General features: G+C 39.1%; 2 protein-coding genes and 1 pseudogene across 8 annotated transcripts in view; 2 read left to right on the top strand and 1 right to left on the bottom strand.

The window, feature by feature from the left end:
• The window catches only part of Ptprz1 (protein tyrosine phosphatase receptor type Z1), a 179,145-nt gene extending 104,113 nt beyond the window's left edge, over positions 1-75,032 (top strand). Inside the window, exons 9-30 of one of the 3 annotated variants that reach the window (XM_050145942.1) lie at positions 10,127-10,311; positions 11,292-11,418; positions 19,160-19,206; positions 23,018-23,978; positions 30,965-31,109; positions 39,987-40,078; positions 46,077-46,162; positions 48,612-48,632; positions 48,828-48,924; positions 52,096-52,178; positions 53,858-53,992; positions 55,161-55,295; positions 55,740-55,903; positions 57,488-57,623; positions 59,275-59,421; positions 65,003-65,096; positions 65,479-65,552; positions 66,761-66,889; positions 67,834-67,980; positions 70,808-70,950; positions 71,633-71,768; positions 74,087-75,032. In XM_050145942.1, coding sequence (XP_050001899.1) covers positions 10,127-10,311; positions 11,292-11,418; positions 19,160-19,206; positions 23,018-23,978; positions 30,965-31,109; positions 39,987-40,078; positions 46,077-46,162; positions 48,612-48,632; positions 48,828-48,924; positions 52,096-52,178; positions 53,858-53,992; positions 55,161-55,295; positions 55,740-55,903; positions 57,488-57,623; positions 59,275-59,421; positions 65,003-65,096; positions 65,479-65,552; positions 66,761-66,889; positions 67,834-67,980; positions 70,808-70,950; positions 71,633-71,768; positions 74,087-74,227 — 3,425 coding nt within the window. In that variant the 3' untranslated portion in view covers positions 74,228-75,032. Of the gene's footprint in view, positions 1-10,126; positions 10,312-11,291; positions 11,419-19,159; positions 19,207-23,017; positions 28,681-30,964; positions 31,110-39,986; positions 40,079-46,076; positions 46,163-48,611; positions 48,633-48,827; positions 48,925-52,095; positions 52,179-53,857; positions 53,993-55,160; positions 55,296-55,739; positions 55,904-57,487; positions 57,624-59,274; positions 59,422-65,002; positions 65,097-65,478; positions 65,553-66,760; positions 66,890-67,833; positions 67,981-70,807; positions 70,951-71,632; positions 71,769-74,086 lie in introns of those variants that run through there. The other 2 variants (XM_050145943.1, XM_050145941.1) reach the window with 2 other exon arrangements.
• A 7,590-nt stretch (positions 75,033-82,622) lies between these two features.
• Positions 82,623-142,303, bottom strand: Aass (aminoadipate-semialdehyde synthase). 5 transcript variants are annotated; one of them, XM_050145949.1, is made up of 25 exons: positions 142,182-142,303; positions 134,941-135,083; positions 133,489-133,788; positions 129,777-129,953; positions 124,870-124,954; positions 122,938-123,005; positions 122,690-122,836; positions 120,983-121,061; positions 120,746-120,873; positions 117,526-117,674; positions 115,035-115,157; positions 114,549-114,660; positions 106,145-106,204; positions 104,255-104,322; positions 102,170-102,291; positions 101,866-101,992; positions 100,700-100,810; positions 100,499-100,607; positions 99,358-99,498; positions 90,826-90,993; positions 88,379-88,474; positions 86,688-86,803; positions 85,985-86,073; positions 85,333-85,509; positions 82,623-83,279 (listed from the first exon to the last, which is right to left on the bottom strand). In XM_050145949.1, exons 3-25 carry the CDS (start codon positions 133,696-133,698, stop codon positions 83,161-83,163), a joined length of 2,781 nt encoding a protein of 926 aa, XP_050001906.1. In that variant the 5' UTR covers positions 133,699-133,788; positions 134,941-135,083; positions 142,182-142,303; the 3' UTR covers positions 82,623-83,160. The 5 variants fall into 5 exon arrangements, with proteins under 5 accessions (XP_050001906.1, XP_050001909.1, XP_050001910.1 ...); XM_050145952.1 differs by lacking the exon at positions 122,690-122,836; XM_050145953.1 differs by lacking the exon at positions 134,941-135,083 and having other exon boundaries at positions 133,489-133,713; positions 142,182-142,298.
• On the top strand, positions 117,681-120,738 carry LOC126503979 (40S ribosomal protein S8-like; annotated as a pseudogene).
• Positions 142,304-144,179: the final 1,876 nt, after the last annotated feature.

The following is a 144,179-nucleotide window of genomic DNA, read 5'->3' as shown; positions in this document are numbered from 1 at the left end:
TGTGTAACACTACCTTGCCTTGAAACAGAGAGCATTATACTCAAGCCTCATATCACCCAATTCATGATGCTGGCCAACATGTTTGTGGTTTGCATTTTGGGAATCTGATACTGAGTGATTTGTCCAGATTTACACAGCTAGTAAAGGGTGATGTCAGTATTTGAACTCAGATGTCTCTGACTTTAAAGTTATCCAGAGTCCTTTCTACGCTACAGAATACCTTAAAAGAAATATAACTTTAATTTTTTTTTAAATTAATGTCCTTAAAAACATGAAACTTTAAAAAGTGTTGACTTTTGAGGGTTTTGCTTATCCTAAGGTTGAACAGAGACACTACACTCTCTACACTATTCGGTGTTCTGAGTTACAGTAAGCGTGTTAACAGACTATCAAGGAAGGCAGGCAGTTCTCAGATGACACATATGGGCATCGATCTTACTCCTCTCAGCTGTGCGTGTATATCGTCACACTATCCCCCAGCTCTCCGGCAGCATTGTTATGACTGGCAGAGTAATAATTCTCACATTTTTGCAACTTTGTTCCAAAATAATTAAAATAGCAGAACTCGTTCTGCAAGGGGGCTGTTGGAAATAGATATATTTATTTAATTGGAGTTACAAATGCAAACTTTAAAATAAATCCTACCATAAAAATGTTCACCCACAGGCGCTTTGGGAAGTGTGCTCGTTCGTAGGTGTCCTTCTCCCAGGAACCCTCCAGAACAGCCAATTAGTGTTTCACACAGACATCTCTGTGCCATCGAGACAATTGCTTAGGCAGAGTTATTGCTTTATATTGAGCCAATACTAACTTTTACTATAGTTTTGTGTCTTTGAGATCCAGGCTCTGGCCCTCTGGTCATTTGACCTTCCCCTTGTCCTGTCTCCCTGGCAGAGTCTCAGCTGCTTTCCTCATCCTCCTGTAGTTCTTGGGTTCTTCTCAATGAACAAATTACCTCGGCCCAGGTCCTGGAGATCATCGTACCCTCTCCTATACCCACCCCTTGGAGTGCTACCTGCTCTAAGGGCCTCTATTTACCAAGATGCCTTAGGAGTGAAAGAGCATCATTTTTTTTCTTTTTTTGGTTACATAGCATTTAATTTTAAAGCTTCAATTTATAAAAAAAAAAAGATGTGGTTTTGAGGTTGCAATGAAATCTGCCTATTACCAAATTCCAGTTCTGTTTGTTGTACCAGTTTCATCTATACAGTTGATATCAGTGAAACATTATTTATTTAATATGAGACGTTATCAATTATTAGCAATTCATCTGTCTTACTCAACATGCCTTTTCTCCATCCCTGAAAGTAGCCATTTCTGCTGAACTCCTGGTCCTTTGTCAGCAGTGATGCTATTTTTCATTGCCTTGCTTCAGAGCTATTCATGCACCTGCTTCACTTTCTTGGTAGGTTTTCACCTTAAGGATCTCACTGTCACCTGTAGCTCGGGAGAAAGGGCAGTCCCTGTCTTCTAGGGGCAAGGCTTCTCCTCTCTTGATAAGTGAGGAAGACAAGAATGAATTAAAGAATACGCTCAGTTCACTTGTTCCCAAGCCTTTGGGGCTACAAGGAGCATGTGTTATTGGCACCAGGCACCAAAGGAATGAGTGGCTTTAGATTTCCAGACAGGTCAAAGCCAAGTTCCTCTTTATGTAATGTTATTTAAATTTTTTTAAATGCTCAAGGTCTTCAAAAGAATGTGTAGCATACTCTTCTGATTCTTAGTTAAAGACTGCCTCAAGGAAAGACTCTAATTTTAGAAACAATATCTGTGTCATAATAAAATTAAGAAATCATTTCCTCATGACTGAGTAACAGATACAGTGAACCAAAAAGATACAGCTCCTTATTTGAACTCTGTCACTATTCAGGTAAAACTATTATTATATTTGACAATGATGTATGTTTAGCATGTAAAGATAATTACATAGTAATCTTTCAGATTCCTACTGTATAATATTTTGCATCTGCTGAACTTATAATAAAAACTGAGGTGCTTGCTCTCTGTTTGCAATTGAGAAGGGGGATTTCTGTTTAGAACAAGAACATTTGCTTATCAGTTGAAACAACTCTTTTTCTAATACGACTGACTGTTTGCTTTTCAGTAAGTATTATTATTATTATTTAATTAGTTGTGCATATCCCTGTGGTGTTTTTTTTTATAATAAAGCTTTATCGCCCTTCTTTTTGAAACTGAATTTGACAACAATTTAGGGTGGAATTCAGGTTTTAATTTTTGTCAAATTTAGTCTGAAATAAGGTCCTACATTGGTTCTATTGTTAAAGTAGAAAATATGAGCTGGTGTGGTGGCGCATGCCTTTAATTCCAGCTTTCAGGGAGGAAGAGGCAGGTGGATCTCTATGATTTCTAGGCCAGTCTGGCCTACAGAGTGAGTTCCAGGACAGGCATAAATGCACAGAGAAACAACTCTGTCTCAAAAAAGAAAAAGAAAATATGTGTAAGCTCACAGAAGAACCAAAAATTCCTTATGATGTCACCACTCAGAGATGACTCTTGAGAACTCTGTTGGATATCCTTTCAGACTTTCTACTCCAATTAAGAACATTGTTGTATCTCATAATGGCAGAAATTTTACATAGTGATATTAAATGAATCTTTAATAAAGCATTTAACCGTTATATAGTATTCCACCACTTAGTGAAATTTTCTTAAACGTTTTCTTCAGTCTTGGATCTTCAAGATATATTTATACTTTCTCCATTTATAAATATCTAACATCTTCATTTTGACTAAAATAGAAATAAAATGTAAGATAAAAAATTGTCAGAATCTTGCTATTAATAAATGTATTGCAGGAAATACATATTTTCAATGTATGTAGCAAATCATGACAAGCATGTGACTCCCTGTTTCCAAGTGAACTTTGAGATTAAATCTCAGACAACATTCATTATTACAGTCACAACAGTGTCTAAATATTCATATCTCTGGATCAACGATGCTCTACTTTTCTGCTTCCAAGTAAGGCTACTGTTTCTTAGCAAGGCCCTTCATTTGAGCATCATAAAGGGGACATCGTAGATTTCATGAATTGTTGAATTTGATAGAACCATCTGATCTGGAGGGATTTAATAGAGGTTGCCTTTTGAGAAAGCACTATGAACAACAGTTTAAATATGTAAAAGTATAAAGTAGGCAAAGTTTATATTTATTTCCTACATCTCAAGCATAGACACTACCATGCTGTGCAGTTAGCACCCTAGCACGTCTCTCCCATTGGAGAGCAGGAGCTAATGAAGCATGCAGGTAAATAACTTGGGTTTCAAAGACCAGAGAACATTTACTTCCAAACCCAGCACCAGTCAGAATGGCTAAGATCAAAAACACCAATGATAGCTTATGCTGGAGAGGATGTGGAGTAAGGAGAATACTCCTCCATTCCTGGTGGGAATGCAAGCTTGTAAAACCACTCTTGAAATCAGTATGGTGGTTTCTTAGAAAATTGGGAACCAACCTATCTCAGGACCCAGCAATACCATTCTTGGGCATATACTGAAAAGATGCTCAATCATACTACAAGGACATTTGTTCAACTATGCTCATAGCAGCATTATTTGTAATACCCATAACGGAAAAAACCTAGATGCCCCTCAACTGAAAAATGGATTTAAAAAAATGTGGTACATTTAGACAGTGGAGTACTACTCAGCAGTAAAAAATGACATCTTGAAATTTGCATGCAAATGGATGGAACTAGGAAAAACCATCTTGAGTGAGGTAACCCAGACCCAGAAAGATGAACATAGTTCATGTGTACTCACTCATAAGTGGATACTAGCTGTAAAACAAAGGATAACGAGCCTATGGTCAATGACCGTAGAGAAGCTAAGTAACAAGGTGAACTCTAAGAAAAACATATATAGACCCACCTGAAAAAAGGAAATAGACAAGATTGCCTGACAAAATTGGGAGCATGGGTATGGGGGGGGAGAAGGGAGAGTGGAAGGGGAAGAAGAGGGAAGAAGCGGGGAGAAGAACTTGAGGGAACAGTATAGATGAGATGGAAGATGGACAGAGATTAGAGCAAAGAAAGAGATATTTTGACTGAGGGAGCCATTATGAGGCTACCAAGAAACCTGGCACTGGAAAAATTCCCAGAAATCCACAAGGATGGCCCCAGCTAAGATCCTAAGCAATAAAAGAGAGGGTGCCTGAACTGGCCTTGCCCTGTAGTCAGATTGATGAATATCTTAAATGTCACCATAGAGCCTTCATCCAGCAACTGATGGAAACAGAGGCAAAGACTTACAGCAGAGCAGGGGGCTGAGTTCCCCAAGTCCAGTTAAAGAGTGGGAGGAGTGAGAAATGAGCAAAGAGGTCAAGACCATGATGGGTTCACCCACTGAAACATTCTACCTGAGCTAATGGGAGCTCACTAACTCTAGCTGGACAGTGAAGGAACCAGAGTAAGACCAAACTACTCCCTCTGAATGTGGGTGACAGTTGCACGGCTGCGGCAGACTGAGGGGCCACTGGCAATGTCACCAAGATTTATTCTTACTGCTTGTATTGGCTTTTTGGAACCCATTCTTTTTGGATGGATACCTTGCTCATCCTAAATATAGTAGGGAGGGCCTTGGACCCTCCCCACAGCAGTGTGTCTCAATGACTCTGAGGAGTGGATGGGGTGGGGTGAGGGAGAAGGTGGAAGGAATGGGAGGAGGGGGAGGAGTGGGAACTGGGAATGTTATGTAAAATGAAAATAGATAGTTTGTTTTCTTTTTTAAAAAAATAAAAGAAAAAGAAAGAAAAGAAAAGAAAGAAAGAAAGAAAGAAAGAAAGAAAGAAAGAAAGAAAGAAAGAGCGAACAGTGGTCCCCAGAGGGCTGCTGTGAGAATCATAAAGAGGTAAATGTTGCAATGTGCTGCAGTGCCTTAGATGAGTAAGCTGCAGAGTTAGTGACTGCTATTGTTGCCATTTGTCATGTGCATAGAGAAACAAGCAATCGCAGTGAAGAAGTATAGCTTGCAAAAGTAGCATGGTGTGCATTTAGAAATGTTTTTTATAGACTGTACTTCATTGAAGTACTCATGAATGGACTTCCGATGTTAGCTAGCACTGTAAAACATTTAATGTACAAATTTAAAGCCATGCAAAACAGTGTGCTTTTCAAGAAATAGAGCATGTTGGGGGTGTCTTTGTAACATAATGTATCTCAACTCTGTAGCCTAAGGCAATGAACTGCAAGATATTTTCTACCATTTCCTGAAAAATGTCATGAATTATACATTAGCAAATCTACTTTCATAATTAACAGTGATTTCTCATAACCAAAGAATTTTCTTGTGTTTCGCCTCCATTTCTTTTCTGCTGTCTTTTCCTTTTCCTTTTGTTTTCAAAATACTCAGCACTTTGCTTAGTAATCTTTTGATTTTTTCATATAATAACTACTGTCCTTTATGCCAGCCAAACATGGGTGACACACTTTGCAACCTTGAATGTTTGCATGGGACTTTTGATGAGCGCAACCCTATTTGGTCTAAGTAACAGACTATTTTGTTCTATTTTGTTTGAGTTCTGGTTTGTTGTGCATTTCTCGGTGAAGGAAGTCAAGAGGTTAGAAACTAAAGACACCTGGAACTTTCTAACTGTCAGTATTAGAAGGCTATGTCAGGGATGAGCTTTCAAGGGGCAAGAAGAACAGATACCCCATATGCCAAGAGTCACCAGAATCAACCTGAGTGGAAGACTGCAGCTGCTCTTAATCCAGAACACATATGGCTGTTTGATCAAGGAGATCTTTTAGGGAGCTCCTTTGCCTGTATGTAACACTTAGGCACTTTCAAGCGCTCTGTGTTCTTCATGAGCCAGGTTCCTTCTCTCAGTCGTCATTGCTTAAAGAATGAGTGGCTGGGATCCAGATTGAATGTAACTCGTAGAAATGACTTGAAAGGTAGCATGCTGTCCCAGTAAAATTGATGAAGCTTATATAAGAAAATTATAACTTTTATTGTTTACATTTTTGTTAACATGTGTTTGATATCAAAATATATATTGATCTAGAAAAGACTTCTTGATTTTTAGTTCAGATAGTTGGCTTGGTGTAGTTTACATCTTTCTAATAAGAGAATTGAACTAATTTCAGGGGATGAAGATGGCTCAACAGTTAAGAGGACCTACAGCTAAGAGTGCCTAATAGGCTGGCAGAGGCCTTGGGTTCAGTTCCCAGCTCCATCTGCTCACAGCCACCTATGTGTAATTCCTGCTCCAGACAAGCAATGCTCTTTTCTGGACCTCACCCATTCCTGCAATCAGTGTGTATGACTTCACACAGAGACATACACTATATATTTGTGTAATCTAAAATAAACATAATAACTAATGTCAATAGAACAATAGTAAGGAAAATAATATGAGCTCATGTTAAATACCTACTCCATGGTCGTTGCCTAATTTTATGTCAAAATACCAAACTATATTTATGGAACCAATTGGTTTGTTCCTTAAAAGATCTAGTCAATGCTTTCTAACTGTCAGCATTAGAAGGCTAATATTACTCATATTACTAAACCACTGATTATCAGTTAACAAAAAGGATGTTTTTTTAAAATAGTGTTCTGATTAAAATAAAGCTGAAGATATATGTGTTTCACTTAGAATATCTACAGTGGTGAGTTAGTCAGTAAGGCATGGGGATGGGGATATCTTCCAGGGAAGAGAAAGTTTTATTTTTAAATAGTCATATGGAAATCTTCTACTATAGAAGTTTACTAAAATATATAATATATATAACATATACACATATTTAAAAGGAGTTTAAATTGAGTTACCATATTATGGGGGTGGCAATACCCCAATTGGACATTGTATGCTACCAATGAAAAGTCTGAAGAATTAAGAATGAGTTACATATTTTTGAGTTGATTATTAATGTGGTCTGATAGAAATCCCAACCATTATGGGCAAATGCCATTGCTATTGATTACACTCCTGCATTTTGACAGTGAGATCCTATTGTTGAGGACACCGTGTGCTTATGTCATAGAACATAGAGAAATCTAGTAGGTATTCAACTGGAAGCTTCGTCCATGTACTTTCAGGTACTCTACATGCTACACAAAGAGAAAAGTGATCATCAATCTCCCCCAGCTATGAACCTTAAGAGTTACAATAATGACGTACCTGCAAGATGTGCCTGATGATAGACTAGTAACACAAATGTTATGGGAATTACAATCATTTTTTAAAAATTTGGAATTAAGGTCCACTGCGCATGATGGAACCCATATATANATATATCATCAATGAGATCAAAAACTTGACATTAGATCGGTCATTGACCTACTATTATTACTCTGCTAAATGAAATAGCAATTAAATGACTCCTAATGACCTATCATCATATCCATAGATGAGTGAATGACTCACCCTGCGTTGGAGAAACATTTCCTTGAAGTATTTGGTAATTAACACAGAAACTTGCATGAGGTCAGCATGCAGAGCACAAGAGATGTTGGGATGCTTGGCCTTCATTGGGATGTCTCAGTCACACTCCCCCCTCAAGGCTCAAAGATCTATGCAGAGGAGGGAAAGGAACGTTTATAAGAGCCCGAGATGGTACATGACCTTAAGGAAACAGTGTCTTCCAGACACAGCAGAGCAGATGCACTTAGGGACCCACAGAGACGATGACAGTGAACACAAGACCTGCGCAAGCTCAAGCCAGGCAAATCCCAGCACAAAGGAGTGGGAGCAGGCATGAAGTCCCCACCTCTGGCCAAGGAGCTATTGCCAACAGAGAGCTGCTAGGATAAAGGAAGTCAATGTTCTTCAATGGACTGACACTGGGCATATCAGCTGCACTCAAGGCAGGTCCTATGCTCAGGAGTAAGTCAACACAAACGACTGCACAATTTTTAGAAGGAGAAAACATGAAGTTGGGTGGTTAGGAAGGTAGAGAGGATCTGCAAAGAGTTGAAAAAGGGAAATGAAGAAATAAAGGGGAAATCTATAAGCCCCAACTATGAAACTAACTAATAGAGTCATATAGACTTATAACTAAGACAGTTAAAAATGAGAACCTGCTAGCAAAGAAACACAACTTTCTTTGAGAAGTCTCACTTCAGATTAACATCGAAGGTTACCATTTGAAATGTCTCAGACAGATACAAACAATCCAGGGAAGCTGGGTAAGAATGCTTTGGGCAGATCTCAATGAACACTTTTCTGCTTTTCGCAGGCCATTTCTGCTTTGTGTGGATGCATTCAATTTATAAATTTTACAAAGTACATGTTAAAAAGCATAAAACTTATATCACTTTAAAGCATTACCCTTCTCCAAAAAGAGGGATTTATTTTAGGAGGAGAGAATCGACAAATTATTCTGTCAGAAACCCACCTTCTACAGGTCCACTCCTCTGGAAGGAAGAAGGGGGTCATCTGGGTATTTCAGTGATACTTATGTGATGCTCTGGGGTTGAGATGACTTGATGGTCTTCTGCCATCTGGTGGAAAAGTCACAGAAGTGTCCCAGTTATATGATGTAGTCTAAACATAACTTGGAAACATATTTTTCGTCTGAATTCACATTTTTCACAATAAAAGAAATTTCCTCTTATTCTTAGAGGAACACCTCACTCTAAGCCCTTCTTAAACAAAATAAAACATTACCAGTTTGGGGGGCGGGGGAAGGAAGGAAGGAAGGAAGGAAGGAAGGAAGGAAGGAAGGAAGGAAGGAAGGAAGGAAGGAAGGAAGGAAGGAGAAAAGTCCTATGTCTAACTCATGTAGATTTACCCAGGCATTTATTCAAAGCATATGTTTATATTTTGTGAATAGCTAATGTACTGTTGCAGCTACAGGGTTGCTTGCTAATGGTCAATACCATATGGAAGACAGGCTGCTTGTGAGGGAATTGTTAGTCGTGGGCGCCCTCGTGTGTTTATGAGACAAACTACAAACTAGAAGGGAAAGGGAAAGGAAAGGAAAAAGAGAAAGGGCGAAACCCTTTGGGTCGCACTCTGACTCACCTGTTGGCAGTGTCAGAATCCCTACAGGTGTCTTACCCACGATGAGTGGCTCATTGAAGGCACCCACATGCTTCCATGACACAGCTTTGTAGCTGAGATGTCCCTTGAAGAGTGTCCCAGCAGTGAATTTCTTATCTTTGTCCTGAGAGATTTTTCTCTTCCTGTGCTTTGCAAATGTCTGTGGCATCTAACCTTTTCCCTGTAAGCTACTGCAAACTTACCCCATGTATGTACACTCTCCAGAGCATCAGGACCGTTCCTGATGGGACTGAAATTTTGGCCCAGTTCCTACTCGATGTGATCTTTAAGTTACATTAAGAAATTTTGAAAGTTTTTCCCCACAATTTTATTTTCATATGAGACAAATATTCTAATTCCCTGTGCTTATTTATTTATTTATTCTATTAATGATGCCAGGGTGGAATTTCATGGCCAGTTCCCAAAAAGACTGAATTAATGGTTTTAGTTGTGATATTGCTTTCATGAGTTGGGAATTTTTAATTATATCAGGGTTTCTCTAGTAGCAAAAATGTTCAACTATAGATCATATTTTATAATTGATTATTTTCTAGTCCCAAGCTAAATAAATTTGCCAGGTATCAGACAAGACATACAGACACCATGAGTTCGAAGATATCCTATGTCATTTTTTCTAACAATGAATGTCCATGCCAAACACTCTCAAAACTATGTTCTAGGCAACAGCAAACAAAAAGGGAGAAAGGAGCTATAGTTCTGATATTCCAGAAACTAATCAGAACATAGTGGTTTCAAGGAACTTTGGTTACAGGTTGGGTGCGTGGAGGGAACCCCTGTGACTGAATGCTGGCAGCTTTTAAGGACAGAGGAAGGGACCTTTACAGACAGTGAGACACATGCTCCCATCAAGATGGATCATAGTCAAAGAGCCTACAGCAGGACTTCCACCCTCCGGAGCTGCCAGCCAGAGTAGCCCTCTTTTCTTCTGAAAAGAACCTACCAAATCCAATTTGAGGTGCAAAAATTGGAACAAGAGATAATATTTTACTTCCTATTGAACTAAGATAAAATTTTTAAAAAAACCTTCCAAGTATGTTTTATTTAGTACAAATTCCAGAAGTCAACGGTTGTGCCACTGACTTTCTTTTTTCTCCTGAAGTGTGCAGCTCAGAACCAGAAAATGTGCAGGCTGACCCTGAAAACTACACCAGCCTTCTGGTCACATGGGAAAGACCTCGAGTTGTGTATGACACCATGATTGAGAAGTTTGCCGTTCTGTACCAGCCGCTGGAGGGCAACGACCAAACCAAGCATGAGTTTTTAACAGATGGCTATCAGGACTTGGTAACTATAAGATGAATTACTTTCTGTCTGATAACATTATAGTTTGGCTCCCAAGGTAAGAATTTGCAAATGACTATGTATTTTTGCCTCTGGTCACTGTAGATGTTGAGTGAAGGTATTCCCAAGGAATAAAAGGCATAGTAAATTATGTCAGTAGTTAGGATTAAATACAAGATCGTGACCCTGTCAGCAACATTATAAGAGGTGGATACATGTGGAAAACGTAAGCACAGAACATTATTAGTATATTCCTCCCTTATAAATAAGATAATGTAAGGAATATATAAATATTTCAATTAAAATCTCACAACTGACCTGAGAATCTCACCTTGTACATGTTATGTATTCTCTACTTTATTGCAGGAAAAACAAGGTAGGGGACTTAAAAGTTCTTTGCTTCGCTTTAGATTTCTAGTAACAAATATCAAGTGGTAACTATGTCAGAATTTTGAGGATAGAATAACATAAAAGACTGTCTGAGTCATCTCACATGAATGAGAGAAAGTACAGCTCGGATTCCTTGTGTGATTTGATAGGAAGGGTTGGCCCAATGGTGGTGAGTTGATAATCCCTCATCTGGATGCAAGTATGGGAAGTCGCCACTGCACCAGAAAAGTCTCTGGGCTGTACATCCAGGCAGCAAGACAGCATGTCCTGGGATCCTACTTAAATAAACCTGCCATTATTAGTACGTTTGATAGCATGTCGAACAACAGATAAGTTTTAACTACTTTTACACTCATTTGGGATGTAGAGAGAAAGATATAGGAGAAGATGAGGATTTGGTGAGCAAATATTTCCTCTCACAATGCATAAAGAAGAAGACACCACTTTGTGAGACGGAAATACGCATACATGTGCGCATACACACATGCATTTCCATGCAGACACACATTGTCAGGGTAAAGAGTTGTCCCTTTGTCTCTGTTAATAATGTCTTAAGAGAATGTTTTGTATAATTTCTAATGTCTTTCTCCTAGGGCGCTATTCTCAATAACTTACTACCTAATATGAGTTACGTTCTCCAAATAGTGGCCATATGCACTAATGGCTTATATGGGAAGTACAGTGACCAGCTGATAATTGACATGCCTACTGAGGACACTGGTGAGTGCTTTCCTAAGTTGCCCCTCTGTTTCCTGAGCAAATGAGGCTGTTTTGATTATAGGGGACACATGTGCTGTCTTCTGGCTTTGTTGTTTGTTGGGTGTTTTTATAGTTTCGTTTTTATTAGCGTTCAAAGTAATGAGTTTCATTATAGCCTTTTCATACATACATACTTGTTTTGGCCTTCCCACGCCTCCCCTCTGCTCCCCTCCCGCTAATCCCATCCCTACCCCCAGACACCACCCTTCTGCTTTCATGCTATGTTTATTCTATTTCCCCCACATAGTTAAGACCTCTATTTTCGCTCTCATGGACTTCTTTCTAGCTTGATGACGTGTGCCCACCTACCTCTTCACATATATGAAAGTCAAAATCTAGAATTCTATGTAAATGATAAAATATAGTATTTGTCTTCCAGGGTCTGATTGTTACTTAGCTCAGCGCAGTACTTTACAGCGGCACCAATTTCTACAACAATGCCATGATTTTTTTTTTTTTCTGTAATGACTGACTTCAGTTCTATTGTGTGATAAGGGCATTCATTCATCTGCTGATGGACATCTAGGCTGGTCCCATTTGCTGGCTCTCCAAGGAAAGGACAGAAGGGAGAGAGGGAGAAAGGAAAGGAGAAAAGAAAGAAATGCAAATGACCATAACTATTTTAGTAAATGTTCAACATTTTTAGCCATTATAGATATGCAAATTAAACCCACATTGAGATTTTTATCTCACCCTAGACAAAATGGTTCTTTTTAGACGAGAGAGAGAGAGAGAGAGAGAGAGAGAGAGAGAGAGAGAGAGAATCAATGCTGATGAGAATGTAGGGAAAGACGTTTCCAGAACTTGTCTTAGAGTTTCTATTTCTGTGAAAAGACACCATGACCACAACATCTCTTATAAAAGAAAGAATTTAATTGGGGCTGGCTTATAGTTTCTAAGGTAATCCATTATCTTCATGGCAGCAGAGAGGCAGATAAGGTGCTGGAGAAGGAGCTGAGAGTTCTATATCTTAATCCATAAGCAATCGAAGCAACTGTGTGTCACATTCAGCATAGCTTGAGCAAAAGGAGACCTCAAATCCAACCCCCACAGTGACACTCTTCCTCCAACAAGGCCACACCTCCTAATAGGACCACTCCCTAAGGGGGCCAATTTTTTTTCAACCACCACAGAGCTCTTATCCACTAATGTTGAAAATGAAAACTAATACAGCCATTATGGAAATCAGTATGGAGTGTACTCAAAAAACATAAGTATAAGCCAGGCGGTGATGGCGCGCGACTTTAATCCCAGCACTCGGGAGGCAGAGGCAGGCGATCTTTGTGAGTTCAAGGCCAGCCTGGTCTACAAGAGCTAGTTCCAGGACAGGAACCAAAAGCTACGGAGAAACCCTGTCTCAAAAAATTCAAAAAAAAAAAAAAAAAAAAAAAAAAAAAAAAAGAAAACATAAGTATAAAACTGACTTTATATCCTTTCGAACACAGAAAATTTCCTTTTCTGTTAGAGGGCAGAAAAACAAATAATTTTTTCTAATATAAGGTAATCTGTACTTTTATTATTAATGCCAATATTGTATACTCATACAACAAGAAAAACAAGATCTATTCAGTTTGTAAAAATCATCAAATGGAAATTGACAAGTGAATATTGATACTTATTTTAGACTTACTAAAGACTTGGTTTCATTTATATTTATTTCCTTTTCAGCCCCCAAAGCATGTAGTAAGTATATTCTACCCTAGGATTATGCCAGGTATTTTGAAATATCTATATGAAGCATCTCGAAGTATACTTTAAATATTTTTCCATTTTTTTATAATTTGATTGGGGCATGTTTTTTGCTTCCTTAATGCACCAATCTTATTTTGCAGAAACAAAAGTGTTTCTAACTGTGTTTATCTGCATGCATCCTTTCTAAACATTAAGAAAAATTCTTTTGATCTTGAACATATGCAATAGACCATTCAAGACATAGGCATAGTTTAACAGTTTCAGATTTACCTAGTTTTCCTTTTATCACTAAAAGTAGTTTTCAAGTACTGGAATTGAAGTGTGTGTGTACACATATATATGGGTGTACTCCACAACATGCATATTCACATAAATGCATATCTACATACATAAATGTGAATATTCCTTAGCCAACCCTCGCATGATCATTACAGTCTTTTCAAGTTTTTCATGTCAATGAATAGTTGTAGCATAACCATGTTTTATGTACAGAGTGGAAAACGCCTTGCTTTAATTGTCTACAGGCTGTAGCAGTTTAAGCCAATGTCAGCCCATATAACAAGCATGTTTCATCACATTGTATGATTGTTCTCACTAGTTGACATTTAACTTTAAAGAATTTGTGACTGTTAAATATCATAATGCATTCCCTTGCCAACCAAATAATACAAAGCCCTTGCTCATTGATAGTTCATGACTTGCTCATGGGATATGCTTGTTTTTAAATGTTACACCTCATGGCCACTATATAATCATTTTTCCTACTACCTTTATTTAGTTTTGTTTTGAAAATTGGGTTGTTGTTCTTTTTCTTTTATTAATTTTTTTATTTATTTTATATCCTGACCACGGGGGCCTCAGTTGCCCTTCCCTCTCTCCTCCCATTCCCTCCCTCCCCCACCCCCTACACCCCACCTCCTCTCTGCTCCCTCATTGTCCACTCCTCCTCCATCTCTGTTCAGATAGGGGCAGGCTTCCCATGGGCATCAGCAAAGCATGATCATCAAGTTGATGCAGGACCAAGCTCCTCCCCCGCATCAAGGCTGGGCTAGGCAAACCAGCATCTGGAATAGTTTCCTAAAAGTCAGCTCAAGCACCGGGGACTGGCCCTAATCCCACTGCTAGGAGCCCCAGAAACAGACCAAGCTACACAACTGTGCAGAGGGCCTAGGCTGGTCTCATGCAGGTTCCCTAGCTGTTGGTTCAGAGACCATGAGCTTCCAGGAGCCCAGGTCAGCTGTCTCTGTGGGTTGGAAAATTGGTTTGTTTTTAAATGGAAAGTCAATGCTAAATTTTATTTAAAAAATGAGACATGCAGGAACTGACCACTGTTATATTCTGTGTCATGATATTCCAGGGAACAACAACTTTCTCTAAAGTTTCCCATATTAAAGGGACATTGTCCAGGTTAGCCAGGCACATATAAATAGACCAAAATGTATTATATAATTGATGCATTTAGTATGAATTATATTGGGCATATTCACTTAATTATCTTGTTTTAGTTATATAGAGCACTCCCATCTCTGTACATAAAGCAGATTCCAAGGCATTTATAAGAAACGAGCTGCTTACTATAACCTGTCCTACACTGCTTACTATGCCAGATTTTCCAACTTTTTAAAATTTTTTGCTTATTTTTTCATCTTGAGATGCTTGTTGCATATGAGAACGATCAAATGGACATCTTCTGTATGAGTTGTCTCTGGGTGCTTTGTTTTTAGAGTGAGTCTATCTTGACACACTGCTAATTGTTCTAGTATTTTCTCATTTGTACAAAATAATAAAGATTATGACTTAATTTCTATTTATTCAAAGGATCGGGGCACTGTTGAACATTTCTATGACGGGACGCTAGGTTGGACCTACCATGTAATCTCCACGGATGTCTTAGACCTCGAAAACACTTTGTATAGTAACAGTGCTTTAGTGTAGAGTGATATTTGACTGGATAAATGTAAGAACGCAAGAAAATGAACTTAATGGGTATATTGTCCCCTAACTATGCTCATCAAAAAGTCTCTGTCAAGAATCAGTTTATTTGAAGCTTGGAGGTTTCTTATTAATAATGAAGTAAATATTAATTCTCTTAAACCTTCTCACCTGATTTTAAAGGCTGCTTCTTTATGTGCTTACTTACAATTCTTACTAGCTTCAATATTGATTCTATGGTACACATGGAACACTCTGGACAGTGATGCCACCTTGTGGTGTGGCAAAATAGGTCACTTTCTAATTAGTGGATTTTGTTATTTTTGTGGCTAATATTGGAATGTCTTAGCCTGGCGAGTATTTTTAGCTCTGATCAGTGCCTTTCTATGCTGTTTGCCATGCAACTCCTTTACCTTAGTGATATTAGGATACAGACGATTGAATTAATCTGCTATTATTTAAAATAAGCTGTTTTCTAAATGCTGTATAGCTTATTGATCTTGTTCAAATGGGAAATGAATAAGGAAATTTATGATTGCCCTCATGTTTTCATAGATCTCCAGTATTAACTCAAAATCTGAGGAAAATTCAGTCTTCTATATTGTTTCTTTAACTTCCTCATTTGATTAAATTCTGCATTTAAATTTATTGTTTCACAACTTTATCGCTTGTGCATACTAATTTACATCCTATATACAACAATATTAACATAAACTAACGTCCATTAATTATTATTTCAAGCACTATTTTAAAATGCATGCATAAATTCATGTTAAGAAAATAATTTAAAAGTCTCAAGATTTCCTTCTTAGTGTGGAAAAGAAATATTTTAAGATACATTTTAGGAAATTATATTTACAAATATAAATTATTCCTAAATGAATAATTCATAAATATATTCATTTCATTGCAACTATCATAAGCATGTTCAATTCTCTTCTCTGATATAAAGATTATGTAGTATAAAAGACACTTCCTTAAAGATTTTAGGATTTTGGCAACTATATATGTTAAGTTTAAACACATGGCGAAAGAAATCCACACATTTTACTATCCACTCAGCGTGTGATTTGTGCTTGGTCTCTGGCATCATTGTTACATCGCTGGAGCTGTCATGACTCCCCATGCATCATGCCATGCTACTAAGGCTGTGATTTACTTCTGTTTTAAATTACACTTTGAAACAATTGGAGTTTACATTATTTTTACATCCGACACTGTGAAACTTGGCTTACCTTAAAACAATTAAATAACTTTGCTGTCAAATATTATCAGTGTTGCGTCCTTGTATTATGAAATATTAAGGTTCTAATGTCTACTAATGTATTACTTTTAAATACATCTAGCATTATATGTGCCTCTGAGTTTGTCACCCGTGTTTGATCAGCTATTACACAAATGTGAATTTTAAGTATTCACTCTAAAAGGAAGGAAGGAAGGAAGGAAGGAAGGAAGGAAGGAAGGAAGGAAGGAAGGAAGGAAGGAAGGAAGGAAAAGAAAGAAAGAAAGAAAGAAAGAAAGAAAGAAAGAAAGAAAGAAAGAAAGAAAAAAAGAAGAGAGACACATTTGCTATCAGATTTTTCCCTGAGTCACTTGCAGCCTATTTAACTGAAGTGAGGCTACTCTATAAACCAGTATAATTTGTAACTTTTTTAAAATCAGTAATACCCAAGTCATTACTAGAATATGATTTATCATTTTTGAGGAACCATCACAGGGAGACCAATGTGAGATAACCCATTGCTGTCCAGCCCTACCTTGAATGCTGGTCTTGAACCTTCACACTCAGAAGTATGGCTTCAGGATCTTGAAGGAAAACACAAACGGTTCCTAAAATTGCCCTACTTAAGAAGCCCCAGAATTTTTATTAAAATGGTCTGAGTCCAGTTGGAAACTAGAGTGAAGATCTTTCAAAGAGAGTTTGTGTTTAGCATTGTGAAGATGGGGACCTGCTCCTTAGGGTTCGATGGGACAGAGAGAGCCACACAGGCTGCTCAGAACCTAAGGAGGCCCAGAAAAGGCTTGCTCGTACTGTAGTGAGCAGTGAACTCAAGTCCAATAGCAGTGACTCATACTCTGGGGTGACATGGTTAGACGGATAAGTATGCACATTTCATTTGGGGGGAGCCATGATCCATATAGTTAACTAATGCTGATTAATGAAAGATAAAATATATCAAATTCAATATATACTGAGAATACTGAAATGAAAGGAAGTTAACCTTCACCCCAACCCTATCAAATAAATAAGAAAATTGGGGGGTTTTTTTTCATTAAAAATATGTAGTCAGATGAAGTTAAACAGTCTTACAAATCTAAAACATGTCCTGATGCATATTGAAAAAAGCACAAAACTGCTGAGTTTTTTCATAAAGGTGAAAAATATATAGTAGAATATAGTCATCATTAAGAAATATTTCATTATGATTTGACTTTATTATAATTGAAATGGTTAAAAGCAGATGAAAAGACGTGGCTCCTGGGAAGCCACAGACAGTGTCCCATGGACAGCATTTGGAGATGCTCTCCACCTGGACCTTTCCACTCCCGCCGCAGCTTTCAGAAAAGCAAGTCTAGCCGCAGTGCATTGTGTGTTGGTAATGTCCCACATGTTGGTTTTTTTGATGGTTACACGGACTCAGGTGTTTGAGAGAATAGATATCACTAATAACTCAGAACCATTATGAGCAAAGAACATAAAAACCAGATGTGAGGAAATGATTACATAGGAACAAGAACAGAACAATTGGTCCATATAAAAAATTTCCAAACTCTTTTGTAGTCGATATTCATTAGGAAAAATAATTGAGGAGAATTTAATGTAATCCTGGGAATTTTCACTTTGATAGTACAGAAAATTAGTAAGGGTAAGTAACTGTAACAGCTAAGCTTTTAAGAGTATTAACTTTAAATTATACGAATTGAGTACATTTATAGACATCATGTGATTTCTCTTCTAAATAGAGTTCATGTACCCAACTATGGTTTTGCTTTTACTTCTATTAATACCTAGCAAGTTTCTGATGATAAAAATGAACTTGTGACAGTCGATATTGAAGGAAAAGTCAAAATATGATGAATATTAAATATCAATTCAGCTATGCCATGGAATTGTTTAAAAATATACATTTACTGTATAAAGACTTAAACACGGAGCACAAGCAACATCAAGGTGGAGCACAACTGCCAATGGAATGAAGTTTCATAACAGCCCGGATAATATCAAGACATCATTGAAACAATGCCCCAAACTCTCTCTGCTGCTGTGTTTATCTTTATCATAATAAACCCAACACTTGGCTGAAGACTGAGAAATAGCTATCAACTCTCAGTAATTGGTTTGTGTGCTAGATTCCTTTCTGTACACCAAGAACCAGGTTTTAATCTTTCCCAGGCAAGCACTCAACCACTGAGCTATATCACCAGACTTTATTCTAGCACTTGCTAATGGGTCTTTTTTAGCAATAGTAAAAAATGTGTTGATTCTAATTGTTTGGGAAAATAAAAAGCAGACTTGAATGAATCGCTTACTAATTCTCTACAATAGCATAAATGGTATTAGCTGAGTTTCCCTGGAGAACATATAAAGGAATCTTTCTGCCCAGTTCTCCGTAGTGCCAGCCTATGCTGAAGCTTGCTGATAAAACGTTCTCGCCTGCATTCAATAAGTACAAGTGCTCTTAATCAGAACAACTTCGGGAAAGAATCCTGCCAGAGTCTCTGTCACCCCTCAGTTCTCCTCCTGGCAGCTCCAAAGATGCCCTGGTGGCTTGTTTTTACATAAGTTTTATTACTGCCCTGTCCTCTTTCTCCTTCTCAGCCTTGGTGGGAGTTGGGCTGGGCTTGGGGAAGACAATTTGAGAGAAGATAGAAATCAATGTCATCTGTCAGTTTTTAGTGCTATGTTATGGGTTGATAACTAGTGTTGAAAACTAAAATGTGGCATTTTTATTTTGAGATATTTTCAAGCCTAGTGATTTTTCACTTTTTTAAAAACTCTCTTTCCACTTAAAGATAAGCTTATAAGGTTGCAAGAGTTAAATGAACACTGTTAATAATATTGTTTTTAATTTTGTAGAGCTTGATCTATTTCCTGAGCTAATTGGATCTGAAGAAATCATCAAGGTATTATAGCCATTTTTATATTCAATTTTTAAAAGTTTATAAACCTATCTAGAATTAATACTTGGATTTTAGATACTGTTGTATGATTCACTGTTAGAATAGTTGCTGTGTGCTTAGTATATGTAATTTATGAAAAACCTGGAAGATACTTTGATTAGTTTAACACCCAAAAATGGTTATAATGAAAAACTAATCAGCTTTACAAATAATTTTAGCTATAGGTTTCAGCTAGATTGGATCTTTGTAGCTATCTATTTTTTCTAGTAATATTTTTATGGTTTTTAAAATTGCTACAGTTTATAAATAACCAATGGCAAACTAATAATAAATATGGACCAGGTTATAAATAGAATATTTTTTGTATTTGAGCTATTCATATAAAAAGTATATGTTTCCAGCACAATGTCCTCTGAATAAATAAACATTTGAGAATATCAACAAATTTTAACTTTATCTTACTTTTTGACATGAGAGAAAACAATTGTTGCATAAATGTATATTTCAACCTAACCATAAATGTATTGTTCATCATAACTGAAACTATATTTTCAAATCAGGCACTCAAAATGATGTAAACATATGCATCAAATTGTGTAGAAACAGAGAAAATTATAATTATTACCATTACCTAGTAATGAATTGAAATCAGGTTATCATTTTACAGAAATAATTGCCTCAATGATTTATATATCTATCATTCACCTTTCTTACAATGGATTGTTTTACCCAAATACTTATTCTACTTTATAACAAGAATTCATGAAATTCATCTAGGGATAGCTTTTTGTGTGTGACTACATACTCATTTTCACATATATACAAATAATGGATAAAATTAACAAAATCAAGTCAAAAGAATGAAAATACTTTTTTTTGCTATGCTGCCAAGTTAACTCTTTTTATCTGATAAACTGAAACAAGCCCTTGTTCTAGTAATTTAGCAAATATTATTTGTGTTCCATTTTGTACGAAATGTAGTATACAATTATTTTTCATTATAGTAGCCATGATTACAATTCCCTATTTTTTTTACTAGTAATTAGTATTGACACTACAGAGGCCTCAGGAGATGCATATGAAGTTGTTTGAAATGTTCCAATGTTAATTACTAGCAAGTTTCTATATAAAACCACTGTGTTTTGTTTATTATAGCATTTAGTTGTGTGACTAGGCTATAAATTCTAGCAGTGTAAGGTTAGAGATTGCTAAAGGAGACTGTATATAATATATATTTCATATGTAGCATGTTGTTTAAGGCTCACCAGCTACACGACTACAAAGAAGCAGATCTTCCCATTAGAAAAGTAAGCTGCAGTGTTTGTGAACTACACCTCCACGATAAGTCTATCGTGTTATAGTTAAAGTTTCCTCTACAGGAAGAGGGAAAATAACCCAGCATATCTGTTCGGATTCCAACAAGAAACAGATACAAACAAGTGTATTTAGTGAGGTTGATTTAATAATAATAATAATAAAAAAACGATTCAAAGGTGTTTGAGAATGTCAATGGATGTCGAGGGGTAGGTTTGTACACTTGGACCTACAGCTATCAGAGACTGCTATATACCTACATCTGAAAGTCAGGGAGAAGATGTAAAAACTGTCTTCCAGCAGATGCTGGGACCCCTGTGGAAGGACAGGGCCATCCTGTCATGGAAACATAAACTACGAAGTTCCTGGACAATATTCTCACTCTCCTACTTCCCACTTCCTAGCACAACAGAGTGGAGAATTGTGGGAATCAGGAAATAAAGGGAGAGAATACACAGTTCACAGAGGAATATATGTGAGAAGGCTCAGTAGAACTTAAAAAAAAACATTTCCTTGTCAGGAAGGTTTGTGTTCTGTCAGAGAAACAAAAGATATTCAGTATTTGTGGGATTTCCCATGGCAGTAGCATCCAAAGAAGGAACAATCCATTTTATAATGTAAAAAACAACACTGTTTGCATTCCTATGGGAAAGGAGTCGGCTGCCACCACATACATGGGACTTTAAGCATTAGGTCCAGGTACCATGATTAGCCAATTTAACTTTACAAATCAATATATTTCAGCTTATAGAAATTAACTATCAACATATATGGTCAGGTCCGAACAGCTACATTTAATAGTGTGTTTTCCTACAGTATGACTTTGAGGTGGGTTGAAAATGCCACTCCCCTCACCCACTGTTTATTTCCCAATACCTTCTAGTCTTCCGTTTCGTGCAGGAGTGAATGAGAGAGGCTGAGAAGGGTGTGGGTTGTATCCACGATGGTTTTTAAGTCCTGAGTATCAAAATGAGAAGTAGATCCTCTCCAGGTGGAAAAGCATCACTGTGAAAAAGCCACCTCTGCATGATCAGAGCTTTAAAGCTTCAGATTCAAAAGGGAAAAGTTGAGAAAACAGGTGTGGTAACACAGAAGCAAGAATAGAAATTACAGTTCTATGAGAACTTATAAGAAGAACATTGATTAAAATATCTGCAATCAATATATATACATACATATATATATGTCATAGAGCATGAAAAATATATTCTTGAAATGGTGGCACAAGATGTTATAACCTCACAGAATCTACAGAACCTAGCAAAGCTTGGAGAATGGTCGATCATTTCCCTCAGATTCTAAGTGATGTTTTATTTGAAAGTCATAAAATTTTAAATCTGCTAGAAAAGAAATCACACGAAGTATATGTACATGATGGGCGTAAAGTTTCCCCCCCAAAATATGCTTTGGGGAAAAATAGGTGAGTCCCACCAGGATCCATTAAATTTCTATGGAAATCCTCATGGTTTATGGCAGGGTATGATAAAGTGGATTAGTGGGGAACATAAGCAAAGATGAATATTAGTGTGGGGCCCATAGAAATTATTAGGCCATGTATAGCAATACATGATTTATCTTTTGGAAGATTCAGTTCAGAAGGGGAAAGAAATTTAAAATGATAATTGAGGTTAAATTTGAAATTTTCTTTTATGTTCTTTTTCAACAGAAGAAACATGAATTCACTTAAACTGGTTAGAATAATCTGAGGATTTGAGAAAATGAGGAAAGCTCAACTGTGTTCAGTTTGTAAAGAGACAATAGAAAGTCCACTCCTACATAGATATAGGAATGAGTCTTTGGCAGAAAGCCTAGCAATTACGTAGAGACAATAGAACAGTACAGGTAGGGGTGATTGCACTGAGCAGTGTTTTCAGTGTTGGAAACATATGTGATTTTTGTCTCCTTGTTTTCCTTGGAAAATGAACAAGAGTATCATCTGCTAAGAATGAGACAAAGAACAGGAAGTGGAAGGCTTGATCAGTGCTTAGTATTGGGCATAGTCTGTAGTGACATCAGAGATCTAGGTAGATTCTTGGACTTTTAATATTGAGGTAGAGGGTAGAAATTCAATCCCACTAAGCTGGACACTGGTGCTCAGCCAAACTGGGTCAGATTATAAAGCAAGTATTTTTGAGGTATTATTTTGTTCCCTTATTATGCAGCATTAAAATGAAGGCAGTCATAACTAAAGTGGCTTCATTTAGTTTCATTGCTTTCCCTAGTGAATATAAAATAAAAGGAATACAATAAATGTGTGTTAAATAAATCCAAAAGATAAATAGAAGGATAGGATAGGATAGGATAGGATAGGATAGGATAGGATAGGATAGGATAGGGTAGGGTAGGATAGGATAGAATAGAATAGGAGAATGGTGTCCTGTGAGGATCAGAAGTCACCAAGGTCCTACAAGTGTAGAATCATAGTGTATTGTTGTGTAAGATATTTAACTTTCTTCTCTAATGTCTTAATGTTCCTTTAAAATTTGTTCTCCTTTCACAGGAGGAAGAATATGGAAAAGATAATGAAGAAAACACTGGCTTGAATCCCAGTAGAGACAGTGCCACAAATCAAATAAGGAAAAAGGAACCCCAGGTTACTACCACAACTCACTACAATCACATAGGGACTAAATATAACGAAGCGAAGACTAACAGATCTCCAACAAGAGGAAATGAATTCTCTGCAAAGAGTGATGTTCTCCACACATCTCTGAATTCTACTTCCCAACAAGTTGCTGAATCACATACAGAAGAACAAATGTCCTTGCCTTCTCAGACTGTCACTAAGCTGCCACCGCAAGGTGTGGAAAGTACTTCAGCCTCCTTAAATGATGGATCTAAAACTCTCTTTGTCTTCCCACAGATGAACTTGTCTGGGACTGCAGAATCTCTAAACATGGTTTCCATAACAGAGTACCAAGAGTTGTCCACTGACATCGGTGAGGAAGAAAACTTACTGACCGATTTCAGGCTTGATAGAGGAGACGATTCTTCAGGCTCCAGCCCTGCCACCTCTCCTGTCCCTTTTTTCTCAATGCCTGATGCAATCACCTACAACATTCTGAAGCCAGGATCTACAAAAAGTGCTTCAGAGGATTCAGCTGCGTCAGGCTCAGAAGAGTCACTGAAGGTTCCTTCTCCTGATGGGAGTGTGTGGTTTCCTGGTTCCACAGATCTAACCACTCAGCCTGAGACCGGATCTGGCAGAGAGAGCTTCCTCCAGGTTAACTCCACAGACCTACGTATTGATGAATCTGGGGAGACAACTGAGTCGTTTTCTCCGGGTGCCACGGTGTCACAGGGCCCTTCAGTCACAGATACGGAAATGCCACACTATTCTACCTTTGCCTACCTCCCAACCCAAGTCACACCGCATGCTTTCACGCCGTCCTCCAGACCACTTGATTTGGCTCCCACCCTCAACGTACTCCACTCACAGACAACTCAACCCGTATACAATGGTGAGACACCTCTTCAACCTCCCTACAGTAGTGAAGTCTTTCCTCTAGTCACCCCTTTGTTGCTTGACAATCAGACCCTCAACACTACCCCTGCTGCTTCGAGTAGTGATTCGGCCTTGCATGCTACGCCTGTATTTCCCAGTGTCGGTGTGTCGTTTGAATCCACCCTGTCTTCCTATGGCGGTGCATCTTTGCCCCCATTTTCCTCTGCTTCCTTCAGTAGTGAACTGTTTCGCCGTCTGCATACGGTTTCTCACACCCTTCCACAAGTTCCTTCAGCTGCTGAGAGGGACACGCTGTCTTTGCATGCTTCTCTGCTGGTGGCTGGGGGTGATGTGTTGCTAGAGCCCAGCCTTGGTCAGTACTCTGCTGTGGTGTCGCATCAGGCCACCGCTCACGCTGCTGCTTCAGAGACGCTGGAATTTGGTAGTGAATCCGCTGTCCTTTATAAAGCATCTATGGTTTCTCAAATCGAGTCACCCAGCAGCGATGTCGTTATGCATGCTTATTCTTCGGGGCCTGAAGCTTCCCACGCCTTTGAGGGCTTCCACCACGTGCTCACTGTTTCTTCCAGTTCTGCAATACCTGTGCATGAGTCTGTCGGTGTAGCCGATCAGGGGCCCTTACGTATCAGTCCTAGCCATACCCTAATGCCTGGGTCCTCACTTGTTACTCCAACTGCATCACTACTGCAGTCTCCTACTGCCTTCTCTGGTGATGAGGAGTGGTCTGGAGCATCCTCCGATAGTGAATTGCTTTTACCTGACACAGATGGGCTGAGAACTCTTAACATTTCTTCACCTGTTTCTGTAGCTGAATTTACATTCACGACATCTGTGTTTGGTGATGATGTTAAGCCGCTGTCTAGAAGTGAAGTGATGTATGGGAATGAGACTGAACTGAAAGTGTCTTCTGTCAGTGAGATGGGGTACCATTCTGAAAGCACAGGCATGCCAAAGATGTCTGCTGTTGTAGATAAGTGGGATACAGCTTTCCAAGAAACCTCCGTTCCTACTTCTAGCATGAATGGCATGTTGCCAGAGTCTCTTGCTTATCCCTTCACTAAGGTTTTTGATCAGGAGATTAGTCACGTTCCAGAAAATCACTTCCCAGTTCACCCTGCACACACTGCATCTCAAGCACTTGGTGACACTTGGCTTAAACCCACGCTTAGCGCAAACACAGAGCCAGCCTTCTCTGACCCTGCTCCCAGTGAAGTATTACATCCTTCAACACAGCCCTCGCTCTCTGAGGCCGCGTCTCCTTTTAGTACTGAAGCGTTGCTGCAACCTTCCTTTCAGGCTTCTGATGTTGACACCTTGCTTAAAACCGCTCTTCCATCTGTGCCTAGTGCTCCAGCGTTGGCTGAAACCGCCAAGGTTGAACAAAGCAGCTCTTCCATGGGGCATCCCATGGCATCAGAGTCTGCTTGGAGCGGAAGCACGCTGCACTTTGCCTCTAAACCCGTCCTTGATGTCTCACCTTCTAATACGCACTCCACTTCACTTCGAGGTTTAACAGTTCCCTACACACGTGAGAAATACTCTGAACAAGGTTTGCGTAAGAGCGCAAGTCCCCAGCAAGTGCTGTCGTCTTTGTACAGTAACGATGAGCTGTTCCATACTGCACATGCGGACACTAGCCAGGCCTTTCCTCCGCAGGAGGGGCGCGCATTTGCTACTCCTGTTATTTCGATTGATGGGCCACAAAATACACTTCTAAACAGGCTTGTGTATTCTGAGGAAGTTTCCATGCTCACTGAAACTTCTAGTACTGATAAGGTACTTGCTGGCCTACCAACGCTTGTTGCTGATGTCCTTGTGTCTACGGACCATTCTGTTCCATTAGGAAGTGGGTCCATTTCCATTTCAGCTGTTTCCCCCAGCAGAGATGTCGCTGTGACCACAGCCAAGTTGCATCTTCCTTCTAAGTCCACTTCTAAACTGACTCATAGGGCCAGCTCCGATGCTGATTTAGTGGGAGGTGAAGGTGGCGATGGCTATGATGATGATTATGACGACATAGATAGTGATCGCTTTCCCACAAATAAGTGTATGTCGTGCTCGCCCTATAGAGAATCACAAGAAAGGGTAACGAACGACACAGACATCCAGGAAAATAGTCCCGTGGATCAGAGTGACCCAGGTTCCCATTTGCTCCTTGAGAATCCTGAAGAAGAAAATGGAGGTGCAGGTGTAACTAGTGTGGACAAAAGTCCTGATAAATCACCACCAACAGCTATGCACCCCCAAAAGAACAATGAGGGGAAAGAGGACAGTAACATTCCGATGGGCAGTGCTGTCCCTCCTCTCACCCCAGAATCTAAAGCCTGGAGAGTTTTGACAAGCGATGAAGAGAGTGGGTCAGGGCAAGGCACCTCAGATAGCCTCAGTGATAATGAGACTCCCGCAGATTTCAGTTTTCCAGATGTTAACGAAAAGGATGCTGATGGTGTCCTGGAAACAGACGACACAGGCATAGCTCCTGGATCTCCACGGTCCTCCACACCATCTGTTAATAGTGGGCACTCAGAAGTATCCAACAGTTCAGAGGCAGGTTAGTTATGAGCAGAGGGATAGATCGAGATGTGCTAATTTTCTTGCTATGAAAGTAAAATAGAAGAATCATGGAAGAAAAGATCACCATCAGATCTTCACTTTTAATCAAAACACTCGACAAATCAATTTAAAGCTCCTAAGGACATCGTTATACTTATATGAATATTCAACATATTTTGGCCCTTGATTTAATTATCTTCATCAATACAATTTTTATGTTTTGTTACTAATTCTTATCCTACAGGTTTCAATTGTGTGTAGAATCAATTATGTGTTCATAATACACCATTAGTACATTACAATGCAGTGTGCTGTGTTTAGACAATTTACATGTTCACATTTGTTTCTTAAAATAACTTGTAAACTAATCCTTTTGGATTTAAGAATCTCAGTAATATGCTATAAGCACCTGTGCACCAATGGAAAGCAAGGAGACACTTCACATGTCCTCAGTAGCTGGGAGAGCTTCTAAAAAGAGTCACAAGGTTTAATAGTTAAGCAAGATCTTTATAAACATATTGTTATAAAAGTATCTTTCTTTGAGTTTCTTTCTGTCACCTAAAGAGGGCAGTATAAACCAGTGAAATACATCCTACTTTGTGTTTGTTAAAATATTTGTCATTCCTACTTAAATAATAGACATGAATATGCATACTACATATAGGTATTGTGTGACAAGATGTAAAAAAAAAAAAACCTGGAACATTTTCTGTAGAGATGCATTTCATTGTTAATATATTTTATGCAAATTGGTTTGTTAGCCAGATGTTTCTTGGAGCAGATTGCAATATACCATACAGATGTGTGCTTTAAATGTCAATGGTAACAAAACTCAAGTTTAATTTCATTAGGCATATGAATAACTAGGTAATTCCACAGACTTCATGATAAAAAATATAATTCGCTTTGATTAATTGATGAGGTATTTTTTTTTAATTTTCAGTAAAAGCATTTAAACCTTAGCAGGTCAAAAGATAATCTAATGTAATATTGGGTAATAATTGCGTAGAATTTAATGTTTAAAATTCAGAGTATAGAACCAATGTCATTAAAATATGTTTGCTTTTAGTTATTTTCATCATTCAAGTGAGTTGTTTATTCTTTAGTATGGAAGCAAATAAGAATTTATATATTTACATAGGGAAGTTCCTTTTTCCTGTATTCTGACTCGATGTCCATTTAACATGGCTTTCAGCCTCAGTGTATGAACTGATGTGTGAGAGAGAATGGTGAGTCCATAGGTCGTTGTAGTCAGTAGTATTGTTTAGCTATAGGCAAATTGTTATCGTCCTCAATTATAGAGCTTGCTTTTCTTTTTACATCTCTAGATTTATTTTAAAGGGAAAGATCCTGAGTCAATCTATTTTTCTTCTTTGCAAGATTATACTCTTATGGAAAGGCCACTTAAACACATATATAATAAAACACTACATCTAGAATTATTGAAGGAAACCATTTCTCTTAGACACACTAATGTGATTTATTTAGCTGTTAAGAATAAGCTCCCCAAATAACAAAGACAAAGCAATATGAATATAACATCCATCATCATGAAATACTATTAATGAGGAGTGAAGATCAAATAAGACTGGGGGAAACTGGCATTTTTAAAACTGTATCTGTAAAACTAATGGAGAGTTTGTCTTATCCAATTATTGAATATTCCCTAGTCTGAAACTTAGCATTTATGGTACTTAAGATGTAGAAAAATTTACATAATATTTCTTAATATAAATAGGGCGTGTGTATGTGTGTGTTGTGTGCAAACACGGACTAAAAGATACTTGATCTAGGTCACGTAAAGAGTCAATACAAAACTAACCCTGAAAATGTATTATTAGTGTCTCTCATAGAAAATGCTTATATGAAAGAGAACAATAAAATATATATTATGCTTAAATTTTCACACCAAAGTTATATTGTTTTATTCGCAGCCCCTTAAAATGTCAACCTTATTCTTTAATGTATAACTGAATTACTGTTATTTAAGTAATCTATCTAATAAGTTCTCTCAAAGCAAATATTTTAGTCTCAAGTAAATGAAAATAAGACAACTAATTGTTACTCTCAGTACCACACAAAGCTGCTTGCCGACTGTCTGTATTTTCATAAGGTATGCCATCCTGTACAAAATGCTTAGGTTTCAATAATATGTAAATACTATAAAATCATTCTAATTCTCAATTACAGACTTAAAGATCAGATCTCCCCAAGAACTTAACACGGATGTTTATGGAGAAGATAGATAGATAGATAGATAGATAGATAGATAGATAGATAGATAGATAGATAGATAGATGGTAGATAGTGTGTGTTTACAATGCAAGCATATAAATGTAATTGCATTTGTATTATGTATTTTCAAGATACATATTTTCCATGTACATCACACGTAATACCTGACATATTTCATGTGTGTATGTATATATGCTTAAGCTATATAATTGGCTATATACACATATATGTATACACATATATGTATATGTATGTATATGTGTGTGTTTGTAGTATATATTACAGTGAATCTGTGTGGTCATGGAATTTATGTAAACTTTATTAACTCACACTTTTTGTTCTTAAACTTGAACATGCACTCTATCCAAACAATCTAGTGGGGTTTCAGGGGGACCCCAACTTTACATTCTTAAAACATTGCAGGTGATGTTGTTGCTTTTATTCTAGGGGTTACAATTTAGAGATGACGGTATGAATGAGAATATAAACACCCTTTGCAATCACTGGATACCAAGTATTACAAACAGGTCATTTCATTTATTCCCCACAATCTCTTTCCATTCAGGTAATATTTATAATAGAAAACATGTAAAGATAGCCATGGAAAAAGCAAAATACCATTTTAAATGTTATAAGGACATTTCAGTATATTGATCATCAGATTACTTATGAGTCTACATGAGTCTCCACAGAGAACATAATGGCCAGCGCATATGGATGACCTAATTTAAATATTCAACACTTTGGCTTTCTTACAGGAATATTAACCACAATACAAATATTGGCTGGTTTATGATATTTTATAATTTATTTATATGGTTTTATAAATTTTTAGGTACATCTTTGAATTTCACTTTTTTTTTTCCAATGAAGATAGTTAATCTAAATGGTTATCAGATCCTGGGAAATATGGGTATCATTTGTTTTCTTTGGTACATTTTCCATAGGAATGGATCCAAGTTCTTAAGCCTATGTTCTCAACTCTAGTTATGCAGGAAGATGTTGTGGTAAATCAAATCTGGGTACGCAGGAAGCTGTTGTGCTAAACCAGTTCTCCACAGTTAGACACGTAGTGATGTCATCTGTGCATTTAAAGGAGCGTTGATCTCCCCAAAGTTTAAAGGGTATCACATATTTGAAATTAACTCTTCATATTTGTGGCCAGTGAAACATTCGGTATGCACCACGAAGTATGCTGGAAGTATGAAGACTTTGATGTGACATTCAAGTTAGCTCAGCACCTGTTCATGACAGCAACCGGGGTCAGGTAGAGTTGGAACAACGCTTATGAATAATTGCCTTGGCTTTCCACTGAATACCCTTCAAACCAAAGAATTGAAGCTCTTTACCAATATCCACAGTTCTGGAGTTATTTATTTATTTATTTAGGCAACCTATAAAAAGTAATTTAGAACTTAGTTACAGTGATTTTTTTTTTCAAAGATTTTGTACCATAGAGTACCTGATTGGACATGAAAGTAGTGGCTCACCAACTTTTATTTTAACTCAAGTTCTGTCTTTAGATGTTTTCAGTCCACACGTGTATTTGAAAACAATTTCCTAATTACATGTTTTTTAAGTTCGCATTAAATAGAGAATTTTCAGTTTTTGATAGAAAAATAGCAGACAAGAGTTTGAAAACAAACCTGATCAAAACACATGATATGGATGCATGAAATTCTCAAATAATAAAACATATTTAAAAGAATTTTGAAAATAACACAAAATCAACCTGTGTTTAAAATTGAATGTTTGCTTGATTGAAAAGTAATTATCTATTTTTTCTTAATTGTTTACCAAAATACAAGGTTAATACATACATAAAATTAGTTCTAGAACATCAAGGTCACATACAGTGATTTAGTAACACTGTGATTCCCTAACCTTTAACAATAATTTTCTAACGTTTATATTTCAGTTATACCTTGAGCAATTTTTTTCCAACCAGTGTTGGTTCCAGGTCCTGCTATAACTCCCCTAACTCTCACGATTTATTTATTTTTTAATAGCTCTAATATCTTACCGTAATGATTAAGCTTTATTTTACCTAAACTGATGTCTAAACAGCCTTTGCATCATAGAGTCAGAGCTGTAAAGGTAAGTAGAAACAATTCAGGCTGCACTTAACCAGCTGGAAAATACCACTACTTTTCCATCTTAAATCTCAACTCTCTCAATTCTCTCCGACTACAGAGGCCAGTAATAGTAGCCATGAGTCCCGTATTGGTCTAGCTGAGGGGTTGGAGTCTGAGAAGAAGGCCGTTGTCCCCCTTGTGATCGTGTCAGCACTGACTTTTATCTGTCTAGTGGTTCTTGTTGGTATTCTCATCTACTGGAGGTAAGTTGAGTGTTTTGGAAATTTACGTTATTAGAGCTCAGATTTCTGCCTATATTTAATCTGAAAGATCTCCAAATCTATTCAGAATTCCCTTTACACTAAAGCTGGCATTAATGTATTCACCTATGAAGAAGGTAAACTTATGAATCTAAAGGTTGACGTTTTCTGTGCTTAAAGAATTGAAGGCAAATGGTAGAACCATGACCTTAGTTGATGTCTATTAAGGTGTCTCGACAGCTGTACTTTTTTATATTAACCAAGTTAACATTCTAACATCATCATAGCATTTACCATTGATAATCAGCTTTTTATCAACTGTTATAAATACAAGAGTTATTACTTAGGAAAACAATTTTTATATGAATAAATATTTTATGGATTTTTATATGATGTATATCACTGTGTATGGTAATGGAAGATGATAGCCTATACACAAAAGCAAAACTGAGCAACAAAAATATAAAAATATGATAAATGGCTATAAAGAACAGGGGAAGGACCCTTGCCTCTTCGGTTTAATGTGTCAAAGATGATACTGAAGACAATTTCTTTCTAGTACATATTAACCTATGACTATGATTGTTTTGCTTGCTTTAAAAGAGAACATGCTGTTAACTGGGTTTTTTGTTTCTTTTTTTTTTTTTTACAAATTCACCAAATATTAGGAGTTTGCAGTTGGATACAGAGAATGGCCATGTTTTAATGTTGTCTAACTTAAGATACTAATTAAGTTCTGGATCTCAAGAATTCACTAGTGTCATATTGGTTGAGAAGTTCCCTCTTTATCATTCAGACTAAGTTTGTGAAGAATTAACAAAGCCCAAAAGAAATATTAAAATATATTTGATCCTTTCTTTCATTGTGTATATACCATTAATAACCACCTAGTCATTTAAAGATACTTTTGTGAAGATCCAGCACCCAACTGTTTTTGTTACCATTTTCCCTATATCCTACTGTCTCAAAATGAATTATTTATTAATTCAAATGTTCATTAAACTCACAGGAATTTAATATGCCCATTTTAAGCATGTGATCTATCATATATTAAACATTATTTTCTGTGCTATAAAAAAAGCAAAGGTATTTACAACTTTTTATAATTGGCTTTGAATTTGAAATATGCCCTCATACTCTTCATTGATCCTTCAAAACCTTTCCAGGACCAGGGTAGTTACCTGTTAATAAGATCCTCTCTTGTACTAAGCAGAGCAGACAGCTAATTCATGAATTTATTAAAGACACAACACAAGTCAGTAAAACTGTTTTTCCGAAAAGAAGAACTTGATGATGCTGATGATAGGAGAATTCCTGTCTACGAGCCAAGAAAGGGCGGCTCACATTATTAGGATCCCATTTAGTCACTAGCAAGATGCAGAAGCAGCTTTCTTCTGTCTGTGCCCATGTGGCGACTGTCTCCTTCTATAGATTCTGTAGCATAGAAGATGCCGTGGTTGGCAGCCTCTGAGCATCACATGCTCACATACATGTTCTTCAGCCAGCGTTGGTTGGATTTTCTTGACTTGCTGCTCAAAGTTTTGGACACATTTTTCTATTCAATTTGTTCACTTTATTTTTGTCTAATCTGATTTTCCCTACAAAATGAAACATTTGAATGAATGAGAATTTGTTTTAAATAAATTTAACAAAACATGGAAGACATGACAAGATAGATTTCTTATTAAATAGTGCTAATGTTAAGCTCTAATAAAATGGCAGGTGATTTATGCTTAAATGAAATAACTAGAATAAGTTTCATAATTTCTATAATTTGTTCTAAGCTATGTTGTGCAAATTTAAAATTCAGTGTGTTTAATATGGTCTGATACTTCAGGAGAAACTAAAATCCAAGTCTTCTCAACTTTTGTTAGTATGGATAATTCCATATATATCATCAGAAAAATCAGACTAAATTGTTAAGACCAATTAATCCTCAGTAGTAAGATGTTTCTCTTTTCCTCACAAACACTATTTCATGTACCTTGAATAGAGGATGCAGTTAAAAGATCAACACGAGTGGTTTATGCATGCATTTTGTCTAGTAAATATACTGACAAAAATTGCCACTCTTTGCTAACCCCCTTCAAAAATGTGTTAAACAGTGCTAGATATCTGTCTTACATGTGTCTGTATGAAATTAACTCACTAGAAAAAATAACTTTTAGATTGATTTACAACACTGGAGTTGTGGGGAATTGTGCACAATAGTCTCTTGTTCAAGGTTTGCGTGAATTATTCAAATTCCAACGTGAACATATTTATTAATAATATACTTCATCAGACAAGATGGGTGCATTGTAGGTGTTTGTGACAGTCATGGCCCATGGGAAGGGAGAAAACACTAAGGCAGGGGAAGCAGTTCGGGTTGAGGAGAGCGCTAGAAAGAACATTCTGAAGAAAACTCGGCGCAGTGAAGCAGGAGAGCACGGGCGGGCAGGTGCAGTGCAGGCCACATCCACCCGCCTGCTTCTCTACAGTATCTCAGGGCCTTCCTTTTCAGGAAAAGAAGAGCCTTCTGGAGTTGATTTCAAGTTAAAGAAATAAGTTGCTTATTAGAATAAAAAGAAAATCTAAGGCCAACAAATACAATATGTGTAGTATTCACAGTCCTTGTGAGATTTTCCAAAAGTTTATGTTTAAACTTAAAAAAAAAAAAAAACCCAGCCGGTACTTTCATGAGATAAAGCTAATGGATTATAAAAGCCATCTGTTTGACGTGGGCAGTGCAATGCATCCCGCGCTCTGCAGACTTGCCCTGGTGACTAATAGTGCTGATTACTTATTTTCCTTGTCCTTACTCAGCAATTTCCTATCGTTAGAGAACTGTGTGCTCAAATCCTTTTCAGCCTAATTTTAATTAGGTTATTTGCTTTTTGTTTTATTTTACTGAGTGTGTGTGTGTGCATGCGTACATGTGTGTTATGCATGCACGTGTGCGTGCATATTTGCATGTGTGTGTGTGCCTGTATGTGTCTGGGTATACATACAAGTATCTATGCATATTATTCATATGCACATTCGTTCATCTTAGATGTCTTCCTCAATCTCCCTCCATCAAATGTAGAGTCAGAATTGAACCCAGATCTCGCTGGAGCCAGGTCTTGCCCTTTCTTCTGGTTTAACTGGTCAACTTGCTTTGTGGATTTCCAAGTCTCTGCCTTCCAGTGTTCTAGGATGACATACAGTCTGCCATGCCGACATGGCTTTTATATGTATTTTAAATATATAAATTCCAGTCCGCATGCTAGTGTGGATGTGCTTTATCAACTGAACCATCTCCACAGTCCACGGTTCTTATATCTGAATTGCAAGCATTTTTTATATGTACTACATATAATGTCAGTCACCATTATCCAATTTACAATTTTTTCTACTTTGTGTACAGACTTCTTATTTGCAGAGTAATATCTTTTAATATATATTGTTTGTATTTTGATGAAGTCCACTTTATTACTTTTTTTTTCTGTCATTGCTTATGAGTTGCTGTTGCATCTAAAAAGGCAGCTCCTAACCTGGAGTCATAAGGACTTATCTTGTAAATTTTCTTCTAAGAATTTTTCAAAGATGAATGCCACACACTCCCTGACTTCAAGTTTGTTCCAGAGCTAGAGTAATCAAGAGACTAGTTCTGGCATTAAAAATAATCACACGGTTCAATGAAGTAGAACTGAGAGCCCAGAAATAATTTCATATGTTTGTGATCAACAAATTTTAGACAAGAGTCCCAAGTTCTTCTAGTGAACAGAGAATATCATTTCAACAAATTTTATGAGGGTATAAGATTCCACAAGCTGGACCTTTTCCTCATAACACACACACACATACATATATATACACAACTCAAAGAAGATCATAGAGGCCAGCAAGATGGCTCACTGAATTCAATCCCCGGGATTCACATTGGTGGAAAGAACTGACTCCCATAATTTGTCCTCTGCCCTCTACAAACATGTGCCCCCCGCCTACACATGCAAAATAAGGAAATAATAAATGAAAAAAAATGGAAAGGATTGTAGACCTAAATGTGGGGGATAAAATTTAAGAGTTTTTCTAAAATAATTTTTAGTAGAAAATTAACCTGAATGGCATCATGAGTCCTGTTCTTTGTCTAACTTACCCAAGTGCTTCCCTGTGCTTTTGTAGAGACACTGAGAGAAAACAGTTTAGCAGAAGAACAGAACGGTAGATGGCAAAAATGTAGTCCCTTCCTCAGGCTCACCTCTAATTTATTAGCTGGCCTTGGTTATGCTACTTCTGACCTATGAATGCGTTTCTTCTGTTTTCCATTGGACAGTACCTGTAAGAGCATCTTTAAGTGTGCAGTGAGGCTTTCTCTAGGTGTCCTGTGAATGAACGAACTTTCTGAATGTTGTTTCGTATTTGTATGAGGACTCTAAGAGAGATATAATTACACATTTCCAGCTTTTAATTCTAAATACTGTGAAAGAAAGGTGTAAATTAAATAATCAGATTACCATTGATTGATGGGACCTATCTCTACAAGTTTAAAACAGTCATCACTTTTTTCAGCATTGTGGAGTGATAATTAGCAGGAGACACAGTTATCAACGCTTAGCACATAGACGTGAAGACATTCGCTACTTATTCGGAACAGATGGGCTATAGAGACTTAGGCTTGTCATACATTAAGTAATATGCTTTGAAATTGTTTTCCAGATGTTTTAAGGTATAATTTACATGAGCCACACCATAGGTTTTTAAGATGCAAAACTACTTCCACAGGGAAGATTAGTAAAGAATCTTCTTCTTTTTTTTTTTTTTGAGAAAGAAAAACTACAAATTTTTTTAGAGCATTTAAAAAGAGTTAGACCATGAAAAATGCCAACATTATGTGTGGCAGAACGACTCATCACCAAAAGTAGAGGAGAACAGAAAATTCCATAGATACAGTTGTTCTCCTTCGGGAAAATGGAGCTAGGAAATATAAATTCTCTCTTGACTTTAAATCCGTGTTTGTGAATCTTGGGAAAGAACTAACAATGAATGTAGGCTTCCCAGTACCATACTACCTTTAAGTAGAATGTCACTCTCCCTGTAGACTACACTGGAAAACAGACCTACTAACTAAACGATGTCAATTCTTCCTCATACAAAAGTTTTGATATGACTTATAAGAGTCTTGGGAAAATTAGTGCCAAGTATCATCATTGGAACACCTGTCTTCAAAATTTCATTATGTATTTGAAATTAGCAGAATTGATATTAACCCAGTTGCTCTAATACACATTAGCAACATGGCAAATTACAAGGTCAATGTTTTCACTTCCATTTTTATATTCTATTATATATTTTATATTATATATTCTATTATATATTTTATTATAATATATTATATTATATATTCTTCCCATTCTCCCGTTGTTTCCAGCTTATCTTCTATCCATCTATTTATTTATCCATTCAAATTGTTTTTTATTACTATTTTTATTTAGCTCTACATTTTTCTCTGCTTCCCCCCCTACCTCTCCCCTTCCCTTCAAAACTTTCCCAAGGTCCCCATGCTCCTAATTTACTCAGGAGATCTTGTCTTTTTCTACTTCCCATGTAGATTACATATGTATGTCTCTCTTAGGGTCCTCATTGTTCAAATTGTTTATACATATGTATTCCATCTGTCCCTTTCAAACATTTTGAAACATCATGTTATCTTACTTGAGGGTCAGTAAGACAACAGAATCAAGTATGCATCTGAATGGCATATAGTTGTTAGAGTCTATTTACTGCTACAAATCCATCTAATTCAACAGATGCTGAATACTGAAGAGTACTATTAGACTCTTGTAACTATATTAAGAGTTGGGTTTCTGTAAATAAAAAGACATAGACAAATATATTATAAAATAATATAATTTTTTATTATATAAAAACAATTACTTAAAGTAATTAAAATAACATATTTTGATGGCCAGACACTGAAGACCACTTTTGGACTCAATAACTACTTTTTCCAAAGCAGTCTTTTATAGATTCATAAAAATGAAAATCTGTGGCAGATGCAGTGGATGGAGAGGAATTGGGGTCTAGAATCTGCTTAGGAGATGAAAGCTGTTTCACAGAGCAAATGCTTTGAGCTGTCTTGAAGGAAGACAATGCTTGCCTGGCCTATTGACGAGTAAGACATTTGGGTCCCAAAACAGGTGGGAGAAACACTAATTGTCAAGAACAAGGCAGGCTCAATTGCCTGATATGTAAACAGATTATTAAACTATGAATTCCAAATAAAAAATCAGAAAAAGAAAGGACCACAGATAAGTAGGTTTAGGTATTAAAACATTGTGGATTGTGTAATCTAAAAACGATATAAAATATGAACTAGGTCCAGAAGATAAATCTAGCAAGGAGTAGATACCAATAGAAAAGTGTGCACAGCATCACTGCAAGTAGGCCTGCTCCCTGTTCCATTTGGCAATCCTTATGGGAGAATGGGCTTTAAGTTAGTAGAAGAAAGAAATGTTTGGCAACTAAATGCGAGCTCCTTGTTACTGAAAATCCCAAACTGAACATTCACTAAGTACCAGGGCTACTGCTAAATGATTCGTGTACCAACTGTGAATTGCAGGAAGTCTCAGAAAGCATGTTCTAAGTCCATCACCTCAGTGTCAGTGACAGAACATGGTTCCCATGGCTGCACAGGCAACACACTTGACCTATCGTGTCTGCTCCAGTGGGAATCCAGTGTCACTCGTGTGCACTGTCATCAGCATGGTTTCTTTATCATGGCCTGGTTGTCTCCAACTGTCCCATTCCTCATCTGACCGCAGACTCTGCTTTCCAAGATGAAATTGGTGTCAGGCCCCTTTGGTACTTGAATCTTTATCCGCCTGTCTTCTTATACTACTGCTGTCTCTGGAAGATACTGTTCTTTCAGGTGTGAACTTCAAGGTCTTAAACTCTTAAGAGCCTAGTGCCATGTCTTTCTATGAACACACACACACACACACACACACACACACACACATATATATATATATATATATATATATATATATATAACTCTTGATGGTAAAGTTATAAAATAAGTTATTAATACACAATTTTATATTACATTCATTAAAAATGTATCTTGGGGTATGTATAACATGATGGCATTTATGAATAACATTGTAGTAATATTTTGCATGATTGGATTATATTTTGGTGGAGAAAACTAACTATAAATGTAAAAACATATAAATGAATGTATAAGTAATGGAAGATTTCTAGCTTAAGATGGTTCCACCCCTTTTTATCTTTACCATACTACCAAAAGGAGTTCACATTCAGTAGAAACTGTACTTTAAGTTTTGAATTTGATGTGTTCTGCTGGACTTGCTAGATAAAGTTCGCTATTCTCTGAAGTTGCTGGGCAGTGAAATAACTAAAAAATTCCAGTCACATTATCACAGAAGCAAATAACCAACACTCTACCTCGTACTTATGTTGCTATTTTACGGCATGTGGTATGTTGGGTGTGTATTTAATGCGTTTTCAGCTCGAGTTCATCCAGATGTAGTCCCATCCGAAGAAAAAGAGGATTTGCATTTTTCAGAGTGGCATGGCCCACAGACTAAGCAAAGGGAGGAGAATAGTGACAGAGATATCCAGGGCCCTCAGAGGATGTAGCGTTTGGAATGATGCAAAAGTAGCGGGAAGAAGGCATGTGGCCAGAGGAAGGGCCACACACAAGATGCTAACGTGGTACAAGTGGGTTTCCAGAGAGAAAAAGAGAGCAGGAAAAACTGAAGCCTGCTGAGTGAAGGGGTCGTTGGCTGTGCAGGGACAAAAGATTGATGGAAGCTAGGGCCCTACCGACCTTGCTAAGATAACAGTATGATTCTAATGGCCGTGGGAGGCCATGCACAAACTGTATCCAGAGAACCAATTTACTGGGAAAATCCTGAGATTTAGGAGGCCACTGAATAAGAACAAATGTCATGTTAAAGCTCATTAGGATACATAACATGTAGCTCGAAGCTTTAAAATGAAAAGTAAGATTAACATTTTCTGTAGAGAGATATTTCTGTTGAAAATCAACCATTAGTGAATACGTTAAATAATATAAAAGGAGTCGTTAGCAGTTTTAATTACCTAAATTTCTCAAACGAAGGGAAGGCTTGCTTTATTGGAGCGCAGCAGTTGCATCTCTGCTCTGATCGGTACTTTGTGGTGTGCTCTCACCAGATGTTCCTCTTATTATCTGAATGAATATAGATGCAGGTGACATTGCAGGTCACAATTGTCATTGGTTCTAAATATATTCATCCTCCAAATGCTCATCAGCAAGACTAGCATCTGTCAGAAATAAAACCACCTCTGGTTTTGCTTCTGTGCTCATTATCCTCACTTAAGTTTCATCACTGCCGCATTATTGTACAGTAGAGGCTGCCTTCTTTTTTCCTCAAAATGGTACCATTGTGGAATCTCATTTCTACACAGACATTGCCTTTTCTACCAGCTGAATATGCTCCAGAGGACAGGGTTTAATGAATGTTCTGTAGGGACTTACTTTGCTTTCAGCCCGTGTCCTGTCAAGTTGGCAAGACCCCTGGGTATATGCCAATATAGGAGAGAGTACCTAAGACATTGATGTTTCCTCCATCTGCAAACTACCATTTGGTACCCATTGCCCCTTCAAATGCTACCTTTGCTTTTGCCTTGTCCGGTATCTGCTCACTCTTTTGCATCTGGTGTGGGTAAAAGTGAGATTAACTCAGATAACATGAAAATTCTCTAGTATTTCTGCTTTATGAAAACAGACGTAGATCCAATAGTTATTCTTCTGGTCATGTATCCATTTCCTTGTAATCTAGAAACTTACATCATAACTTTTAAGAAGCTTACATGTCATTCTCTTATATGTTCATTCTTTCATTCCAGAAAATGCTTCCAGACTGCACATTTTTATTTAGAAGACAATACATCCCCTCGAGTAATATCTACACCACCAACACCCATCTTTCCAATTTCAGGTAATGACTTAGAGCGTGATGATGAGTAACTGAATTATACTGAAAGAAAGAATGATGTGGGAAGCTTTGCCTTTGTTAGAATAGTTTGCAAATGTTTAAATGTTACTAAAATATATGTTATATCTTGTGCCATGTCCCCAGTCTTTAATTTCAAATAGATTATATATCAAAATGATTTATAATTATTCTGGTATAATATGTAGAAAACGTTATTAGTCATTAATATTAGTTGAAAATAATGATCCTAGTTGGGTTTCCATTGTTGGGATTAAAAACCATGACAGAAAACAAGTTGAGGTGGTATTTTAGCTTGCAATTTACACTTCATTGCAGAGGGAAGTCAGTACATTACCCAACTCAGTAACCTGGAGGCAGGAATTCAAACAAAGAACATGGAAGAATGCCACTTACTGACTTGCTCTCCATGGCTTGTTCATTTTGCTTTTTCTTATAACCCAGGACCATCTCCCTAGGGGTTATACTGCCCATAATGGGGTAGGTTCTTTCAGATGAATGGATAGTTTAGAAAATGCCCCATAGACATGCCCAAAGGAGAATCTGATGGAGGCAATTTCTCAGTTGAAATTCTCTGCTCCCAGATGACTCATCGTGTCAAGTAGACAAAAAACTATCCAGCACAATGATGCTTTCCCTCATTTCCATTAGTGTAGAGGAGACCTAAGCAGAAATGATCAGATTAACTCAAATTAATAAATGTGGATAAATGTGGAAAGGAGAAAAAGAACATAAATAAGGCCAAAATTTAGTTCCTATAGTAGTTAGGGTGTCTATTGCTGTGACAAAATACCATGACTATAAGCAACTTGGGAAGGAGAGGGTTTATTTCATTTTACAATGCTCAGTCAGGTCATACTCTATCACTGAAGAAAGTCAGGGCGATACCTCAAGGCAGGGATGTGAAGGCAAGTCCTGAACCAGAGGTCACAGAACAGCATCACTTACAGGCTTGCTCCTCATGTCTCACTCAGTCTGCTTTCTTTTACAACTCAGACCCACTAACACAAAGTTGGCCCTACCCACAGTGGGCTGGACCTGCCCACTTCAGTCATTAGTCAAGAAAATGACCCACAGACTTGACCAATCTTAGAGAGGAATTTTTTCTCAATCTAGAGGCCCATTCCTAAGTTACTCTAGTTTGAATCAAAATACCATAAAACTAACCAAGTCAACTGCCCAATTTTCATTTTGACATACAAACATGCAGCTATCAAACCATAACATTTCTTGTTGTCTCTAAGATGTCATGTTCATATTAATATATATAATATATATTATATATTAATGATAATATTAAACATTTCAACTTTTAAAAGTTCTACGATCTTTAAAAACTCAAAAAACACTTTAAAAGTTCAGTCTCTCTTTTGTAGGAAAGTTTTTCATCCTGCCAGCCAATTCCCAAATAACTACACAGAGCTTGGGCTTATCCTTAGCTAACTCTTATAGGTTAAATTAACCCATTTCTAGTGATCTATGTGCTTCCCTGAGGCTCATTTACCTTATTATATACTTTGCATTCTGCTCACTCTGTGTCTCACAGTGTCTGGCTCCTCAGACTCTGCCCTACTTTCCAGCATCCTCCTAGTCTGGCTCTCCTGCCCAGCTATAGGCCAGCCAGCTCTTTATTAACCGATGAGAGTAATACATATTTACAGCCTACAGATTATTCCATACCACTCTTTGAAATTGAAAAGTCCAAAGCATCTGTAAAATATCCAAAATAGCTCTAAAATCCCAAAGTCTTTTAACTGTGGACTCCGGGAAAGTAAAAAGTAAGAGTTACGTTCTTATTTAAGAAAGGAAAAGAGTCAGGACACAGAATCAGATCAAGGTAAAACCAGTCTAACAGTACAAAGCTCAGTGTTAGATTTCTGGGACTCATGTTCTGGGCTCCAAAGGATCTAGGCAGCTTCACTTCTCTGGATCTGCCATTCACAGCACATGCAACTTGTCTTGAAAGCTCAGGCTGGCTCTGCTCCATACCACGCGCTCTCCTTGGAGGTCATCTCATAGTAACGGTGTCTTCAAAGTGCTGGGGTCTCTGCTACAGCTGTTTTACACCTTGGCTGGTAGCCTCACCTGGGCTCTCTTCAGGAACTCTGACCCTGCCATGTGGTTCCAAGCCCCAGTTTCTCTTCATGACTGTTTCAGTCCTTAAAATTTCAGTGTAACTGAGGCTACACCTTCACCGGGCCCCTCACAGTGCCAAGCTTCAAATTCTTTTCATCGTTCCTTCATTTCTTCAAAACCAGTAGCACCTAGGAAACTCTTACATATGACCAAGTTGGAATGCCAGTAGAGATACAGTCTAGGCCATTCTGAACTACAACATCTGCCTGCTGACCCAAGAAAACTTCCCAGAAGATTTTTGCCTTAGTGATACCAATCTCTCAATAATCACAGCCAGTGTTTCAGACTGAGATGACCAGAACCACAGATTCTTTTTTTTTAAATAATGTATTTTTATTTGAACAAGTATATTCAAAGTGTTAGCATGTCAACTTATAATTAATACAAAAGTATTAGACATATTTTTACATTAAGTCTTCAAAATTTAGCATGGCTTTTACACATGTATAATTCAACTTAATTCATATTGCAATGACTAAGGCAATGCTATCCTGTTCTTACTCCATTTTGTGTTGCTTAAACAGTTCTCTCCCTCCTATCGTTCTCCCCACAATGGTCATGTCAGCCTCGGCAACACATTTGAGATTTCCACGGACTCAACTATGAATCAGCTGTATTAACCAGAATAATTAAAGTAAACTAAAACAACTAGAAAAGATATAAGTAAAACATGATTGGCATGTTATGTCTAAAATGATTACTATAAGCTGTCAGGAAAGAACATGTCAAGGTTACTCTGGCCTCATCGAACCTTGATGTAAATCATGGTCTTTGTGACTTTTGCCTTTAAAATTTTCCATACATTTGATCTTGATCACCAAGAAACTTTTCAGAGGTATGAGCCCACTCTTGGTCTGGCCATCAAAATAAATAAACAAACAAACAAACAAAATGAAAACCTTGTCATTGGCTTCATCAGCATGTTGATAGCCATCTAACATGGATCATTTCCATATTCCCAATGTTCAAGAGAGTTCTACGCCATCAAGCATGAGAATAATGAAGCTTTTAGAAGCAAATTTCTATTGTCTTAGGGTTACTTAGGTGCATCAAGGTCAAGCAGGTGAGCAGCGTTAAAGAAAAGAAAATTCAGATGCCAAGACCTGAGCCCTAGGGAGGTTTCAGGCAGTCTGCTGGTTCTGAGACCTTCCTCCTATGTCAGTCTCTCAGCAGCTGATCATCTCTAGACCTCAGCCACCACAACTCATCCTGATGTAGTGCACTTTCTGCACCAAGAAGCCTGCAGTGTCTGCTTTTATAATCCAGAGAAATAAATACCATGTATGTGTTTACTTTTGAAAAGCTGGATAAAAATTTTTAAAAATTAAACCTCGTAGGGTACAGGGGCCTAGAAACTCCCCCTATCCAGATTCTCTTTTTAAATATATATGGGCTATGGGAAGCTCGTTAACATAACTGCTTCAATGTAGGAAAAAGCTGAGGTCCTATGACTTCAGGAAGTGTTGTTTTGGAGACAATTTTGACTTCCTTGCTGATACACTGGACTCTTGCAGACTTCTGTTACCTTCTGGGAAACCTGAACTGAATTTTGCATTGTTTTGTCAAATTCATTCCAAACCTTCAGGATCTACCAAGGATGCATATAAGTAGAATACTAAACTAGTAATTCTCTCTAGTACTATTTTCATAATTATGTTTCTTTAGTTCATAAGACTTTAATTTTAAAAAGAAGAAGAACCTGACAGGCTTTACTGTCAGGGTTTTAAATTTTTTTAGATGGCTGCACATTTTTTATTTACACGTATTATACTTAGAATTAAACATTCTTTAAGGGACTCTCAAATTTCCCTCTGAGCTTTCGTAGGCAAGGCCTCTATTGTAGACAACGCGCTAAGCATGACCATCCAAGTTCCCATGATACTTCATTAAGCTCTGAACACTCAATAGCTTTTCTAGTCCAAAGCCTCCACAAAACATTGTCACATCTATCACAGCAATCTCATGAAACTGGTACCAATTTCTTTTTCAGTTGGGGTTTCTCTTGTAGTAATGAAACACCATGGCAAAAAGGAAAGGATTTATTTCATCTTACACTTCCAAGCCAGATAGCAGTGGTACATGCCTTTAATCCTAGCACTCAGGAGCCAGAGCCAGGTGGATCTCTGAGTTATCTAGAATATGCATTATTATAATTTGTTCTTTCTATATATAGGAATTGCCTTCTGTTCTTCTAGCTGATGTTAAGACCAAATTTACTTCAGTGCAGCACTAATTCTTTAACACTTTCAGCATTTTGATACTGAAAGCTCTCAGTTGTCTATGGAATTATGATTTCCTTCACTTCCAAACATCTCTTCTGCATACTCCATTATCATGGCCATTCAGGTTAGCTCTGGTGTTAACCAGAGATCCAAACAGTAGGTTATCATCAATAAGACACAGTAAGTCAAAATCTAGCACTTGTCAAAGAATACCCAAGCTGTGCCCTGTGAATGTCAGAAGAGCTGTAGCCAGAGGCAACTCATCTCATTTAGGTCCAAAACATTCACTCTTGATCACCGGGGCATTTACTCTTCACGTGAAATCAGAAAAAGAAAATATCCTAGTCTCATTTGCAGACCAAAATACTTGGGTGTGCCCGGAGTGCTGGGCTGGCTGGGCATGGAGGACCTGGGCACTTGGGTCTGAAGAACATTTATAGGAACTAATGATTTCGGTCTGACAAATCATTTGTTTTCTTACCTAATTATACATGCTTCTTGCAAGATCTTTCTCTAGGTGTGAAGGAGAAATGACACCTAGGTGCTTCTCAAGCTTCACTGCCTAATTCCATGTTAGTATTCAGGTCCACTCATCTAAGAGGAAGAACAGATGGATTTTCATTTTTTTTAATCAAGAAATTCCTAGTAACTGAAGCTTAAAATTTTTAGAAGGCCTAAATATTGAACATCTGTTAATGTAAATAACTATTTCTAGTGAAATATGTTTGATGTTCCCTTGTTAGAGAAAAAAACATGTATACTGTGAACTACTATGTTTAATCTCAGAAAATCTTTCCCAGAAAAGAAAAAGAAAATATTGGGCTAGTTAAAATAATTTGGCTCCTTCACAAATAGGTTCACAAATCCATGACTTTGTTTACCTGTCATATTTTCGAGTTAAAATTCCTGAAACTTTACAGATTAAATTTCCAAATATTTTTTTTAAATCATCAGTCACATTATCATTAACGAATACTCCTCATTTAGAAGCTTTTTGTTACATCTAGAGGGAAGGAAGAAATATTTTCAAGTATAAACATGTAATTGTTGATTATAAAGTATTGAACTATGTAACGTTATACAACTGTAATTGTACCATAATAGATTTAAAATATAGCTGAGGGTTGAGCTACAGTACTTCAACCCCAGGGACACAGACAGAACAATGGCAAATTCAGATACAATATAACCAACTTAAGGCCAACTTTTTTATTTTTAATACATTTTTATATTTTTATTGAGACCATAAATAAAAATAAATAAGTCAAATAATATATTACTTCTACAAATCTTTTTGCCAGAATTTACATGCCATCTTTACTCATATTAAACGAAAATTTCCAAAACAAGATGAATGCGTTGATAAGAAGTATGGTTTTTGTGTTATTTGTGAATTAACATCGAAAAGAAATTAGTTTTTATTTAGAGTATATAAGGAAAAGAAACGTATAATCAAATTCAATTCTATAACAAATATATCTAAAGTTGGTCATTGCACCTTGCATTTTAGTTAGGATTCTCGTGGTTGAGTTGTGAAGTTGTTTTAGATGACTCCTTATAAACAGAAGAAACAGTAAGTTCTGCTATTATCCTTTCTAATATGTTTGTTTTTTTTATTCACTTAGATGATATTGGAGCGATTCCAATAAAACACTTTCCAAAACATGTTGCAGACTTACATGCAAGTAATGGGTTCACTGAGGAATTTGAGGTATGATTTAAATATGTCTCTTTTAATAATATCAAATACAGTACATTTCAAAGTTTCACCAGGAAGCTACTTCATGATGTAAAGACATTGAAATCATTTTTAGTTCTAGGAAGAATATGAAAAATTGTATATGTGCTTAGGAAGTATGTTTTAGTTACTAAAACTTAGAAAATCGGCTTTCTGTTTTAAAAATCAAGTGTGGGCTAGGAGAAGGAGCAAACTTAAGTGTGACCCCTTTTCCATTAAGTACAGACAGCTAACATTCTTTTCTTAATACCTAAATTAGTAACAGTGATTCATTTTCATTTTCAAAATTACATAAAGAATACTGAACCACTAAACTTGAGGATTCTTAGCAAAACCGAATACAAATCCTTAACTGTACATATGACATCTATGCTACACCAACACAAACTCAGAAGCACTTAAAAACTTGAATTATGCAAAATAAAATCACAACCACTTTCCAAGAAAATATGTAATTCTAAAATCATTTGCACTTTTAATCCTTGAGAAAATTTCTAATGACCTTGTTAAATACTCTTAGAGGACGTGGAGAAACTTACTGCAAGTGTAAGTCCACCGACCTATCTCATAAGCATACTTCTCAAAATAAGGAGGCAGGAGTCCCAGGTTCGCCGTTTCTGAGGGTCACAGGTCACTAACCAGGGGGCTTCATAGTCAACGTTCGTTCAGCTCCAGGAGTTGTATTTTATTATATGGAATCATACAATTGATGTGATCAAACTTCATAGAAATTAATTAACAACTGATAAACAGCAAAGCTGTGATTCAAACCCAAGTTTGTGATTTGAAATCTCATATCCCTTCCATTAACCTTCACATCAAGTAAGCAGTTGTCAGTTCCCCTCCCCGCGGTCACCCCGTCACCCCAGCTAGGAAGCAACATACTCTATATTGCCTTTGTATCTCTTCCTCACCCCTCAGCACACCCTAGAACTCTTTCTCTTTAAAGGTATGGCGCTCTGGCCCTGATCATAGTTTTCCTTCTCCTTCCATCTATTCTGTACATCCCCAACAACTTCTTACACCCAACAAGACTTCCCAGGAGTGCTGTCAATCAAGATAGCTACGGAAGGGAAAGGCAACATATTAGAAAGTTTTCAAAGGAATAGAAGTAAAATGTTGTATAGTACAGCGTCTCATGTTCACAGCACCAAATTGCTTCCTTACTATAAGCTAGAGGTTACTGGAGTACAGGATTGCTTTCATGGTAACTGTCGTGTTAAAGTCACCTGCTCCCTTAACTGGCAGAAACCACCAGGCTACCATGAATTAGCGCTATAATTCATCGGGGAAAAATGGACGAAAGATGACTCTGACTTTCCAGATATACAAAAGCAAATCCTAAGCAAAAAATAAATGATTTATAGTTAAAGTTGGTGACAGCGTCTGTCTCGAGGCTAGTCATTGATTGACACTAGTCAAGCCACCCTGAAATTATTTAAACAGCCTGTAATAATTAAATTAATATAATAACCATATCTCTACTCAAATATTCCTCTTAATCCCATTGCTTTTCACTCAGTCTGATTTAAGAAAATGTGTAACTAACTTAATAACTGAATAACTAATTATTAGCTGAATAACTAATAATGCTAAAACTTTTAAGTGGTTCTTATATTAGATTGTTTTTAGTCATTCAGAGTCTTGCCAAAGAGGGTGTAAGTGCTTTTTATAGAGGGGTTGGAGCATTTGCTGGGGCTAGATTCATATTTGGTCTACACTTTCTCAGAAATTAGAAGACTTTCATTTTATTTATCCCAGAGCTATATATTTATAAATTCTAAACCGATATGTTTAGATAGGAAACAATTCTGGAAAAATCTTTAATCCATTTTAATAGAAAGTTACTGGAACTTTCTCTGTATCCATAGATATTGTTTTTAATTGACCTACTAAAGTAATGATTTTTAAATTTTATCTCAATATGACAATGTCTATGATTAAAACTCTTCTAGGAGTATTTAACATTTTGACAACCCTAAATCTGCTCTAAACCACCTAACAAGAAGCTATTTATTCCATAAAATAACTCAAAAAAATATATCACTAATTCAGAGTTTCAAATAGTGCTATTGAGGTCAATTCGAATTATATTTGTACATTAGCAAATCCAATCACTATGACAGAATGGGTCATGGAATATGTGGTTCTTATTTGCATTTTAAATATTCATCATATTACACCCGCATCCCCATGTATACATGCTGTTTTTCATTTACATAATCAAGGTTCCAAAATATTAGGTGTTTTGATTTGCATGCAACTGTTTGAAACATTCTGTTGTGTTAGTATGTTGACAAATGTATTTATTGCATGACCATAGTTTTCCATTGTAAACCTAATATGAACACTTTCTTTTCTCATTTGTCGTGTGCTGTGGAATTTGGTTTCTTTACTTTTTTGGCATTCATTTCCTCATTAGACACTGAAAGAGTTTTACCAGGTAAGGCATTATTTCACTGCATTTTCTTTTAGCCAAGAAGTAGTTGTAACATATAAATATGTATATGTATCTATATATATGTATACATTTTTTTTGTTAGACTATTTTATTTGTTTTGTCTCCCATATATATTTAAAGGCACTTGTTTTAAAAGAGTTTATGTTACAATGCTACGCATGCCATTTTTTTTTCCAGGAAGTGCAGAGCTGTACTGTTGACTTAGGTATTACAGCAGACAGCTCCAATCACCCAGACAACAAGCACAAGAACAGATACGTCAATATTGTAGCCTGTAAGTACGCTCTTTACTCCGCTGACTCAAGCATCATCCGTGCTGTCCTGTTGGCTGACGATGTCCTCATATCATCTGTCAGTGGACCTTATTGGGGTTGTTTCAAGGCCTGTGTGATCAGGGAGGGAAGTTTCTGTAGCATGCTAATATCGGCGTTAAACTAAGGACACACATGCTGCTGTCAGTGGCATGGGTTTACTTTCTACAGAGGGACTTCTCTTTTTATCTAGTCCTTTCCTCACCCCCATAGACTGAATCTCTCTCACTAAGGTTTCAGCCATTGTTTATAGTCCAGAGTCATCCTCCTTCTTAGTATCCACTCGTTTCTAGTGGATCCTGCTAACCTGCTGAGCTTCTCGTGACTTCCTTTATCCGCTCCTACCTTCACTTGCTTTCATCCTTTCTTGGAATTCTTCCTGGGTTCTGTGGTGGATCTGCTAGAGATACTCCTTTCATTCCTCCCTCCCATCTTTTCTTATCTGCCCTTTTCCTCATCCTGAAGCCACTTTGGTGCTTCCATCCTCGATGTGGTTTTATTTCTGTCTTCCTTCTAGTCCCATCTTTCTTCATTCTTGTTATGGATCTTGTTCCTCCCACCTTCCCTCCCATCCGGATCTTCTCTCTGTCTCTCATTAGAAAAGAACAGGCTTCTAAGAGGTAACAACAAAACATGACCAGATAAAATAGAGTAAGATAAAGCAAAATCCATCACCTCGAAGTTGGACAAGGAAAACCAACCGAAGGAAAAGAGCCCAAGAGAAGGCACAAGAGTAAAAACGCACTCACTCATACTTGGGAATCCCATAAAAACACTAAACTGAATGCTATACTATACACTCAGAGGACCTGATGCCAATCTCTGAAAGCTCTGTGCTTACTCCTTCAGTTGTGAGTTCAGACGAGCTTTGTTTAGTTCATCCAGAGGGACTTGGTCTCCTGGTGTCCTCCATCCCCTCTGGCTCTTAGACTCTTCCTGCCTTTTCTTCCATGGAATTCCTGGAGCTCTGAAGTGGGGGGGGGGGGGTTGATGGAAACATCCCATTTAGAGCTGAATGTTCCAAGGTCTCTCTCATTTTCCTGTGTGTGTAATGTCTAACCCCTAGGCGGGTTGGGGGTCTCTGTATTTGTTCCCATCTGATGCAGGAAGAAGTTTCTCTGACGATGGCTGAGTAGAACATTAGTTTGTTAGTATAGCAGAATGTCATTAAAAGTCATTTTCTCACTACTTTTTTTTTTCTAAGACCAGTAATATTTGTTTTTGCTGTAGGTCTCTGGGCTATCTAGTCTCTGGTTTTGGTCATCGAAGCAGTGTCTGGTATAGGTGCCATCTCATGGATTAGCCCTAGGTCAACCCAGACTTTGACTCACTACTTCTGCCAGCTTTGTGCCACCGTTACCATAGCATATTTTGAAAGAGAGGACAGCATTGTTGATCAAAGGTTTTGTGACTGGGTTGGTGTGTGTGTATTTCTCTTTTGGTAGCCTGCAGGGTACTTCCTCCACATCTTGAAATCTGGTTTCCTGTTCATTCTTCCCTCTAAGGAGAAAAATGTAAAAACTCCAAACTTTTCTCCTATGATGGTTGGATGGTTTCCTAACCATATGCATTGCTACAAGGTCACTTAAATTCTGGCTCTAGTCCAGCCTCTAAAACTTCATATTCCTCCATTTAAGTATCATGTTCTCTTCAGCAGTTTGCATAGATACTTCCTTCCTTTCAAACAAGTATTTACTTTTTAGCACAAGGATCTACTATGGGTTTGCTTCTTCCCCTGAGACAGTTATCCTGGTTACATTAAGAAGGAACAGAAATTGACATGTGTTAAACACCTGCTATTTCCTTAGCACTGAAAACAGTACGATCTTATTTCCCACCTAAATAACCCTGCAAAAACGGGTACTAACAGCTCTATTTTAGAAATGAAAAAAAAAAAAAACAGTTTTAAAAAATGTGTTAGGCTCAGAATATAGAAACAGGTCAGCCTGGCGTCCAGACCCGTTTTTCAGGAGCCACAACTCTCTGTACATGTGTGTGTACACATGTAGTCTGCTATTGTGAGGGAAGCCTCAGTGTCAGGTGTCTTAAGAGAACTGCTACTGTTTGATCAGTGTTTACTTCCTTGTCCTTGTTTCAAGCAAGCTCTTCCCAGAAACTCCCAAGGGTCCCTCAGCTTCCCTCCCTGCTGTCTCTTCCTCTTCCAACTCTCTGTTCCGTATCCGCTGCTGGTCTTCACTCTTTGAGACACTCCCATCCCTCTTCTCTCAAGGGGCACACCACTATCCCCTGCAGTGACATTTCATTTGTATTGTAATAAATAAAGCTTGCCTGAAGATCAGAGAGGAAAACAGCCACCCCGGTCAGCCTTACAGACCAGGTGGTGGTGACACACACCTTTAATCCCAGCACTACAGAGGAACATAAGATGAGAGGAGACAGTTCTCAGGCTCAGTCTCATTCTTAGGATTTCTAGAAACAGGATCACTATTTTCGGACTAAGGTAGAGGAAAGAACCCGTGGCTGGCTGCTTTGTTTTTCTGGTCTTCAGGTTAAACCCCGATATCTGTCTCTGGGTTTTTATTAATTATACTATAATTCCTAACCCCTAGACCATTTTAAAAATCTATCTAAGATACCAACGCCAGATTTCAGCTTCTCTGAAAACTTCAGTTATTGCCTTATGCCAGTAGTTCTCAACCTTCCTAATGCTGTGATCCTTCAATAAGGTTTCTCTTGTGGTGGTGACCCTCCCAAGATAAAATTATTTCATTGCTACTTCGTAACTGTAATTTTGCTACTGTTATGAATCATAATGTAAATATATGCTATGTGACCCAATGGGGACCGTGACCCACAAGTTGAAAATCACTTCTTCACAACAATATAGGGTCTACTTTACATTTCTCTTGGTACTAGTACCTACCTCTTGGCAACTGAATGTCGCTTTCTGTGTATTCTAGCCTCACTACATGAGAAACTCTTAAATCTGAGATCCTTTTCCATTTGTCTTGGTTATGTTTGTCAAATCAGTATGACCCAGAATTATGATAGCATATTATTTTCTCTTGAATTTAATTTTACAAAAAAATTATGTGCAAATATAGAAGATCTTTATTATGAAGAGAAGTCTGTGCTTTAGTGAAATATATTCTTTGTTGTTATTGTTGTTCCAGATGATCATAGCAGGGTTAAGCTTGCACAACTTGCTGAAAAAGATGGAAAGCTGACTGACTACATCAATGCCAATTATGTTGATGTAAGCATATTTGACTTAAAATTTTATGGAAATTTTGTAAATCCCTGAATTTTCTTGTGCCACAATTATGTGTATATGTGTGTGCACGCGCACACGTGTGTGTGTGTATATCATTATATAATAAATGTTATCTGATATAATGAAATTACAAAAAAAACTGAATAAATTTTAAGAACTTATGGCTATAGGTTTTAGGGTTAACTAATACTGTTCTGTTATTTTCTAAGAGAGGGAATGTTGGCAGAGACTGCTCATTTGCTCCTGCTACTCAGACCCGAAATAGCCACACAGAAACTATATTATTTGCAATACTGTTTGGCCAATAATTTAAGCATCTTTCTAGCTAGCTCTTATATCATAATATCATAAATTAACTCATTTCTATTAATCTGTGTATCTCCACATGACTGTGGCTTATCAGGCAAAGTTCTGGCATCTGTCTCCTCTGGCAGCTACATGGCTCTTCCTGACTTCATCTTCTTTCTCCCAGCATTCAATTTAGGTTTCCCGCCTAGCTCTGTTCTGCTAAGCCACTGGCTGAAACAGCTTTATTCATTAACCAATAAAAGCAACACATATACAGAAGGACTTCCCACACCAAGGGAAGAATTTAGGCTGAAAATACAACACTCCAGGTAGAATACGGATATTCAGATAGACTGATAACTCCATTAAATATGAGGGTACAGGCCTTATACTTAGTTTGAATTTCCTGATAGTTCCTGGAACAGGAACTATGTGCTATACTGTTACATATATCACAGATGATCAATAAATATAAATGAAAATTCTCAATGGTAGTACTAAACAATAGGTAAATGATATTATGAAGCCAGTATTCAGCCTCTGTGGCTTTAAGCAACCTCATGACTTCAGCTTTGTGGCATTCTTTGGAACAGTAGATAATGCCAGAACTTAATTACCCAATGTGATCAACTGGATGTTAGCAGAACTCTGTTATACTGCTGGCTCTGTTCTCACAGGTCAGCATCTTTGTGTTAAGGCTACATTCAACACTGAATTCAGAGAAGTGAGTTTCTACTTCCATTTCTTTTTTCCAGCGGAAGCCATTTGTGTGTCAAAACAATGTAGGCTTAAAAGGTATAAGTGCTTATAATCCCAGCTCTGTCCCTGGCTAGCAATGATACTGGACAGTCATTTAATTTCCTGAGATTTGGTGTCCACATCACCAAGTCAGGGATGATGCTTCCATTTTGTACAATGATTGATTAGAGCAGTGTTTGCACAGCATCAGTACAGCACTGCCTGCTTCTTAAGAGACATCTGTTAATGATCATCCAGGCTCAGTGTCCCCTGACACTGAGGAGAAGAAAGAGGTCGTAATTCGAACACTTTCTTAACTGAGCCTTATTGCCTGAAAAACATTTCAAAGTAACACAATTTAAGGACCAGGCTTTAAGCACAGCAAAAGTTTTGAACCAAATGCCTCTGAAGCAGAGATGTAAGTCTGTGGTTGTCTAAAGAGAACTCACTAACCTTTCAAAAAGTTAAAGTTGAAGGCAAGTTACTATCTTTATTAGTATCATCAATGTTCTACAGCTTTGCAAGTTATTTATGTAGTTTTCTGATATTGAAAAGGGGTGTTGACCTTAGATTCCACAGTTTAAAATAAGGGTGTAACTTACATAACAGGACATACTTGTGCTTTGTTTCTCCAGGGCTACAACCGGCCAAAGGCCTACATTGCTGCCCAGGGTCCACTGAAGTCCACAGCAGAAGACTTCTGGAGAATGATATGGGAGCATAATGTGGAAGTCATCGTTATGATAACAAACCTTGTGGAGAAAGGAAGAGTATGTGGTCATCTGTCAGTTAGCGGTGCTTTTAATTAGATAATTTTATTTTGTTTTATTTCCTAAGGCATGCTTTCATGTAACCCAGGCTAACTGCAAACTCTCTACAAAGTTGATCTTGATTTCCTAATCCTTTCTTCCTCTCCGTCCCATGTGCTGGAATGGCAGGGCTATGAAATCATTTCCAGCTGCTTCTAATATCTGATATAGTCAATATTAGAAACCAGCAAAAATTATGAAAGATAATTGTATTCTTCCTAATTATTTTTATCTTATATGTATGGGTGTTTTGCCTTTGTGTATATCTGTGCACACTTGCCCTGTGCCTGTGGAGACTAGAAGAAGGCACTGGATCACCAAGCACTGGAATTACAGTTTGTGAGTTGCTATGTGGTTGCTAGAAATTGAACCCAGGTCCTCTGGAAGAGCAACAATTGCTCTTAACTGCTGAACCAGTTCTCCAGGCCCATGGTATTCATTCTAGTATCATGACAACTCAAAGGAAATTGTTGCCATTATCAATGAAAATGTTTTATCATCAGGTCAAGTGATCTACTTCTTCAATGCAGTATTCATAATATAAAGAAAAGTAAATTGAACTCATGAAAACCAATGAAGAACAGAGTAGGTTTCAATTCGTGGAACCTAGATTTGAGTGCTGAGTCTATAGTAACCCAGTGCTCCTGTTTTACTTCCCTTGCCTGAAAGATGGAACATGGTACTAGATCATATGAGATGTCTTTCAGACCTGTGATTCTATCTCTGGATCATCTAAAACTGATTTGCCGTTGCTTAGGAAAGAAGAGAAAATAGTCAAGCAGTGTCGGAGCCCGTTGATAGGTTTGGAGAAATGAATGGACTGGCTGTTCTTCCAGAGGACCCAGGTTGAATCCCAGCACCCAAATGGCAGCTCACAGCCATCTGCAACTTAAGTTCTAGAACATCCAGTGTCATTTTCTGGCCTCTGTGGGCCAGAAAACACACAAGTGGTGCATAGCTATGTTTGAAAAACATGTATGAAAAACACCCATAGGCATAAGGGAATATACAACGATAATAATAAAGAATTCATTCGTGTCAGTCTCCCAGACCTTTACTGTCTTCAAGAGTGATATGCACATTGGATTTTGAAACATGGAAATTACATAATTATGTTTTTCTTTTACAGAGAAAATGTGACCAGTACTGGCCTACTGATGGTAGTGAAGAATATGGAAGCTTCCTAGTCAACCAGAAGAATGTTCAGGTGCTTGCTTACTATACTGTGAGGAATTTCACCCTAAGAAACACAAAGATAAAAAAGGTAAGTGTTTTAGGGTTTCTATTGCTGTGATAAAGCACCATGACCAAAAGCAACTTGGTGAAGAAAAGGTTTATTTCAGTTTATGACTCCAGGCAACAGTCTGTCCCTGAGGAAAGTCTGAGAAGGAACTCAAGGCAGGGGCCTGATGCAGAGGCCATAGAAAAAAAGCTATATATTATCTAGCTCCTCATGGCTTCCTCAACCTGTTTTCTTATAGTACCCAGGACCACCAACCCAGGGGTGTACTGCCCACAGGGAGCTGAGTCCCCCCACATCAATCGTCAGTAAGGAAAACGCACCATAAGCCGTGACCATAGACCGTTGTGGCGAGGCATTTTCTCAATTGATATTCTCTCTCCCAAAGTGGCTCTGGCTTGTTTATGCTGTACACCATAAATACACATAATTCTTACTTGCTGCTCTCAGCTGTCTGCACTCTTCCAGGGCTCCCAGAAAGGAAGATCCAGTGGGCGCCTAGTCACACAGTACCATTACACTCAGTGGCCTGACATGGGCGTTCCGGAGTACTCTTTGCCAGTGCTGAACTTTGTGAGAAAGGCTGCCCAGGCCAAGCGCCACGCGGTGGGGCCCGTCGTCGTCCACTGCAGGTGAGTCCCGAAGATGTGCTTCTAAGCGCGCAGGATCGCTTATGCTGACACGAGGGGACTGAAGGCGCCACTTTCCCAAACCAGAAGCGATTTCCTGCAGTAGGGGAAGTTAAATTATTTTCCCGTCCTCTTAAGCACTGACCAGTAAGACCGAGTATGCTAGACTCACAACTGGAAGGCTGGAGATGTCACAGCAGCCGGTGTTGCTCTATCTGAACTTGATTTCAGCTTATTAACTGTATGAGTTAGGGACAGCGCTGTTTTCTTCCTAAACATCTGTTAGCCACACACAACACCATAGGGTGAAAATGCTTAAAACATCATCCTTGTCCTGATTTAATCTGTGGTCGAATTTATCATGCCAGCTTTATATATTAGAGAAAGCAAGGCACTCAGACGAGGAGAAATTTAGCAAGATAAACCTGATATTTTTTAAATACTTTGGCTCCCCCAAAATCCCTTTCTTGTTTCCCCAGCTCCTTGAAAGTCACGCTGACTCTATTAACAATTCATTGTTGCCCAAGAACTAGACTTTCCAAGAGGAGGCTGATAAAAGAAATAACACAGTTGGCCGGGGGAGAAAAAGAGAACAGTTTGTACTGGAGATGTCACTGTAATGTTCTGCAGTTAAAATAATCAAAGCTAATACTAAACAAGGATGACAAGCATCATCACTCCCCAAATCACTTTCACTTCTGTATGTAGTATTTGAGGAGAAGCAGGGGCTGTGTTTTCACAGCAGCGACTTTGATACACAGCTCATCTGACACATTTTAATCACCTGCTTGGTCTTGTTCTCAGATAAAGTCGGAGAGGTTGATCCTGGGGGTTTTTAATCTGGTAACTTGACAATAAACTGAAGAAAACCAGGGAATTCAAGGAAGCGGGCTTCTGAAGGTCAGGGATTGTCTCTCAGCAAAGGGACAAGGGCCTGACTATTGTGCAGAACAGGTGCTAATTCGAACTGTAGTACTTGTGGGGACTTTTGAAAAGAAGCCCTGCCTGGATTCTGTCCCTCAGACAGCGGCTCTAAAGAAGGTGGACAATAATGGCCCTTTAGAAATGGCAGGAGATGTGCTTTATTCCTTGTAGCCTCTCGGAGATGAAATTTTCAGCTGAAAGCCTCATCGAGTTCTCTTTTTCTCATTAGTGTGAAAACCTTTGCAAACATGTCTACTTGGCAGCACAGACCCTGGGACCTTTACCTTTCAAATCTGCTGAAGCCGATGGCTTCATTTCTGTCCAACTAAATGTCTGCTTTACTCGTGTACCCCAATGCATAATATTTTCTTGTAGAGTAGGCAAACAACAATAACTCTTGGAACTGTTTTTGAAACATCCCTCAGAAACAGCTAGGTTGCCTTGCAATTTGACCCACAGCAGAAACAACCAAAAAGTAAACTTACTTATTTTAACATGTTAGCCCAAACTGCCAAACTCTCCAATTTTAGATCACTAAGTTTACATATGGCTTATGTTCTTGGAGAATGGAGCTGTTTTTCTCAACATGACAGCTAATAGTGACCTACCTTCACACTCTTTCTGTACTTGACATTAAAGAGTTTTTCTTTCTCTTCTGGTCAGTGCTGGCGTCGGGAGAACGGGCACATATATTGTTCTGGACAGTATGCTGCAACAGATTCAACATGAAGGAACCGTCAACATATTTGGCTTCTTAAAACACATTCGTTCACAAAGAAATTATTTGGTGCAAACGGAGGTATGACATTTTAAATGTATCTTTAGTAATCTAAAGTATGGAGGTGTCCCTGAAATCTAGGTGCGTTGGTCTCTGAGAATGGCTGTAAGGAGGGACTACTTATAGTAAAAATAACAATGACAGAAATGTATTTGCTACAGGCTGAATTCAGAAAAAGCCCATCAGTGAAGTCTTCGCCGGGCTGTGACCCTCCATAAGCTTGAAGAGTTGTGTGCTTTCTGGCCTTGTTTTGGATTCTGGGGGCTGTGTGTATCCTTGATCATAGGAACATTATTCTAATGTTCCCCTCTGTCTCTTCATGGCTTTCTTCCCTCTGTGTCTAAACTTCCCTTCTCTAATGTGAATGCCCGCCACCTCTCTATGCTAATCATACCTGTGGTACTGCTATCTATATGTAAGACTGTATTCAGAGGTATTCCTGTGCTGAGTATCAATTTATCTTTCAAGGAAATACAGTTCGACCTATAACAGTAAGTTACAGATGATTCATGACTAGGACAGCTAAATTCTGCCCATTTTGTGAGAAAATGAGGGCTTTCAGATGGTATGACCTATGGTAAAGTCTCAGCCTCGGTAGAACGGTCAAGATCCACCCATGCGAGTGAACACCTAACGCTGCTCAACGCGGGAAATTAATGGATTTGGTTGCTTTTATTTAAAGTACATGATCAAATATAAGACAGGGCAGGGTTTAAAGATCTCTGTGTTACTCTTTCCTATTTTCAAATGAAAATAATTGTAGATTGAAAGTTATGATACCAACGTAAGCATACTAAGACATATGTGGCCAGTCTGAAACAAAAAATACAAGCCAAAGCCAAATTCCATCACTGAGATAACTTTCTGCTAGACAGGACCAGAGAGAAGTCTAACTAATGAAATATAGGAGAGTCTTTGAATACAAACCAAACAAACTTGTTCCCTGTGGCTGTGACAGAACCGTGTGACCAGAACCACTTGGGAGAAAAAGGTTTGTTTGGCTTACAGGTTTCAGTCCACCAGCCATGAAAGACAGGGAAGGAAATGAAGTAGAGATTCTGGAAGATTGCCGACTCTCAATTCCCCTGACTTCCATAGCTACCGTTTTTATACAGCCAACACCTACCTGCCCTGGGATGGCATCACCCACAGTGCCGTGGGGTGGACCCCCTTACATCTCTTCACAATCAAGAAAATACCCCCATAGACACACCCACAGACTAATCTGAGGGAAATAATTCCTTGATTGAGCGATCCTCCTCCCAGGAATGTCTGGGCTTGTGTTGCAATGACACATACCTATCCAGGAGCCTACTTTGCTCGTATGTAACAGGCTACCAGGAGAACAAAGTATTTGCCATGAGAAGCACTCCCCTGCCCCCAGAGCTTCTGGTGAGGTTTGAGACTACAGGAGGGCAGAGGACTTTGCTTTACCCTTGCGAGTTTTCTGTCCTTCTCTCCCCCAAGGTCGACGTGGGACAAACAGAGAGGGAGGTTGTTTCTCTCTGGACCCGCTCTCCGGTCTGCTTTCTAGCCATTAGCAATCTTCGGCAAGACCTCTCACGGCCATTTTGTTGAACGCTAGCATTCTGTCAATGCAAGTTTCTGCATGTATACCTAGGTATCGGTCAGAAAATCTAAAGCAGTCTTCCTGTCACCATTGTTTTCTCAGGAGCAGTACGTCTTCATTCATGATACACTGGTTGAGGCCATACTCAGCAAAGAAACAGAGGTGCCAGACAGCCACATTCATTCCTATGTTAATACACTCCTCATACCTGGACCAACAGGGAAGACAAAATTAGAAAAACAGTTCCAGGTGAGTTTGCTTGCTTCAATGCCTCTCTGCTGTCACTACAGAACTGAATGTCCCTGTAGCTCCTCATTTGACTAGACAAGGCCCATGTGGAGGAGTGGAGGAGCTGGGAGTGTTGCTGGAATAATGGCTTTGCATTTGAATCACCCTTGTTCTTTACAAAAGGTTACAGGGCCAGGAGATAGAGTTTAAAGAGACGCTTAATTCTAGTAACAAGAGGAAAAGTTGTCAAAAACCGTGGGCTAACTTTGATAAATGCAGATGTGACCCAGGAAAGAAGGACACAGAATTACAGAATGAACAGACAGGACTCAGAACACAAACTGGAGAAGTACTCTTTTTGCTTTCAAAAGAACCAGACCACTTCAGCACAAGAGCAGTGGCTCAGGCTGTTCCTGCTACTCTCTTAGACAACCTGTGTAGCACTTGAAACCCTTGGGCTAGAACAGGTCACCTACCCACAATAGCTGCCTCAACCCCAGTTTCTCCCACTCACCAGTCTCGCAGAAGAAAAACCAGTGAGGGAGGGAGACATGCTTTGTTTGTTCCTGAATTTCCAAAATGCTAGTGCTCCGACTTTCGGAAATAACTTTGCAAAGATTTCAGAAAAGTGCGTGCTAGCCGACCTGCATCTTGTACCAGAGAAGGTACAGGCTCAGACTGGGACTGAGGGCTGTACCTTCCCTGCACACAACCCACGCTATCCTTAAGCTTCTCAAGGTTTCAGGAGAAACAGGGTTACTTTCTAAGGAGAAACGATCTGGGGAGAATTGAGACGATCCTAGGAAAGGCTCAGAAGCCTTAGATTGAGATCTTTTCAGCTTGCTCTTTGCCTAGCCTACCACAGAGTGTGCTAACCGTCAGCCGCCTACCTCTCCCTTCTTGGAGCTTCCCTTTTTGTGCTCTGGGAAAGGAAGAGAAAGATTGGGGTGACTGCTGACCCCAGACTTTGTTTTCAGAAAGATGCCGTGTCTTTCTTAGCAGGCCTATGTGGGTTTCAAAGGGATGGATTGGAGAAAGTATACAGTCTGGTTTTTAGAAATAATCAAGAAACATAAATCAAGAAAATTAGCTGGCAAGCATAACCTTTACAGAGATAAAAGGAAATCTCACTTCCTAATTTTAAAGTTATATCACCTTTATATCAATATAACATATATATTATATTGTCAGTATAATCTCACTTAAATATGATTAACCCAGTGCATAGCCACATAAGAGAATTGATACGACTTAAGATGAATTAGTCAGGGTTGAAATAGAAATAAAACTTAAGCATTCTTCAAAACAGAGGTTTGGCTCTTTTGTTCCTGTTCACAATATAAGCATGGAAACGCAGGTGTAAGGTGCACTGTCTTATTTAAAACAGTATTCATTCAAGTTCATATAAAGAGAATTTTCTTTAAAACAAATTACATGTCTATTCTATAAATACTCACCAGATACCTATTAGATGGCAGGCTTCAGTAGTTAGTACTGAACTATGAACTTGTGGGCTGAGACGATGGCTCAGTTGGTAAAGTGCTTGCTGCATGAACATTTGCATTCCCAACCCCATAGGAAAAGCTTCACATAAGTGGTTCGGGGCCTGTAATCCAGCCTGTGGAAGCAGGTTCCTGCGCATCTCTAGGCTCCCTGTCTCATCAGTCTAAGTGAATCAGTGAGCTCCAGGTTCAGTTAGAGATCACACGGGAAAAATGAACTTCTGTCAAAGATACCTGGTGTCAACCTCCAGCCTCTACCTAAACACACACACACACACACACACACAATATAAACGTGTGCTTTAAAACAAAAGTAAAGGAGCAGCTGGAGAGAAAGCTGGAGAGAAAACATTTGGGAGATTGGAGATGCTCTAGCTAAGGACCCACGTTCGTTCACAGCACCCACCATGGGCAGCTCATAAACGGCCTCTGATTTCAGCTTCAGGGAATCCAGCGTCCTCTTCTGGACTCCTCAGATTCCTGAACTCACATATACATGTAACCACACACACACATACACATGCACACATAATTTAAATTAAAATACATCTTTAAAAATTAAAAGATCACATTCAACTCTTACTCTCATGGTGCTTGCATCCTAACGAGAGAGAAAGAAAAGAAAGTAGACAAACCCAGAACTCTGGGAAGTCCCACTGTGGGAGGAAAGGATTCTGTAGGTGCACAGATGAAGGTGCAACTTAGGGACTAACTGTCTACATCCAGAAGAGGACTCGTTTGACTTGTAGGGCAAGTCAAACATTTGCAAAGGAGAAAAGTCAACTATAATATCTCATACTCTGTTAAGTGGGAGGGGGTGATGGTCTCTGTGACTGAGAATTCAAGAGAGAAGGCATGCAAACACAGGATGTGGTGGAGGACAAGATGTTCAGGTCACTTGTATGTCTATGTAACTTTGAATTACTAGAGGCACATTGGCAAGATTTTCCTTGTTAAATCAAATGACTGAAGTAAAGGGCTTTGCAAACAAAAAGTTTCCTTGGGTGTGATTCTATGGACACATGGTACAAGGAGTCACATCCGGTGATGGCTTTTTTGCTAAATGGCAAAATCTCAAGTTTCTCAGAACATAAGCTGGCAACATGATAAGCATGTGCATGCATGCATCTGTGTGTGTGTGTGTGTGTGTGTGTGTGTGTGTAAAACTCTCCACCTCTTATACACTAAAGCTACCAGGATTCATTCATGGGAGCTCTAACCTAAAGACTTAATGTAATCCCAGTCACCTCCCCAAATCTCCACCTCTATACACCATAGCTGACCTCAGTTTTCACAGTCAATACCTCACAGCAGGGATTAAATTTGAACACATGAAGCCTCAAGGAGCACATTCAAACAATAACCAAACAATAGCGGAACATGCTTCAGTTAAGGTGTGTAGTACGTAACAATACTGAATTTAAATGGTAAGAGATCAAGCCTGGAGAAAAAGCCCAGACCAACTTGGAGATACTTATTTGAAGTCTTGGATCTGGGTAAGATGAGTACTAAAAATGAGGTGTTTATGAAGGTTTGCGAGAAGATATATAGAGACACAGCTCAGTGGGAGAGCTCTTACCTAGCACGCACCATGCCCTAGGCTCAAATCCCAGTACTTCAAAAAAAAAAAAAAAGCAGGAATCAAAGGAGTTAAGAGGGGTAAGTGGAAATCAGGAGAGAATAAAAAATAGTGACAGATAAAAGAATCCAAAGAAAGTAAGATTTCAAGCAGGAAGAAAAATGAAGAGGCGGCAAATGCTGATAACAAAGGAATTCCTGGGCAGAAGGCAATGGGGCTGAACTTTTGCAGGAGCTGTGTCAGAGAAGAGGGGCATTGAAACCAGATAACAGAGTTATAAACCAAATGGAGAGGACACAGCGAGCAGGCGAGAAGAAGGATAAGGCATTAGAGGAGGGACAATTAGAACAAAATATATTGACATATGTGTATGAAAATGATCTGGTGATGCCCGTCTCTTTGTGCACCAAGCTTTTAAAAAATCACCTTTATCACCTCTAACTCCAACTAAGCCTCAATGACATCTTTAACATTGTCATCTCCTGAATCTAATGGAGCTTACATCCTGTCAAACATGTCTTGACTGTTTTCTGTCCCTCTGGTTGTGGATTTAATTCAAGTCCCTACTGGGTCTGCCTAGATTTGTTACTGTGATGGCTGACTAGGTCATCATCCTTGCTGCCAGCCTGACTCACAAGTGCCAGCAGAATGAGCTTCTAACTATATCTGACCGCATCAGTCCCCTGATAGAAATGGCTGAAAGTTCACAGAGGTCTTCGGGAGAAATCTGTTCCTCTCACAGTTGGGAGTATCTTGTGGCACCCTTTAACGTCAAGCTAAAAAGTGGTCTCTCCTGTGTGAGCACCTATCTGCCACTGTAGTGAAAGCACTTAAAACAGGCTTTCGTTATCAACCTTAATGCCTGCCTGCCTTTTCATTAAAATCAGAGTTCTTAAAATCAGGAAAAAAAATTCAGCTTTATAAACCAACTGTATTTGAGGAAGTATAAAGAACAGTCACATAGCTCTTTTTAAAAAGTGGTTTTCTGAAGTCCGTAGCGATGTCTCAGCAGTTAAGATTGATTGCTGCTCTTCCAGAGTACCTAAGTTCGGGTCTTAGCACCCATACCAGGTGGCTCTCAACTAATACAGCTACAGCTCCAACAAATAGAATATCATTTTCTGGTTTTCTTATGGGCTCCTGAACACATTTGGCATGCTCACAGAGAACTGTGCACATATGCACATACATATGTACATTCATGAATAAAAATATTACCTTTTGAAAACTTGGCTCTGAAAGAAATCGTAAAGATAGATAGTTACTAGGAAATACAAGCTTAGAGGGTAGGATAGACTTTATGTTATTTATTCTTCATTTTGATTATGTTTTAAGAAGGGACGTATGAGCTTCTTTTAACTAGGTGAAGGAAGGAAATTGGAATTTGCAAAGATCCTTAGTAAGTGCAGAGGTAGGACTGAGAACACAGGGGAAGGGCTGGGTTATGAAGTAGAAAGACCTCGGTGGTTTACATAACAGATGTTCATGGAAAGGAATGGACAGCCTCCCAGCCTGGCAGCCAAAAGAAAACACAAGGAACAGGGACGAGTCTGCCCTTGATGATGGAAGGGGAAAATATTTACACACTAAGTAGGTACATGCTGGGTGTGATGGTCTACACACGGAATCCCAGCACTCAAGATGCTGAGGCATAAGGATTGTCACTAATTCAACATCAGCCTGGAGTAAGACCTTATTTTTAAAAAAATGGAAGGGAGTGATAGAACATGATTAATACTTTGGAAATATTTTCTTTCCTTTTTTAAATTAATATATCTATTTTTATTTTATGTGCATTGACATTTTGTCTGCATGTATGTCTGTGTGAGAGTGTCATATCTTGGAGTTACAGAAACTCGTAAGCTGCCATGTGGGTGCTAGGAATTGAACTGTGGTCCTCTGGAAGAGCAGTCAGTGCTCTTTGCCACTGGGCCATCTCTCTAGTCCCCTAGAAGTATTTTCTAACCTTAAATAAAAACATACTGTAAAGGTGGGGGTGGGAAATAAGGCTTTGCCAGATTTTTAAGAAACAAAAATTTCCAAATATTGGTGGGGAAAAAAATCTAGGTGGAAAATCAGCCCATCTACTTTATGCAACACATAATTATTTGGTACCAAGAAGGTGTGTATATACAACATTTAAATGGCAGTGTCAATAGAATGGTATTTAAGGTTTCAGTCACCGAAAACCAACATTATACCCTTTAGCATTCTGATGAAGTAGTTTGTAGGATTCCTTCCAGAAATTAAATAACTATTTAACACCAGTGAAAGTAATTAGTGGAAATGGAGGGCACAGGGCCACAAAGGAAGCCATCAGGAGGTCTCTCTCATAATCAAAGGTCTTGAAATATAGCCTAGATGCTTCTGGACTTGACTAGAAAGGGGCTTAATTCAAGCCCTAGGAAACAAGTCGGCCGTGTTTGCAGTGTCCTTCTTTTGTCGAGGGGTTGTTGGTGTGTTTCGGGCGTCTGTTGCCATGTGTGAAATGACCTGCGCTCTTCCTTGCCTCCCATGTCAGCTTCTGAGTCAGTCCAATATTCTTCAGAGTGATTACTCGGCAGCCCTGAAGCAGTGCAACAGGGAGAAGAACAGAGCGTCGTCCATCATCCCTGGTACGTCACACGGAATCCTGAGAAATCCACTCAGGTTTTTATTTCCATAACAAAAGGCCCGCACGTCTATTTGTGTGTGTATATATATATGTATGTATATATGTATATATATATATACATAGACATGTATACCAATCATAATGTTATGTCTGTTGTCATATTATTCTAATTATACCCAGTATGTGATCATTTAAAAGAATTCAAGTCCTTGGAGTCTTATCCAGAATGCAAAACTTGACTTTAACAATTCATTAGCCTATTAGTTTAACCATCAAAGGCTCTCGTTGAGAAGTGTAACTTTGGTTAACATTTGGGAATTGTTGGGGGAAAGTGGCTAATCACAGCGAGCATGTTTGTTTACTTGGAATGTTCTGTGTTCCAGTGGAGAGATCAAGGGTGGGCATTTCGTCGCTGAGCGGGGAAGGCACGGACTACATTAATGCATCCTATATCATGGTAAGTCAGAGACATCCTGGGAGAGCTTACCAGCAGCCTGCGTGTTATCAGAATTAACAGCAGAGCAGGCTGGCTCCCAGCAGCACCTCTAGGACATCAGTCCCATATAATAATTATGGCACACAGTTATTAGCGACCAGAGGAATACCAGCACACCTTGAGGTTTTCATGTGTGCTGGAACTGAAAAAATCTCAAGCAAAATTAATAAGTTATCACAGGGTCTCAATTCACCTTCAGAGCTAATGGACAAATATAAATCATATGTTTCCATTCCTCTGCACCCATCTGTGGCAGAGACAGGACACATCCGGAGGACACAGGAAGCTCAAATTCACTATAGTTAGGACCCCAGGTTTTTAGCATAGCTCTTCCCTATATACTGGATTCACTTGAGCTATTGGATTTCTAACGACCTTCTCCTATGAGGTTGTCTGCTAAGTGGTTGGGTGCTTTGGTGGTCTCATGATCCTTTATTAACATCGCAGGATGGTCAATCACACAGCTTGGTTTCAAATGAGAGTCTTAATCTTCATGCCCAAGCCATTGTTCTAGTTAGCCAACAAAGACATGACAAAAGAATATGCATGTGGGGAACAAGGTGATGTGCTCTCGAACACACCCCACTTCAAATGAGCTCATGGGAGTAGTGAAAGACCACACAGTACACAGCATGGAAACCATTTGATCCAGTTACCCCACTTTCCAGGCTTCATAAATATAATCAGAAAGGAGCCTTCCTGATCCCTCTCATAGGGGAGGCGGCCGTGAGGCTAGGACATGGAAGGTGACCTAGGGTGAAGAGGTGTGAGATTTAGTATTCTGTTGCCAGGGGCTTGTGCACAATGAGGATTATAAACTCTGTCATGGATTTCCACTCTACCTTGTGCAAGACGCATGTGCACAAGCCATTTTGGTACTTCTACTCCTAGTCGTCATAGCATTTCTTAAGATAAAGTTGCCCACAACACTTAATTTTACCCCAGGTTTGTCACCATTAAAATGAACGTTATGGTTTCTATCTCTATCTCATTGATTCTTTAATAGGAAGGAAACTATACCTAGCGAATAGACAGTACCCAGCAAATGCTAGTTATAGTTCAGTATTATTTCAATACTCTATCTACAATTAAATTCACTACTTTAACACAAAACATGTTTCTCTGCCAAGTCCTATCAGGGTTCTTTTATCTTGTCTTTGGTTTTGTAGGGTTATTACCAGAGCAATGAATTTATCATCACCCAGCATCCCCTTCTGCACACCATTAAGGACTTCTGGAGGATGATATGGGATCATAATGCCCAGCTGGTGGTGATGATTCCAGATGGTCAAAACATGGTATGTCACTTTTGGTTCATTTCTTAGAAGGAAAACATAATATTACAATAGCCAAAAGCCTATCGTGCACACACCAAAAAGGTAATCTTACTTCTACCTAATGGATTAATCTCCCTGGAGTTGTGCTTTGCTGGGATGGATTGGATATATAGTCCCGCTAGATCGAAGTAATGAATGAGAGATCTAAATGAAAGATTAAAATCGCCAAAGATGCCTTAGTGACGCTATGTAAGCATATCAGGATCACAACCAGAGATGATCCAAGTCTTTACTTTTCTATTTGCATTTTTAAGATAAAATACATAACATTGTGTTGAAAATCCCATTTCAGTCTCTGTTTTTTTTTTTATTATTTTGTTTACAATCCCATGAAGGCATAGTCGAAGAAGTAGTTACATCCTCTTAATAATATCAACCAAGGCTCTTCCATGTTGACTTGCTAGTGTGAGTCTTTTTATGAAGAGGGAGATTTAGGAAACTTTCAAATTTATTCTTTGAGAATTTCATTCATGTATAAAATGAAATAGGCTCATACCCACCCCCAACTCCTGGATTTTTCCCAACACATACCTCTCCCAACTTGAAGTGTTTGGTTTATCCTTTTTAAAATATTCGCTACAATTATTGCTGACCATATACACATGGATATGTCACTGTCCATTGGAAGATGGGCACCCTACAAGTGCCATAGCCCCAAAGAAGAATAAATCCTCCTCCGCAAACTGTTCTCACCTCAGCTAGCATGGCGCCCCATGGGCTCCTCTCCTGTCCATACTGGAAAGCTTCGTTTTTTAAACAACATAAACTTATAAAGGAAGAGCCTCTCCAGAATCAGAATATCGGTGGCCCATCCACTCTTCTCTCTATGTTTGTAAAACCTAAAGACTCGGGCTTTGCATATACCCAGTTTATGGAAGTCTATGCCCTTCCTTGGTCTTCTTCAGGCAGAGGATGAATTTGTTTACTGGCCAAACAAAGACGAGCCCATCAACTGTGAAAGCTTCAAAGTCACTCTTATGTCTGAAGAACACAAATGTCTGTCGAATGAGGAAAAACTGATAGTTCAAGACTTCATCTTAGAAGCAACACAGGTACGGAGACATGTTAAGGGATAAACACATGCCCTGCTCTTGTGTGAGACACGTGCTATCTTGGGAATCTTTCTTTTTTTTGGTAATTCTTTTTTTCATTGTTTTATTGAACTATATATTTTTCTCTGCTCCCCTCCCTTCCTCCTCCCCCTTTCCTTCTACCCCTCCCCATGATCCCCGCACTCCCAATTACTCAGGAAATTGGAAAGATTCCAATTTCTTACAAATGCACAAAATTCCAGAACTAACCAAAATTCCTTTACTTACAACTTTTACTTCCAAAATCTGACAGAATCATCAAGCCATTAATCTTAGCTAAACTAGACAATCCTTAACTCTGTGTAGCCAGAAAAACAAAGACTGCTCTTTTACTCCAGACTGGTTGCTGACAGAACTTAAGCTGAAAATATTTTTTAAAAAATTAATTTTAATTCTCTTTACTTTGAGATTAATTTTTATTTCCTGTAAATGGGTGTCTTATCTGCTTATATGTCTGTATACCACATGCATGCAGTTCCCATGGAGGCCAAAAGAAGGCATCAGATCCCCAAGAATGGGAGCTGCAGGTGGTTGTGAGCCATCATGTGGGTGCTAGGAATTGTCCTCTGAAGAGCTGCTAGTGCTCTTAATTGCAGATCCCTCTTTCCAGGTCCTAATTATAATTCTTTTGTATTAAAATCAGCACATTGTCATGCTTTCCTCCCATAGGTCTCCATTGTTAGTAAGAAGGCTTATTTCAAGAAAATATTCATTAGAGATCCGTTGTCTTGTTCTACTGATTATCTGATCCCTCTCATTGCCTATCTCAGCCTTAGAAAATACAGCTTTTTCCTAGTATTATACAGAAAACACACTAAATAATAAGCATTCATGACTAACTCCAGCTCAATGCATCTCAAGTATGTAAATCAAATGTCGTTAGTGCCTTAATCTCCAGAAATGACAGGTAGTTCTAAGGCAAGGGTTGGGAAGGCAAGATAAAGTAGGCATTTCCATTCACTTCATTTATAGCTACTGTCTCTTAAAAGTCATAGCATTTGAGACTGGTAAAGGGGAAAAAGATGATGCTGTATGGACCAGACTCACTTCAACATCCAGAAAGTTTGTTAAATAACGAAAGTCAAACTCTGGGTGTCTGTTATTTATTTTTTATAAAGACTATTTTTAACATAGTATATATAATACAGTACAGTGATGCAGTAAATTATTCTCTGGCTACTGAGTTCAGTAAAGGAACCTAATCTTGACCTTGAAGATCCTTCACGTTCCTACTCATTCATGCTGTCCTCCCTTCAGATATAGTAACCTCTTCCGGGATTCTTTTGACTTACTTCGTAATTTCTCCTTTTAGCTCTGTTTTCTTTAAGGTTCTGTTGTTTCAACTTTATATCTTGACCTTTACATAAATTATGTATACTTTTCAACTATTTGCTACTTTGCCTCATTAGAACGTTGATGACATTTTTTCACGTAATTGGGTATAAGTCAATTCTGTTTGCTTCTGCTATCAACATATCCAGTATGGTTTCTCTATTTTATATTTAGGCCACTACTTGTTTGAAGTTGGTTTTTTTGGTCTTTTTGCTTCATTTTGTTTTGTTCAGAGTTTTGCTATTTCAAGTGGTACCTCACCAAATGAAATGTGTTTACACATATGCAAATTTTTCATGGGTCCACCTTAGGGTCATGGAGAATCAGCACTTTCAACTTTTCAGTGTTGTGATTGTTGGAAACGTGGGCCTATTGCCCTCCCGTTTAGAGCCCACAGGAAACTTGGACTCTCCTCCCCACTGCTTGTGTTGGGGATGAAATGACATTTTTTGCTCCATTAGTTTGAAATTTCCTTGTTGAAAATGAAGGTGAATATCTCTCCAAAATTGTATTGGTCATTGCGTTGGTAATTAATTTCTAGTGGTAAGCCATCAGGGATTTTGCCCAAGTTTCCATTAGAGCCTTAACAATTGACTTATTTACTTATGTGGGGTCTTTTTAGAGTCTAGCTATTAATCCCTTTCCAGCTACATATGTTGCAAATATTCTTTTATGTAATTTAAAAATTTTTTATTTATTTGTTTATTTTATAAATGAAGGTTTACAAGCCTGATTCATGTGGATTTTATTGCCTCACCCATTTTGTTATAAAGAATCTATCACTTAACATTCACTGTTAAGAAAAACCCTGTTGGGGATCAAGGATGCAGTTCAGTGGCAGAATGAAGGTGTAGCATGCAGGCATCCCTGGGTTCTATTCTTTGCACCAAAAACAGACTGAAAACCACAGCAAGATATGTCTGAAATCAAGACACTTTTTCCTATGTGGCATTGTTTTCTAAATGTTTTGTGTCTTAGGTTTATTTTTTGTATTCCTTTTTGCAAGTCAAGAGTACACGTATATTTTCCATACACTATCACTGCCCTAATGTCCCAGTGCTTACAAATCAGCAATACCAGCTCAGCCACACATGTAGGATGTATGGACTTGTTCCTAGCGTCGCCACTTCTTTCCAGTGGGCTCCTCATTTCTCCCTCTGTTAACATGGAAATCCCTTCGTTTTAGCTTATAATAATTCTTGATATTTGATGAGTCAATACATGACTTTATTTTATTTGTTAATAGTATTTTGGTTGTCTGGGAAGTTTACATTTACTGCATAAAACTGATTTTGAGACATTTGTCCCATTGCAATGATTTTCTCCTTCCACAATGAGAGATATTTCTTTTCATTATCTAACTTCAGTTTCTAATTTTTTCCAGTTGTTCCACTCATGATAAACTCTTACTAGCCAGCATCCTTTAAAAACACTAATTTGTGCTTTCTTCTTGTAGGATGATTATGTTCTGGAAGTAAGGCATTTTCAGTGCCCCAAATGGCCAAACCCGGATGGTCCCATTAGTAAAACATTCGAGCTTATAAGTATTATCAAAGACGAAGCTGCTAACAGGGATGGGCCTATAATTGTTCACGATGAGTAAGTTTCACAGTCTCAATCGCTGCACACCTCTGGGTATATGCATGCTTCTCTTGTCTTCAGACCAGCCTGGTGCTTTGTGCGCATGTGCTGATTCAGCCAGGGTGGATTTGTTTATGATCAAAGGTCACACAGAACATTTTCCTTTTTTTGTAACTTCTGGTAAAGGCTAAAGACTTAGATATGAACACAGAATCTGCTCTTACGCTTTATAGCGGGGGCACTAGAAGCTACCCCAGGATATGTCTCAGCTATCCACTTCTTGAGAAAGGAGTAAAAAATGACTGTTGTTTGATGTTTCTTGTTAGTTTGTTTCTGTTTTTTTCTGAAAGAGAGCTCTGTATCCAATGATTTTTTTTCTGTTTCTGTAACAATGAAAAATGCTAGAATTGTGTTATATAGCTATTCTATAAGGTATATAGTATATATATTATAACTTCAGTCAAACCCCCTTTACCTGACCCTTTAATAGAATAAAAAATAACAATGCTTATGCAAACAGTAAAATTTCTATAAAGGACTTTGCTATTAATGCCATGAACACTTAGCACTCTGTCCAATTCAACCTTAAGTCTTGCACAATGAAAAGAAGAAAAGACATGCCATTTCAAGACTGTGCTCTCAGTTACAAAGGCATTTGATGCATCTGAATGGAGTCTTTACCTTTTTTCTTTACTGCAAGGCATGGAGGAGTAACAGCAGGAACTTTCTGTGCTCTGACAACACTTATGCACCAACTAGAAAAAGAAAATTCCATGGATGTTTATCAAGTAGCCAAGATGATCAATTTAATGAGGCCGGGAGTCTTCACTGATATTGTAAGTGATGAACGTCATCTTTCATTTTTGAAGTATCACTTCCTAGATGGTACCAAAGCCTTTTTATCCTATATAAGGAAGATCACAGTGGTTGGTAACATTCAAGCTAAATTACAAATCTGCACCTTGTGGAAGACTGGCAGATTAAAAAAAAAAATCTAAGTCACAACATCCCTTTTTACAGGATTCATTGTGAATCGTAATATCTTTAGTGGAATTAACCACAAATTGATTTCTTCAGCAAATTATGGGCTTAAATTCCTGGGGTTCAAGTAGGGTCTTCACAGAACCCCAGGAGATACATCTCAAAGACTTAAATGTTAGAACTATTAACTCTTTTCTAGCCAAGTCCAGTTTCTTTTTTGTTTGTTGTATTTTTTGTTTTGATTTTTGGGTTTCTTTTGTTTATTTTTTTTAATCGATTAACTTTTAAAGTTTCATTTTACATTCCAACCACAGTTCTCGCTCCTACTCCCCCTCCCCCCAGCCCACCTCCAGTCCAGTCCTCCCAATGGTAAGGGCTCAACAAAGTCTGGCACATTAAGTTGGGGCAAGACCAAGCCTTTCCTCCCTGCATTAAGACTAAGCATGGCATCCCACTACAGGGAATGGGCTCCATCAAGCGAGCTTATGCACCAGGGATAGATCCTGGTCGTACTGCCAGGGGCTCCTCAAATAGTCCAAGCTTCACCACTGTCTTCCACATATGGGGGGCTTAGTTTGTACCATGGAGGCTCCACACCTGTCAGTCTAGAGTTTCTGTTCCACTCTCTTTGTAGAGTTCCCCTTCATGAGTTCTTGACCTCCCTCCTCCCTTTCTTCAATTGGATTCCCGGAACTCAACTTAGTGCTTGGTTATAGATCTCTGCATCTGGTTCCATCAGTTACTGGATGAAAGCTCTATGATGATAGTTGGGCTGGCTATTCACCAATGTCATTACAGGGGAAGGACAGTTCAGGCACCCTCTCTACTATATGTACTCACTCATAAGTGGATACTAATTAGATGTAAAACAAAGAATAACCAGACTACAATCCACAGCTCCAGAAAAGCTATGTAGCAAGGAGGACTTTAAGAAAGACACATGGATTTCCCTAGAATGGAGGATTAAATAAGATCTCTTGGGTAAACTGGGGGCAGGGAAGGGCAATGAAGGGGGATGATAACATGAGGGAACAGGATGGTGGTAGGGGAGGGATGTAGTGGGAGAGCAATGAAAGAGATATCTTGATAGAGAGAGCCACTATAGGGTTAGGGAGAACCCTGGTGCTAAGGAATTACCCAAGAATCCACAAGAATGACCCTTAGTAAATCCAGGATCTTAAATTGACCAATAACTGATTCCTGGGTGCTTTTAAGAGGAAAGAGCCATGACAGTCAAGAACGAGACACACTACCTTCTGTTCCACAGTTTAGCTTAGAAAGAACCTAAACGTTGTTATTATTGTGACAAAGTAATGAGAAACTTGATGAGAGTCTCAGGCAGATTTCAAAGTCCTGGTATCACTATCGTCTTCTTAGCTGATTACAAATAAGGGTCTCATCGAAGGATCATCTGGTAGCATGAAACCCCTTTTCTCAGGGCAGACCATCAAAGCAGGCAGAATGATAGAGTGTGAAGAACATTTGCTGAGCGGTGTGTCCAGTCAAGGTGCTATGCTCTGGTGATATACTACAGGCATTGTTGAGCCCTTTCTGTGGATGCACAGAAACATGTGATAACACAGTGATTAAAGGAAAGTAAGATGCTTATCTTTGAGGGTTGGGGTGTATGACTCAGTTGGTAGAATGCTTCCTTAAAAAGCACAAGTAACAAGTTTTGATCCCCACAAAACCTGGATGTAAAGTCCTACGACTTGGGAGGCAGGGACAAGAGTCTCAGGTCATCCTCAGCTACATGGTGAGTTCAACACCAGTTTCAGGTTTATGAGACAAAGAAAGAGGCAGAAAGGGGAAAGAAAAAACATTGCTTTTGGAAAGGCTATAAATGCTGAGCACTGATGAACTGCATTTGCATTGTTTTCTGACTGCAGAAAACAAAGGAATAAGAACTGAGTGCTTATGACTGTCCGATGTGCATGGGCTTCTCCTCCAAATCCAATGTCCACTTGCTCATTCATTACAAAACAATTTTGACATAGCCAAATAGGTAAAAACCAGATGTAGATTGTGCACCTCTGCTGAGCACAAGCCCTTAATACAGTCCTGCACCCTTCTGTGAACAGTGCCAAAATGCATCTGAAATCGTTCCTGGTCTCTGCAAATTTGTGTCTCTGTGGAACTTCCTGTTTGTGATCTCCCTCTCTGTGTTTTCCAGGAACAGTATCAGTTTCTCTACAAAGTAGTCCTCAGCCTCGTCAGCACAAGGCAGGAAGAGAATCCATCTGCCTCTCTGGACAGTAATGGTGCAGCTTTGCCTGATGGAAATATAGCTGAAAGCCTGGAGTCTTTAGTTTAACACCGAAAGGATACAGGACAACCCAGTCTAAGCATTGTTCTCATCTTTCTAAAGTTAGAAAACATGAGTCAGTTCTGTTGTCTGTTTACTTCCCGTGACGTGATGGTAACTCATTCTGCTGCCAAATTGACACCATTAACAATGTGTGCCTTTTTGAAAGACTTCTTGTAATTCACTTATTATGTTGAAACTAAAATGTTTGAATTTACAGGGTTTCTAAGAGTTGAATTATGGTATTTTTTCCATATTGATTTTAACAGAAAAATTTCAATTTATAGATGATAGGAATCACCATCCTTGGAAAACATTTGTTTCTAAGTGTCAAATTTTTAGCTGTATTTGTAGCAGTCATCAGGTTTGCAAGAAATGTAACTTTTAATATAGTAGATTGTAAGTCAACCACTTCATCCTCGATGTCACCCAACATTTTACAACTGCAGTATTCACCTGAAGGAGGAGCAATCTAATAACTTATGTAAATACTGCTGTGATGTCTTCATGGACCAAATTTATATTTATAATTGTAGATTTTTATATTTTACTACTGTGTGAGTTTTCTAGTGGTGTACTTGAGGTTAATGACATAGTTTATTCTCTGGTCTTACTTTCTCCACATGTCTTCTGAAGTTGTACTGTGCTAGCCAAGGCACTAACCTTGTTTCTGCATGTCATTTTAACTCTTGTGGGAAATAGAAAACCACTTGTTTTAAAAGATGTTTTTATGGGAATAACACCTTACCAAACATTCCTTGAATGGTTTTTATCCAGGAAGTTGCAAAAATAAATATATTGCCATTAACTCGTGTTCACTTGTGGAATGTTGGGCTGACCGATGTGTGGGGGAAAATTACAAACATGGGTTCCACTGAGGGAAAGTGCAAAGCCCAAGGAAATGAAACAGAGTATCAACCTGTGGTTCCTATCACAGTTTGAATGTAACTGAACCCACAATCTCAAAGGGAGTGGCACTAATTAGAGGTGTGGCTGTGTTGGGTTGGGTGTGGCCTTATTGGAGGAAGTGTGTTACTGTGGGGTAGGCTTTGAGGTTTCCTGTGTGCAGGATATCGCCCAGTCAGTCAGTTGACTTCCTACTTCCTTCTGGCCAACATGTAGCCAGCACTCTTTCTGCTTACTTGCCTCCATCCTCTCCACCATGATGGTAATAGGCTGAACCTCTGACACTCTAAGTGAGCCATTCCAATTAAATGTTTTACCTTATAGAGTTGCCGTGGTCCTGGTGTCTCTTAACAGCAATAAAAACCCTCACTAAGACTCTAGTTCCCAAACTGTGCTCCCTGTGGTACTCAGGGAACTCACAAAATTTTATGATTTTGAGTTCAACACTGTTGCAGGAGGGCCTGCTTGTTTGTCCCGGCCGCCTGGCTAGCTTAGTCCCAAAATAATCTCACAGAAACTGTAATTATTAAAACACTGTTTGGCCCATTAGCTCCAACTTCTTATTGACTAACTCTTACATATTAGGTTAACCTATTTCTATATCACCATGAGATTGTGGCCTACCAGCAAAGTCTCAGTATGTCAAAGTCTCAGTGGTGGGTACATGGCTTTCTCTGACTCTGCTTTCTTCCTCCCAGAATTCAGTTCTGTCTTCTCCGCCTACCTAAGTTCTGCCCTATCTGGCCAAGGCAGTTTCTTTATCCATTAATGCTAATCACAGCATACAAAGGGAAGTCCCAAATCACAACACACCATTAATTCATTGGGACATGCTTGCTTAAGCAGAACCATTAGGTGCTACTTTTCCCTTATGGGATTTTCATGATACAAATATGCATGACTACCCCAAATCCATGGGTTAACGTTTGCACCCCTAGGCTGGCAGAGAGAAAAGGCTCTGTCCTGGTGGAGAAAACATAGGGAACAGGAGCAGGAGGCTTCTGGGCACGTCATATCTTTGGGCAGGAAGCAGACAGAGAACAGAAAGAAGGTCCTGGCTATAAAACTTCAAGCCTGTGCCCATGACTCACTTCTGCCAAGACTGCTCTACCTCCTATTGGTCCCATAACTTACCAGAACAGCACTAGAGAGTGTTCAAACACAAATCTATGGGGGGACGTTTTACATTCAAACCACAGTGTTCTTAAACAAAGGGGGCTTGAGAGTGATCCCTGGAAACTTCTCACAGTGAGAAGATCATAACCGAGGGAAAAAAGAAAAAAGCAAGTTCTTTCCAGACCTTGAATATGCCAGCATTTTAGCCTTGGACTTTCTGACTTTTCAGTTTCTAGAACTGTGAAGAGAAAAACTGTGTAATATATAGACACCCAGAGCCTGATGCTTTGTTCTATTAGCCCAAGCTGGCTATGAAGACTGCTGCCAAGAAAGTAAGAGCACCATGTGCCAGGAAATGATGGATTCTTGACTCAGAGACAAGCTGTGTTTTAGAAGCTGCTGGACTTGCTGCAGACTCCAGTTTAAGCAAAGATCCACCTAGTCAAGAGGGTGGAAACCAGGAAAACAGAAGGCCACATATTCCAGAATAGTAAAAGCAGGTGGTCCCTACGTTATCATAAGGATCCAAGGACTGTGCAGAACTGGGAAGCAGGAAGTCTCCTGCCTCAGCCAGAAGTGTTTAGAGTACTAATTAAGAGGACACTGGGCTGGGTGGTGATGGCCCAGGCCTTTGATCCCAGCACTCAGGAGGCAGAGACAGAAGAGCTCTGTGAGTTCAAGGCCAGCCTGGTTACAGAGTGAGTTCCAGGATAGGCAGAACTACACAGAAAAACCTTGTCTTAAAAAAACAAAAAATCAAAGGACACTAGGTAAAAATATTTCACCTGGAATAGCAATATACTGAATGTATAATATTCTGATACAGTACAAGTCTCCTTCCTTAGTAAAATGTTGAAATGTTATAGTAGGCGGCTTTAAATAGTGAGGTAAATAAATAAACACTGTAGTAATAAGAGCGGCGGGGCTGCGTCCCCAGCACCCCAGCTGCCTGCTAGCTTATGCCCCGAAACAATTACATGGACACTGTATTCTTTTAAACACTGCTTGGCCCATTATATCTCTTCTTCTCACCTAACTCTTGCACCTGGACTAGCCCATTTCTAATCATCTGTGTAGCATCAGTCTTACTGGAAAGATTCAGCATGTCTGACCTGGCGGCTTGCTTCATCGCGTGTGTCTGCCTCAGAGAGCAGAGGCGTCTGCCCGGGAGAGGGGAGCATGGCGTCTCTGAGCTCACTTCCTCTTCCTCCCAGCATTCTGTTCTGCCTACTCTACCCACCTAAGGGATGGCCTATCAAAATGGGCCAAGGCAGTTTGTTTATTACCAATGACCTTCTTCCATCAAAACACTACACCAGTGTTAGGAATAGAGACATTATTGGCCTTAAATTGTAATTCACACTTTTTTTTCTCCCTCTTAAGATTCTTCAAAATGATAACAGGATTTGATGGAGTAAGTAAAACATAGCACGAAATAGATATGTTTAATTACAACCATAACAAGACATTCTAACTAGTCCATCACCAGTGGTAGTTTGTAAACAATTCTCAAGGCACAAACTGGCCTTAGAGAGAAGCTTTTCAGGTGGGCTAATTTTAAATACCTCCCTCCACATTTTTATACATACCACTCACGACATCTCAGCTTCCTGTTATATTATTTCAATCCCATGGTTGTTACAATAGTACTGAATTATTTTGTGTTTTATAGGGCAAACACAAGATGATAGGGGATCATTCTTCTAAATGGCTGGACAAAGTTTCTAAGTTAAAATCATAAATTTCAAAGGAAATTTTGATAAAAAACAAAAGCACTTTGGCCACTAAGTGATCTTTTTAAAACATTGTTTAGGTTGTCTCCATGACACATGCCGCTGGAGTAGCTGTTCTCACCCCTTCGTCTTGCTCTCCTCCTGTGTGTTACATCACTTCTGCTTTCTTCCATGCATGAACTCAACTCCATTCGGCTTCTATCCCTTTTAAGTATCTCTCTCCATCTGAATAAAATAAATCATTTTTGCAAGCAATTTGCTAAGCCAACAAGATGTAATTTTCTTTTTTTGATTGGGACTATCCTGTTTCTCTAAGGAGTCATTTTTTAGCCTATGTGAACCTCACCATGAGTCAGGCTCAGAAGAAATGAAATCATCTCACTAGAGTCAAATGCCTGAATAATTGTCCTTGACAACAGCCTAGAATCCCTGTCACTCAAATCTGACAGCAGTATCCATGCCACCTCACCAAGCTCTTCTAGGCCCTAGGGCTTATGTGTGATCTGTTCATTTCATATGCATTGCCAATCGACAAAACTAGAAGGCTGTCTTACTATCGCAGCAACTTAAAGGTAGAGACAAAGTCTCTTAATGACCTAACAATTTGGGACTCACTGCTGCATTTTATTATTGACCTAGCTAATTAAAATTAGGAAAGATTGCTAAGGCAAAAATATTACGAGGAAGAGGACATTCAACATCAACCTCAGGCCCCTATATGCACACACATGCATCAGCAACATGTCTACACATTTGTGAATTTGCATGCATATCACACATACATGTGCAAAAAAGAGACTGAATTACAAAGACACTCTTAGGCTATCTTCAGATAATGATTATTCAGTATGAAGACTTACCACCCTAAGCAAGTCATTTCACTCAGTGACACACATTTTCTCATTTGTAGAACTAGAAGGCTGGCCAGTTACTGTGGTGCCCTCACCCTTACAATCATTTTAAATTCCTCCCTATGAAATACGTAGCACATCTTTTTTGAATAGCATGAATCTTTGAGGCCTCTTCCAAACATAGGGGATCATTCTTCTAAATGGCTGGACAAAGTTTCTAAGTTAAAATCATAAATTTCAAAGGAAAAATGCTACTGCAAGAAAAGGAGGAGAATATCAATGCTTTCGAGCATCTACTATGTGATGAGCATCTTCTTTATCCTGTATAACCACCCTGAGTATTGCCTATATAGAAGGAAGCAGTACTATTTACAAAACCAAGTAACAGTGTCTCATGAGTTTAGAACAAGGAAAACTTGATAATGGTAATTCTTCATTGGTATTATCTGGAAGTGACTAAAAGATGGAAATATGACCCCGACGGTGGTGGCTCACACCTTTAATCCCAGCACTCAGGAAGCAGAGGCAGGGGAATCTCTGTGAGTTCGGGGCCAACCTGGCCTACAAGAGCTAGTTCCAGGACAGGCTCCAAAGCTACAGAGGAACCAGATCTTGAAAAAAAAAAAAAAAAGATGGAAATATGAAAGACATGAGCCTTCAGTTTACCAGAATAATTAGATCAAGAGTCCATATTTGGCTAGCGACCCAGTGTGCCAAACATGCTTTTCTAATAAAGTTTTATTGGGACAGTCATATTCATTGTCTATGGCCATAACAAAGCAGGAATGGGCAGGTGTTTGTTATCTTGTCCTTTACAGAAAAAAAAAAGAAAAGAAACACCTTACTGATCTTAGAAGAGCCATATGCTCAGAATGTTTTCATTTATTGTTGAAAGCTCTGAAGGGAAACTTCATGTTGAGTCAGTTGAGTCTGACTCCTTTTACTTAAGCTCAATGTTTCTTTTTCAGCAGACATTAGTAGCTATACAGTAGCTGTGGCAAGTGGGAGCAGGCTTTTTCCACTCTGACCCTTTCCAAACAGCGCCAGATATTTTCTTGTCATATACCTCATGCATAATAGTAGATTATCTCAGAGGAGGAACTAGTTTCACATTCCAGAAGGAAAACACATAATGAAAGTCAGATGAGTACTCAACAGAGTTTTAAAGCTGAAGTTAATTTTATAAAGAAGCAAATAAATTTTACTTGAAATGCAATCTTTTTATAAGTTGGAGATTATGTGCATATATGTGTATATGCATATATATTTATACATATATGTATACATCATAGTTTACACACTCGAAGTGTACAAGTCCTTGATTTTTGTATATTCAGAATTATGACATTGTTAAATGGTTTATTAGCAGTCATTCCCTGGTATCCAATCCATTTCATCTCAATTCTCCTAGCACTGGGTAACTATGTATCTTTCTCTATAGAGAGAGGTGTTTTTTTTTTTTCTGGATGTCACAAAAATAAAACTACACAATCAGTGGCATTTTGTGTAACAGAATACTTTCAATGTTCATCCATATCATACAGAATACAAACTTTATTTCCTGCTATTGAGACATAGTCCATTGTGTGGGTATTTCACATTTAATGTATTCATTTCCTAACTGATGGGATATTGCAAATAATGTTGCTATTAAGATCCAAGTACATGTTTTTATAATTATTTGCATCCATCATTCTTAGTTATCCTTCAATAATCCTTTAAATATCGTTGCATCTACATTAACGTGTGTTATTTTTTTGATTCCTGCCATTCTCATGAATATAAGGCAGTATCTCACTGAAGAAGTAATTTTCACTTTCCATACTATTAGACTTTTGTATATCTTTAGGGAACTCCGAACTCCAAACTTCTAAACACTATGAAAGCCAGACCCGAAAAGAGGAACATGGGATGTACTCACTCATATTTGGTTTCTAGCCATAAATAAAGGACATTGAGCCTATAATTTGTGATCCTAGAGAAGCTAAATAAGAAGGAGAACCCAAGCCGGGCGATGGTGGCGCAAGCCTTTAATCCTAGTACTCGGGAGGCAGAGGCAGGCGGATCTCTGTGAGTTCGAGACCAGCCTGGTCTACAAGAGCTAGTGCCAGGACAGGCTCCAAAGCCACAGAGAAACCCTGTCTCGAAAAACCAATAAAAAAAAAAGGAGAACCCAAAGAAAAACATATAGGCATCCTTCTGAATATTAACCTTCATCAGGCGATGAAAGGAGACAGAGACAGAGACCCACATTGGAGCACTGGACTGAAATCCCAAGGTCCAAATCAGGAGCAGAAGGAGAGAGAGCACGAGCAAGGAACTCAGGACCGCGAGGGGTGCACCCACACACTGAGACAATGGGGATGTTCTATCGGGAACTCACCAAGGCCAGCTGGCCTGGGTCTGAAAAAGCATGGGATAAAACCGGACTCACTGAACATAGCAGACAATGAGGACTACTGAGAACCCAAGAACAATGGCAATGGGTTTTTGATCCTACTGCACGTACTGGCTTTGTGGGAGCCTAGGCAGTTTGGATGCTCACCTTACTAGACCTGGATGGAGGTGGGTGGTCCTTGGACTTCCCACAGGGCAGGGAACCCTAATTGCTCTTTGGGCTGATGAGGGAGGGGGACTTGATTGAGGGAGGGGAAGGGAAATGGGAGGCAGTGGCAGGAAAGAGACGGAAATCTTTAATAAATAAATAAATAATAAATAAATAAATAAATAAATAAATAAATAAATAAATAAATAAAAATTGGGTTATCATTTTCATGCTGAGTTATCACAGTTCTTTATGTATTTATTCTAGCTACATATTCCTTTCTGAATAAATGCCTGTAGAAAAATTCTGATTCTATGGGTTATTTGGAAGTGAGGTGTGTGTTTATTTCTCAGCAGTTTCCTTGGAAACTCAAAAGTTCTAACTTTTTATTACATCAGTTAGTCTATTTTTTTTCTTCTGATGTTTGTGATTTTTGTTTCAATTACTTAATAAACTATTGCCTAATTTACACACATGAAGATTTATGCCTATATTTTATTTTAAGATTTTTACAATGTAACTCCTTTTCAGATTTTTTTAGACCCATCATTAGTCTAAAAATTAGTTCTTATCTATGCTGTAAAGTAGTTATCCAACTTCATTGCTTCTGACTATCCATGTTTTCAATCATTTGACGAGAAAGCATTTTTCTTCACTGAGTTGTCTTAGCACACTTATAAAAAGGCAATGGAGCCTAAAAATATGTGTCACTCCTAACCTCTCAATCTTGTTACCTTTTTTCTTTTTGACGCTATTGATGTTTCTCTAAAACTACTTTTGGTTCATATTATACAGAAAGGCAATTGCTGCAAGTAATTCCTGAGTCTGAAGTTTTTCTGAATTCATAAATTCTAATGTTTTCTTTTGCATTATTTTTACTATGTCTTTAGATTTCCTACACAATTCTCAGAGATTCGATGCAAATAGAGTTTATTTTGTTTCTTTCCAGTACAGATGTTTCATGTTTCTTATCTTTTTATTTATTTATTAATTGCCTCATTGGCATGCCCTAATCTCTTCTCAGTACAGGTTGAATCAGTGTGGCAAGTGACAACATTTCTGTCTTACTTGTGGTATTAGGTGAAAATTATTCAGCCATTTGCCATTAAATATGATACAAGTTGTGGGTTTTCCATGGCTACCTTTTATAAAGGCGTCCTTTTCTACTCTTGGTTTGTATGTGTTTTGTGGCAGATTTTTCTGCTTTGTTTTTATCATGGAAGGGTGATAGAGATTTTCAAGCACTTTCTCTGTTTCCAATAAAAGGATAATGAAGATTTGGAGTTTATTGTATCAATTCTCTTTTCCAAAAAACTTACTAAATAGATCACAACTTTACAAAAGGCATGAAACAGTACTTTTGCAATTGTTTATAGATAAGTCGGTTTAAAGGCATCTAGCAGAATCAATTTGAAAAATACAAAAATAAAACTACATGAAATTTTTCTGGCAAAATGAATAGTACACAATTGCTGATGACATGTTCTTAAAAGAAAAAAGAAGCACAATAAATTAACAAACTATGATTATCAATCACTTTTACATGCACACAAAATACATAGTAGACTTATTAAAGGTCTCTGTGATGACTTGCATCTTCTGCCCCCAAAGTTTTACTAAAATAGAGATTTGAGTTTCAAAAACACCATTCCATTAACTTACTCAAAGCATACACTTCACGATTTGAGTAAGTTAAGCTCAAAACATAAAGCCGTATGCTTCAGCACATCAGCAAGCATGTTCGTCATACACAAGTTGACATCTGTGATGCCTAGAAAAATAAAGGCCCATTTATAGTTTGATTGTGCTCTGTGTATGAAATACAATGCCTTCTGCTTTAATCCGCTCCAATATTGGCCCATAGATCTCCTTCGTAAATGGCCCCAGGAGGCCTTTGGCTTCGATTTCACCTAAAAGAAAGCAGATTTTTGATTTTCAATTTAAAGGTAATGTTAAAGGTACATTTCCATGTCAAGAATCCAACACCAGGGCCAAATGGTATTGTATTCCGAAGCAAAGGTGTTCAATCTATATGTGACCATGAAGGGAGAACACGGAAAATTAAAATTTGAAATTCTTTACAGAAAGTTCCAACTTAGTCCCAGAGAGGGTAAGTAACATGATCGCTCCGGGAAGGTAAACTGGAATAGATTTTGTAGGTTGACAGCTGCACGTGGAGATAGGAACAGGAGGCATAAGGTGGGGAGGGGTGGGGAGGCAAAGATGACTGGGGTGGAGGTGGGCATTTGGGAGACTATGTTGAAACCTAGTGAGGTGGAAACTCCCTGGGAGGAAATCCATGACAGTGACCCTACCGAGGACTCTTAGTACTGGGGGATAGGGATCCTGAACTAGCCGTCTTCTATAACAAGGCAAGGCTTCCAGTGGTGGCACTGGGACACCAGACAGGCCACAAAACATTGACCTGCCTGAAAGATGTACTGGGGGAAAGGCAGCAGAGAACTTGTGAGAATGGTTAACCAACAGCCATTCTAACTTGAGGCCCACACTATGAGAGGGACCCATGCCCAACACTGTCTGGGTGACCAGGGACCAGAGGTTGGGTAACCCAGACACCTAGAATAGAACCAAATACAACTGACCAAGAAGAAGACAATAGAATGATTCCTAATAATATTCTGCTATACTCATAAATTGGTGCCTAGCTCAATTGTCTCAGAGAAGGTTCATCCAGCAACTGGTGGAAACAGATGCAAAAATCTACAGCCAACCATTAGGCAGAGTTGTGGAAACCAAACCATGCAGAAGAGAGGAAGGAAGGATTTTAGGAGCCAGAGGTGTTGAGGATACCATAAGAACAGAATTAACCAGGCAGGACTCATAGGGGCTCACAGAGACTGACAATCAGAGCCTGCATGGGTCTCTGCTAGGTCCTCTGCATAAATGTCATTGTTGTGTATCTTCCTGTTCCTGTGGGAAGTAGGATTGTTCCTGACTCCTTTTCCTGCTCCTGAGACACTTTTCCTCTTCCTTGGTTGCCTTGTCCAGCCTTGATACGAGGGTTTGTGTCTAGTCTTACTGCGTCTTGTTATTCTATGTTCATTTGAAATCCTTAGAAGGGCTGCTCCTTTCTGGAAGGAAAAGGAGGAATGGATCTAGGGGAGCGGGGGTGGATGGGAAGGGACCAGACAGAGTGGAGGTAAGGAAAACTGCACTCAGGATATATTGTATGAGAGAATAAAGGAAAGAAAGGATTGGCCTCATAGTTTGTAAATGATGCAAAAACATTAAGAATAAATTCTACTTAAAATTTGAGTTCTGTCCAAGCTAGTGATATGCTTTACGACAGTGTGCCACGGTGCTGGGAAGTAACAGGAAGTCACAGATGCCAAGCAACCAGAAAGTCACTAAAGGAGGCAGCTGATAACTCTCCAGGGGCCTGTGTCGCTGGACTATGCTTGTCAGTCCTCCAGCTCTAATGAATGTATCTTCCCTTGTATTTCAACTTGCAATAACTATTCACAATAAAAACTCCACTATAAGTCAAGGAGCACATCAGAAATACTTGTTCAGTATAGATAATATGCTAAGACATGAGAATTAATAAACCACCGTCTATAGCCCTCATGGTCTACAAATGAACACCCTCTGCTAATTCAGAGCAACCACTCACTAATAGTATACATGAAAAGGGAGGAATTTAGGAGCCAGAGGGGTTGAGGACACCACCAGAACAAGCTGACTTTCCACGTTCAATAGGAGGAGACCTTGGCCCACAGGTGTTGAGCTATATCTATTCCATCATTCTGAGGTCCTGTGACTAAGCTGGGTGAAAACTTGGTCTCTTGACAGGGCCTAATCTCATTCCTCACCATAGTGTGGCCCCCATCCAGGTTCCTCTAAGATTGTTCATTTTCAATAAAGCAAAACATTTGCTCTCCAGACACGGGCTGACTTGAAGGTAGAGGAAACAGACTCAGCCCTGATGAAAAAGGGACTTACCATCAAGCAACATTTTGGCTGCCATGGCCGTTGGCAACCCCACAGTTTTAGCCATTGCTGAAAAGCCATTGAAGTCTCCATAAACCACGAGATCAATGACTTTATTTTCTAAATGTCCAGAAGGATGTCTAATGCCAAAGCTGTCTCTCATCACAATCATATCCTTTTCCTCGGGACCTTGAGATAAATACAAACATTCTAAATCATCATTGACACTTACCCATTGTTGTAGTCTACCTTTCTGCCCTTCTTAGACATTTCCCATCCAATTACATATCATCACTAGATAACTACCTATGACGTTTTTACCCAAAGATCAGTGAAAACCTCAAAGAAATGGAAACTCGGACCACGTTCCTTTCTCAACATCGAGTAGTCTGGTTTATAAGATAAGTGCCAAAAATACTTGCTCCCCAAAATACCGCTTTGGTATTTACCTAATACATTACATACAAAATTCTTTCACCTTCTTGTAGTCCCTGAACTCATTATTTCCTGTTATTTTTTCTCCTGTTGCCTCTACCTAGTGCTGTTTCCCTCTTCTCAAATCTCTCCCTTTGTATTGCATGGATGCTGCTCTCAAAACCAATCCTTTGGCCAAACCGTTTTGGGGCTCTTCTTCAGCATAGTTTACTATAAGCCCATGACCTACCATACGAGAGCTTTGAGACCAAGTGCTTGGAGAATGCATCCACAATGGACTCGGCCTGAGGCACTTGCTCATCGCCCAGTAAGCCCAACCTGAAAAACACAAGTGCCGCTGTTAGTCCACAGTCTCTGCATGCTCTTCTCTGGGGAGGAGGAAAGAGCCCCTGGGCTCTTAGGAGTCAGCTCACAAGTTCTAAGATTCACCTGAACCGAAAATTGATAATGGGAGCGCCTTAGCATCAGAATCTCCCCGGGTCTCTGAAACACTGCTTCATAGAGCAGAGCAGAGAGGATATATGCAAACTCATTTTTATGACATTTTAAGAGCTAATTTACAGATGAGTGGTCTCACATGAATGAATAATGTACCATAGTCACATGAATGAATATTCTGCAGTCAATGGGGGATTACCCAGAGAAATCCCATGATCCAGGAATGGAATGAGAAAATGCTCCAAAATAAACATTTTTCAGTTCATAATTGCTATCAGGTTTCTTCACTTATCCAGCTTTTGTCCCAATATACACAATATATTACAATTTCTCTAAGGCCAACTAAAGAGCATCAATTAGCTAATAAACAGTTAATTAATCAAAGACAAATACAAAGTGAGTGGTGTGTCGTAGCCTTCCTTTGGCCAGAAAGGACTAGGTCATTAATCATTGGTTCAAGGTGTTTTGATCTAAATGAAAAGATGGGTACATACCATTCAGCAGCCTCAAGCTGAGTGCTATCCCCTCCCAGCTTTGTAAAGACCACTTCCTTAAGCTTCTCACATGAAGAGGAGCGGGAAATCCCAACTAGGTCACACAGGAGCTGTTTCTGATTGGGAAAAGAAACATGGGAAGTCTAAGTCCCTGAGAAATAAAACATCAGTTTTCTGAGAAATAAGTCCCAAAAAGTTTCTTAGAAATAATTGAGATAGAAAACTAAAACATAAATTATATATGCGTACAAATATATAAATATGAATGCATGTATAGCTATATGTTACAGATGCATGGGATGCGAGAACAATGTTTAACAATAATTTTTTAAAAATTCAGTGCTAAAAAAGAGAAGCACACAAACACTTCCTGCTCACGTATCTTCCCCATCCTGGTCATGTGTCATCTTCCCCATCACCTTTTTCACCCATACCACCCCCCAGAAACACACACACCCCTCACACACCCTCTAACAATCAATCTGGAGCAGGTTAAAGTACAAGGGACTTACTGCCATGGTTGCCAATGGCAACCAGAGTTCTTTTGTAGCTTCAATAGATGAGAAAGACCTCGCAGGGAATCAAATTTCAAAAGAACACTTAAAAGAGTGGTCATAGAATTTTCTTCTTTCTAAACAAAACCTTTTCCAGGGTCCTGGAAGGAAGCTAGGCTATGTTCACAAGTCAACCAATTGGTTTCCAGGCCCAGTGTGTCTCGCTACCTGGTTTATAAAATAGAAGTTCACTGGAAGGCATACCCACCCGTGTGCCTATGCATTGTCTATGGCAGCACGAGATTCTTCTGCAGATACTGCTTGGTCCACAGAGTCTAAAATGTTTCTACTCTGATGCTGTGCAACAGGTCTGTCATTTGTCACTTGTGCTCTGCAAGCTAACAGTATCCTGGGAGAGCTAGGACAGCCCCCCTCCCATCAGCTGGTAGTTAAATACCAGCCACTAGTGGGAGCTCTACTTGACATCCAGGGACAAGTCCTAAATCTCAGCCCAACTCTGAGATGCCAGGGTAGGGGTGACACAGACATAAAAACTCAGCAATAAACTTATTGCCCACGATGATAAGTGGCCCAATGAGAGGACTGGAAGACTCACACCAACATCTTCCCAAATACACACCAATGGGGCCAAGTGACCTATACAGCTGGGATATTCCAGACTGCAAAAACAAAGTGAGTGTATCTCCTTACAGGGATGCAGGGGTGAGGGTGGGGGGTCCTGTGAGTGAGTGAGTGCAGGGCATATTTTTACAGGGTGGAAGAGGGAGTCCTGTGAGTGAGTGAGTGAGTGAGTGAGTGAGTGAAATCTCCTTACAGGGCTGGGGGTGGTCCTGTGAGTGAGTGAGTTCAGGGCATCTCCTACAGGGTTGTGGGAGTGGGGGTAAGGGTGGGGATCCTGTGAGTGAGTGAGCGAGCGAGTGAGTGAGTGAGTGAGTGAGTGAGTGAGTGAGTGAGTGAGTGAGTGAGTGCAGGAGCAGCCAGGCATATTAGCACATCAACTTTTTCCATCCTCCCCAAGTGCAGAATGGGGAGGAGATGTTCGCAAAGACTCATCAGTGTACATGAGTCACAGAAGGGATGCTCTGGAGTTCTCTTGAGTTCTGTGCAAAGCGGAGCTCAGTGGGCCATCTCAGAAGGTGTGTGTACAGCAGACAGCACAATTCTGGAGTTACTCACCCAGGTGAGAGGGTTGGCCTCAGGTTGGAGCGCGGGATATGCTTCTCTGTTGATGAGACCTAACTTTACAAATCCGTTCAGAGCTTTGGAGTATCCCTGAAGCAAGAATTAATAGGCAGCAAATGAATATTTTCCTTTAAAGACAAATGAATTTCTAGCTATTTTTTTAAAGAAGGCATTTTTAAAGAGGGTTTTATATTTATAACCTATTTGGAAATAATCTTCATTGCTATTAGCAATGTCATAATTCAACTGGTTTACATAAAAGACTTTGTAAATGGGTCGTTTTGTTTTCTCGGTGCTATATTGTATGGTATGTTCTGGAAGCTTAAGGGCTAAGTTCCTGGTGAATCGTATAATGCAGTTTAACAGAATATTATTTAATAGTTACATTTTAATCTCTCTTTATTACACTGCTTTGTTTTCTTTTAAGTGCTAATGATCACATCCAGGGCCTTGTGCATACCAGGAAAGCACTCTATTGGCTTAACTTCTATCTATTTTGCTTTCTTGTGATGGAAGGGACAATAATCCATACCCCCTAAAAGAGAGAACCCATCCTATAGAGAAGATCTGGGTATGTGTAGAGTATGGGGAAGGATGCCATGCCATTCTGTTACCTGGTTTTATCATTTTGAATATACTCATAACATCTCAAACGTGGTCAATTGAAGCCCTATTTTGTGGTAAAGAAAGCATTTCAGATTGTTAAGGAAGTCCGTCTAACCCTGTAACTTCTCCCAGCCTCAGTCCATGTGTTTCAAATGTTGTTAACTCATCATGAGCTCTGAAGACATCGAAGATACATAAATCACCATCAACAAGACAAAGTTTATATGTTTAGTTATCAGCAAAAGGGGCAGATTTGTCACTCACAATGGAGTTGAACCTAGTAGGCCTTAACAGAAAACTGGAACCTACTTGGCACTGCAGGGGATTTAAGACCACTGTAATCTTACAAGCCTGAGAAATGAAGCAAGCACTCATCTCCAGCTACACCTGGAGTTGGCCTCCTACCTGCCCCCGATCCCTAAGGGGTCGATAAATGCATGCTTTTGAGTTGGCTCTCCTAACATTTTAATAAAAAGCTCCCCCACACCGTCCCAGTGAACTGAGTTGGAAACAGAATATCATAGCTGTATGAGGAGTCTGAGAATTAGCGGCAGTCGAGTGTTCAGTCCCAAACAAGACATTTATATCATCCCATGTAACATCGCAGAAGGAAGCAGAAAGACTGTAAAAGCAGGAGGACAGGGAGAGGGGAGAGAAGTGATGTAGTCTACACTGTGCACAAAAATTGCAGTTATGAATTCTCAACAACTGAGTGAGACTGCAGCATGTAAACATCCAGCAGCCAGGCAAGGGTGGAGAAGAAACTCAGGGGGCTCAGGTGCTCGTTGCTTAACAATTTCCTATGGGTAGAGTCAAGAAAAGGGGGAGTCTTTACCTTCAGTTTACACCCAATGGCAAGCCTGCCAGACTCCCTAAGGGATGGTACCAATTCACTGATCAGACAAATAGCCCTGTTGTATGACTAAACGGGTCATACAGCAAAACCAAGTCATCAACCTTGGAAAGGGACAAGTATAGAAAGGGGTGGAGAGATTGGGGGGTCAAGAGGTTATAGGAGAAGGTGTAACCCGAATGTATTATATAAAAGTATGAAATTGTCAAGTAACTAACTTAATAATAACTAACTTATTATCTGAAAACATAAACTCCAACTTGGTTTCCCATTTCAATTATTAGAAGAAAAATAAGCATATATATTTTTTACATCAAAACTAGCAATGTGTTTGGTCAGGATATACACATATGCGAGCCTGTTCCACCTTGTCTGAAGGTCACAGAGTTTGAGCTTAGTTTTGCTTTTTTTGAAGTTGTTGACAACAGGTGAGTCTACAAAATAAGATATCCTGACCTAGGGTGTGGTGACTTGGTGTTTTTGGACATTAAAGTGGCCCATAGAGGTGGATTGGTTCTATCCTGACCAAAGGTCAGAAATTTCAAACATATCCCTGTGCTCCTTCATTTAAAATAGGACATTTGACACAAGGAATGACTGCCTAGGATACTTGGTCTAGGGTGTGTTCACCACACATTCCTGCCCAAGACAGCAATGACTTTTCTCAGGAAATAATGACTTGATGTCTCAAGAATTAAAGCAAGTAACTGTGCTGGTTGTTCTTTGTGTCATGTTAAAGCAATACTTTACCTTCTTTTCCCCCTTTGTATTGAAGTATAAAAGCATGCGAAAAATAAATGCAGGTGAATTCAGCATTTAATATTCACTGATATTCCCTCCCGATGCTGTTTTGTGTTTTTGTCTCTTATTTCTCTTATAGTTCTGTTCCTTTTGCTTAATAATTCTAATCCTCATTCTAGTCCTGGAATGTATGAGTCATGTAAAAACTGGTTTTTGACAGTGTTTGAAATATAGCACTTACCTTATATCTCAGTGTTCCCCTCAACAATGTATGGGCAGATGGAATCCCATAAATTTCAGCATATTTTGTACTATCTCTGTTAGGATACCCTTCCAAGTTCAGGCCTGGGAAGTAATCCATGGATGTGACAGAGTCAAGAAAAGAGACTCCCCCTGTTACATTCACAACCTGAGGAAGAGTGAAAAATAGCTGGGGTTCACAACGGCTTGTTTCTTCTGGGTTAATCTGCATTACTTATACAAATGAAACTAACAGAACTTTGAAAAATGTTAATGAAACCACGATCAATATTTAGCATGCTATTAGCCAAGCTGTTCCCCCTGAAATAAATTGTCAGGCTTTCCCCCAGACTTCTAAATGCTAATCTGTAGGCAGAGACTGCTCTTTTGTTTCCCTGCCACCCAGACCCAAATAATAACACAGAAACTATATTAATTACAGTGCTGTTTGGCCAACAGCTTAGACATATTTCTAGCTAACTCTTAACAGCTGAGTTAAGGCATTTCTATTAATCTGTGTATCACCATAAGGTTGTGACCTACCAGTAAGGTTCTGGCTGGCGTCTGGCGTCTTTCTCCTTTGTCAGCTACGTGGCATCTCTCTGACCTCATCTACGTTCTCTCTGTATCTCTGTTCGGATTTCCCACCTGGCTTTACTCTACTAAGCCACTGGCCGAAACAGTTTCTTTAATAACCAGTGGTAATAAAACACATTCGTAGCATACAGAGGGGAATCCCACATCTCTAATACACTTTATTTTCTAAACAAAAGGCTTGTTTTCAATTGACTCTTGCCCCTGGCTAAAATAGTGTTATGCTGCATTAGGGATTTTTTTGTTTGTTTGTTTTGCTTTACTTTTGTGTAAGCTAGTAGTGTCAAGGAAGTATTCAATGGCTTGTATGCTCTGACAGCAATGGCAATATTCTTTTTTTAATTTCATGTCTCTTTTAGTACTAGTCTTGCACTTTTCACTCGCCCAACTATTGTTTATTGAATACCCATTAAATATGTGCCAGAGATGATACAAATTGTAGAGAGAATAAGAAAAATAATGAATAGAATTCAATTCACATCTTCTGTTCACCCTGTGTTTACTGTAAAAAACATTTGCTGAATGATCAGCAATCACCAGCAACTGTGTAAAGGCAGCAGAAGGAAGACCTCCCTTCACAACAGAGACAATACCAAGACTACACAATGAAGCTCAAATACAACTTCTTCTTAGTGAGAAGCAAAATCCTGGTTCCCTAGAGCCGTGTATTCCTCCCCAACACGTATTCAAAGTGCAAGGAGGTGTTGCTTTGTGTTTAACTTTAAGTAAAGTATTACATTTCACCTTAGAGCTGGAAGTCTGTGGTTGTCCTTGGGATAATGAAAAACATTCTGGAATGATAAAATTAGGGCTGAGGCTGCTGTCAGGCTGGACTTTGTCCTGCTGGAAACAATTTCACCCTGTTTCTAAAGCTGCACAAACCAAAACTGCAGGGGGCAGTTGCCAGGGTTCACAGGGATTTTTCCAAAAGAAGATGGGCTAAATGCAATGGTGCCCAGAATACATTTGTGGACGAGCTCACCTGTATTGAGGTGTAAGAGAGAAAATGGAAACTAATTTATACACAACCGAGGGTCCAGAAGGAGAGAGCTGCCTTGTACACAGATGGGTGGAGAGAGAGCTTTTCAGTTGAAAAGACAGATCGCTTGCAGTATGCCTTCTAGAATCTCTCAGAAAGAATCCAAGGAATGTGATGGATACTTCCCATTTAATGTGTTCAGAGCCCCTTCTTTAGACTGTACTGAACTTCTTCTAATAGAATTCTAGTTTTCAAAACAACTTAATACAGAAGCCACATGCTGGGTCTCTATATCCATTTCACTTCTGTAACCTGTAGCAATTCTAAAGTTCTTCTTCTTCAACTGAAGATCAAGACAATTTTTAAAGAAAAATTCTTGCCAGGCAAAATAGTAAAAACCTATAATCCCAGAGTTTAGGGGCCTGAGACAGGAGTATTACTAAAAGTTCGAGGTTAGCCTAGACTATGTACTAAAACCCTATATAATAAGAAAAAGGAAACAAACATATCAAATTAAAATAGATCAGCAAGTTTTGTAAAACCAGATAGTTTAAACTGACTGTCAGTGATTTACTTAGAGAAATTAACAGTCAATGAATCGGATCCAAAATAACAGTATGGCTATGAGGAACTAAGAGTTAGATTCCCTAATATGCAGACAGATAAGGAAAGAGACCACAGCCAGGTAATAGCAATTTGAACTTTCAAAATGGCTGTTTTTCTTCTCCGGGATTCTGGCATCTCTATCACACTCCTGATTTGAGACAAAATCCTGGAAGCTTAAAACTTGGTAAACATTTTTCCACTACGAGGCCCCCTCCTTAAGAAGAGGCTGAATTAGAAACTGCTGGGGTCCTCCCTCCCCACCACACACACTTTGCAGAAGGCTCTTCTCTGTGCCTTGCTGTGTGTGTAGTTCCTCGCCACTAATAAGAGCCTTTCTTCACCAGCTCATCTGTCTGGTGTGTTTCAGAGTTTTCCCTGCCGCTATCCATTGCTCCTGAAATTTTTCCTGCCTTTTCATTAGCTAACTGGCAAAGAAAACAAACCAATCGAGATCCCTCCACAGCAACACTTCCCACCATTTGATAAGTAGCTGGCAATCCCAGTGTCCTAGGTTCAAAAATAAGCCCCATCTAGTTCCGTGTTCTATTAAAAACTTTAGTGAAGACATTAAAATTCGTCTATCCATTTTACAGAGGAACTGTGTTTCTCTCTGCTCAGACAATGCTTGGGCCCCAGCCCAGCTCCCGGCAGAAGCACAACTCATCACATGTTGTGGTTGCAGGATTCTCTGAGGCCAGTTCTTTTTTTCACACACAAACATCACAAAACCAATGAGAGAATCACAGACATATATCTTAGAATAAATATTCAAATAGTCAAAATAAGTAATGAACCAGCCTGCCTCCATCTTGGGCTTGAAAGTCATCTAATCATAAAGACATACTAGGTTCATTCCTGTTTAGGATTAAACCTCTGTTTCTCAAAGATTGGGCTGTGCCCCATCTTTAACCTTAACTACAAATGGTTCTGCACTGCCTGTTCCAGGAAACAACTACCATGCTTTTGGTTCTAAAAATTATAACTATCTTGCAATTCTTTGTTTCAAAAGGTTGTTATGACTTCCTGTTGTTATGACCTTCTTATAATCATGTCTTTGTTTCATAAGATTGTTACATATAACTTGTTATGCTCTGCTCTGCTCCTGTAACTCTGCCTATTTTACCTGACAAATCCATTTAGAGACCCACTCTCCCTGAGCTATAAAAACATTGCCTACTTAACCATATCCAAGTGAGCATAGAGATCTACTATACATACGCCTGTACACATGTTGTATGTTTCTAAGTTTTCAATGTAGAAATGTTAAGTGTTTTTCTTTTATTTCATTACATAGCTGCGGCTATAAAATTGTAATAATGCTACTGTCCTGTCCAGAAACTATCTGAAGAATTTCTGGAAGTTTTAAATCTGTGGTAATACACTATGATTTATAACATTTTACTTGGGTGTGGCAAGTGTCGTCACTCAAAGTAGCACTTGGGATTTGCAACTCTTTTAGTTAGAACTCTTAAGAATTGAGAACAGTCACTGTTAATAAAGTAATCGCCACCCAACTGTGTTATGCTACAAACAAACAAAAAAAAAACATTGTCTACCTCATGTCTGTTAGAAATATTCTTTTTTTTTAATTTATTAAAGATTTCTGTCTCTTCCCCACCTCCCCCTCCCCCAATCAAGTCCCCCTCCCTCGTCAGCCCAAAGAGCAATCAGGGTTCTCTGCCCTGTGGGAAGTCCAAGGACCACCCTCCTCCATCCAGGTCTCCTAAAGTGAGCATCCAAACTGCCTAGGCTCCCACAAAACCAATAGGTGCAGTAGGATCAAAAACCCATTGCCATTGTTCTTGAGGTCTCAGTAGTCCTCATTGCCCGCTACGTCAGCGAGTCCGGTTTTAACCCAGGCTTTTTCAGACCCAGGCCAGCTGGCCTTGGTGAGTTCCCGATAGAACATCCCCATTGTCTCAGTGTGTGGGTGCACCCCTCGCGGTCCTGAGTTCCTTGCTCGTGCTCTCTCTTCTTCTGCTCCTGATTTGGACCTTGAGGTTTGTTAGAAATATTCTTAAGTGGAGCCTCTCCACCTATGCAAATAATTCCAACTAGACCAGATTAGACCAAATCAAAGATGCCCACGTGGGTGGCTGGGCGTATGGTAAAGAGAAGGGAGAGACAGAAAGGGGGGGGATAAACAAAACCCAAGACCACCTTTTCCTTTTTCTGGCGCAAGCCTAAATAGCCTTCGGGATTGGTCCTGACCCTCCCTGGAGAGGGGTCAGCACTTGGCAGGCTTCCCAGAGGTGGAGTCCAGACCAAGATAACTCCCAGGGGGAGGGGGCTTAAGATGGATGCTAGGGACTGGGGTGACGCTTCCAATCATCCCAGACTCCTTGGATATAGGGGTGTTAGAGGGCTGGGGTCTCATTTCCAAACAAACAATGTCCAATATCGGCCTCTTTAACCTCAACTGAGAGGGAGGTAGCCTATGTACATGAATTTTAAAAAATCTTTATTTAATTTAACCATGATCATTTCTCCTTAAACCTTTGGGATTAATCAATCAACTAATTAGAAATTTAGCACAGTAAATGTACAGGCTGCCATCTACTAGGGATCCTCAGCCTTTTAATGTTTGATGTGCTTACTTTTAACTCATGTAATTGCACTTTTTTCAGAAATATAAACAGGCCATCTGTCTAGCTGACCAATTGCTGGTGTACGTTCTACGGTATCACATGAACATCTTTGTTTGGCTTTATTTCTGGATCACTATTGTCAAAAGGATATTGACCCAGTACAACATCAAGGATCCTGATACAAGTATCTCCTTCAAAAGCTGTGATATTGTTATGGTCACGGGGAGCAATGAGTAACTAAAAGGGATTTTCTGAAAAGGAAGAGGGGCTTGCTTCCCACATGCATGGATCTCCCACTTTCCATGGTACTTTCCATGGGAAGTATACCACCACCTATGAAGGATGGAACTAAGAGAACACTAGTCACTGCCTTCAGACATTTGGGAGGAAGTCGGATTTGCTAGGAGACAGAGCAATACCAATGAACTGACAAGAATACAGGACGATACGCTATGTTCTAATTCATAGGCTCCTTTCTAATTACTAGAAGTGTTTCAGGCTTCAGATTCAAGCCAAAAGTAGGGATGTCTTCATCATTACAGTTCTATAAATTCTGTAAAGCCGGCTCTGTGGCTGAGGTGACAGGGGCAGAGAGGGTAGTGGCAGAGGGGACAGAAGGGCAAAAACATGAGAGACTTTCTAAAGGAAGTTTAACAATCAAGACTGGAGAACAGAGTTATAGACTTGAATCACGGAAACTTCTTAGACACAGACAATCCAAGTACCGAAGTGTCAGACACTCTGATTGAGTTCAGACAAAAGAACAGCGAACAAAGACTGGAGTGGCTAGGCAACTCTGCAAGAGGAAATCTGAACAAGACCTTGAAAAAGTATCTTTATAGCAGAGAAAAGAGAAGTATCGTGTTTTTCTCTTCAAATCTGCCAGTGTCAGAAAAAAATGTAAGAAATCCCTCCATTTAAGAAAACAAGCTCAGGATGAAAGGGGTAGGGAGGACCTTCACACTCAACAAACACAGCTTCTGCTGCCAGAAATGACTTGCTGCTTTGCCTGGGCCCTCAGGAGCACCGAGTTATTTCCAAAACTAGTATTTGCTAATAAGTTGGCTGTTAGGCAGATCACAGTCTACATGGATTCACTAATTCACATAACAAGAAGGCTACAAAGTGCCATACACCAGTGGCACATGTCTTTAATCCCAGCACTCGGGAGGCAGAGGCAGGCAGATTTCTGTGAGCTTGAGGCCAGCCTGGTCTACACAGTTAGTTCCGGGACAGCCAGAGCTATTGCACAGATACATGCACAGATAAACCTGTATTTTAAAAAAGGAAAAAAATGTAAAAGGAGAAAGAAAGATGCAAAGTAGTTATTATCACCCTTGTTTTCAGACAAGTATCCTGTGTTAGCAGGACTAGAGTGCAAAGCCAGGCTTCTGATGTTGATACCTTGCTTGTCCCTAAAGGTATGTGCCACTGACTGACTCCAATTCTCTAATTCTTGTCTTCCTCATAATTTGTACAGCCTCCTGAACACAAACACGTCATGATCAATAGGAGCAGACATTTTTTTCAGCCTTTGCATATTACTCTATACCAAACAAGAGCCAGAGATATTGCCAAGGTGAAAAGGGGCTATTGATACACAAAGGGAGACAGGCTGAGGAAATGTGATTGGTAGGATGTCAGGCATGGAATTTCCGTGCTCCCTCACATAGCAGTGCCTGGTGCCTGTTCTCTGGAGACACTGTGAAGGATGTCAACATGAGCACCAGAACCCGGAAGTGTCTTTCTCATCTTAAAGCATCCCTCTAAAATATCCTGCTTGACATAGCTGTAGTGTTTGACATACTGTGATTCTCTGGTTACTAAGTTTTTTGTTCTGAATTTCAGTTGCTTCTCTGAACATCTCTTGGTGAGCTTTGAAAATTCTCCAAAGTCCAGCAAATTAAAATCTTCGGGAGCGAGGTTTAGGCATCCATTCTTTTCAAACTCTCCTTATGATGCATTCAATGTGCCGCTACATCTGTGAGTCACGCTGATGTCACAGACATCAGTGACCAAGGCTGATAGAAACATTCACCTTGAATCATCGGAAATCCTGTCAAATACAGACTATGTGATTGCTAACTATACTCACCCTATGTAAATGAACTCCTTCCTCTTAGCTAGTGGTAATTTTATACCTCCTAACAAATCTTTCCTTATTCCTCTCTCCCTAAATATTATCTGGAAAAGGAATTTTCATATGATCTTACCACAAAAATAAAAAAAGAATGTTTGAGGTAATCATTATGCTAATTGCACTGACATGATTCTTGCATAAGTAAATGTGTTACATTGTATGCCATTCCTGCATATATCATTATAAAATTCAAAACTTTAAGAAAAAACCTTTAGTATTGGAAAATATTTAGATTCACGAATAAATTGAAAATGTGAATATTGGAAAAAATCTTTTTCATATAGCTCTGAGTGCATTTTTTATCCTGAAGGGCCAAGACTGAAGCAAGGTAAAAGAGATGCCTAGGATACCTGATTCACAAATGAACCCTCAATCTTAATACATTTTTCCCCCAAATGTGAGTTTTCCTTCCAGTTAGAAGCACACATACACAGATGGTCAGCTGTAATGTTGAGGCCTCCTCTGTCCCTTGCATTCTCTAACTGCAGGTGGGGCTCACTCAACTTCTCTTCCTCCTTATAGCCATGCTCTAACATGAATGACAGTGCTCTTCCCCAGCGGATGTTTTCCAGAGCACATCCTCTCCCAGTACACTCTGCTTCCCAGCCTCAATCTATCCACACGAGAGGCAATTGAATTCTGGTCTGCAGTTCTGTGATAAATTATACATTGGAGGAATTCTTCCTTGGTTTATAGTTATTTAATCCAGTTTCTAGCTCCCCTCATAACAACAACAAAATGGAATCTTATAAAAAGAATTGGCTTTGGAGGAGTTAAGGACATGACTCAGCTAATACAGACACTTGCTACCAAACTTGAGGATCTGGGTTTGAACCTTCATAGTAGGAGAGAATCAGCTCCTGGAACACTCTCTGTAGACAAGGTTGGCCTTGAACTCACAGAGATCTACCTGATTCTGCCTTCTGAATGCTGGGATTGAAGATGTGCATCCTCACCTCTAGATGTGCACCGTGGCTTACACAGTTATGGATGTTTGTGCACACATAAACATACAATAATAAATAAACGTAAAAACAATTTTAATAGCTTTGTAATTAGTTGAAACCAGGGTTGAGTCTCAGGTGATGGGCCTAAATCATCCTCTCCATGCCTTAATCTTATTATTATAAAATAGTAAAAGTAATACCAATAACAGTGTTAGATAGCAAACAGGGAAGAGCTGTTAGTTTTATTCTCTGAAGGACCAAACCTCTCATGCAAAGGGGGACTTTGTAGCCATGCATTCTCTAAAATCAGGAAAGTCAGCTAGTCAATATGACAATCCCTGGTGCCAGTTTCAAAGTCTTGTGTCATACTTCAGTTCAGTTTGTGTCATACTGAAATTACTTGAACAAATAACCAGCATTTACATAGGCAAAGAAGATAAGAAACTCATTTGCAGAAGCAGCCAAGAAGGAAGAATGAACATGGGATGGGTTGGAAACAATCAAGGTGACCTCATTAAATGGAACAGAATAATAAATACTAGGAGACAGCAGAGAAGACAAGGGAGAGCAGGTAGCTGCCATCAGACAGCACTGCTATGGTGTGTGTGTGGGGACACTCAGAGTCCCCCAGCTACCGCCTCAGGCTTTTATCTCTAAGGTGTTCATGATGCTCCTTTACCTTCCCATTGAGCAGGTAGCTAGCAGGCTGCATGATGTTCATCAAGACTCCCACTGGACTCCAGCTGAATTTGTATCGCAATGGGTTGTCTGAATATTCAGGGGCCGGGAGGCCGCCGCAGTAGGAAACATAAGACTCAACCTACAAATAAGGAAGAATCAATAATATTAAGAAGAATTATTATTTTTCAGTTAGGGTTCATGATATCAATTAGTATGTTTTGAAGTTATTGAGGCTTTTAAATATATATTCTCAAAGACAAATACTTAACAAGAACTACACACATATATATGAAAGTGTATATCTATAATATATGCAAAAATATGAATTATATAATATATCCACTAGAGATAATGGCTAAAATTTTGATCATTTAAAAATTCCACTATTAGAACTGGAGAGATGGATTAGGAATTAAGAATGATTGCTGCTCTTACAGAGGACCAAATTTGGTTTCCAGCACTCACACTGGTCAACTTACAACTTCCTGTAACTCCAGCCAGCTTCAGAGACTCTAACACCCTCTTCTGACCTCTGAGGGCATCCACATATATGTGTATCCATACATGCAAACATATATGTATGTGTGCATAAATGAAAGTAAGACAAAGCTTTAAAATAACTAAATTAAAATTCAACTATTAATTCACTTTTTCTTGGCTTGTTCCTACAACTTTTATATTAAAAAAAATACATACATATGTGTATATATACCTATATATATACATATATATGTCTTTGTGTATGCCAAAAATTAAAGCACTTAATTTGAGTGACTATATCTACATATATAGTAATTCTGTTAGATATAAATGCTTCATAAACAACAGACTAATATTCCAATTTTTTTCTCACTTTTAAATGTCAAGCATCAGAAAATCTATCTCAAAGAACAAAGTCTTTATTAAACAAGGATGTTATGGTAACGTCTCTCTCTCTAACACTCAGTTACAAAGAAAGCTCAAGTTGTGTACTCTGCAAATGTATCTGTAGATGCTGCAGTTTTTGCGGTTCCTAGTCAAAGGATGAGCTGTAGTACAGAAGACCACTAATGAGAAGCAAAGGAAGATCCCATCTCTGCTGAGGAAGCTTAATCCTCAGTACTTTCCTAAGTGGAATTCTGCATCGGAACTGGGCTCACCGTGGCTCCCAGCTCTTTGGCCTTATCAATTGTTTCCATTGCCAGCATGTGATCAAGACCAGGATCTAATCCCAATTCACCAATGACTGTGATGCCAGCGTCATCCACACTGCCACAGGCGGAAAAAAAGGAAAATGAAAAGGTCAGACACAAACGAGGAACACGGCCACTGGAGGCACCTTCCCGGAAGTGGAGACTCACCTCTTTTCCAGTTCTTTCATGGCTGGTGTGATGTAGCTTGCGGTGATCATGTTGACTCTGTTTGAGATGCAGGCTTTGGCCACAACAGGATGCAACACATAAGGCAACAAACTTAAAACAGAGGGAGAAGGGATTCAGAAGCTTTGGATCCCAACCCTCTCTCCCTTCCAGGATGTTTGAACTGTACTACAGATTAGTTCTGAGAAAAATGCCCAAATTTAGCAATTCTCTCAGCAGTGACCAAGGTCTTCTGAACTGCAGAACATATTCATCCTGCTGCCTACCACATAACAATCTTTACTAACCCTTTCTATACTTCTTAAAATTTTTATAGTTATTTATTATGTGTATGTATGTACATAAGGGACCACATGAACAACACAAATATCTCATGATCCAGATATTTTATTTCTAATTTTCTAACACAGAGTATACATACACCTGCCAAAAGACAAATACTAAGTGTACAGCATAACAGCCAAAATCAAAAGCAACTAAATTCTATCAAAGTAACAATAGTGTTAATGGAATACTCACACAGAAGGGCATACACAGTTCTCATAATTACAGTATCAAATGCATGAGGACTGTCATAAACAAGGGCATACTGAATGAATCAACTATACAAACTTTGAAAACATGTAAAATCTAATGTAATTGTTAGAAGAACAGTGTTTACTCTAAGGGATAGAGACAAAAGCAACAAAAGGTTAATAAGAGGGCTTGTGGGATATTATCAATATTGTTTCTTGACATGAATAGTGGTTATAAATTTTGTTAACTTTGTAGGTATCCATTGAGCAACATAATTGTTTTTATCCGTGTGTGTATGTGTATGTGTGTGTGTGTGTGTGTGTGTGAGAGAGAGAGAGAGAGAGAGAGAGAGAGAGAGAGAGAGAGAGAGAATTTTATTAATTAGCTCAAGCTGGCCTCAAATTTCCAATCTTTAGCTTCAAGCAAATAAACAAGCTCTATGAATATGGGAATGTACCATCACACCCATACATAGTTATACTTTCTATATTTTCATACATATGTTCTTCAGTTAAATGTTTATGAGAAAGGAAAAGACATAAGAGGGAAGGGAAAGGGGGAAAGAAAGGCGGGAAGAATTTATAGAAGATAAATACAATAAAGCACACTCAGGACTTTGTTTTGCCAAATACCTGATAACAAGGTCATGTGATGCTACCAAGGATTGCAGCTTCTCTTCTTGTTTACCAATGTTCACGCTAACAGGGTTAATATTGTATTTCTTGCTTAACTGTTGCATTTGGTTTGTCATGTCAGAGCCTATTTTGAGAACACAAAAGTACATTTTTTTAGAATACCTCCCTTTAGACACATTTTCCTATCTCTACAAAATAGCTTTCCAAAACTCAGAGATGAAAGTCAGCTACAATTCAGATTCAACATGCAATGAAGTTAGTTATCTTCTTTTCTAAAAAAGGAATTAAGACCTGTATTTACCTACTGTTATTTCTATATTGTTGTCTCTTGACAGATATTCTAAAACAGGCCCAGACACATAGCCAGACCCAAGCACCAACACCTTCTTCTTGGTACTCATTGAAAGGGATTGAACGCGTTCTCTGTTTAAAAAGACAAAAGATGGGAGTAATTAAAATTTCTTTTAAGTAACAGAAGTTTTATATCCCCAAATTCTACACAACCTTAGATGACAAGGCAACAAAATCTCCCTGCATCACTTACAGTAGAAACTCCAACAGGAAGGCCTTAGGTCAATGCTTTTCATTATTTGTTTTAGATCTTGTATGATAGACCCTGACATCTCAGATGCCCAGTGTCTTCTGACGTCCATGAATTCCGAGGGCCAGAATGAGAACTGGACTGTTTTCTCCTCTGCTACTTACAAGTGAGAAGCTGAGTGACTTGTTTCATTCTTTATCCTCCCAGACTTGCTTATTCAATACTATGCTGAGTCTGGGTGCTGGAAAGCTTTTTTCCTCCTCACAGAAGTCCAAGGAAAAACAGCTTCATCACTAGATCTAGTATCTACATCAAACACTGTCTTGTCAAGTATCTTTCAACTAATGTAAGAAATTAAGACTAGAAAGGACTTGACTTCTTGAACCATTGATTCTGTTAAAAGTAAACAAGTGTGAATTTAAGATGCCCCCACTACTCTTGACTCATGCATATGACTGATAAGATTTCTGTTATGCACTAACACCATCCCATTTAACCTCTGAGAGAACCACCACTATCTGCTTATTAGATAGTCTTTCCAGTAGTACCTAATAGGATTTCTATAATTGCAACATTTTGATGCATAAATATAAAATGTTCGAAACATATTTTTAGAAATCTACTCAGATTTGACATCAACAATGCCCCTAAATCCCAAATTCCAAGTCACTAATCACTGCACTAAGCAATGAAAAGTATCCACGAATAAGTTAACAATCAAAATAAAGTAAATTCCCTTCCCAGATCTCCATTATCAGATTCCTGGCGTAAGAATACATTAGGGAATGGAAACAGAAAGTTCCAGCGACTGCAGCCAGTCAGAGCAGGTGCCCCAGGAAATCTGGTGCATAGACTAAAGAAATGGCTGACCGGTTGACACATCATTACTATCACAGTAAGACATCATCAGGTAATAAGAATAAACAGAATTGGGAATAACAAGCAAACAAGAAGGCTTCTCTATAAGAAACTCTCCTACAGAACTATAGAGGTAATTTGATTTTAGAAGGAAAAATACTCAGTGTTTTATTCCAGAAGATACCGTTGCCACATTAGATTCACCAGTTCAGAGCAAACCAACACATGCAAGAGAAGCACATGGATGGGGAACCCTGATCCTGGCACGTCTTTTTATCTCTTGTGGCAAGAACCACTGAAAAGAAGGAAAGGCAGCTGTGCTATTGGGTTTGTGTTTTCCCTCTGTGGTTTCGCCCATTTTGTGTGTTACTTTGTAAAATGTGAAGAGACCAGCAAAGTAGATGAGATCAAGTGCAATCTGTGGGAGAAACAAGAATATTTCAAACATCAATGTTTCCAGACTCTGGACGGGAATGTCAGTTAAGGAAGAAGAGTGCTGGCTGAGCCCTTAGTAAATTCCTGGGCTATTTTAGGCAACTTTCTCCTCTCAACATTTTCCTACTGCACTGTCTCTATTAATGTCTATTCATGGTCTCACTTTACCAAACATTATACTGAACAAAAGAAAGTCCAAACCTTCAACGAAACCCCAGCAGAAAGTGCCACAGGAAGGGTTAATATGCTCATTTCCTTTGAAAATAATAATTTAGAAATCACAATGTGTGGATTGAAGAGAAAACACAAAACAATTCAATAGCACATTGTTCAGCTTCTCCTCAGTTACAGGCCAGACCCCCTAAGATGTTAATGGCTGTGAGGATGCTTACTGCTCTTCAAAGAAAAAGAACTCACATTGCTTCAGCTAGTTGCTTACTTTGGATTTCAAACACTGTCAACCTTCACATGCTATATAAATCTAGCATTAATAACTATCACTGAAACCTTTACGTACACTCATCAAACCCAAAGTAAGAATAAATTACTTACCTGCTTTCTCGGAGTTTCTGGATATATTTGTATTTGTCAGTCAATACACCATTGGATGTAATCACTGCCTAGACATGTATACATAAGACATTTCTTTAGTATCCAACATTCTAGTCCTAGAAACATGGCTGACAGAAGAGACAAAACAACAGAAATATGAGAGAGGGAGGAGAAGAGAATGGAAAGAAGGGAGCCATAAGAGAGAAAGCTGGGGAAGGGAGGAGCATTGTGGAACAATCTTTTCGTACACTGTGACTATATATTACTCTCATTGGCTAATAAAGAGCTGACTGCCTATAGCTGGGTAGAAGGAGGTTAGGCAGAAAAATCAGACCAAGAGGATACTGGGAGGGAGAAGGGTGGAGTCAGAAGAGTCACCAGTCAGCCGGACACAAAAAAAAAAATGGGATAGAGGTAAATGCCACAAGCCTCAGGGCAACACATAGGTGAATAGAAATGGGTAAAGTTGAAGAAAACTCAATCATACCACAGGGATACTTGTTCAGCAATGCTCATAGCACCATTATTAGGAATAGCCAGAACCTAGAAACAACCTAGATGTCCCTCAACTGAAGAATGAATAAAGAAAATGTGGTACAATTACACAATGGAGTATTCCTTAGCTGTGAAAAACAATGACATCATGAAATTTGTAGGCAAATGGATGGAACTAGAAAAACTCATCCTGAATGAGGTAACCCAGACTCAGAAAGACCAACACAGTATTGTCTCACTCCTAAGTGGATAAGAGGTGCAAAGCAAAGAATTACCAGCCTACAGTCCACAGATCCAGACAAGCTAGGGAACAAGGAAACACATGGATCTTTCAGGGAAGGGGAATTAGATGAGATCTCCTAGGTAAACTGGGAGTAAGGAGGGATGGTAAAGGGGAGGGAATGGGAGATGCGAACATAAGGGAATGGGATGGTTGAGGGGGAAGAAGGACAGAATAGGAGAGCAACAAAAGAGAGATCTTGACAGAGAGAGCCACTATGGGATTAGGGGGAAAACTGGTGCTAGGGAAATTCCCAAGAATCCACAAGGATGACCCTAGTTAAGACTCCTAGCAATAGTGGAGAGGGAGCCTAATCTGGCTTTCCCCTGTAATCAGATTGGTAAATACCCCAACTATCATGATACAGTCTTTATCCAGCAACTAATGGAATCATATGCAGAGATCCACAACCAAGCACCAGGAGGAAATCCAGGAATCCAAAGATAGGGAGGAGGAAATATATGAGCAAGGGAGATCAAGATTATGCTAGAGACAGTTGAATCACAGTCATGGAAACTCAGAACTCTAGACCCACAGCTGTGGAGCCTCCATGAGACTGAAGTAGGCCCTCCATATATGGGAGACAGTGATGGAGCTTGGACTATCTGTGAGGCAACTGGCAGTAGGACCAGATCTATCCCTGATGCATGAGCTAGCTTATTTGAGCTCATTCCCTATGGTGGGATGACATGTTCAGCCTTAATGCAGGGGAAGGGGCTTGGTCCTGCCCCAACTTAAGTGCCAAACTTTGTTGACTCCATATGAGAGCCATTACCTGTTGGGAGGAGTGGGTAGGGGGATGGGTTTTGGGGGGGAGGTAAGGAGAGGGGTAAGAGGAGGGGTCGGGGGGAGGACTATGGATGGAATGTAAAATGAAATTTAAAAATAAATTACAATAAAAGGGAAATGGGTTAAGTTGTAAGAACTAGTCAACAGTAAGCCTGAGATTGGCTGAGCATTTATAATGCATATTAAGTCCTGAGTGATTATTTTGGAACTGGCAGTTGGGACAGGAGAACTCTGCCTACAGAGGAAAAAGAACAAATACCCAAGGAAAAGGGGAGAATGAAAGATAGTAGAAAAGGCTACATTCACAGGAAGTTCTCGTAACTTACATCTCGAACCACTGGAGAGAAGTTCTGGCTTTCGAGGGGCTGTGACGCATCTGATAGCAACTGCAACGACAGAGAATGGGAAGAGATGAAAGCTCAGGAGCGGCTCGATGGCATTTTAGAAACACAACAAAGTTTTGCTTAAAGAAAAAAATTTCTGAATACTACTAAATATAAATAATTGGTCATAGAAATCTGTAGATAATTCTGTATCCAGGAATATAGCACTTCAAGGCAAGGTCCAATTTTAAAACTCAAATTTGATTCTAATCATCTTTGCTTGCTGAGAACACACAAAAACTCTTTCACAAGCAATCAGAGGTATTATATTGAATGTGTTTCAAATTCCTCAAGCATTAAAGCCATAATCTGCTTTCTGAGTACCTCTGTCCCACCCCTAAGTTTAAACTGCTCCATGAGAAATAGTCAAGCTCACCAACCTCATAGCAGACGTCACCCTTTGGCCAAATTTAGTTATGTGGGACCACACATTTCAAACTCTTAGGGATAATGGCTTGAACAAACAGAGCTAAAAATGACGCCTATAAACTCTGTCCATTTTCTTGAAGATTGAATCAGATAGACATTGACAGAAGTACTTTCTCTCTCCTCCTCCTCCTCCTCCTCCTCCTCCTCCTCCTCCTCCTCCTCCTCCTCCTCCTCCTTCTCTCTCTCTGACGCAGGGTCTACCTGCATAGCCCTGGCTGGCCTTGAACTCACAGAGATCTGCCCGCCTCTGCCTTGCGTATGCTGGAATTAAAGCTGTGATCAGCCTGGGCCACATCTCCCATATTAACACCCAAGAAGCCTTCTCCTTTTACCAAGACCCAGAACTCTTGTTCCCAAGTAACAGAGTATCAGTCGGGACTGTTACCTCAGATATTCAAAGATGAAACAGAAAGTGTCTTTCTCTACCATTCCTAGGCTGAGGTCTAGAACAGTTACCCAAATAAACAAAACTTACAGAGGAGATGCTAGAAACAGAATGTAAACTTGTTTTCCTGTGCCTGAAGCAGATAATCAACAAATATCTATTGAATCCCAGAGGAAAAAAAAAACTTCCTTATAATTCCAAAGCCTGTGCCCTGTAATACCACAGAATCTGTACAGACTTTAATAGTGAAAAACGAATAAAGTATAGTAAAATGACCCCTAATGACATTCTGCTACACTCATATATCAGTGCCTTACTCAGTCATCATCAGAGAAGCTTCCTCTCGCAGCAAACAGAAACAAACACAGAGAGCCACAACCAGATATTATGCAGAGTGAGAGACCTTGGAGCTTTCAGCCCTAACTGGGATGTTTTCATCAAATCCTCCCCCACAAGGTTCAGGGAGCCCTGTAGAAGAGGAGGCAGAAAGAGTATAAGAACCAGAAGGGATGAAGGACATCAAGAAAACAAAGCTCTCTATACCAACATGATCAATGCACATATGAACTGGCACAGGGCCTGCATGAGTCTGCACCAGATCCACTGAGTATATATTATGGCTTCCAGTTTAATCTTTTTATGGGATTCTTGAGAGTGCAAATGAGTGGGTTTCTCTTTCTTGAGCCTTCTTTTGGGCTCTTTGCTTTCTGTTTCTTTCATCAAATTCTGACATGTTATTTTGCTTTCTCTTATTTCACTATTTTATTGTCCCATAGAAGCCTGTTTTCTGATGACAGAGAGTCAGTGGAGCCAGCTGGGAAGGGAGGTGGAGAGGAACAGGAAGGAGTAGAGGGAAGGGAACCATAATTAGAATATATTATGAGAGGGGAAAAAGTCTGCTTTCAAGGAAAAAAATGATTTAAAAAAGTCATAATGAGGGGGAAATAGGGTATTATATAAACTCTAAAATAGTTATTGCTACAGTTTGTAACGAAAAGTTCCCCTCGGCTCATGTGTCTGAGCACTTGGTCTTCAGCTGGGAGTACTGTTTGTTTTGGAAGAGTGTGGAGCTTTTGGGGACTGAAGAAAAGCGGGTTACTGAGGGTAGACCTTGAGGTCTGCATTTCATCGTTGTTTTTTGTCCTCCCTCCACTTCCTGTTCTTCCCAAATATGATCAAGCCATTCCATGCTCACAACTGAAGGTCATTCTTTCTGCCTTGTTCTGAAATAAACCTTTCTTCTCTTAGTTGCTTCTTATCAGGTATTTAATCACAGCAATGAGAAAAAACTATCCAGAGAATTGGTACAAAGAAGCGGGGAGATTGCTATGATAAACTGACCATATGAGCCTCAGTCCTTTGAAGCAAGTGTATTAGAAAAACATGGAAGAGTATGGAAGCCCGATAGCTAAAGGAGTCCTCAAATATCCACTAGCAAACATTATTTTGAGTGAAGTAATCCAGACACAGAAAGACAATTATCACATGTACTCACTCATAAGTGGTTTTTAAACATAAAGCAAAGAAAACCAGCCTACAAACCACAATCCCAGAGAACTTAGACAACAATGAGGACCCTAAGAGAGACTTACATATATCTAATCTACATGAGAAGTAGAAAAAGACAAGATCTCCTGAGTAATTTTGGAGCATGGGGACCTTGGGGAAGGGTTGAGGGGAGAGGACAGGCAGGGAGGGGAGCAGAGAAAAATGTAGAGCTCAATAAAAAATAAAAAGAATAAAATCTTAAAAATCCATTAGCAAAGCTAACAGACCATTCTGATAAGAACTGGAAAGACCAAACTGTCAATGGGAGACTTATTGTAAAGTCTGGGACCATGGGTATTCAGACAGAAACAGGACTCTATCAGGCACTAGACCAGAATCCATTTGTGTTACATTCTGGGAAAGAATCCAGCTACTCATGCTCATGTCCAAAAAACTTAACTGAGACCAGATCCAAACATGGTAGAGTAGGGACGGGAAAGATGGCTCAGCAGTTCAGAGCACTTTTTCTCTTGCAGAAGACAAATCTTGGTCCTTAGAACCCACATGGGGGCTCACAATGGTCTATAACTCTAGTTCCAGGGGATATGTCATCCTTTTCTGGCCTCCATGGGTACCAGACATATGGTACACATGGATACATGCTGACACTCACTCACATACAATTAAACAATTATTTTTAAAAATTAAGTAATAGACTAATTTGTTGAGTGGAAAAATTTGAAGATGGTGTAGCATTCAGAATATGGTAATGGCTATTACCGTGTTTGCCATATTTGTGAGAGGGAGCAAATGTGGACAATGAGTTCAAGTGCTAGGACCCACTCAAAGGTGAGAGAATGGATTACACACACAGGCAATACCACATGCACATCCACACACCTCCTCTCTCTCTCTCTCTTTCTCTCTCTCTCTCTCTCTCTCTCTCTTTCTCTCTCTCTCTCTCATTCACTCACACACACACACATACACACACTAAAAATTTTAAATTAGTCTATAGAATATACCAATTAAACAGAATAAAAACAAATGACATGATAAAGTACTAGATTAAGCTCATCCATAAACACAGATTTAATAATCCCAAGTAAGATAAAGCAATGTATTAACTCGATATCAGTTAACGGGTAATATGAACACAAGCATGTATGAATGCATACATACAAACACACAACACAGAGATATGTCAGAATAACTTTATAGTATAATTGTCAGTAATAGCTACAAACAGAAAACTAAATGTCAACTAACAGTTAAATAAACAGATGTTGACATAGCCACTAGCAACCTGAATTTGATCATAAATAAAAGATTATTTAGCCAGTTGAGTTTATTCTATGAATGTAAAGATGGTTTGATTTGAAAATCAGTTGACAGAATTATCACATTAGCAAAACAAAAACCATAAAATCTTGATGAATGCAAAATATGTAAAAATACAACCATTATAATAGTTAAAAATCTTTAATATAAAAAATCATGAAAACTTCACAGTAAAGTCAGACTTGCTGGTGAAACCATTCACTGGAGAGTGGGTGAAATGAATGTAGGATTAGACGGGGAGAGTAAGACTATAAAATACCGTCTTCTATAAAATACAGATATGACAACCATGAACTCACAGTAGCTGACTGTGTGTACTGTCCCCTCTTGACAGTCAGCTACATAGGGGGAGGATTCACAGGACTAACAGCCAGCCAGTTCTGGCCATTAGGGAGGCATGGTATCCACGTGTGTGCCTACTGGTCATCAGACCAAATTCTAATGGTGAGTTCCACCTTATGATCACACAGAAAGCTCTGATTAAACTCTGAAGAACTCTAAACAAAACCAAACTGAATGAATAGGGAGTGGAGATGAGGTGGGACTGGTGGAGGTGGGAGATGCATAGGAGAAGGCAAGAGGGAGAGTAACCAGAAAGCAGTATATGTATAAAACTTAATATGTATAAAACTTAAAAAGAACAAAATTTACTAACAAAGAGTAGATTTAAAGATAGAAAGGCACAAAGTTGCTTATTCTTATTTTTCACCCAAAAAGTACCAATGACTTTCAAAAGATATCAAAATTGTCCAGGGTTAGAATTCAGAAGAGCAGGTATGGAACCTTTGAAAGGAAGGATGAGGAGAGTTCTTGGGGAGAAAATGGGGGTGTGGGGATGCTAACATCGTCTGATTTAGAATACACAAAAGCTGTACAAGATCATGACAGTCAAAATGCTAGTATGGATAGAGGAAGGGTTCATAAAGCCGTGTTCCTAGGTGCTATTGGTAGTTGATGCTTGCTAATGGAGGCAGAGTCATTTGTCTTTGGGGTTGGGGTCACTGGTAAGGTACGCATGCTTTAGTAGATGGCTCCTGACTCAATGCATACGGCATTACTAATAGGCCTCAGTAGATTATTTTTTTAGATATTAATTAGGAAGGGAGAAATATTTCAGGCTTCAGGGCAATGTTGGAGGTGGGGCATATAAAATCAAAATGTGTTGTATACATTTTTAAAAGAAATATTAATAGTTACATCTGTCCACATAATTAATCAATATTCAACAAGGTAAGAACTGGACTAAAGTACACATTTTTGCATTGAAAAGAATGACAAAACCAGGGATCTGCCAATACTTCTGGCTTTCCCAATGTTCTGCTGGAGGCAAGGTGATTCAATCCACTTGTTAGTACCAGACAGTTTCATGTTAGATGTAGGACTCTTACAAACAATTTCTCCTTTAAATACTAGGTGTGAACCCTAGACAAAGCTTAGGCAATGATAATAGTGCCTACAATAACAATAACTGCATGAGGGTTCAGAAAGGGAGGGATAGCAGCTCTGGGGAAGCATCACAATGGAAGAGCATCTACAGGAAGAGCTGTCTCCCATTTTTGGTATTGCTTTGAGGAAAAGCCATGGGTGATGCTCTAGTTTCATTCTGCCAGTGTCAGAAACTACACTGACCAAAGCAACTTACTGGAGGAAAGAGTTCATTCTCGCTTACCAGTTATAATCTTTCATTGAAGGAAGTGTAGGCAGGAACTCAAAAAAGAAACCATAGAGGAATGCTATATGCTGTCTTTCTCACTCCTGCTTAACTAGCTTTTACCTACGGCCCAGGACCACCTGCCCATGCAAGGATGCTGACAACTGCACGCTGAATCCTTCTACATCAAGTAATGATCAAGATGACCTCCCACAGAATCCACAGAAAAGCCTGATCTATACAATTCAATTAAGGTTGTTCCACTCAGACGACTCCAGGCTGTATCAAATTGTCGAAAGGCAAAGAGGTATTGGAAGTAAAGAGGTGTTGGAGATGTATCAAGCCTAGAGCAACCAGACTCCAGTGTGCTAGGCGTTTAAAAAATGGCAGATTCAGAGAAAGTGGGGTCAGCCCTTATGCAAGTCTCTTCTGTCTCATGACCCCCAAACTGGGTATAATCAGACCAGAGTACATTAAATGTTCAAGTAGAGATAAAAGATCCAAATTCCTGTTTAAGCTAACTTGTTCCACAGATGAGGTGTAATTTTTAGTAAGAGTCTAAACAAGTTGAGTCTAAATCTGCTTCTAAAAAGGTTCACCATTTCTCACAGTAACATCACAATCCAGAATCCCTATATGCTACACGATATAACATTCATATCATCAAACCACAGTGAAACCCGCAGCCTATTCTCAGAGGCAGAAACAATTCCCAAATGCTAATCCTAAATTTTCCCAGAGTGCTGGAAAGATAAGAGACAGCAGTGTTCCCTTGTTTGCAGTTTTGCTTCCCATGGTTTTGGTTACTCAGTCCATTATGGTATGAAAACAGTAAATAGAAATTCTTGAAGTAAACTACTCATGAGTTTCAAGTTACATGTCCTTCTGAGTAGCAGATGCAACTCTGTGTTGTCTGCTGCATATCACTTGACCAGTGTATTCATACTGTATATGCTACCCAGTCACATCACTTAGAAGCCATCTTGGTTCTCAAATTAGCTGTGGTGGTATTTCAGTCCTGGACCCTATGTCTTTCACCTCACTTTCTTTCATCACAAAGACTTTTTTTTAATTAAATTATCAACACAAGAGCAAGAAGCGTATGCAATGCACAGAACATTTTGAGGGTGAGACTTCATTAACATAAATTTTACAGGATTTTTTTACATAAATTTTACCATTTTTCTATTTCATAATATTGCACCTTGTTTATAAATTAAACTTTGTCATAAATATGCTGATATAGAGAAGATATACATGTAGGCTCTAATACTACCCATAGTTTCAGACATTAACTGAAGGGATCTTAAAATGTGTTCCCTGCAGATAAGAGAAAGAAACAAGCATTACAAAATGGCTTTTATAGCTATGATCCTTGTGATAAAGAAAAGTACACTCATAATAATGCAAGCATGGGGCTGGGAGGTGTGGTGGCGCACACCTTTAATCCCAGCATGGGGGGGGGCAGAGGCAGGTGGATCTTTGAGTTTAAGTCCAGCATGTACTACATAGCAACTTCCAAGACAACCGGGGCTACACAGAGAAACTCTGTCTCTAAAAACCAGTGAGGGTGGTGATGATGATGAAGATGGCAAAAACATGGAGATTCTCAGCAGGGAAAGAGAAAACTACCAAAACGGTAAGTAACAACCTCTCCCCCCCCCCCAAAAAAAAAGGTCAATTATAAGAACATTAAATTAATCTGAAATTAAAAAATGCACAGACAGGCTTGCTCCTAGGACAGAAATTACAAAGACATTTGCAGATCTGAAGCATTCTTCTGAATTCTGCAGGTCATCTGCACTCACACGCATATACCCAGGCATGCATAAATACACACAATTGATTATAATGATAATAAATATTGCTTTAAAAAATAAATCTAGCCAGCAGAGAAAAATGACAAGGGAAAATGAACATAAAATACATCTGGAGATATTTGCTAATCCTTTTTTCCCTAGACACATTGCATTCAGGCACTGAGACATTTACGTCTCTAGAATGCTTGGGGAACCAATAAAAGTAAATACTACAACCACTCAGTTTTACAAACAAGATATCTGAGTCTCCATTCTAGCTGATGTCTTGTCTCACCTGCCATTAGTACCCTCCTAGTGCCACTGCCTCCCCTAAGAGCCAACTTCAAACACACTGCAGACTCAGAACTGCATTGGCACATTATAGAAAGTGGGAACCATCTTCCCTAAGCTGTCCTCTGACCTCCACAGGCACATCATGGTATGAACATTCTGTTGTATGCACATGTACACATACAAACACATCAAGAAATAAATAATAACTTTCCACAGTATTTTCTAATGTGCTCATCTTCTTATAACTCCTTGTTAACCCATTGGCTACACATAACAGACAACTTCAGATTAGACATTTTGTCTCCACTTCATAGTGGGAGAGAAGTGGGGAATGAAGACACAAGAGCTACTGTTCAGGAGTTTGGAATCTATGCTAGAGGCCAACTGCTGTTAGCAATAAAAAAAAATAGCAGGGCAAGTCTAAATCCAAGATAAATACTGAGAGAAGGAAGAGTTTCTTTGGTAAAGAGAAAGGGACCTAGATTGCACCGAACTTCAGAATCAATCACAGGAGAAAACTCTATCTTATCATAAACTGTCACTGGACAAAACCCTAGTGGCTTGCATCTAGTAATATTATCTATAATTCTGGTTGCTCAGATCTATTAATTACAGCACTGTAAAAACTCCCCCAGCATAAGTTGGTCTAGATAGCAAGAGATTGGATGATAAAGTGACTTTACCCTCCCTCCTCCAAGTCATAAACACCCTTAATAAAATGATATAATGCGATGAATGTATAATTGTGACTCTGAGCATGAAGTCAGTGATATCACAATCCAGACGAGACAAGTAACAGATTTTGTAGAACAAAATGGTCCTGTAAATACATTTGGGGAAGGGCTGGCATCTTATTTGACAACAGATTTCTTAGACACAGAAGACCAGAACATGTTTAAGCTCACTCTACATTTCTACTTAAAGTCATAGAGTTGTCGTGGAAGCTACCAGCCCCCTTACCATTTCTTCAACATAAGGGTAAAGCATGTCCCCAAAATATTCCGTAGCCTCAATTGGAAGCTGTGCTGGCAAATTGTCAATGGAACACATCAGAATCCCGGAGCCTTCAACACTAGGAGAAGCAACAAGCTTTATTGAGATGCACAAAGCATTGCTAGAACATTGTACATTTTCCCAGGCTTTATCTCATCACAACATCGCTTTCATTGCTACTTGAATATTTGTAGTCTTGAAAAATAAAGCATGTCACTATAAATAAGACTGCTTTTCAAACAAAGCCTTTTCTTTACTTGGCTACTCATCTCCCATTTAAAAATGATATTAAATATTAAAAATACACATTTAAGCATTCAAATTTCATTGTTTTCCACTTTTTTTTACTGTGTTGGAGTATATACCTGCAAATTTTCCCATCTTCATAAAGAAGTGAAATGCTGAGTACTTTGGACTAAGCTCACTGAGGTAAGGAAGTTTTGGCAAACTCACCTGTCGTGAATAATATGCTGGTCTGCATCATACATGCAAAAGGGCCGCTCTATTGTGGTGCACTCAGTCATGAAGTCTATGGAGCCTCCTGTGTCTGCAGAAATGTCACATATTGCCACAAGTCTGAAAAAAAACACACCAACACTCAGATGAGAGGGTGGATTTCTCAGGCCTTCAGGAAGACTAAAAATGAATAAAAATAAAATGTGCTTGAAACAAATTGCGTTGTGGCTGCCAAATATTTTCTGGGCACTTAGGATCTTTGTCCTACAGTTCGGTCTTTGGAACATTGGGTTGTTCTAAGACACAGAGTTCTTTATTTTCTATGAGAATAATGAAAAACAGAAGGGAAGGAAGTAGGAAAAAAGGTGGGGGAGAAAACCTTCCCTACAGAAACAAACATTTGACAGCAGACAGAATAAGGAGGCCTGGTTCACCATCTGCAAATAACTGTTCTAGACAGTACAGTTGCCTCTTTACGACCAGGTTCCACACACTTGGATCAAGCTGAGAGCTGAAAGCACTTGAAAAAGAATGTTGCAACAATATTCTACACACATAAAAATTTCCTTCTCATTATTATTATCTAAATAATATAGCACAATCATTTGTACAGTACTCCTGAGAAACAATTTTATTAGCATATGTCCACTGTACAAATAGGTTTTATTTTAACTTTTCCATACATGTATATGACTTAACTAGTTATACACACGTATTTCTCTTTTCTTTCTAACTTCTTTTCCATTGGTAGGAACTGAACCTAGAACTTTAAGCTCTTTAGCCTATCATCCCCCCCCCCTCTCTTGAAATCAGGGTATCACTAAGTTGCACAGTTTGGCCATGAAGTCTCTCCATCCAAGACAGACCTTACACTTACAATCTTCCTCTTCACACTCACACATATCTATCGATATCACAGACCAGCACCAACAGAGCCAACTGACTGTACTGATGTGCTAGGCATCATAAGCACCACAGAACTGATGAAAATATACAGTAGATGAGGAAATTGAATATCTGTAGATATAGATATTATATATTATATAACCCACATATATATTATCTATAGATATTACTCTCTATCAGGGCTAAACCATACCTCACAGACAGGAAGAGTTGACCATGCTACATAATTCTCCGTGTATTTATGTAGAAATCTCTAGAATTATGAGTGACAGTCAGTCTTTTAAAAAGAGACTAGTCACAATGTCCATGTCTTGTCTCCAATCAAAACATGCCCACATAGGATTGCATAATAGAGCTAACCTTGCCCACTATTGTGTTTTAGCGGTTCTGAACTTACCAAGTAATAGTCCTACATTGAAACACTCATCCTCCCCCTCCCTTTTTAGTAAAGTTTTGTGGAGCCCAGAGTTAGCCACTTATCAGATACTTTAAGAACAATTACAAAGCTTGGGGCAAGGGTACTGCTTTATCTTTAAAAAACCGTTAACAGGCCTTCGAGTTGTTTTGTGTCTAACAGACCATTCAAAGAAACTACAGGGGCAAACACAGTAGCACACCCTGTCCCATCTTTGTAAGGGAGATGAAGTTTGCTGTGGCAATAGCAAATGCAATAGCAAATGCTCCACCAGGAGGGATTCCCATTCTTCATTTTCCAAATGTGCAATGCATAGAAAATCATTGCTTTGAACTGAGTGAATCCAGGAGTGTGTCCACCTCTACATGTCATGAAAAGTGATATGTGTGTGTATAAATATAGAGGAGTTTCTTCAACAAAAGACCCTTGCTTTCTTTGCTGAGGGAGACACTGCTTTAGGGATGCTCGCAAGGGCTCTCCTTACTTGTTACAAGTAAGAGAATTTGCTTTGCTCTCATTGCACAGCTGTGCTGATCAGCTGTGGGCTCATAAAAGCCCCAGCCATGTGTCATGTTCCTGCTGTGCCTACTTCATCTGATCTCCTATGACATTGCTTGTTGTTCCTAGAGTTCCAGTGACATTTGTTTCAGAGCAGGAAACAGCCCAACTATGCTTATCTGAACTTCAGCTTAGCAGAATCCCTGGTAGATAAGATCTTTCACAAATATTTTTTAATTAACATTCAATATTTAAGAACTAATTAAGTGTCTATTTTATACCATGTACTTAAGGTCAAGACAAAAATGACCTTCCCTATCTTTTAGGAGAATCAACTCCAGCAGGAGAGAGAACAACCATAAACATCAGAAAATAAATGACTGTGAGTCTCTCAAAACAAAGTAACCAACTAGGGAGGAATGAGATTAATTATAAAGAGATTTCTGAAGAGTGAGTTTTGAAAGCAAATGAGTCAGAAGTCAGTCTCCACAAGGGGAGGGGGTGATGGGCGACTGTAAAATGCTCCCAGGAGGTCAGGTCAGACTATCACTATGTCTCCAGCATGCAGGAACACTATATTCTTTGGTCCCCTGATAATGGTGATGCAGCAAAACCAACAAACAAAACCACCACCAACAAAACTTCATTTTGATGACATACAGTCCTTACTTGTGTGGTAATTCAGGGCATCCTTCAACAGGAGCAGCTGAAGACTTCACAGGGGCCAGGAGACTTTTAGCATCCTGGCGAGTTAGCAGACGAGGGGTGTTTTGCTCCCAGTAGATCCCATTAATTAAACAAGTTGTATATGGTGCAATCTGTGAATCAAGTTCCATGTTCAAGACAACAGGATGGAGCTCATTTTAATATTATACACTGAAAGAAAACTGCATTAGAGCAAAGCCCATGGCAGATCATCAGTGGTGCCTTCATGGTCACCTGACATCTTCTGAGGAAAAAGATAATATCCACCCACCATTCGCTATAGAATTACTCCATGCTAAGAAATGAATTGCCATAGAATTACTCCATGATAAGAAATGAATCAATTAATACATGTATATTTTATTCTACAATATGATGCATAGCTAGGAAAAATAAAAGAGCAAAGAACCAAGTGATCCAGAACTCTCTTTTCATTTCAAATCCCATAGAGCATAACTTCAATCACACCCAACATCTCTGAACTCTATTCCTCTTCTTACTTGTCAGATGGGGATAACAGTCCTCCAAAGGATGCCCTGGGGATTAATCAGAGAGTCTCTCTGGGGAACAGCTTACACAAACACATGTACATGCACATGTGCAAGAGGGTCACCATCAGTTTCAGTATGTATCTGCATCTAATCACTAATATTTATGGTCAGGATAAAATTAGGGGCAGAAAACCAACTAGGGGGCTCATCATCAGAAAGACTATCTCCTACTGTTAATATAGTATTCCTTATTGCCTATTGCTCTTTGTCTAGCAGAGTGATCAGCCCAGAATCATGTACATACAAGTAATACTACATGGACTGGGCAGTTTATATTTACATATGTAGGCCCATACACACATTTATATACACATATATAAATACATAGAGTGAGAGCGACAGATACATAAAGAGACAGACATGGAAAAGAGGCCAGGAATGTGATCAAATAGCAGTACATTGGGAGTGAGAGAAAAGGGGGCACTAAACAAATATGTGTGAAACTAATAAAGAATGGATGACTCTTTCCGGCCAATACCGAGAGATATGCATCTCTTGGGACAACACAAGTACCATAAGACAATGAGTAAGAGAAAATCCTACCCCAAGAAGCGGAAGAGTGAGCTGAGACATCCTGCTGTCAATACTAAGATTGGCCTTCGTAGTATACACACAGTCTGAGAGCGAGGAGGCAGTTAGAAGTGCTGTGCCCTAAGACTGGATGTGGGGAACTTTTCCTGGGGTTCTGAGTGAATCATTGATGTTGTCTACAGTGTATCCAGTGATGAGCTGGTCCACACCAAGACCGTGGTGAAGAACTGCGTTGTGCTTATTGACAGCACACCATACTGACATTGAATGAGTCCCTCTATGCCACTGCCCCTGGCCACAAGAAGGAGGGGCAAGATGAATCCTGAGGATGAAAAAATATTTTTAAAAAAATCAAAGAAAATTCAAAAGAAATATGATGAAAGGAAAATGAGCACCAAAATCAGCCATCCTTTAGAGGAGCTGCTCCAGCAGGGCAAGCATCTTGCCTGGCATTTTACCTCAAGACCAGGCCAGTGTGGCGGAGCAGATGGCTATGTGCTAAAAGGCAAGACTCTGGAGTTCTATCTAAGGGAGATTGAATCACAGAAAGGCAAATAAACCATCATTCTATAGCTCATGGAATAAAGGTATATTTATTGTTCTATTAAATAAAGAAATAAATATATTTTTTCAAAGAAGGGATGAAATGTACTTCATCCTAACTTGTTTTTAATATACCTTTTGTGCTTTAAGTATCACAGGGCATTCCCACATGAAAGGAAAGAACTTCCTCCATAACACACTATCTATACATGCTAAAATAGCAAAATTTCATACCATAATCTAAAGGGACTACATTTACAAACACATTTAAAATTATGTAAAGCATTTCTTTTCATAACATGTATGTGCATTTTGAATTGGATTTGGTTTCTAGTTTGTCAGCTTATTTGAGGAGAGCTGTTACATGACAGACTGTATGTCTTAGCAGATGAGCACAAGATGTATCTTGGAGTTTTAGGAAACAATGCCTGTCCATATTGGCTTGGGTCTTGCCTTAGGCTGATGACTCTTTTCTTCTTGTCTGTTCCTGACTTTTCAAATGGAATATATCCTGTGAGGCTAATTTGCTACTGTATCTTAGAAATACCCAGCTTGGCTTTTGTTTTATATGACTTTGCATCCAATGATGTTAGACTTGAGTTCCAAGTGAGACTCATGAGTTTGAAGTTAACTTGAGTTTAGACTTTGGAACTACTAGAAAAGAAATGAACATATATTAAATGTGAGGGCATAAGTTTTATAGGGTCAGTGACATAATACCATGATTGAAATATAGTTGTCCCTTGAACTCATACAAAGACTCACCAGCAACGCCTAGAATTCATGGTATTAAGAGAGTAGAAGTTGAATGCAACCATGGTTTTAAGAGGTGAAGCCCTTAGAAAGTGATTAAATTATATTAGAGAAGAGTAGAGCTTCCACGATGATTCTTCATGGTTTAACCAGAAGAAGGCAGAGGCTACATGCATGACCTCCCACCATGATGTGATGCAGCCTATGAGTATCTATGAAAGAACCTGAACCATGTTTTGTTCAAGCCTCCAAAATAGTAAACTAATAATCTCTTTTCTTTCAAGTCTTAGGTCTTTAAAACTAGATAAGATGCTCAATGGGATTATGGTGATAATTTTTGGCAACAGAAAGAATAAGCCTTTGGGGATGTTGCTCAATGGTACAGCACTTGCTGAGATTGAGAAACACTGGTTTCACTTCCTAGTACTGAAAAAAATTAAAAGTTAGGACACATGTTAAGATCAAGCCTCAAAGACCTGCATTTTTGCCAATAGTACTAACCAGTAGAGGCTAACTTAGAAACAAAGCTTTCCAGAAATCGGCTTAGAACTAATGAGTGCATGCATTGTGAAGTCGAGAAAGACTGAAGCAATGAGCATCTCCACAGAAGCCACCAAGACTAAGCAGAGATCACCTCAATCCCAGGTGTCAGTGGGAGCCAACTACTAAGTCCAATGCACTAGAACCAAAGGACTCACAGTCTACACAAGGAACCAACAGATTAGTCTATACATTCACAATTTTTCCCTCGGAAAACTGCTTAACTACGGTGTGCCATAGCAACCAAATCAAAGCCAGATACTCACATCTGTATTAAAACGACTGATGTAGCGCTCGGGATATTTCTCATATTCTACAGGATCATACACACCATCTGTTTTCCTGACAAGATGATGATGGCGACTTAACACCGTCCCATACACTTTCCTGTGGTCTTACAAAGAAAGAAGGGATTAGTAAAGGGACAAATGATAGCAATCTGTGGTGGTAAAATATTAACACAAAGACGATTACAAAAGATAAGGTCCTCCCTCACCCCTTACCTCCAGTTTTTGAAACTTCTTTTAATTCGTGGGGCTCCACATACTCACAAGGTAGCTCATTAAAGACTGCCTGGGCTCCCTGTCAATAGTGCATGAGCAAAAGAGTCAAACCTCAGTAGGGACGTGGTCAACAGATTTCCTGCAAGGATTCACTGTTGCATAGTTGCCCTTGCCCTGTCCTCTAACCAGAATCACAACACAGAATCACAGAGGGGTGTCATGCTGGGAGCTTACAAACCTGTTTTGGTTTCAGTTGCATTAGAAGGACTCAGCATTTTAACTTGTTCTTCAGAATAGCAACAAGAATTTAAAAACATGGGTGTAATACAATGTGCCTATTTACTTTTAGATTCACTATGGAAATTATTTTAAGTGGGAAAACGGTCTACCATGGAAGGAAAGGATCAGATGCATGCTTTACAATTTAGCACTCAGAGTTTCTGTTCATAAAGCTCCTGCACTAGAGACCTATTTTTTCAAATACAAGTTTCTCCAGGAGATTACAAATGCAGCCGCAACACCCCTCCAGAAGGAAGCATTAATTCCAGTCTTAATCTTCCTTAGTGTGCTGGCTGGTCTTAGGGCAACCTGATACACAACTGGAGTTATCTGAAATGAGGGAAACTAAGTTGAGAAGATGCCCCCTTAAAATCTGGCTATAAAGAAATTTTATTCATTAGTGCTTAATGGAAGAGCACCCAGTCCATTGTGGCGTTTCTATACCTGGGCTAATAATCCTAGGTTCTATAAGAAAGCAGGCTGAGCAAGCCAGGGGAAGTCAGGCAGTAAGCCGCTCCCCTCCATGGATGGTTACTGCATCAGCTCCTTTTGCCAGGTTCCTACACTGTTTGAGTTCTTGTCTTGATTTTCTCTGATGATGAACAGTGATTTGTAAGTTTAAGCCAAATAAACCCTTTTCTCGCCAGTTTGCTTTTGCTCATGGGGAGGAAAGTGTTTATTCTATACTTCCACAGAACTGTTCATCTCTGAAGAAAGCCAGCCTGCTTTTATATAGAATTCAGGACTGCTAGCCCAGGGATGTAAACACACACACAATGGATTACCCCCTTTAACAATAATTTTAAAAAAATGCCTTATTTTTCACAACAAGAGAAACTCTAACTAAGATACTTAGTTACTAGCAAGATTCCAAGCAGTTAATGAAGGAACAACTCATTACTTGAAGGACGGTGCTTTATATCATTAACAAGGAGTTAACAAAAAGAAGGAGACAGAGAAGCAAGGAAGGAGGGAAGGAAGACAGAAGGGTGAAGGGACACTTTAAGCCTCTAAGACAGTGGTTCTCAACCTTCCTAATATTGTGATCATTTACTATAGTTCTTCATGTTGTGGTGAACCTATACCTTAAAATTATTTTTGTTGTTACTTCAAAACTGTATTTTTGCTACTGTCATAAATTGCAATGTAAATATCTGAAAGGCAGGATATCTGATATATTAACTCTGTGAAAAGGTTGTCCAGCCTCCAAAGGTATCATGACCCACAGGTTGAGAACCACTGTTTTAATAGATGATATCAACTAAAAGCAAAGAACGTGCTTGGGTTAGTACTGTTATTTGTTATAGTAAAAACATAAAACATTGACAACAGAAATATTCCAAATTGAATGGTCATTCATTGGGTTTGAAATGCCCACAAAATGTTCAGCATTTCAGATTGCTTGAGAGAGAGGATGGGTGGGGCTACCTTTGATACATTGCCAGTCCCCGTGAACACAAAGGTTAAGGGTCCTATTGACCTTGGCATTAAACCCAGAGATATTTCATAGCCTGCATCGCGGACAGCTTGCACAGCCTGGCTGCTGTTCCTGTAGTTGTGAGCCATGCCAAGATGCTGAAAGCAAGCACACACACAATTCACGTCAGTCCACTATCTCAAAGGTGTTCTATGCTGAAAATGTGGCACATTTCCAATAAAAAAATAAAATCTCTCACCATAAAAGGTGTATGATGTCCCAAAGCAAGGAGCCTTAAACCCATTCCATGTAAAATATTGATCATTCCTGTCACAGAACCAGACCGACAAAAGGACCATTAATTGAGTGCAGTTGAATAATGGTCTTACTTATCCTCACTAATAGTATCTCTCACCCCTCATCAAAGAAGTTCTTTTTCTCAGCAGATAGAGATTACTATGAAGTTGTTCAAACTTCAGAAAATAAGTGAGCCAGCTTTGAATGATACATCTGTAGTGTAAACCCTACACCTAAGGCTGAAGGAAAACTTTGGAAGAATGGCAGAAAACTTGTAAGTACAGACAGTAAGGACAGGTTGTCTGCTGCTAACTAGTGTCTCCTAGACACAAGACACGAAAGCTATGCTCATGAAGTGTCAATCATGTGGTTGCTGAAACAAGACCTGCACAGTGACATGCACCAGTTGACATGCCAATATGTATGAGAAGAATTTCATAAGGGCCCACTCCTAAATGAAGAAGTACAGGGAACCAATTAATGCTGAGAAAAGGAGAATGAGTTTTCTCCAGGAATAAGCTCCCAGATAGGTTATTCAATCCCAAGGGGTCAGCCCTAAATGCATGTCCATACAAGCAATGCTAAATTGACTCAGCAAGGTGTGTGTACATGTGTAATAATGATAATTTAAGAAGAGGTCATAAAATTGAGAGGGAGGGTGGGGATCATAGAAGGGGTAGGAGAAAGAGGGAGAGGTGGAAATGATGTAAATCTAGCACTCATGAATGAAATTCACAAAAAAAAATAAGTAAATTTTTTGAGTTTTTCTATGTAGCCCACATTGGCCTCATATTCATGACAATCCTTCTGCCTCAAGCTTCTGAGTTCCAGTCTGTCACAACAAGAGCTTTTGCATTAAAAATAAAATTCCTTTTATAAAATGTTTTCCTTTTCTTATGAGTTGAGTTTACGTAATACTGCAGAGCCAATTTTTTCTTGCAGTTGTCTCAGCCATTTGTGTCTTCTAAAGGTTTGTCTAATTCATAAGTTTGTCAAGCTCACTAGCCTTAGTACATTTTTTGCTGTTCTTTCAATGTTTACAGAGGAGATTACAGTGTTCTCTCTTAAGTTACTTCCCTCTGCATAGAGCTATCTCCCTTTTTTACTTTATCTATTTAGATTTTTTTTAAATATTTATTTATTTATACAATATTCTGTCTGTGTGTATGCCTGCAGGCCAAAAGAGGGCACTAGACCCCATTACAGATGGTTGTGAGCCACCATATGGTTGCTGGGAATTGAACTCAGGACCTTTGGAAGAGCAGGCAATGCTCTTAACCTCTGAGCCATCTCCCCAGCCCCCTATTTAGATAGCAGGGCTTTACATGTGCCTACCATTCCTTCCTCCTTACTTGTTTAAGTAGGTTTTACTTGGCCAGCAAGTCCCAGCTTCCGATGCACTGTCTGAAGGTCAACCCACCAACAGCTATTTCCAACTCAATGCTCTTCCCCTAGCAAGTAGTACTGACACTATACTTCTGGATTACCTTGCCTTCATGACTTTTTAAAGAATAAAAGCCACATCCTATTCACAGATATGGCGTTACTCCTGAATCAATTAACATATTTCTGGCCTGTTCATTTTCCCTAGAGAAAAGAACAGTCACCTGGATGAGTCCAAAATGACGTGGAACAGTAGTCAGTACAGCTCAACCCTCACTTGGTAAAGAAGTTCATCCCCCAAATTTTCTGCTTATGGTGTCCCATTACCAAACATAACTTTGTTTCTTCACAGGATCATCTAGAAAACCAAAACATATTCTTAGGTATTAACCTTTTGCTTGCTTCCTTTTTTTTCTTTGTGTTTTTGTTTTAGCAGTAAACATAGGAAAGAGAAACACACCTGTACTGCTGAGTCAGACTTAGAAGGTTACATGAGCCCTGCCATACCTACCTGCCACACCCGCCCACTGTCCAAATGCCACTATCCGAGACCCTCTGTGGTCCACCATTTTCTCATAATCAATTAGTCGAATTTCCTGAAAAAAATAAAAAAAGAAACTGTTGTGAGCAGGTAAATTCAGCTCAAATTCAATATATTAGTAATCCACATATAAAGAAATAAAAAATTTATATTTTTCCCCTCTTAAGAAATGCATGTTGACTAACTAACCCATTAACAGGAGGTGCACCATTAAATGCTTTGAAAATGTTTGATCACAGACCAGCTGTAATTAGAGCTAAAAGAATGAACTTCTTGTTAAACACGTCCTTTGAAGTGAGGTAAGAACATAACTGAGGCAAAGGTTCCCCAACCTGCCCAAAACTATTTGAAATATTCCTATGTCCCTTCTTATTGTCAGTCTGCTGGTACCAAAGAAAACACATCCTTCCTAAGATGAATCCCTGTGTGCAAGCAAATCCTTGCTCATTCCAAATCCTTCCTAGTCAGTCTTCTTGAACTAATACCTCTTTTTGTTGGAATATTCTTCCTGAACATTGTTCCTTAGTTATTTTTTTTTAATTTTATTTATTATGTATACAATGTTCTGTCTGTATACCTGAAGGCCAGAAGAGGGCGCCAGACCTCATTACAGATGGTTGTGAGCCACCATGTGGTTGCTGGGAATTGAACTCAGGACCTTTGGAAGAGCAGGCAATGCTCTTAACCACTGAGCCATCTCTCCAGCCCCCTGTTCCTTAGTTATTTAAACTATCCTTTTTACCTAAAAAAAAAAAAAATAACAACAGTATATCCCAACATTCTCTCTTTCCCTCTCTCTCCTCTCCATTTTACTCCTCCTTTCTTTCCCTCTTTCCTTGATCTTTGACAAATATAAATTCTTTCTTTTTCTTCAAAGACCTTTCCTCTCTCAAGAAAGCCCCTTTAATGTAGGATGTGGGATGTCCTTCTGGATATGTGTGACTTTGATTGGTTAATGAATAAAACTGCTTTGGCCTATGGCAGAACAGAAAATAGCCAAGCTGGATATATGAAGAGTAGCCAGAGTGAAGGAGACACCACATAGCTGCTGAAGAACACAGATGCTGGATCCTTACTAGTAAGCCACAGACTCATGTTGATAAACAGATTAATAGAAAAGCATTAATTTAAGATGTAAGAGTTAGTTAATAAGAAGCCTGAGCTAATAGGCCAAGCAGTGTTGTAATTAATTTAGTTTTTGTATGATTATTCATGTCTGGGTTGCCAGGAAACGAATAAGCAGCCTCTGCTTACAAATTGATGCCCAATGTGGGACAACCACATCCACATAAAACCTGAGAGATCTTAGGAAGTAATTCAAGACACAAAAGAACACAGAAAAAAGTTAAACACAGCTTATTGGTAGCAGCATTTGCTCAGGTGGGCTCTGTTTGCTAAGGGCAAGCACGTCTCATTTCAGAGAGGATTCCTGACTCACTTTTAGCTGCAAAAACCTTCAGCTCTTTTAACAGGCTTCTCCACCAAATACTTAAATGGTGTTTATGAATCACCAACAGCACACTTCTTGATAGTGACATGGACCTTGAAACTCCATAGAGTTGTAGCAATAAACATGGCTCCCACCAATACCTCTGCCATGAAGTTAGACTCTCTGCAAGCTGAGGAATGGGGTGGATCCAGTCATCAAAGCCACTGCTTTAAACCTATCCAAATCACTTAGCAACTTAAAGATTCATGTGGTCAGAAAAAGAGATATACAGTAAAGATAGATTCAGACCAAAAAAAAAATCTCTAAATGGTTTACCATGTGTTAAAAATATATGTAGGCTTGGAAGGAAAAAAAAAAGAGGATAAAGTCATTTTTTAAAAAAGAGAGTAGTTGGGTGTAGTGGCACACACCTTTATTCCCAGCACTTAGGAGGCAGAGGCAGGTGGATCTCTATGAGTTCAAGGACAGCCTGGTCTACAGAGTGAATTCAAGGACAGCCAAAGATAAACAGAGAAACCCTGCCTCAAAAAAAAAACAAAAATTAAAAAGAAAAAGAAAAAAAACAGTTTAAAATGAAGGCACACAAAGATGGAAAATACACAGAGAATCTGGATACTGGATGCTATTGTGTTGTCTTTGAATTTTTTGGTGGATGAGGAAGGAGCAATAGCTGATAAAAGGCATTTGATTGTAAATGCTGCTGGATTAATCAACATATATATTTTGAAAATGCCTTAACTTTAAAAATTTAAGTCAAAAGATACTTTACTTTGGAGAAGAGATTTTGGTTTTGTTTCCACAGGAAATGAGAGGCTGTGGATTCATTCTTGGCTAAGAAAATAAGTTTTGATCAAGGAAGACCCTCTGAAAAATCTCCGATAGGAGTGCATGGCCCAGATGATCCAACTTTTCAGAGGACTTCTTTTGGAGTTTCCTCTAAGTTCTACATCCAGAACAGCCTCAAGACTGCTGGCTGAGATGATCAAGCCTCACAGAATACTCCAGTCAGGACTTGACCATAATCCTAAATTTTCTTTAGGTCCCCATAAGATTATCAGTGCCCTCAATAAGCAGGAAGTAGCCTAAAATCTACACCCACATTCCCCAAAACTGGATTATGTATGTTGGGCTTTGTTTACAGTATTGGTTACAAGTTGTTATGGATAATGGTCAGGAAGAAAGCTAAACAAAGGAGATTAGATTTAGAGTTCCTACTTTGAAAATAAAGGGGGAGAAGTACTTTGGGATAATGGTCTTGTACCCTGTAAAGATTTGTCACTTGAATTGGTTTAATAAAACACTGATTGGCCAGTAGACAGGTAGGAAGTACAGGTGGGGCAACCAGAGTAGGAGAATTCTGGGAAGAGGAAAGACTCAGTATGCAGTCATTACCAAGACACAAAGGACACAAAATGAGAATGTCTCACTGATATAAGGTACCAAGCCACATGGCTATCACAGACAAAAATTATGGGTTAATTTAAGATGTAAGGATTACTTAATAAGAAGCCTGAGATAATAAGCCAACCAGTTTATAATTAATGTAGGCCTCTCTGTGTTCCTATGGGAATGAATGACTATGGGATAGGGTGGGACACCAACCTCTATCAACAAATGGGTTCTTAAAAGCTATATTATACTTATACAATACTTTTATCTCTTCAAAGAATGTGGGAATTAGTGATCTTGGTTACATTACTAAGCATAATATAGAGTACTTGCTTAGCATGTGCAAGGTCATGGGTTGCTAACCCAGTACTGGGGAAGAAAACTGTATAATTTAAAATCAAGTTTACAAATTTAATGATGTTCAATGTATAACCAACTCTGAATGTGGGCTTGTTGGAGTACTGCCCAAAAGCCATCCTGCTAGGTCTGTTTTTATTAATTTTCTAATGAGACCCAAAAGTTCATATAACAAAATGTCTCTGAAGTTCTCCATAAAAGAGTTTATTTGCTTCAAAGTGGTTTGAAATTAAAAGGAACATATCCTATTTCCCTATGCAAAACCCATTTTCTCCATTGCTAGTATTTTTAGTAAATGCAACCCTCCGTTTTATTCTCATATTCTATATCAAATGCTCTATCATCCTTACTGTAGGCCATGGGCCAAGGCTCTGGTCTGTATCTCCACTCACAACCCACACTCATCTAGCCCCCTGAGTATACACACTACCTGTTCTCTCACAGTTCTGGTCAGGCAAAGCTGCTCTCCTGGGCTATAAACTCATATCCAATATACTATCCACTTTTCTGACAACTGTCAAATGTAGATATATGACAAGCTAAACCCCTCCGTTCCCAACATAGCTTACTGTGCATAGATACAACCTAGCTTGCTCTCCTCATAGACAACATGGCCATCCTCAAATTCTACCTTCCTGTCATCAAGGAATTTTGTAGAATTCACCTCTAAAATGAAGTAAGGTTCCACAAACATCACAGCATCTACTCCACCACCCAGGAGCTAGCCACCTTCATCTATTGCCTGTAGACTAGACTGGCCCTAGACTAAGTTATCTGATTAGTGTTGCTTTCTTCCTTATACCTCCAACCATTACCATACAAAAGGAAGATTAAGCATGTTAGTACATGGCCTACTGTATCCACCCATTCACAGAAACCTTTTAGATATATGCCTATCTTCTTAGAAGACTCATCATCATCAGACATAGCTTGGTCCTTTGTCTCCTTCAAATATCTACTCAAATACCACCTTTGGGATGAGGCCCTATCAACAGTTGCCTTGTCCCCTCTTGGTGTTCATGTTCCTTTCTCCTTCAGTACTGTATCTCTTTTACTGATTATGTTCTGGTGACACGGGCTGCCTTCTTTGCTTATCTCTGCCTCCTCCCACTGAATGTGGCATCAAAAACACAAGGATAGTGGCTATTTTGCACTTTCACTGAGGTGAATTGTGTAAGACACATTGTAGGCACTCAATACTGATTTCATTCAGTGGTCATTCCCATTTTAAGTAGCTATTAATATGTTCACGGTGTGAAAATATATTCAAAATATACTACATATTTTATGAATAGTGATGAATGTAAAAGCATTTCTAGTTCTGTTATTGTGCCATAGAGCTGTGTAAGCTCAGTTAAGTTACTGTACCCCTCTGAGTCTCATGTAAAAAACAAGCCATTAGATTGCAAGATATCTGAGGTTCTTTTCAGCTCTTGAATGCTACATGGTGGGACATACCCACTTAACCTTATAAATTAGTAACTGCTTGAGGGAGGAAAAACAAACCTTTATTAATCTATTTCAGAATATATAAAATAATGAGATGTATACTCCAAACCTGTGTAGCCGAGGACAGCTCTTCATTGGGCACCCTGCCATGGATCCCATCTCCTGCTAACATGAAGTGACAAATCTACTGTCCAATGCTGCATTACTGCTCATGAATACTGGTCACAATTACCTGTTTCAGAACCTCATCCAGCAAGCTCATATTGGCTTCCTGGGCCTTTATTGTATGGGAAAAGAAGGCATAAGTCTTCTTGGACATCAGTTTTTCCTCTGGAGGTCTTTTTACTCCCAAAATTAGACAAGCTTCTGTGATGTCCTCCTGAAGAATACCACCAGCCCTGGCATACTCCTGGGGATTGCAATTTGGACCAAAGATTACTCTCCCAGATTGTAATACACATGCTTTTACTAACAAAAAATGCAAAGGTACAACCACTTTGAGAAGGATGGGGTTTGGTGAATTAGTACAAATAACAGGGTATCTTCTTCAATTAAGATGTATCTATCCTGCTTGGGTTTTATAGAAGATTTGGAAAATCCAGTATTCACTCACAGTTAAGAGCAGCCAGATTATACTTTGATTACAAATGAAGATAAGAGGAACACATGTTCAAGGTCATCATTGGTTATCTAGTAAGTTCCAGGTTAGTGTGAGCTACAGGAGACCTTTGTCACAGAATTATGTACTGAAAGCATGCTGAAACACTCCATGTCAAGTATTGATTTGCAACCCTTTTGTATTAAGAGCTAGGATATATGCCCACCACTGGTTTGTTGTTGTTGCTGTTGTTTTGGTTCAGTTAACAGCTATTCTCTAAGGTGCAGATTTGTGCTATAAATAGCAAAGTGAAAGGCAGGAAAGGTGTCTCCACAAAGGAGCTCTCGTAATATGCCAGGAGCACAGCATTAGGTCATACTCAAGAACATTACAATCAGGAGAATCTGTGGAACATGCTAGGCTAGTGGATATTAGGATAAGAAATACAGAAAGTCAAGTTAATCAAAAAGGTTGGGTGGGTGGTGAGAGGAGGAGATGAGGTCTACAACAGCAGCAGCAAGACACCTGACGACAGGTGCACACATACAGACATGAAAGTGATAGGGTGCGTTGATGATTCTGTGTGAAAGATGCCATCATGGCTAATATGAGATCTACCAGATAACAACAACACTAGTTGACTAATGTATTATTGTATATTTTGATGGGCTCTTTGCATGAGTTGCCTCACTTAATTCTCACATAATTCCCATGAGGTAGAACTATCCCAGTTTTATCATTGGGACACCTGAAGATTACACACTTAAGCAAGATGATCTAGTTAGCACATAGACGTTAAGAGACAGTCATTAAGATTTTTTAAGTAAAGGAGTGACATGACCTAAGGAAATTTTAAGACCATCTACAGTAGCAGTTAAACAAAATCAAGACACAGTAATGTACTTAGACAAAGTGTAGATGGGTAGGAGAGAGGATAAAAAAAAAAACATTTTTTATCTGGTTTCTTTAAAAACAGCACATTTGTAGTAAACGGATTACATATACCATGGTAAAATCATGCAATGTAATAGCACACAACAATCAATAGAATAAGACATGGTACAATGCCAAAGATATGCTGTTGACTGAATAAAACAAGATGTGTTTACCTATAGATATTATATAGTATCTTTATATACTCATATATATGCACTATATATAGACACAAAATAATATGTATGACATATGACCTCCTATAAATGAACAAGCATGAAATAAGAACACAAAAACACAGATGCTAATAGAAACAACAACAGAAACTAAAAGATGTTTTGAGGCAAGTGGGAATGGGCAGTAGATCAGGACGAGGGCTAGACTGCATCTCTAAAATTTATAAATATCAAATTCAAAGAAATTTAAAAGCAAACATTACAGCTGAGTAAAAATTATAATATGTGTATCTATTATCACATTGATAACATAATCACACATAAAACATATAAAAATTAAAACAACATTCAGAATAAGCTTTGTGGGTGTAAAGGCCATAAAAACACTTGGAAGTAAGTGACATCGGGTTTCGTTTAATGAGCTGTTAATCGAAATAGTAGTACTATGGTCCCAAAACCACTTTTTAAACTTTAAAAATACCTTCCAAGATCAACTTTTAATGTAGAATATTATTAGCTCATGACTAAAACAGTGTGTGTGTGTGTGTGTGTGTGTGTGTGTGTGTGTGTGTGTGTGCAGTCGTGTGTAGGCACATGCACTTAGGCTTATAAAGTCTGTCTCCTAAAAGGACTTAAGGGCACTAATACCTTAGTAAAAATGCCAGACACCAGATCGTAATTTCTATATACTAAAAAAAAATAAAAATTTCTTAATAAAATAGTAAATCCCAGGTGCAAGTAGAGGACGTGCATGACAACGGTGGGATGATACGCTATTCGAGGAAAAGAGACAGTTCAAAGACGGGGATTAGCTGTGCCAGAAACAATTGAACCTCCTTGAATGAACTCCCATAACCAAATTTGGGATACTTACAATACTCAAAAAGAATGAGCTGAATAAAAAGGTTCATAATCCCAAATAATAATCAAAAAGCAAAAGAGAACAAAGAGAAGCAAGCAAACTAGCAAGTGTATTAACGTCAGAAACAAACAGTTTTGCAAGCTTCTGTGCAAACTGTCATTCAGGGGGAGATTCCCAAAGAGTGCTGATAAAGCCAGTTGAGGAGCCAAAGAACAAGAATTTCACAGATCCCAAAATACACAGTGCTTACTGATTACACAGTAAGGACAAAGGAGGAGATACATTTCCACACTGGAGAGATTATCTGGGAACCACCTCAACCAAGTGATCACACATAGCTGATGGTGGGCCATCTTGGTATCTTGGGTCTTTGATGCAGTGCTATGGGGAGCTGATATGTGACTGACATTTATGCTTCAGTTGTCTAGCCTAAATCAAATCCCGAGGACGCAATCATACTAGTTCTTCTCAGAAGCAGAACATGCAACAGTTCAGTTCTTTGAACTCCTCAAAAAAGAAATAAATGATATTAAAATAAAATCAGGAAGGGAGGAGATGCCCCAGATCATAACTAAAGATACGTAACAATAGTCTGTAGGAATCTTAGGTAAGCTTTAATTGAGCCAGCAAAGAGCTTGAACACTGACTGTATGAGAAACAGGGCAGGCTGCCTAATGTCTGCCACCCCAGCACTTGGGAGGTAGAAGAAAAAGGGGTCAGAAGGCCAAGATCATTCTTGGCTACACAGAAAATTCAAAGACAATCTTGGCTACATGAGAACCTGTCTAAAACACGACAAAAGCATAGATTATGGGGTGCTATTTCTTGTGTGAAAATAATACAGTGGTTATGTAAGAAAGCCCTGTCTAGGAAATACACAGCAAAGCATTAAGTGCTAATGTGTTAGAATGTTTGCAACCACTTTCAAATGATCCTGCAAAAGGACATGTGCATATATATTCCTAAAGTTGTAACAAGACTATAACTTCTGTTATGATTATTTAAAAAAAATAAGCAGAGATGAATGTAAAGAGCTATCAAAACAGCTCTTGAGGTACACCCTCACGAAGAATAAACTACCTGAAGGAGCCTTCCCTGGGTGCAAGAATGGCAACTTAGTCTTTGTCTTTCTAGTCCCAGAAGTGGAGCTGCACCTGAAGGAGGAGGGGCTGTGCCTAATGGAGAGAAAGACTGAGACCCCAAAACATCTAAAAGCAGACCCTTATACACCCAGAGGGAAACGTGTGGAATGGGGTAAAATACTTTTAGCAAAATAATGGAATTAAAGTGAAATGAACATATTTTGCTTTTCTTAAAATGCTTCTGAATCACCACTGTTGTGTTCACAGATATTTCTAGTGTTAAACGTACTCACCTTGTCATGTATGGCCCGTCGATTGGAAGGCTGTATCAAGACCTTGTATCCCAGTTTGGTGAGGCCCTTGATGTGCTTGGGAGCCAGAGGTGCCCTGCGCTCCCAGGCATTCACGTCCTCTCTCCGGAGTGCCATCACTGGCTTGTGGTGGAGCCCTCGGAAGAGGCACGCTCTCAGCCTGGCCACTCTCGGCCTCTGTACTCGCAGCATCTTCAAGTCTGGTAGCTGTAAAGGCAACTTTCAACAGTAGCACAGAAAAGGACGGAGGGCTCACAGATGAGTTCTGGTCTCCTCAGAAATCTGTTGTGAAAGAGAGCCAACCCACTGCATAGACATGAATAGGACAAACCTCTAGCAGGAAATGTGCCTTTAACCAACCAAACTAAAGTCTCCAAAAATTGGTTAATTTAACTTCTTTAAAGTTGTATTAAATATGTTTTTAGCACAAAAGCTTAAAAGTGCTAATCTATTACACAAAGGTAAGGAAACAACAGATATCAGTCTTTACAAACTGGTCCCCATTTTGATGGCTTAAAACTTAAGATTCCTATAACGATATACAAGAGTCTTAAAGGGTCCTCGTGAGATTTCTCCATAAGTTTCCTGAATAGGAGTCACCAGTGTGCTCTGACCCCTGGTGGCCACAAATGAGTTGTTTTAAAGTCCACAATAAGAAGTGTCAGCAGAAATAAAATAAAATTTAAAAAAACGTATAAACCTTGCTACCCGACAATCAGCTGAGTTTAGTATTGCATGCCTAAAATCCCAGTACTCAGGAGGCTGAAGCAAGAGGGTCGCCATGAGTTCAAAGTGATGTCTCAAAAAAGAGAAAACAAAACAGAACACCTCATGATCATTTTTTCTAGACCACTCGATCACATGGATTCCTTCACCACAGACTCTAGTTTCCCTCACACAGATCTATGAGGCTTCCTCTCCATACCAGCCCTCTGCCCATTGCATAGAAGCCCTGCTGGTCTCAGCCAGTTCTCTCACTACTGGTCATGCATACACAATTCCACTCATTTAGTTAGTCAGAACAAACATATTTACAAAATAAATATTCTGTGCCCTATACAAATAAGCTTTATATAGGTTGTTCATATAAATATCTATGTCTAAAAGTATTTTCTTTACCCCTTTCAAATGTTTGTATACACCTTACATATTAGTCAAATTGTATATATACATATTAGTCAAATATGGCTAACAAGTTTTTACATCATTCATATGCTATTATTTTTCTATGGAAGGTTGGCAGCAAATTATGGGAATTATATATTCTCGAAAAAAATCCTACTATAAAAAATTATAGTTCTAGAAATTTCCTACTCCTTACAGACAGCACATAGTAAAACTTTTATATTTTGAAGTAACCCATTTTGTTTGCTGGAGAATTTAAGCTCTAAGGAGCACCTTTCTCATAGATGGGGACGGTGACCAAACACTCACAAGTACTTGCAGTCTGTAAATGTAGAGAGCACTTCACAACAGAACCAGAGGAGAAAGCAAGAAGAAAGGCACCCAGGAAGAGACAGTTGCACACAGCTGAAATCACACAGCAGGATACCAGTTCAGGCTTTGGTGGGGACAAACTGTATGATGAGAACAAGAGATAGAAACTGGTCAGTAGGAAGGGACCCCAAGAGAGTAGTTCTGAGAATGCTTTTGTTGAAGATCAGGAATTTAAGGAGAGACACTACAGAATAACAGGAGTTGAACTGTCTGTGGGTAACCCAACTGGACTGACCAGCCCTTCCCCCTCCCCATGCCTCACCCTAGTCTCTAACATAAGTCCTTTTAAAGTTCCCAGAGTAGCAGCTAGGAGTGTGCTATTTCCTGGGCTTGTTCTTGCTATGGAGAAACAAGCCCTCTCCATGACTCTTAAGCTCCCACCTATGAACTGTAATAAACCTTTTGTCTAAAACTCTTTCAAAACACAAAAGCCTGAAATGGCTCAGGGCAGCTTTCATGGCCAATAAATTCTGTGGGATTTTTTTTTCTTTACACACTAAGCTCAAAAACCCAAGAAAGGTGCAGCTGAACAACATTTCACATATCATACAGGTGAACAAACCAGTATTTAACATTTCAGTACAGGATTGCTAACACTACATGTATTTGGGGGCTTATTTATATAATTTTGTTACTCAAAAAAATGCATTAAACTCGAGCCTAAGTCCATAACACTTACTATTCCCCAACCAAAGGATCACGTGCAACGTCTCATGCACGTGAACCTCTTTGTTCCTAAATACCAACTCCAAAGACAGAGTTTCCTTTGAACATGAACACAAACACACACACACACGCATGCACACACACAAGCATTCATGCACACACTGTGCTTCTTGAATTCACAGGTGAACACATTATGAGTTTCCCTTAGGGACCCTAAATGAAGGCACGTGCACACATTCCCATTAGTTAGTGTGCCTGCTTCCAAGCTTGATTATTAACCAGAGTCACCTTCCCAATCTCAGTGACATCCTCTCCACTTCTGGGGTGAGTGTGGGCTTGGAGAAGCAGGGGACACACATACCATGCATAGTCATACAATCTAAGGAAACTGGAAGACAGAATCATCAGAAACTAGGATTCTCTTAAGAAGTCACATTCACTTTTTGTAATGAGTTTCAAAATTATCAAATTGCTGTAACTTACACTTGAAATAAATGAAATAGTTACCATTGATTAAATATTATAAACCCCACACTGTGGTGCACCCTTCACAGATACTAACTCATTTCCTTCTTGCAAAATATAATAATAAATAGTCCCTTCCTCACAGATAAAGAATTAGGACACTATAGTTTTACTGGGTGGTTCACATTTGAGCAGAGGCAGAATTCCTAGACTGAAGCTTAAAACCTGCAATTTTCTTTTTCTATTTATTACTTTATAAATAATATCAATCAAAATTTTCACTTCCTCCCCTCCTCCCACTTTCCTCCCGGTCCCCCCCCCACACACACACACTCTCCAACTGGACCCTCTGAATGTAGCTGACAATTGGGGCAGACTGAGGAGCCAATGATAAAACCTGCAATTTTCTCTGCTTTGCCGAAGGCCAGGGATTTCACTAGACAATGAGGTGTGACACACTGCTACTCTCACCAGCTCTGGCTTCAAAAAGAAATCTGGCATCCAACTTCAGTCAATTATCAAAGCTTCCCTCTTGACCCCTATTCTTCTGTCGACTGAAACGTCTTTCCTGAGTCCCTGCCAAGGTAAATTCTAAATCTCTCGGTGTTTGGGGAACAAAAGGAATTGAGATTATAGGAGCTATTACCGGTCACTTGTAACTGGGTGAACTTTGAGACCTGTTCTCAGCACAGAGCTTCATGGTCACCTAAGGTCATCAAGAAATAGGAAATGGACAGAGGATGAAGCTCAAAGAAAGAGCATGTGCCTAGCATGAAAACAGGTTCCACTTCCCAGCACCATGAAAACAGGCAGGAGAAAGTAAAAAGCAACTGGGGACTTCAGAATTGTACTGAGAGGAGGAAGCATTTACCAGCAATGACTATGAGAGCTACTCTGAATTTCCTGGTCCAAGATTTTGTGAATTTTGCAAAAATGTTAGAAAGTAAATGCCATGTTTATTTTTAGACAAGGTGGAATGATTCTGGCTTACCCATTTACCCTAGCAACATCAGCTGACATTACCGAGTGCCCATAAGAGGCAACAGCATAATATGGAGGAGGTAAGAGCAGGAGGGGAAAGAGCTAGGGAAACACAAGGAAGAGTGGGAAGAGAGAAAGGGAGTAAAAGGGGAGAACTTGACCCTAAAACTCTATTTTTTTCTTCAAGACATTGAAGGTCAACATTTCAAATACAAAAATGTAAGTTTAAAAGTATTCTTCTTTTTTTAATTTTTATTTATTCATTTATTTATTAAAGATTTCTGTCTCTTCCCCTTTCCCTCCCCCTCCCCCAATCAAGTGCCCCTCCCTCGTCAGCCCAAAGAGCAGTCAGGGTTCCCTGCCCTGTGGGAAGTCCAATGATAGCCTTTGCTGGAGAGGTTGTGGAGAAAGGGGTACACTCATCCATTGCTGGTGGGAATGCAAACTTGTGCAACCACTCTGGAAAGCAGTGTGGAGGTTTCTCAGGAAATTCGGGATCAACCTACCCATGGACCCAGCAATACCACTCTTGGGAATATACCCAAGAGAGGCCTTATCACACAACAAAAGTATATGCTCTACTATGTTTATAGCAGCATTGTTTGTAATAGCCAGAACCTGGAAACAACCTAGATGCCCTTCAATTGAAGAATGGATGAAGAAAGTATGGAATATATACATATTAGAGTACTACTCAGCAGTAAAAAACAAGGACTTCTTGAAGTTTGCAGGCAAATGGATGGAAATAGAAAACACCATCCTGAGTGAGGTAAGCCAGACCCAAAAAAAGTATTCTTCTTTATGTCTCTGTGAAAAAAAGAAAAAGGAATAGCTCTACAGTACATGCCTACTAACATAGGATTCACTGGGAACTTAAAGTGCCTCTAACAATCTCCAGAGTATCACCGTGAGTTTCACAGAAATACACTGATAGCAATAAAACACTCCAGAACTATAGAACTTGCTATGTAACAGCAAAATTACAGTGATGAAGTTGCAACAAATGTATTTTATCACATGAGGGACTGTATTAAAGGGTTGCAGCCACTTATTTTAAACCATTAGAACAATCTACTCCCCATATTTCAGTGACTGAACTACTAAATCACAAGAAGAGGTTTTTCAATGCCAAGTTACTTGCAGCAAATGGATACATACCTGGATTAAATATTAAGAGACCATGAAAGGGTTAACATCGACCTCAGATGAAGAAATATGATAATATATAAGAAATGCAAGTTGTTTTTGTCTTTTTAGTTCATTCAAAACCTGCAGATGTCTTTTAAAATATACTTGGTATTTTTTAAGGTTTATTTTATTGTGTTTTTTTTTGTGTGTGTGTATGTGTGTGTGTGTGTGTGGTATTAGTACAGCAGCCACTGAATCCAGAAGAGGAAATCCAAGCCCTTAAAGTGAGGTTCCAGATATTTATGGGCTGCCTAATATAGGAGCTAGATACCAAACTCCAGTTCTCTGCAAGAACAGACAAGTGTTTTTATTCGCTGGGCCATTTCCCCCACTACACACATTAGTATTTTAAAAGAATATACCATATTTGGTATATGGTAATTTCCATATACCATATCTTCCTAGCATATGTAAGCTAACACAGTGGCTCCATATCTATCCTTCTTACCCATTTCCCGGACCTTAGTGTTCCTGGGAACTTCAAGAGTTCCAGTGTCAACAGAGCATCTGACAATGGTTTAGTTCTAACTAAGCCAAATCCCTCCCAACTCCAAGGCTTGTTGGAACCAAGCCTGGAACTGCAAAGGCACTGGCACCAGATATTCACTTCCTCTTCCCCAGTCCATTGCTCAAATGCTTCCATGTTGAACCTGGTATAAATGTGCTAGCCAAATGGTAAAAAAAAAAAAAATAAAATAAAATAAATAAAAATAAAATTTAAAACCACCTGAACTGTGTTGATTAACCTTCCCTGTCAACTTGATAGATTTAGAATGCCCTAGAAGACACGGCATCTCCAGAGAGGTTTAAGGGAGGAAGACCCTCCCCAATGTTGGTGGTGCCATTCCACACACTGGGATCCTGGGATGAATAAAGAGGCAGGGGGATAACCTGAGCTCCAGTGTTCATCTCTTTCTACAGCTTGACCATGGACCACGTGTGGTCAGCAACCTCACACTCACACTCATGGCTTTTCTCCATGATGAATCTCATCCCTTCTTCTAATGTGAGCCAAGAAATCTTTTCCAGCTCAAATTGCTTCTACCAGGCGTGTGTGTGTGTGTGTGTGTGTGTGTGTGTGTGTGTGTGTGTGTGGTGTGTGCACAGCAACAGTAATACAGATAATAAAACTGCAGAGAGACTTCATGGACAGGTCTCTTACTGTTAATTTATCTGGTTTGAAAAAATTCATATTGTCTCAATCCTCCAGCTGCTATCATTCAATAATAGAAAAATCTGATTCATAAAGTCTGGTGTGGTGGTGCATGCCTCTAATCCCAGCACTTGGAGGCAGAGGTAGTTGGACTTCTGTGAGTTGGAGGCTCGCCTGGTCCTTAGTGGGTGCCAGGACTACATAGTGGGAGCCTGTTTCAAAATCAAAGAAAACAAACAAAAACTTGACTCCCCTAGCTCACAGATTTAGACTCCATGAAATGTAAAACAGTGTTCTAAACTGCAGTGCAATCCAAAACGGTTTTTTCCTATATTCATGCTTCCTTGCTAAATTTTCTGGTCCAGTGTAGGAAATATGATTTACTCTTTTTGTATTCCAAGGTATTGGCACATCAGAAAACCTCAAACTTTAAATAAAAGAAAGAATAAATTTATTGCACAATTAGATAGCTGTAATACCAATGTACTATTGTTTTGAAAAACTATAAGGGAATTTTACAGAATTCTTAGTAAAGAAATTGCAAATGTTTGAGATGATGATATGTTTATCCTGATTCAAACAGTACATAACATATGCATGCTATTAAAACAGTACTATATAGTATATATTTTTATAAATATATGTATATAATATATACCATATAATATATATAGTTTTATAATTTTGTTAGCCAGGTAAAAATTTTACATTATTTATCTTAAAATAAATAATGAGAAAATTTAAGTATACATTACAAAAACCTATGCAATAGAGCATGTATAATAGATAAATAAGAACTAAATTGTCAACGCATCTTCCCCACCCCATTACAAACACACAGGGTGGGGGAACTAAAGTTTAAACATAATTTTTTAAAAAAATAAAAAAGTTCTTTTAGCAATATTATTTTGATGCATTTAGCTCATTAGAGAGTGGACAATGTGGACTACACATGTATTGAAGTTTTAGAATATAAATCAGCCTGTACACATCCCGCTGAAGTGCACTAAACAGAGAAACAAAGCGTTAAGACAACAAAGAGGAAGGCTGGGCACCTACCTAAACCTCTAGCAGTGTATCATTAACTACCATAACCAGAAGCCAGAGTTTCCAGCAGGAGACAGATGCCGAGGAGTTCAGGCTCACCTCCTTGAAATGGTCCTGATACCTGAACTCACTCTGTGACCCGATTCACACCTTACCCATCTGTGAATCATCTACAAAATCCAACTAAGTCTCAAGGCTGTTGTGAACCTTCTCTAGCAACCGGAACCAGTCTCATATGCCCTACACAATAAATGTGAAGAAAGGAAAATGGTGCAAGCCTCCTGATTCCTCCAATGTGAGCATAGTCACACCCCTAGTCGAAGACACTGCTTGTCCTTACTCTTTGTCACACTATAGTGAATTATGCTTCCCAAGAAGAGGAAAAGAGAACCCAAACTGAAAGAGCCTGTCCTGAACGCCATTCTTCAGACACAGGTGAACACGTAATTTCCGTTACCATTCTAGCTCTGCTTCGATCAGGTTGAGACACGTTCTCACATTTTAGCATCTCTGGCATAGGGATGCGCCTTAATCTGATGACACTTCAGATTCAATGAAACCAGCGACCGTGGTAAGAAATAGGATTTTCTAGAAGATTGGGGGAATGCCTCCAATAAGCAAACTCAACTTTTGTCTTCCTAAGACACTTCGCAGAATGACAATCAGATTTTGTAGCCAACAAGTTTATGCAGCCCAAGGTCCGCTCACCTTCATGGAGCAGAGTGGGGTGGCCAAATACACATGCGCGTGTGCACACAAACATGCAAACGCGCACACACCATGCCATGCCATTTGTGTTTTGTACAAAGAACTGGAAAGACTCTGTGTATATCATAGACCATCCAATGTGGTTTACCGAGCCTCATAACGCTGGTCACAGCTACACATTGCTCACATTCTCACAATTCATGATCCATAATATCCAAGAAACATCGATCTCTACTGATTTAGGAACTAATTCATTTATTCAGCTTCTTTCTCTCCCTTTCTCCCCCTTTCTTCATTCAACCAGGCAGAGTTAACAAAGTGTGTGTGTTCACAGAGTCATCTTGTGCATCGGCCTGGCCTGCACAGCACCCCCCCCCCCCCCCACACACACACACAGGATATCGAGAGTTTGGAGACCAGAAACCCAACTTGCCCAACTTTCTGTCTCATGCCTAATTCAATTAGAGTACAGACTGACCCCGCCATGCCTCTATCTCAGCCACAGTGGCCATCCCTAAAACTGCAGCTAGGCGTGGAAAATTCTGTGTCACAGTTCACAGTTCCGCGGACTCAAATGGGGACCGGGGCTCAGGAAGAATCTTGCTTCTCTCCATCTGCCACCACCGTCAAAGAAGTTTTCAGTCCAAGAATAAATAAGTTATTCACTCTGCAGCTTTAATTTCATCATCAACCCATAGTCCCCAGCAACAGCACCACAATCGTCAGCGCCCACCCCCGTAAAAAAAGTGCATCGCCCTCCTCCCCCTTCCTATTCAGACGCCCGAGGAGCTGAGCCCACCGCCCTCCCTCCCTTCAGGAAAGCTGGGCGGTGAGACCTAAAGTTTGTCCCCCTCCCTTGCTCTGTCGTGGCCAACAGCTGGAGTCCCGCGGTAGAGCCGGGAGCTGCAAGTGCATCCTGCAGGCAGGGATCACGCCTGCATCAGCGTCGCCCTCCCGGCCCTCTTCTCACCTTGTGGCTTCTGAATAGTCCTCCGCCGCCAAGAGCTCCTGAATCTGGACCCTGAAGTCTCAGATTTCCGTGAGGGAAAAAAAATTGGCTTGGGGCGGGGGGGGGGGGGGGGGGGGGGGGGGGGCGAGAAGGAGGAGGAGGTGTTTGCTCAACTTTTAAGTACGTCACAAGTCTTCCCTCTTGCAGCCAATCAGCAGCAGCCTCGAAGGAACAACCTTCTCTTCCGCCAATCGGAGGCGCTGCCAGGTACTAGGTCATGCCCTGCCCCTGTTCTACTCTTAGGTTCATCTGCCAGAAAGATCTCTGACCCTAGAGCTTAGCTCAGGACCTCCCTAGATGGTTATTGACCAGGTTTGTAACTGCCTGTGGCAGAAAGCAAGCGAAGACAGAAAAAGAACGAAAGAAACGTCTGGGCCTATCTCCTGGAGAAGCGCAAGCGCAGGTGTCATGTTTATTTTATGAAATGCACCTTTTCACAACCTGTAACAGGAGGAGGAAGCCCAGTCCGATGAGAATTCTAGCGTGTTTTTAGAATCCTGATAGCTGAGAACGGAGGTACACCACATCGAAGGAACAGAAGTTTGTGGATGACGAATGCATTACAGAGTTCAGGGTTGTGAAAAACGTGTTTCATAAAGACTAGCCTCAGCAATCGTGGAGTCTCGGGGTAACAGCCAGAAGGGCATCATCCCTCCTGTTTTCACAAATTTCTCCTCTATTTAGACTTGTGAGGCAAGTTTCTGGAAATAAGCCTAAAGTACTGGATAGTTTGTGTCAACTTCTCCATATGATCTGTGGTCAGTGCCATCCCTTGTCTGGGTGATCCTGGGTTTTGTTAAAAAAAAAAAAAAAAAAAGCAGTCTGAGCAAGCCATGGAAAGCAAGCCAGTAAGCACAGTTTCTCCATGGTTTCTGCATCAGGTCTAGGTTCCTGACCTCACTGCTTTTGGTGACAAACTGTTGTATGGAAATGGGAGCGAAATAAGCCCTTTCCTCCTCATGTTGTTTTTTGCCATGGTGTTTCATCACAACAATAGAAGCCCTAAGACAAGCTGGTACCAGGATAGTGGGCATTCTGCGAGAGACCTGCCTGTGTGTTTTCAAGAGGATTGGGATTCAGCACACAAAAGTTGTATTCCAGATATGGCCAAGGTTGTCCCTTGTGCTGGCAGTGTGGGCATTACCCACATGGTGCTGGCTTTAAAGGTGTGAAGGGATCGTGGAAAGAAGCTGAGGCTTGGTGCTGTGTGGCAGGGCTGGAGCTCCTGAGGAGAGCCCAGGAGAGGTTACCTGTGAAAGGGAAGCCCAGTCACAGCAAAAGACGCTAGTGTTTTGGGGATGCTACCACCATGGGGTGACCCCCCAAAAAAAAGCAGCAGCAGTGGGATGGTGGCAGGCACAACCTAGAAAACAAACTATGTGTGCTGCAGAGGGCAAAGCTGGGGAAGCGACCCAAGCCCTTTGGAAAAGTCTGATGAGTGAATCCCAGATGACTGGACATTGAATTATTTACACCTTTGGGAATTCGAGATCACTTTGATCAGATTGTGACTGCGCCCTGGTTCTTCCCTCTTGAAGAAAGTATTTAAACTGATTTTGATTTTTACAGGAGCTCATAGATGAAATATTTAGAAATTTTAAAAAAAGATTTTAGACTTTTAGAGAGACTGGCTAGTCTGAACAGATAGAACTTTCAATGTGTTTGAATTTGTAAAAACTGGATTTTTTAAGTTATTTATGTTTTCAATATGAGATCTTTGGGACGAATGAGAAAGGAAGGATTATGGCTTAACGGTGATGTATGTGTGTCAAGTTGACAAGGGGTCAATTGTGCTGCACAATTTATGTCAACTTGACACAAGGTAGAATTGTAAGAGAGGCGGGAGCCCCAATCAAAAAACTACCTCTTTAAGATTGGGCTTTAGACAAGTTTGTAGGGCATTTTCTCAATTAGTGATTCATGGGGAAGGGCCTAGTGCTGGTGGGGCCACCCCTGGGC

The sequence above is a fragment of the Alexandromys fortis genome, unplaced genomic scaffold, assembly GCF_014885135.2.
Source record: "Alexandromys fortis isolate MF-2015 unplaced genomic scaffold, M_Fortis_MF-2015_v1.1 scaffold_34, whole genome shotgun sequence".
NCBI classification, from domain to species: Eukaryota; Metazoa; Chordata; class Mammalia; order Rodentia; family Cricetidae; genus Alexandromys; species Alexandromys fortis.
Note: the sequence above shows the minus strand (reverse complement) of the source record. Positions and strands in the feature narration are given on the sequence as shown.

Coding starts and splice junctions, on each gene's coding strand:
- Aass (XM_050145949.1), bottom strand. CDS start 133,698: ATGCTGCGAGTACAGAGGCCGAGAGTGGCCAGGCTGAGAGCGTGCCTC. Junction 115,158..117,525: donor TGCCCTGAATTACCACACAA/GTAAGGACTGTA, acceptor GTTTTTTTTCAG/ACTTGTGGCAATATGTGACA. Junction 99,499..100,498: donor CCAAAGAGCTGGGAGCCACG/GTGAGCCCAGTT, acceptor CCTTATTTGTAG/GTTGAGTCTTATGTTTCCTA.